Source organism: Lynx rufus, unplaced genomic scaffold, assembly GCF_022079265.1.
Source record: "Lynx rufus isolate CCGP_SWC_20201006 ecotype Redwood Valley unplaced genomic scaffold, mLynRuf1.p SCAF_2, whole genome shotgun sequence".
Lineage (NCBI taxonomy): Eukaryota > Metazoa > Chordata > Mammalia > Carnivora > Felidae > Lynx > Lynx rufus.
In genome coordinates this window covers 13,874,571-14,018,749 of record NW_025814834.1, presented here as the reverse complement: position 1 = coordinate 14,018,749, position 144,179 = coordinate 13,874,571, and the positions used below count along the sequence as shown (strand labels likewise).

At 40.2% G+C, this 144,179-nt stretch overlaps 1 protein-coding gene across 2 annotated transcripts; it reads right to left on the bottom strand.

Annotated features, from left to right (window-relative positions):
- Positions 1–45,729: 45,729 nt before the first annotated feature.
- CUL3 (cullin 3) lies at positions 45,730–140,655 on the bottom strand. Of its 2 annotated transcripts, none has more exons than XM_047085986.1 (16): positions 140,474–140,655; positions 119,596–119,793; positions 98,871–98,984; positions 77,626–77,786; positions 76,499–76,613; positions 74,324–74,552; positions 69,580–69,725; positions 68,422–68,598; positions 67,063–67,233; positions 66,322–66,429; positions 62,643–62,767; positions 62,092–62,188; positions 60,251–60,385; positions 53,634–53,820; positions 48,818–48,963; positions 45,730–46,193 (listed from the first exon to the last, which is right to left on the bottom strand). In XM_047085986.1, exons 1-16 carry the CDS (start codon positions 140,537–140,539, stop codon positions 46,062–46,064), a joined length of 2,307 nt encoding a protein of 768 aa, XP_046941942.1. In that variant the 5' UTR covers positions 140,540–140,655; the 3' UTR covers positions 45,730–46,061. The 2 variants fall into 2 exon arrangements, with proteins under 2 accessions (XP_046941942.1, XP_046941943.1); XM_047085987.1 differs by lacking the exons at positions 119,596–119,793; positions 140,474–140,655 and adding exons at positions 106,625–106,729; positions 108,733–109,331.
- Positions 140,656–144,179: the final 3,524 nt, after the last annotated feature.

The following is a 144,179-nucleotide window of genomic DNA, read 5'->3' as shown; positions in this document are numbered from 1 at the left end:
TCACGACCTGAGCCGACAGAGTCACCCAGGCGTCCCGCTGACTCCCATTCTTGTTATGAGTGCCTCACCCCCCAGCCAGACTCCCAGACCAACAACCTGGGGGGCGGGGGTGGGCGGGGGTCACCCGTGGCTCATCGCTGTCCCCTGCACGTCCTACCAGTGGCCGAGTTCTGAAGAACGTCTCCTGCAGCATCATGTGAATCAGTCCCCTGACTGGTTTCGCTGCTGGCCCGGGGGTCTCTCCTCTGGTAAACTTCAAACCCCTTCCCATCGGCTCTTCTCTGGACCGTGCCGCCAAAGCAAGCTGTCTGCGTTCACATTTGATCGCGTCAAATTATTATTATTAATAACAGCTCCCGTTCATTATGATGGGCTGGTCACTGTTCTAAATGCCCTTCATCTATTGCATCATTTAAACGTCCCAGTAATTTGATAAGGTAGGCTCTATAGTTATCCTCATTTTAGGATGAGCGAATGAAGTTGCAGGTGCACACGGCAAGTACGAAGGAGCGTTAACCAGCTTCTGACCCCTTGGCGATTTGCTTCTGCTTCTGCTTCTCCCACCTTTACCCGCCCCCCTTCACGTTTCCTTACAGAGACTTAAACCCCTTCAGGGTTCTCACTGTCCACCCTGCGGGTTGGAGCCCCAATTCCTGGTCTTGGCACCAAAGGGGCCCCACAGGCCGGTTCCTGACAACCTCTGCCCAGCGGCTGTTACTTTTCCCAAAGGGAAGGGCCCCCAGCTCCGCCTGGCTGTTCACAGCTTCCTCAACAAGCCGCCTTTCTTTCTGCCTCTTCACCCCTAACGCCATCTTCAATAACCTTCTCCAACCTTCGCCCCCACGTTGTACCTGGTGAATTCTCGCTCTCTTAGAGATTCAGCGTAAGCGTCTCTTCCTCCAAGAAGCCTTCCCTGGCCTCCCCAGGTTTGCCCACGCCCAGGCCCCTATGACAGCACTTGGCACACGGCTCCCACACCCCTTACGTGTCTGTCCCCAGAGGGGAGGGGCCACAGCTCCACTCATCTTTAGATCCCCCTGTGCCTGACACCTTCTGGGTTGTTCAAAGCTTGGTGAATACCTAAATAAGGGAAAAACAGATAAAGGAATTTGTGGAAGGCAAGTACCGAGAAAGCAACAGAGATAGCCGTGGGCAACAATGCGAGGTAGCACCCGGTGAACATATTTTTATTTATTTATTTATTTATTATTATTTTTTTTTAATTTATTTTTGGGACAGAGAGAGACAGAGCATGAACGGGGGAGGGGCAGAGAGAGAGGGAGACACAGAATCGGAAACAGGCTCCAGGCTCTGAGCCATCAGCCCAGAGCCTGACACGGGGCTCGAACCCACGGACCGTGAGATCGTGACCTGGCTGAAGTCGGACGCTTAACCGACTGCGCCACCCAGGCACCCCTATTTATTTATTTTTGAGACAGAGAGAGAGCATGAGCAGGGGAGGGGCAGAGAGAGAAGGAGACACAGAATCCAAAGCAGGCTCCAGGCTCTGAGCCGTCAGCACAGAGCCCAACGCGGGGCTTGAACTCACAGACTGTGAGATCATGACCTGAGCTGAAGTCGGATGCTTAACCCACTGAGCCACCCAGGCACCCCCGCTATACATATTTTTAAGTAAAGAAAGAATTCTAACTTCTTTTTTTTAACATTTATTTATTTTTGAGAGAAAGGGAGAGAAACAGAGCACGAGGAGGGGAGGGGCAGAGAGAGAGGGAGACACAGAACCGGAAGCAGGCTCCAGGCTCTGAGCCGTCAGCACAGAGCCTGACACGGGGCTCGAACTCACAAACCGTGAGATCATGGCCTGAGCCGAAGTCGGACGCTTAACCGACTGAGCCACCCAGGCGCCCCAAGAATTATAATTTGTGCAACTACAGAGCATCTCTGCTCATCACACTTCCTGATTACATATCGGAGCTGGAGTATGCATATGGGCTTTTTATTCTCCAAACCATACTTGAGCGGACAAATGATGTCATTATCTTGGGAGGGGTCCCTTTTTTTTTTTAGAGAGCGAGAGAGAGCTGGGGAAGGGCAGAGGGAGAGAGAGAACTTTTTTTTAATTATTTATTTTGAAAGAGAGACGGAGACAGAGAGAGCGAGCGGGGGAGGAGCAGAGAGAGAAGGAGAGAGAGAATGTCCTAACAGCACTATCAGCACAGAGCCTGATGGAAGGCTCCATCTCAAGAACCCTGAGATTATGGACTGAGCTGAAACCAAGGGTCCGATGCTTATCCAACTGAGCCACCCAGGCGCCCCAGGGGGTTCCTTTTTAAAATCAAAATCAGGGGCGCCTGGGTGGCTCAGTCGGTTAAGCGTCCGACTTCAGCCAGGTCACGATCTCGCGGTCCGGGAGTTCGAGCCCCGCGTCGGGCTCTGGGCTGATGGCTCAGAGCCTGGAGTCTGTTTCCGATTCTGTGTCTCCCTCTCTCTCTGACCCTCCCCCATTCATGCTCTGTCTCTCTCTGTCTCAAAAATAAATAAACGTTAAAAAAAATTTTTTTTAAAAATCAAAATCAATAACTCAGGGCGCCTGGGTGGCTCCGTCGGTTAAGCGTTTGACTTTGGCTCAGGCCAGGATCTCGCAGTATGTGAATTCGAGCCTTGCATCGGGCTCTGGGCTGTCAGCACAGAATCTGCTTCAGGTCCTCTGTCTCTCTGCCTCTCTCTCTCTCAAAAATAAATAAACATGAAGAAAAAAATTATAAAAAAAAGTCAAATAACTCTTCTTCAAAGTCAAGCTTTATTCACTCAAATAAAAATATCACCCAGCCCTAGAACCACTTTTATAGTTTAAATGGAAAATCTTATCATGCAGAGGCTATCAGGTGTGTGACTGGAAAATGTGTGAGAGATAAAAGGCCTGACAGATATGAAAGTTCGAGAAAGAATGTGCCTGGACAGACACGCCTGATTTCTATAATAATAGTCCAATAAAACGTCACATCCCCTATCATTCAGGCCTTCCTCTTAGAACTGGGTCCCACGCTGACGTGCACCGATCCCATTCTGATTACTGATTTCCGGGGCGCCTGGGTGGCGCAGTCGGTTGAGCGTCCGACTTCAGCCAGGTCACGATCTCGCGATCCGTGAGTTCGAGCCCCGCGTCAGGCTCTGGGCTGATGGCTCAGAGCCTGGAGCCTGTTTCCGATTCTGTGTCTCCCTCTCTCTCTGCCCCTCCCCCGTTCATGCTCTGTCTCTCGCTGTCCCAAAAATAAATAAACGTTGATTACTGATTTCCTCTTGACGAGGCAGAGGAATCGAGAGTAACACTCCCCGTGACGAAATGCCAATATGGTTCCCCTTCATTTGGTTGAAGAAGTGTTTAAATTTACGGTGAAATCTCCACAGAGGTAACAGCTGTTGAAGAGAGGGGTTGCCTTGAATGTTTTCAGAAAGAAGAAAGTTATACTAAAACTATCAAACCTGGTCAAGAGTCACTTCTTGGGAACTTTGTCCTGCTACAGCTGACTCAGAAAATCAGGTTCAGGAAGCGGACACGGAGCCTAGAGGTTTTCACTTGTGAGCGCAAAATTCAAATGTGTCACACACACACACACACACACACACACGTTACAAAGGCAGTAAATTAAATTAATACATTTTCGAAGATCTTCCACAGGAGCCGAAATGACGAAAGCAAAATATTCAGCTAATCAGAAAATGGCAAGCCCCTGGAATGCACTGCTGAGCATCCCAACGGCCCAAGGCTTTCCAGAGGCTTCTCGGTACACAGCCTGTATTCTATAAAAATGAGAAAGGCATTCACTCTGTCAAATTTCTTTCTTGGGTGACAGGTCATCAACTGAATCCAGGTAGAAAAAAAGGGAAATAGTTGGAATGGGGCTTGTTAGAAAGGGTGAGAGATAAGAAGAAACATAATTGGTGCTGTGAGCATCACCATTTTATGTGAGACAAAGCCATGGAGAGAGGGTATTCTAAGGGCTTTCACTGAGAATCTTTGTGACATTCTCCTCTGTCCTGTGACCGCCCCAGGCTGAACCACTTTACAGCAGAAAAATGTAGAAGTCCTTTGCCGCTGAGCTCTTCTGTCTGAACCATCATCAGCTAATCCTTGAAAAGGAAAAATAGTCCATTTCATAACATTCAGACGGTTTAAAAAGCCTAACCTCAGACCAGCACCCTGGAATAGGGAGGAGATTTCAGTTAAATAGAAGACATTTCTAGTAAATACAATAGTCCAATGCTGACTGGGCTGTTGCTAGAAATTTGAGCTCATCTCAAGCATGGACTTGAGGGTCAGTGTCAATTTAAAAAGTGGCTCTGCCATTTTCAGGGAGTGCATATCCTGGGGTAAATGGTCCACAAAGATGGCCGACAACATTCCTCCCATCCCTGCGGCCTTGATGAGGGTGGCCTCATCTCCCTCTCCTTGCATCTGGGCGGTCTCTGTGCCTTGTTTTGCCTAATGGATGCTGCACAAGTGATGCTATGTGACTTTCTCTTTTTTTTTAATTTTTTTAAATGTTTATTTATTATTGAGAGACAGAGAGAGGGACAGAACACAAGCATGGGAGGGGCAGAGACAGGACAAGACACAGAATCCAAAGCAGGCTCCAGGCTCAGAGCTGTCAGCACAGAGCCTGACGCAGGGCTCGAACTCACAAAGTGTGAGATCATGACCTGAGCTGAAGTCGGACGCTTAACTGACTGAGCCACCCAGGCGCCCCGCTATGTGACTCTCAAGCCTCTCCCTTTTGGAATCTCGGCAGCCTCCATATTTGCCCTTTTGGAAACTAGCCGCCATGTAAAGAAGGTCAGGGTAGGCTACTGGATAATGAGGAGAGAGAAAGGGGGGAGGGGAATCACCCAAAGGGGAACCCAAGCCCCCTGGCCAACAGCCTACACCAAGACCCTAGACTAGTGAGTGACGACATCTTGGATTTTCCAGCAATAGGTGAATGGCCCCAACGTCATAAGAAGAGACATCCCTACCAGCCACTCAGCTGAGGCCCCTAACATCGCAGAGCAGAGAGGTGCTGGCCTGCTGAACCATACCTGAATCTCTGACCCACCAGATCTGAACAAATAACAATGATGATTAAGTCCACGAAGTTTTGGAGTAGTTTGTTACGTAAAAATATGTGATTCATCCATAAAATGCGGTCAGTTATATCAATGGCACGTACTTGCTCACTCTGGTGAGTTCTAGTGAGTGTGTGTGATTCTGTGAGCAGGGAAAGTGCTTAGCACAGGCCCTGTACACCTGCCAGGTAACGAACACTCCATGCAAGTGGGTGTTGTTGCTATTGTCATTTCCAAAGCAAGACTGAATGACTCACCCGAAATGTTGTAAAGGGTGATTGTTCTTGAAGAAGATTGTTTCACATGGCCCTTTGCCCATCCACGTATTCAGTGAGTACCGAGACAAAGGTAGCCGGGGCACATTCTCTAGACCTCCCTAGGCCTCATGCTCCTGATCTGAGCTACCGGAGAGCAGAAAGCAGCATATTTCCTGGAAAGTCACAGCCCCCTCTGTGGAGGTGCCTCCTAGAGACACCGGCTTAGAGAAGCAGCCCCAGACAGTTCCTTCAAAATGACTCCCCACCCTACAAAGCTCCCCTCCTGGCTTTATGGAGACTAAATTGGACCAGTTGCGAATTCTTTCTAGGAAGGTGTAAGTGGGCAACATAGGGATAGAAAGTTGATGCAGAGAGATTCCAGAAAGAAGATGGATGGCCTTCGTAAGCAGCAACCATGGGAAGAGAGAAAAAAGACGCCATGTTATTACCGTGGAAGATAATACAAGTCTCCTGCAGGAATCTGGTTCCTGGGTCTTTTCGTTTTCTGCCAGTGACCTTGATTCTTTTATGATCTCTGTGAAGGCTGCTGGGTTTCTGTGGGAGATAACCAGGGCCCTAAGTTCCCTAATATCTTTATAATAAAAGTGGCTTTTTTTGGCAATCAAAACAGTCCAAACAGTCCAAGCGGAGGTTGAGATGGATGGCACATTAGTTCCTCCCGTCTCTTGAATCTAGACCAACCAACTCCAAATAAATGTGCAGTCTAAGTAAAATCAGCATTTGCCCTGCAGAGATCTTCCAGAGAAAACACTCTTAGGTTTCAAAGGAGGTGCCTGCCCCAAATTGCCCCCCCACCCCCCAATTCTGGAAATTCTGGAGCCGCCCTCAAAGCCTCCCTTCTCCAGCTTTTCCCTCTTTGTGTTACCCTATGATCCTGCCCAGGACTTGAAGTTTCATTCACAGCAGCCCGTTCCTTTCCCCCTGCCCTCTTTTGATTTGTGAGCTAATTTTTTCTCAATTTTTTTAATGTTTATTTATTTATTTTCAGAGAGAGAGAGAGAGGGGGAGAGGAGCTCAAGCAGGGGAGGGGCAGAGAAATAGGGAGAGAGAGAATCCCAAGCAGGCTGTGCTGTCAGTACAGAGCCCGACGCGGGGCTCGATCCCACGACCCTGGGATCATGATCTGAGCCAAAAATCAAGAGTCAGACACTTAACAGACTGAGCCATCCAGGCACCCCTGGGAGCTAATTTTTATCCCCAGGGCAGAATCTCCCATCGGCCACCCCTCCAGGAGCAGTCGCATAGATCCAGAGGTCACTACTCTTACCTACAGCAAACCCCTGACCACACGGCTTCCTACCACCTACCAAATCCCTGGAAATTCACTCCAAAACAGCATCCATCATATCACCGTTCACTTCATTTTATGTAGAACTGGGATGCTTTATAAAGAGCATTCAGTCAAGGCAAGTCTCTACAAGTCTTTGCCTAAGAGGATTTAGTTATAAAATACCTAAAGAGCTTCTTTATAATGTAAATTCAACCTTTGTAATGTAAATCCCACTGTAGGGCCCCCGCCAAGCAGAAGGAGAGCAATTTTAATTTACTTACTACTTAATTATTCTCTCTACTCCCCAACACCCCCTGGGAGGTAGGGTTTCCTGGGGCAGGAGGAATGTTTTCCACTTCTTTCTAATGTTCCAAAGCACTTCTGCACTTTGGGAAGGCTCAACACTGACCTTGAGAATGACAAGAATTGGGAAGCACCCGGAATCAAAACAGACTTTGAAGGAGAAGCTGAGGCTCCGTGCAGTCCTGACTCTGCCCCCTTCTCAGTCTTTTGTTTTGTTTAACTGATTATATGCTTGATTAGAGTTGTACCAGCTTGTTTATGCCTCGGTCTGTCAACTTTTCTATTATCCTTCAATAGGCCAAATCAAAACTGAGAAAAGGCCAGTATTTTAATTTGTTGTAATATTGTCCTGAGTATAAAACAGGAAGCCTGTGAATTAGGGTCATTCATTTAGTTTTTATTATTATTTTAGAGTGCCTATTAAAGCTATAGCTTGATTGCTGCAAAGACAGCTTATCATTACGCATCATTAATTTTGGTACAGACAATTGTGTGTGTTCATGGCAACACCAGGTGTATATAGGCACCGTGTATCATTTCATTCTTGCACAATCCTATTTAGCAGAGGCTCTGAGAGGAGGTCAGTAGTTCTCCCTGCCCCCATGCAGCATGGAAAGGCATGATCAGGAACTAAATTGATTTTTCTTTTTACCCCAACTGCTATGTTCTCTTACGAGGCTGTATCCCAAAGAAGAGAGAAATGGGAAGAAAATATCCTCGGTCAGTCTAGAAAATATTTTTTGTACGATTGGGTATTGAAGCCACAAACATTTCCCGTCTGTCTCGCACGCAACTACTCAATCCACTCAAGTGGTAATTCTTGAATCATCTTTACCCCACATCGCCTTTCTCCACTTCCCAATTCAACTCTTCATGCTCTGGGGTTCCCCCCCCACCTTCTCTGTTTCTTTTGCCCAATCGTCTTCAGCTTCAGGCTGTGACCTAACAACTTACGTGCACTATGTTCGCTTGCCAAGGGCCTGCTGTATTTGACATTCCCCAGCTACTTAACCCACTCATTTGAAGTCCGGTTGTTGATTAAGTGTCAGGATTCCAAGGCTCAGCTGTTCTTTGCTCCTACAGTTTATTTCCTACCCCCCCCAAAAGTCACTGTGGGCCTCTGGGGGCAGTTCGTCTCTAATTCAGCCTTTCTTCTGGAAGGTATTACTCTGACACGCTGATGACGAAGTCACCATTGGAATTTTTCTTCTCATTGCCTCCGTATTACATAAGTAACCTGTAACAGGGTGGCCTTTATACAACACAACCTGATCAACCCGAGGCAGAAAGGCGAGAGGAGAAACACCGCCCTGGATTCTGCAGTTATCCGGGGGCGCAGATTCTATTCCAGCCCAGGTGATGCACCTGCCGCCACACGTCTTCAGCCAGCCAGCCACCCTCGGTTGCCTCTTTCACTTTTACTCTGCAATAGCGCGGGATCCCCACTCCTCTTTTGGTACAAAGGGAGGAAAGAAGGAGAAGGGTTTTTTGTATCCGTGAGAGAAGTTGTAACTGCATGGGAAAAAATAGGGGTAGTGGAACCCCACAAATTCTCATCCAAAGAAGACGGATGGGGCTCACCACGGGGCGCAGTTTGAGAACCACTCTGAGAACCTGGTGTCTGACTCTCCTACGGAGTCTTTGCGTGATGGACGCGGAGAAGGGGTCGGGGCGGGGACTGGGCAGGGCTCTGCGTTCGTGTTAAGGCGCAAAGTGACCGCTTTATGCTGTGAAAGATGGGGGCTGGGGTTAAGGGGGGGGTGGATCTCAAAGGAATTCAAAGTGGGATGCCAAAGAGAGGGCGTCAGGATTCAGAAACCGGGATCACATGGGCCGTGAGACAAGGCCAGAGACCCAGGACGCAGCGACAGCGACAGCGAGGAAGGGAAAAAAGAGCCGGCGCCCCCGCATCCCGCGGGCCGGGGTCCGAGGCGAAGCCAGGCCGGTGTCCCCAGCTCGCCTGCAGCCCGCCCGCCGGGACCAGACAGAGCGGCGGGGTCCCGCCCGGGTCAGTTCGGGCCGCGCCCTCCCGGTCCCCCCTCCCCGGGCCCCGCGGGACACCGTCGCCGACCCCCGGCACGACGGGACGGGCGGGGTGCGCCCCCCGGCCCGCTCCGTTGGGATGGTCCCCGCGGTCGCTCTGCGCTCTCCCCGGTCCCCCGAGCTGCGCCGTCCGGTCCCCAACGCGCTGACACCGCCGCCGCGCCCAGGTCCCCGCGCCCTTTCGCGGTCACCTCCTGGGTCTGCCGCCCCTCCCCCCCGCCCCGAGCAAAAGCGACAGCCTGGGCCCCGCCGAGCCGAGGCCGCCTGGGGACCCGATCGACCCAGACGGCGATGGGGCCCGCGGCGAAGGGGATCTATCCGGGAAGGCTTCCTGGAGGCGCGGAGCCCGGAGGACAAAACCAGCACTCCCTCTAGGCGGAGCTTAGTCTTTTCAAAAGGCCCGCTCTTCTCCTTTTTACGATGATTGTTTTCTTTCCAATCGCACGTATCACCCCTTCCCCTAATCAGGCCACTCCGTGCCCCGCCCCTCCTGTAGAGCAACCTGTAGCTCCCGAATCACTCCCAGAGCTTCTGGTCTAGCTCCGGCGGCTGCCCTGCGGGCGTCTAGTTCCTCGCCTCCGCCTGCAGCGAGGGCGGGAACCCCAGGGTTCAGCGCTACCCCCGGACCCCGCCAGTAGCCCCGGGGGCACCCGGCGTCCCCTACTCCTCTAGCGGCAAGCCCCCACCCTGAACGCCGCAGCAGGTCACCGAGTCTCCCTCCCCTCTGAAAAACAATAAGCCAATGCAACTTTAAAGCGCTCCAGATTTCGGGTTTTTCCCCTTTGCCCCCTTCCTCCCGGAGCCCCCAGGGCCTGTGAGGGCAAGGCAGCGAGCTAGCTGAAATGCACCCGGCACCGCCTCTCACCGCGCGCCAGGGACCCGCCCAAGCCGCAAACTGGGTCTGGTTAGGCCGGTCTCCTTCCTCGGTCCCTCCCTCTCCCCCTTGGAGTCTGTCCCGCAGGTACCGTCCCGTCGGGCTCCCGCTGCCCTTCCTTCCCACCCAGGTACTGGGCAGACCCCAGTGAGGCAGGCTACGGTTTTCCAGGAGAAAAATTCTTCCAAAAAAAGTGTTCGTTTTTTAATCATGACGCGACTTTTTTTTTTTTTTTTAATGCATTTTGGAAGTTCGGGTTTCAGCCCTTCCTTGTGTTTACTGTCTTGCGGGTTTGACCCAGAGATATCCCCTAATCCTCACCCCGGGCCGTTCTTGCCCTCCTCCCGGAAGTCTTCCTGGGAGCGGTTGGGACTCACCGGAGCCTGGTAGGCGTGGTCCCGAAGATGACCTCACCATGTCCTCTGTGCACCACCTTGGGGACAGCTAATTTTAGGGGTTACTTGTTTCCTGGGTATCTTACACATATGAAAAGCACGGCCAGCCTCACTGGGGTTATTAATTTTCTTAGAGTGACATCATGTGGTAAAGGGAGGACCACCCAGCTGGTCCTTCAAAGTGCTGCTATATTTTAAAGCAGATGCAAGAGGGGAATGGGAAGGGGAGCCCAGGGGCATTGCATTGGAATCACAGGATCTTAGGAGCTTCTGACTCTACTTCCCACCCAGTTCCAGAAGCCCCCTGGGAACGCTTCCCCCAGCGCTCCCTCCAGCCTTGGAGGCCAGGGAATCATACCCAACCTCGACTTTAAAAGAGAGGAACCGCCTCAAACCCACCCAGAAAGGGAAGCCAGATGTCTTACCATTGGGTGTTCACTAGGGAGCCTCAAGAAACAAATCAGATGTTCAATTAGTATGGAACAGTCAAAAGGTTCACAAGTGTTCACAAAGCGTCGTCTGATCGTACTCCCTTTAAGTAAACAGCTGAAAGCAGCATTTTCCAAAGTGCACTCACTACGGAGGAATTAGGAGGTGTTAGGTGAATACAAGGGTTCCATGTCAAACAGATGTGGATTAAACAAATAACGGACTTTAAAAAAAAGTAAACACTTCACAGTGGCACTTCTTAGAGAAGCTAATACACTATGCAGTCCTTTAATGTCTAACAGGGGGGACTTGGTAGCCAGCCCCCAAGCCGGTCCCCAGTGGTCCTTGATTCCTGCTGTAACCGAGGAGGTACGTCCTGGTGTAAGGGCACTGAACAGGGCTGCCGTGCAAGGCCAACAGCAAACAGCCCCGTGTGACTTCTGAGGTCAACAAAAGCACTCAAGTTTCTACTTTGGCCTCTTAGATATATACTATTCTGAATTTGGTTTGCTAGTATTTCAATTGGGATTTTCACATCTAAATCATACATGTAATTTGCCTGTGACTTTCTTTTCTTGTACTATCCTTATCCTGTCTTGGCACTAAGGTTATATGGGCCTCAGAAAATTAGCTGGCTCACTTCTATCTCTCTCTCTCTCTTTTCTGAAATGGTTTAAGATAGAATAAATGCTCCTTGAAAGCTTGATTTTCCCACCTATGGAAAATCATCTGGCCTGGTGGTTTTTTGAAGGGGTAAAGGAGAAGAAGGCCAGAACCGATTACTGATTTGTTGTTTCTTTCTTTTTACACTTTATTACTTTCTGCTGCTGTTCTTTTTTTTTTTTTTTTTCAACGTTTATTTATTTTTGGGACAGAGAGAGACAGAGCATGAACGGGGGAGGGGCAGAGAGAGAGGGAGACACAGAATCGGAAACAGGCTCCAGGCTCTGAGCCATCAGCCCAGAGCCTGACGCGGGGCTCGAACACACGGACCGCGAGATCGTGACCTGGCTGAAGTCGGACGTTTAACCGACTGCGCCACCCAGGCGCCCCATTTCTGCTCCTGTTCTTTAAAATTCCTGCTTTCTATTCTCTTTATATTTTCTGTTCTTTTGGCCAGCTTCTTGAGTTGAGTGCTTTCCTCATTTGTTTTCAAAATTTCTTCTCCAAAACCTACATTTAATATACATCTATCTACAGAATATGTTTCTAATACCTGTTGTGTTTTTTTTCTTGGATCCCACCAATTTTGATATGTAATGAATTTATTATCATTCTGGTATTAAATATGCTGCAGTTTTCGTTATGACCTCTTTTTTAATTATTTCAGAATTATTCAGGAAAGAACCATAGAGCTTCCAAATGTGTGTACATATTATTTATTTTATTAGTACATCTATCTGTTATTCATTTATTTTTGCTATCTTTTATTCGTGAGTTCTCATCTAATTTCAGTGTAACCAGAGATTGAATGTGGTCTGTGTTATGTATCATTTTTCTAAAGTTTGTTTCGACTTTATTACCTATTCTATTGTCAGTTGTTGAAGATATTTTTTAAAATAATCCGTTACATCAAAACAGATTTTATTTTTTATTGCTACATCCTGACACTTTAAATAAATATTTTTTTAATATGTATTTATTTTTGAGAGAAAGAGAGACAGAGTGTGAGCAGGGGAGGGGCAGAGAAAGAGGGCGACACAGAATCCAAAGCCGGCTCCAGGCTCTGAGCTGTCTGCACAGAGCCCGACATGGGGATTGAGCTCATGAACCGGGAGATCGTGACGTGCGCCAAAGTCAGTCACTTAACCGACTGAGCCACCCAGCTGCCCCATCCTGACACTTAGAAAAAAAAAAAAAAAATGTAAGGAGTCAGTATCTTGCAGACATGTGCTAAAAATACTACATGATGATAGGTTTGTCCACTTTTCTCATGTCAGTTACTTCTTGCCTCCTGGATTTCAAGGCTATATTTTTAGGTACACACAAGCTCATAAGTACTATTTATTCCTCTTATTACTGTGTCTTTATCCATATGCTTTGCCATAACTTCTATTTTGCATGAAATTGATCACTGCCATTCTTAAGGTTATTTTCTTTTTAAGATTTTAAGTAATCTCTACACCCCACGTGGGGCTCAAATCCACAACCCTGAGATCAAGAGCCCACACACCCCACAGACTGAGCCAGCCAGACACTCTAAGGTTATTATTTTTATGATTTGTATGGGTCAAGTTTTTCTACCCCCTTGGTGTTATTTCGTGCGCATATTCTATGAGACCATGACTAGATTTGTACATTTTAATTTCATCATGCAATCTCTTTTTTTTTACAGTGAGTTTATTCCAGCTTCAAATTTGTGGATTATTGATTGACTTAAAATTATTTCTACTCCCATAGTTTTGATTTTCTATTCACTGTCATTTGTCTTTGTTTCTTTTCTTCCCCCTTTCCTGCACTCTCTTGATCCCAGAAAGCTGTCTATACTCTCCCCCTTTGTGGTTAGAAATCTATTGACAGTGTTTTCATTTTTTGACTGTTTATCTTTAGTTTTTTTAACATCCGTATTAGACCATACCTTTTTCTAATAATCCAAAATGCTCAGGAATTTTTTTTTCTGAAAAACTGTGGCAATAAAAAAAAAAAAAACCTGTAGCAAATTTTAACTGCCACGGTCATTTTCTCTTCCATTATTGTTAGCCAGAGTTTTAGTTTTGCGTTTTTTGAAACAAAACAAAAATTAAGAATTTTTTTTACGTTTAATAAACATCTGCTTACTTTATCGATTTCCCTATTTCCCTTGTGCTTCATATTCCACTCCTTTTTCCTACTACTGAAGTATATTCTTTAATAATTATTTCAATGAGGGTCTTTGTGTGGGTTTGTCTCTGTTCATAGCATTGCATTTCCGATCCATTTCTGGTCCATGAAATAATGTATTTTGGTTTTGATCCATCTTAATGGTTTTTCCTTTTTATGGTCAATCTGTCTTTGCTATGGGTTTGGAAGCAAGGCGGATGAGTTAAAAGGTTAATTTCTGGAGTCATCTCGACTAGACATCAGAGTTAATGGCTACTGAGTTCCTGGACCTCAGGGAGAAGGATCAAAGCAGGTCAAAGCAAACAATTATGACAACTTGCCTCAAAAGAAATGTTTTTCTTTTCTTTCTTTCCTTTTTTTTTTTTTTTTTAACTTATGGGCATATGCAAATTTGAAAAGATATTTGGCTTTTCTAAGCTAATTTTTTTTTTTTTTTTTGGTTTAACTCACACTCATATTAGAGTGCTAATGCTGTGTGCTGACCCCTGGTGGATTCAGCAAGTGCCTATTTACTACAATTTTTGGAGTTGCAATAGATCTCATCCCAGGAGTCAGAGATTCAAATACCTTCAGACATCAGACATGTTATGTAACTATGTCAAGTAATCCTGTGTATGATAACACTGGAAAATGTAGCTCCCATCAAAGACATATAAACTCAATTAAAATACAAATGTTGGTTGGGGCGCCTGGGTGGCTCAGTTGGTTAAGCGTCCAGCTTTGGCTCAGGTCATGATCTCATGGCTCGTGAGTGAGTTCAAGCCCTGCATCGGGATCTTTGCTGACAGCTTGGAGCCTGGAGCCTGCTTCGGAATCTGTGACTCTCTCTCTCTCTGTCCCCTGCTTCCCGCTCATGCTCTGCCTCTGTCTCTCAAAAAATAAATAAACATTAAAAAAAGTAAAAAACAAAATAAATAAATGTTGGCAATACACACACGTGCACACACACACGAAAGAAACCCACAGTGAGATCTTGATTGGCCCAATCAGTTTGGCCCAACCTTCCATATTTAAGTTAACACAGGTTGAGCGTCTCTCTGGGGGGAGGTCACATTGGTTTGTGGGGTGCCTGGGTGGCTCAGTCGGTTGAGTGTCCGAAGTTGGCTCAGGTCATGGTCTCGCATTTCGTGAGTTCGAGCCCCCCGGGTCAGGCTCTGTGCTGACAGCTCAGAGCCTGGAGCCTGCTTCCGATTCTGCGTCTCCCTCTCTCTGCCCCTCTGCTGCTTGCACTCTGTCTCTCGCGTTGTGACAAAAATAAACAAACGTTAAAAAAACAAAACAACTTGGTTTGTAAATTAATAACAAATGCTTTTTCCCGTGATCTGCTCTCACTTCCCAAAAATTTAGCAAATACTCAACAATGCTATAATGGGCTATTTTCGTTAAATCGAGTTGGACATTTGTTGACAAGACCCAATGAGAAAAAAATACTCACGTTTAAGTGAATTTCATGTTTCATTTCTGTGTTTTAAGTAAAAAAAATTGTGCTATATATTATTTGAGACACAGTACGGAGAAGCTCATTATTTTAAAGCATTAAATGTTACACAAATTAAATTTTTTTTCTCTGCTTTTTTATGCAGTCAACTTGAAGTTTAAGAATTTAAAATCAGAAACTAGTCTCGAGATGCTATATTTTTAACTGGAGAGCATAATTGGAAGAAGAGTGAATCATGTAAGAGTGGCAAGAGTTCTGATGTTCTAGAACCAGATACTTTGTCCAAGTACTTTGGAAAAATACAAATTACATGTCTATAAAGGATATTTTGATTATTTTTAACTCTGATTGTTAAAGGGCATTTAATCTTTTTTTCTTTTCTAATTGATTTAAACTTACTTATCCAATTCTTTTCCAGGATCTTTCATGTTCCATTTCAGAACTTCAGGGGCTTCTCATTATGTACCACGTTAAATCAGAAATTTTCAATCTGCCAGTCCTAACCAATATTCTCTCCATTTTAACCACCATATATATATATATATATATATATATATATATATATATATTTTTTTTTTTTTTTTAAGTAGGCTTCAGGCCCAGCATGGAGCCCAATGCAGCAATGGATCCTGAGATAGATCCTGAGATCAAGACCTGAGCTGAGATCAAGAGTCAGATGCTTAACCAACTAAGCCACCCAAGTGCCCCTAGCCACCATATTTCTTTTTCTTTTTTTCTTTTTTAATTTTTTTTTTAATGCTTATTTATTTTTGAGAGAGAGAGAGAGCGTGGGTAGGGGAGGGGCAGAGAGAGAGAGGGAGACACAGAATCGGAAGCAGGCTCCAGGCTCTGAGCTGTCAGCACAGAGCCCGACGAGGGGCTTGAACCCATGAACCGTGAGACCATGACCTGAGCCGAAGCCGGACGCTCAACCGGCTGAGCCACCCGGGCGCCCCATCCATATTTCTGAGATTCACCGTGCCATTCAAGAAAATCTGCCTGCTGCTGTCATGAAGGGTTTCATATCCTCAACCCTAGCCTTCCCCATGCTTTGTATGAGTGGGAAGAAATGGGGCACCGCCTCCCCAGGGCAGATCCCCAGTTCAGTGCCAGCCAAGATGGGGTTCTTGGTTCTGATCCTTCCCTCACACGCTCTTCCCTTGATATGCCATTGCTCTCTGTTGATAGTCTCACTCACAGCCAGTCAAGCTCCTGCCAAACCTTTGTGGCAGAATAAGAAATGTCACGAATTGGGGCGCCTGGGTGGCGCAGTCGGTTAAGCGTCCGACTTCAGCCAGGTCACGATCTCGCGGTCCGTGAGTTCGAGCCCCGCGTCGGGCTCTGGGCTGATGGCTCGGAGCCTGGAGCCTGTTTCCGATTCTGTGTCTCCCTCTCTCTCTGCCCCTCCCCCGTTCATGCTCTGTCTCTCTCTGTCCCAAAAATAAATAAACGTTGAAAAAAAATTAAAAAAAAAAAAAAAAAAAAAAAGAAATGTCACGAATAGTTTCTGTGCGTGTGTGTGTGCTTGTACACCCGTATAAGCACAAACATAAATACATACGCACATACATTATATACATATATATAAATATATGCATAAATCTCAAAATATTTATTTATTTAGGAGAGACAGAGAGTGCGTGAGCAGGGGAGAGGGGAAAAGAGAGAGAAAGAACTCCAAGCCATCTCCACACTCAACTTGGAGCCCAAGACGGGGCTTGAACACATGACCGTGGGAGCCAAAATCAAGAGTTCTATGCCCCACCCACTGAGCCACCGAGGCACCCCTATTTTGGCTTAAAATAATTGCCTAAGAAAAATTACTAAATGTAAAATAAAATATGCAAATGTATTACAAGGATTCAAAAGTATCTCCAATTAAAAAAAAGGACATGTACATAGAAACTCTAATATGTACAAATAGCAGACACCCATGACATTTACAAACTTTGACAGTGTTTTAAGAAGCTGTCTTCAAATGTCCGTGTACCATAGAAAACTTTGTGGCTTTGTCAAGTGTGAAAGTTCCCTTGCCCACCCTGCAGAGAGTAGAATTCAGTGGTATGGGGGGAAGTCGAGACAGCAGGGCATCACAGGTAATTCTGAGAAAGGTAGCTCATAGATGACACTTCCAAAATCATTGCTGAAAAGAATAAATTTTCCTCAAATAAAGCAACACCTTTGCTGTCTATATATCTATATCTATATCTATATCTATATCTATATCTATCTATATATGTATTTTAAAAGTTTATTTATTTTGAGAGAGAGAGAGAGAGGAGACAGAGAGAGAGTGGGGGGGAGGGGCAAAGAGAGAGAGAGAGACAGAGGATCCTAAGCAGGCTCCACACTGTTCAGCGCAGAGCCCGACGTGGGGTTTGATCTCACAAACTATGAGACGTGACCTGAGCGGAAATCAAGAGTCAGACACTTAACAGACTGAGCCACCCAGGCGCCCCAGTGTTCGCATTTTTTTAAAATGCCACTGAAAATTCTCTTAAACAGCTTTTTCTTTACGGCCTTCTCATTTATTAAAAGACTTAGCAGACTTTTTTATTTGCTTAGTGATCAGAAATATTTTCGTCGGTATGCTAGAATCTCTTTTTAAAAATATGCCAACAAGGAACACTGCCGAACTTAGGAAAAAAGATTAACATCCACTTTCCTTGGTAGATCTCTATTGGATTTAGAACAGGTAATCAAATACAGGAATGACCTGATTCTATATTTCTAATCGGATATACCCCATTTTACTTTGGAGGCCAATATCGTATGGACTTTAGAGAAGTCTACTTTTTTCTCTCCAAGAACAGATGCCAGAATTCAGACACAAACTTTCTTTCCTTAGAATACCTCCCAATCACAGACGGCTCAGCGAGGCCCCCCTTCTGTGGGAAGAGTAGAGAGAGATAGGGTATCATGAATCGCTTGCACTCCGCCATACCACCTGGAGCCTATTGGCTACGAGTAAGATTCCTATAAACATGGTTTCCTCATGCTACAGCCACGCAAAGTTTGTTTGGTGTTTTCTAGCTTCCACATCTAATACCAGATCCAGACTAAGACATCTTGACACCAGAATGACCTTTGGTACTTCCAACAGGTAAGTGTGGATCCTCGTGTATTTTAGTTGTTTGAAACAGCAGCACACTATGTCTGTTTTCCTGTATTTTTAGTAACACTGAACATTATCAGTATTTTTTACTTTTTCCACTATAGGCATTGCCTTTTTAATTTTTCTTTTTTCATTGCTGACGCTGAGCAACTTTTCTCATATTTATTGAGAAACTGCCTTTCTTCTGTGAACTTGGAATGCACTCCTTTATTCTGTTCTAGCTTTCCGTGTTGCCGTTAAGAAATAGAATTCATTCTGATGCTTGATCGCCATGTGGAACCTTTCTATCTTGGTCTGGAAACTATACACTCTTTTCTTCATTCCCAGCATTCTGAAATTTCATTCCAGGATTATATCTTTGGGATCAGATCTATTTCGAGCCATTGGTCAGCCCATCTCCTCTGAAAACTTGTGTCATTCAGTCATAGGAACATTTTTGCTGAATTCTTTTTTTGATAGTGTTCCCTCGTCTTTGTTCGTTTCTGCCTCCCTTCCTGTTTAGGATCCCCTCCTCTTGTTTAGATCCCCCTCCCGGGCTAGTCTACTAACCATCTTTCTCTCCTGTTTTCTCCCTCCTTTCCAGTAATTTTTTTCAGCCGTGGCTTCCAACCCTTTCATTGGGTCTTTCACCTCTGTGATGGTTTTTTAATTTCAAGAAACCCTCTTTACTCTTTAAATGCTCCTTTTCTTAGAGCATCCTGTTCTCCCTCTGTTCATACTGTATCTTCTCTGAGTCCTCTGAGGATGCTGATGGCTCTTTTGACGTTCTTTACTCTTTGGCTATTCGAATATGCAACCAAAAGGCATTCTGGCGGCTCTGAATGCCCACAGGAGGCTTGTCAACCATGGTCTTCACTTTGAGAAGCTCCAACTGTGCTGCTTCTTTAGGAAAATCCCTGACATCGATAGCTTTGTGTCTCTTCTCTTGGTCGGTACACTTCCTGCTTGGAGGAGTCCAGTCTGTCCCGCCCAGAGGATGTCTGTCTGGTTGCCAGCCTTCTGGGGGCTCGGGCAGGGAAGAAAGCCGAAGGCCTCGCAGCCATTGTGTCAACTTGCATTTACCTTCCCTGTTTTCAGCCAAATATCCGCACAGGCAGCTTGTTCTGGTACCTTCTGTTTTGTTGTCTCCATGAAAACAAATTTGGGGGGCGGGCATGAGAGAGCCAATAAAAAGGCTCTGTGGAGACTGCAGAGGGCATATCGGAGTCCTTATTTCTTTGTTTTAATATTTATTTTATTTTATATTTTGAGAGAGAAAGAGAGAGAGCACATGTGCAAGCAGGGGAGGAGCAGGGGGAGAGAGAGAGAGAATCTCGAACAGCCTCCACACTCAGTGTGTCAGTGCAGAGCTCCACGCTGGGCTCATCTCACAACCCCGAGCCCATGACCTGAGCCAAAATCAAGAGTCAGACACTTAACCAACTGAGCCACCCAGGCGTCCTTGGAGTTCTAATGTCTTAAACAGCCTAGTACCCAATCCTCTCTGGCCTTTAGCTTCCCTTTTTCATCCACTTTTGTAGATTCCTGATATGTCCCAATCCTGAGACTTTGAAAGGTCTGTAGTGTAAATCAGATCACTTGTTGATTTTCTCCTCTGCCAGGTTAGGAGTTCTAGAAGCTTGTGACGTCAGCGGCCATTGTCCATCCGCTCTGCAGATCCTAACTTTGGCTATTGCTTTTTCTGCCCTCTGGTCTTGAGGAATTCTGCATAACTCAAACAAGGAAAAACAGGTTCTCTCTCATTTTTGTAGGAATTTAGGAGGGAGTGGAGGTTGAAAATGTGTGTCCAATCTGCTATCTTTAATGAATGGTCTTCATTTATTCTTTCAGACGAACTTGAGAACGAATTTGTTTTGCTAAAAATTGATCTACGCACCCCCACCAAAGGTCAGACCCTTTGTTTTGTTCATTACTTCTACTTTTATCAATTAATTTCTAGTTTCATATTTATTATTTTCTTTTCCTTCTTTTTGATTTGTTTTGTGGTATTTTTTAAATTTATTTTTTAAATGTTTGTTTATTTTTGAGAGAGAGGAAGAGAGAGAGAGAGACAGAATGAAAGCGGGGGAGGGGCAGAGAGAGAGGGAGAAGCAGGCTCTAGGCTCTGAGCTGTCAGCACAGAGCCAGATGCAGGGCTCGAACTCACAAACCGTGAGGTCATGACCTGAGCTGAAGTCGGACACTTCATGATGGAGCCACACAGACGTGCCCTGTGCTATTTTTATTATGTACTCGAATTGAATGCTTTGTCTCTTCCCCAATAACAGAAGCACTGAATCCTACATTTTCTTCGGTGCGCAACCGTGGCCCAATCCCACAGCAGTTAATATCTAATATTCCCGTCGTCCTCTGATTTTAAGGAGCTTGTAATTTCAATGTTGGTTCTCTTTCCGACAGGTGTTACTTGGAAGAGCCTTAACTTTCCCAATGGGATTAAATTTTGTTATCGTTTTATTTATTAGGGTTTCACTTTGCTTCACTGAACATGAGAGAAAACAGAGCTATAAAAGTTCGCCGAAAGCATTTTCATAGTGGGCCTCTCCTCCTTGAAAAAAATAATTTTTGCCTTAAACTTCACAACTGCCTTATGAAAACCCTTCAGGCTTAACTCTAAGGTCTGTGCAGGCAGGATGGAGATAATGTTTTTAAAAACATTCACAGGGGCGCCTGGGTGACGCAGTCGGTTAAGCGTCCGACTTCAGCCAGGTCACGATCTCGCGGTCCGTGAGTTCGAGCCCCGCGTCAGGCTCTGGGCTGATGGCTCGGAGCCTGGAGCCTGTTTCCGATTCTGTGTCTCCCTCTCTCTCTGCCCCTCCCCCGTTCATGCTCTGTCTCTCTCTGTCCCAAAAATAAATAAAAAACGTTGAAAAAAAATTTAAAAAAAAACACAAAAAAAACATTCGCAGGCTTTCTCTTTTTTTGCCTTTTCCCACACGCACGTGAGCCCAAGGTGTCCCTCTGCCACCAAGAGATGTCGGAGAGTGAGACTTAGGAAGATTCACTTGTTAGAGAAGAAATGCAACCGCGAACAAAGACTTTTCAGTTGCTGACATTTAAATGGCATTTCGCAAGAAGACAATAGGCAAAAATGCTTGAAAGTCTGTCGAAAACAAAGGCGAGTCTAAACTCCTTTGCTTCCCCTGAATATATCAAATGCTAGGCCCGGACCACAAAGGAGTCATTCTCCCACAGTTCATTGAAAATAGTTTTGTCCGCCAGAAGGGATTGCTGGTGGGTGTTAAACAGAGGGAGTGAAAGGGGAGTTTGTCTGTCCTGGTCCTGGAGGACAGTTGGAAGAGCAAGACGAAGAGGCTGAAGAGGCCAAAGACGGGGGGAGGTAGGGGGGTGGGGGAGGTGACGGGGGGTGGGGAGAGGTGGGGGGTGGGGGGAAGTGGTGGGGGAGGTGGGGGGTGGGAGGGGAGTGGGGGTGGTGGGGGGCTTGAGGTGGGAGGTAGGGTGGGAGGGCAGGGAAGAGACCTGCCAACATGGTGATATGGTGATGGGGCCTCTCTTGCCCCAGGCTGGGCACCTCTTGCCCCAGGCTGGGCACCTCTCTTGCCCCAGGGGGGTGGGGAGAGGTGGGGCGTGGGGGGAAGTGGTGGGGGAGGTGGGGAGGTGGGGTGGTGGGGGGATGGGAGGGGGGTGGGGGGAGGGGGGAAGTGGGGGGGAAGGTGGGGGAGGTGTGGGCGTGGGAGGGGAGTGGGGGTGGTGGGGGGCTTGAGGTGGGAGGTAGGGTGGGAGGGCAGGGAAGAGACCTGCCAACATGGTGATATGGTGATGGGGCCTCTCTGGCCCCGGGCTGGGGTAGGGGGGAGGCAGGGGAGGAGTCGGAGGTGCAGGGAGGGCCACGTGCTCGCAGGACAGGAGGATCTACATCTGCGGCCTTCCCCTTGGTTCCCACACGCAGGGGTGCGGGGTGCGGAGCCAGCCCCAGAAGGCTGCGGGGTGGATTGCTGAGCTCGAGCTGGAGCGGACGAGGGCCTGCCCGCCGCCCGCTCTGGAACCCGCGCGAAACGCTTCCCCAGAGATTTGCCGACGTGGCTCTTCACTGCTCTTGGCAGCTGGCGCTGCGGGCGAGCGTTCGCCTGGGAGTCTGATTCTCTTTCCTTCGCAGGCAAACTATATTTTGCGTCTCTTTCGGAAAATGCTTATTTTTAGCCTTAGAAGTCGAATCCGTGTTTTTCAATTTGTTTCCGCTTTCTCAATGGTCCCGCCAACATTGGCGAGGCATTTTGAGTAAAAAATTCACATGATTCTTTTTTGTTGTTGTTTAAATTTATTTTTTAATGTTTCTTTTTGAGAGACAGAGAGACCGAGCACGAGCGGGGGAGGGGCAGAGAGCGAGGGAGACACAGAATCCGAGGCAGGCTCCAGGCCCCGAGCTGTCAGCACAGAGCCCGACGTGGGGCTTGAACCATGAGATCGTGACCTGAGCCGAAGTTGGACACTTAACTGCCGGAGCCAGCCAGGCGCCCCCAAAATCCACATAATTGTTAAAAGTGGGGAAATGTTCTCTAGGTACCTGTTTTTTTTTTTCTTATTCTCCATCTGCTGGCTGGTTTCCTGACCCTCCTGTGCACGAATATGAGGTCCCTTTGGTCTACTCTGTATGTCTCTTCTTTTAGAAATTCTCTTCCGTGGTCTTTTTGCTTTGCACCCTGGAATACTTATTTACCCTTCTAAATCATTATTTCCATTTTGGGGAATGTTTTCCCCACCAGTGCTTCAAATAAGTTAAAATTTTTTTGACAGTTATGGTTTATTTCTAAGAAGTCTTTCTTATTTTTTATAAATAGTCCTTTCTAATGACAAGATTGATTTATTGCTGCCATATCCCTGAAATGTTTAAATCTTGTTAAATTGTCTTCTACTGGGGCCACTGGGTGGCTCAGTTGGGTAAGCGTCTGACTTCAGCTCAGGTCATGATCTCACTGTGAGTGAGTTCAAGTCCTGCATTGGGTTCTCTGCCGTCAGCACGGAGCCTGCTTCAGATCCTCTGTCCCCCACTCTCTCTCTCTCTCTCTCTCTCTCTCTCTGTGCACCTCCCCTGCTTGCTCGCTCTCCTTCTCCAAAATAAAGAATTTAAAAATAAAAAAAGACTTAAAAAATTGCCTTCTGCTTTCTGCATTCATTCTGTCTTATTGGGGCCATTTATGGACTATTAATTTGGCATCCTATTTCCAAGTGGCCAACCTGCTCAAAATATCCTGCTGTCTGCCTGTCTCCAATTTCACCTGTGATACCACAGCCCCGTTGTTTCATTGGAGATGCGGGCTCTGTTGGTATCCATGTTGGTTTGACCGCAGGAGGCCATAGCTTAGGTAGAGAGGGTGTTGGGGTGATCTGATCTCTTGGGAGCTAAAAGTGACCCTCCTGAGCGGTGGAAGCCTGTGGGGGTTATTCTCTTCCCGCAGTGGCCACAGGGAATTTTCTGGGTACGGAAGCTTCCCCTGCAAGAGAATGGATGGTAAACAGGCCCGTCTCATCCGTACCCTTTCCGTTAATACCTACAGCACCGAGCGCTGTTGATGGCACCCATCTCTGGTTTGGATGGTGAGAGAGTATTTTCTTTCCACATTAGGATTCCTGGGTGAGGAGCCAGGAGAGGGAGGAAGATCAAAACAACCTGTGTCTAGACTGCACTTTTGCTCACAAGTGCCTGATCGTTAACGGCTGGGGGTGGGAGGGACTGAGGCGTACCAGCTTCCGTGCAGTGTGATATTATTATATAATCCATTCAAGGCAAACGGTAATAGTTTAGGAAGAGGAAATCCTTGTTTTCTCATGGTAGGTAATAATAATTTCCTACCTCAAGCCCATCAGTACCAGCAAATTGTTCTGCATGTGAAAGAGGTCGGAATGTAGAATCTCCTAGAACTTTCACAAACAGGGAAAAAATGTAAAATCGCAAGGAAAGAACTTCATCTAAATGGTCATATTTCATGGAAGCACGTGTGGGCTATATTAAAAACTGTATGTTTTATGGAATACAACTTGGCAATGAGAAAGAATGAAATCCTGCCATTTGCAACAACATGGATGCAACTGGAAGGTATTATGCTGAGTGAAATAAGTCAGTCAGAAGGACAGATATCATATGTTTTCACTCATATGGGGATCTTGTGGGGGAAGGGAAGGGAAGGGAAAAAATAGTTACAAACAGAGGGAGGGAGGCAAATGACAAGAGACTCTTAAATACAAAGAACAAAACTGAGGGTGGATGGGGGAGTGGGGGAGAGGGGAAAATGGGTGATGGGCATTGAGGAGGGCATCTGTTGGGATGAGCACTGGGTGTTGTATGGAAGCCAATTTGACAATAAATTATATTCATAAAAGAAGAAAATAAATTTAAAAAAACTGTATGTTCTAGTTAAAGACCTGACATTACCTGGCTTCAAGACTCACTATATATAAAGCTATAATAATCAAAATAGCATGCTATTGGTGAAAGGATGGACAAGTGGATCAATGGAACAGAATAGAGAGCCCACGAATAGACTCACACAAGCATAGTCAATTGCTTTTTGACAAAGGAGCAAAGGCAATTCAATGGAAAAAAGATACTCTTTTCCATAAATATTTAGTGGCAGAATTGGATGTCCTCATGCCAAAAAAAAAAAAAAAAAATGTGAATCTCAACACAGACCTTGCACTTCTCACAAAAATTAACTCAAATGGATCATATACCTAATGATGCAACTTGAAACTATAAAACATCTGGAGTGTAACACAGGGGGGAGATCTACGTGACCTCAGGTTTGGCAATGAACTTTTAGATTCAACACCAAAAGCCTGATCCATGAGAGAAAAAGCTGGTAAGATGGCCTTCACCAAAATTTAAACTTTTGCTCTGCAAACATGGTTAACACATGGTTCAAAGGATGAAAAGACAAGCCACACACTGGGGGAAAATATTTGCACAACACATATCTAATAAAGAACTTCTGAAAACATGCAAAAAACTCTAAAAACTCAGCAATACGAAAACAATCCACTTTTTGAAATGGGCAAGATATCTGTGCAGACACCTCTTCACAGGAGATATACAGGTGGCAGATAAGCACGTGAAAAGACGCCCCTCATCATGTGTCACTAGGGAATTGCAAATGAAAATTAACGGTGAGATACCACCACCCGCCTTTCGGAAGGACTAAAATCCAGAAACTTAACAGTAACAAATGTCTGCGAGGATGTGGAGGAACAAGGACTCTCACTGCTGGCAGGAACGCCAAATGGTACAGCTGCTTTGGAAGACAGTTTGATAGATTCTTACTGAAGCTTACCATAGTCTTAAGATACGGTCCAGAAATCGTCGGTATTCACCCAAAAGAGTTGAAAGCGTAGGTCCACGCAAAACCTGCATACGAGTGTTTATGGCAGCTTTCTCCATAGTTGTGAAAAGCTGGAGGCAACCAAGCTGTCCTTTGCTAGGTGAATGGATAAACCAACTGAGGTACACCCCTACGATGGAATATTATTCAGTGATGAAAATAAATTCGTTATCAAGTCATGAAAGGACTTAAATGGAGGAAACTTAAATACGTATCGCCAAACGAATAAAGCCAGTCACAAAGGGCTACGTGCTATATAGAATTCCAACTATGTGACCTTTTTTTGGAAAAGGTAAATCTGTAGAGAGTAAAATGCTCAGTGGCTATCAGAAGTTTGAGGGAAGCAGGAGACATGAATAAATGGAAGCTAGAGGATTTATTTTTATTTCTTTTTTATGTTTATCCATTTTTGAAAGACAGAGAGAGAGCACAAGCAGGAGTGGGGCAGAGAGAGAGGGGGACACAGGATCCGAAGCAGGCTCCAGGCTCTGAGCTGTCAGCACAGAGCCCGATGCGGGGCTCGAACTCACGAACCGTGAGATCGTGACCTGAGCCGAAGTTGAACGCTCAACCGACTGAGCCCCCCCAATCGCCCCTAAGGGAAGCCAGGGGATTTTTATGGTAGTGACACTATTCTGTATGATAACTGGAATACCGGCTACACGATATCAAGCATTTGTCAAAACCCAATTTAACTGAACCACACAGAGTGGACCCTAATGTAAAGTGCAAATCTTAGTTAACAATAGCACACCCATATTGGTTCATTAGTTATGACAAATGTAGCACACTAATGCAAGATGTTAATAATAGGGAAACTGTATGAAGAGAAGAAGGGATATGTGGAAACTCTTTGAACTTTCTGCTAAATTTTTTGCAAACATAAAACTGCTCTGAAAGAATAGTCTATTAAAGACAGTCTATTAACTAAAAACAAAACAAAACAAAACAAAACTATATTTTCCTATCCATTCTCCTTCAATTTTTCCCAAGTGAAAATTGAGCCAAGTGAAACACGGAAGGAGCAAGAAAGAACATAAAAGCCTTTCTGGCTGTATTGGCTCTCTCTCTTTTAATTTTTTTTAATGTTTATTCATTTCTGAGAGAGAGAGAGAGAGAGAGCACAAGCAGGGGAGGAGCAGAGACAGAGAGAGGGAGACATAGAATTCGAAGCATTCTCCAGGCTCTGAGCTGTCAGCACAGAGCCCGATGCGATAGTCGAACTCAGGAACCATGAGATCATGACCTGAGCCAAAGTCGGAAGTTTAACCAACTGAGCCATCCAACCAGGCGCCCCTGTATTGGCTCTCTCTCAAATAATGCCTGCACTCCCCACTCCCCACATGGCTAAGTAGTTGTGTGATCCGTCTTGCCTTTTCATTTGGACGGCATGTTCTTTAAGGTAGTTAGGTTCCTTGCATGTAGTAGATTCTGGATGGCAACTAGCTAGATCAGCCTAATTTTACACCAGTTTTTCAAATTACTTTTGATATTTCAGACCCAAAGAGGATACATTAGCAAACACACTGCCCTCAGCAGGGAGAGAATTAAGACACAAAATTACACCGTTGGCCTTATCTTCACATGAGTTTTCTGCTGGCAAAACGCTTTTACATGGTCTTCTTCAAATGCATTGTCCAGCCCAATTAAAGGATGGACTTTTAATAATTCAAAACTAATGTTTCATATTGTGAGTAACCAAAGAAAAGGAACTGGTCAAGGCGATAAAAAACTAGAGGGGATCTAGAAGCTCCTCTGAGTTTTCACTACCCAACACTCATCACACAACTGTAGAGGTCTTTAAACTCCCTGGGCTTCTATCCAAGAAGAAAAGAAATCTTGATCTATGGTTCATTTAACTAATTATAATGTAGATTTTGAAGAAAAAGGTAAAATAGTTTACTTGGTGTGACGGGCTGAATAGTGCCTCCCCGCCCCTCCCCCAAATGTCCACACCCATCCTAATCCCTGGAACCTGTGAATGTCATTATTTTTTTAATTTCCAAGTTTTTTTTTTTTTTATTTACTTTGTTTGAGAAAGAGAGAGTGAGAGCAGGGGAGGGGGAGAGAGAGAGGGAGACAGAGAATCGCAGTCGGGTTCTGCGCTGTAAGCACAGAGCCTGATGTGGGGCTGGAACCCACAAACCATGAGATCATGCCTTGAGCCAAAACCAAGAGTCAATTGCTTAGCCAGCTGAGCCCCCCAGGTGCCCCAAATATGTTACTTTATATGGCAAAAGGGACTTTGCAGATATGATTAAGTTAAAAATCTTGAGGTGGCTCAGTTTGCTAAGCATCTGACTTTGGCTCAGGTCACAATCTCGCAGTCTGTGGGTTCAAGCCCTGCCTCAGGCTCTGTGCTGACAGCTCAGAGCCTGGAGCCTGCTTCAGATTCCATGTCTCCCTCTCTCTCTGCCCCTCCGTCACTCACACTCTGTCTCTCTCAAAGATAATAAATCAACATTAAAAAATTTTTAAAAAATTTTGAGAGGGAAGGTTATCTGGGGTCATTAGTATAGGCCTGATAGGATTACAGGGTCCCTGCAAGAGGGAAGCAGAGGCATAAGAGTCTGAGAGAAAGGGGTGACATGATAGGGAAGTGGGGTAGGGGGAGGAGGAGAGAGTTTTGAGGAACTTCCATGCTGGCCTTGAGGGTGGGGGACCGTGAGCCCCCGAAAGAATGTAAGAATTTCAAAGAACACCACGGGAACATAGGCATCCTTCAGAAGCTAGTGAAGACAAAGAAATGGATTCTCTTTCCTAGTGCCGGCAAGGACACAACTCTGCTGGTGCAATGGCCTTACACCAGTGACACTGATTTTGGATTCTTGACCTCCAGACTATAAGGTAATAAATTTGAGCCACTATATTGTGGTAATTTATCATAGCAGCCATAGGAAACTCATACCTCCAGGCAAACACAATCCACCTAGTAGTAGTTTTCACTCTGGAACAAATGGATTTGAAATGAAGAAAACAACAATAAACAACAACAAAGATGTGTTATGTGTGCACACGAGCATGCATAGGAAAATACATGCAGTCGATCCAGGGACTCCAAGAAATTGAAGGTCTATCTACTAGGGAAGGACTAGAAGATATCTAGGAATCTTGGATTCTACATCAGGAAAGAACTCAGATCAGGAAAGAACTCAGATCCAACCAAAAAGAGTTGATTTATAATGACTGGACTTAGTTTAAAATCAAGAAAAATGCAAATATTTGTGATTCTTTGTAGATCAGACTTTTTTTTTTTTTATAAGATTTTTTTTTTTTTTAACGTTTATTTATTTTTGAGACAGAGAGAGGCAGAGCATGAACGGGGGAGGGTCAGAGAGAGAGGGAGACACAGAATCGGAAGCAGGCTCCAGGCTCTGAGCCATCAGCCCAGAGCCTGACGCGGGGCTCGAACTCACGGACCGCGAGATCGTGACCTGGCTGAAGTCGGACGCTTAACCGACTGCGCCACCCAGGCGCCCCGTAGATCAGACTTTTTAAATGTATTATTATTATTTTTATTTGAGAGAGAGAGAGAGTGGGAATGGGGGAGAGGGGCAGAGGGAGAGAGAGAAGCTTAAGCAGGCTCCACACTCAGTGCAGAGCCCAATGCCGGGCTCAAACTCAGGACCCTGGGATCATGACCTGAGCTGAAATCAAGAGTCGGACACTCAACAGAGTGACCCAGGTGCCTGTAGAGACAGGAAACCATCAAAACCCTAGAGGAGAAAGCAGGAAAAGACCTCTCTGACCTCAGCCGTAGCAATCTCTTACTCGACACATCCCCAAAGGCAAGGGAATTAAAAGCAAAAATGAATTACTGGGACCTTATGAAGATAAAAAGCTTCTGCACAGCAAAGGAAACAACCAACAAAACTAAAAGGCAACCAACAGAATGGGAAAAGATATTTGCAAATGACATATCGGACAAAGGGCTAGTATCCAAAATCTATAAAGAGCTCACCAAACTCCACACCCAAAAAACAAATAACCCAGTGAAGAAATGGGCAGAAAACATGAACAGACACTTCTCTAAAGAAGATATCCGGATGGCCAACAGGCACATCAAAAGATGTTCAACGTCGCTCCTCATCAGGGAACTACAAATCAAAACCACACTCAGATATCACCTCACGCCAGTCAGAGTGGCCAAAATGAACAAATCAGGAGACTAGAGATGCTGGAGAGGATGTGGAGAAACGGGAACCCTCCTGCACTGTTGGTGGGAATGCAAATTGGTGCAGCCGCTCTGGAAAGCAGTGTGGAGGTTCCTCAGAAAATTAAAAATAGACCTACCCTATGACCCAGCAATAGCGCTGCTAGGAATTTACCCAAGGGATACAGGAGTACTGATGCATAGGGGCACTTGTACCCCAATGTTTATAGCAGCACTCTCAACAATAGCCAAATTATGGAAAGAGCCTAAATGTCCATCAACTGATGAATGGATAAAGAAGTTGTGGTTTATATACACAATGGAATACTATGTGGCAATGAGAAAGAATGAAATATGGCCTTTTGTAGCAACGTGGATGGAACTGGAGAGTGTTATGCTAAGTGAAATAAGCCATACAGAGAAAGACAGATACCATATGGTTTCACTCTTATGTGGATCTTGAGAAACTTAACAGAAACCCATGGGGGAGGGGAAGGAAAAAAAAAAAAGAGGTTAGAGTGGGAGAGAGCCAAAGCATAAGAGACTCTTAAAAACTGAGAACAAACTGAGGGTTGATGGGGGGTGGGAGGGAGGGGAGGGTGGGTGATGGGTACTGAGGAGGGCACCTTTTGGGATGAGCACTGGGTGTTGTATGGAAACCAATTTGACAATAAATTTCATATATTGAAAAAAAAAAGAATTTTTAAAGGACAGTGCCAATTATTGGAAGAATTAAATGTGACTGAGACATCAGATCCTACAGCTGGAGGCCAGGAGACTACATTTGACAGCTGTCCCCTTCACACTGTAGTCAAGTCTCAATTTCATTTTTGAATGGTGAAAATGGGCATATCCAGCCTGCAGAAGACGTTTTGTCAGGGAGCTCACTCCCTCAAAAGGCACCAATTTCTTCTTCTGGTTGGAGACAAAAGAAATATACCTGACCTCAAGTTCAGTAGGTAGGAGAAAGGAGAGAAGCAGCAAGAGAAAGTTTCCGTGTGGAAACTGTACCGGGAGGGTTACAGTAGGTGTGTGATAGAAGCAAGCAGAACCTTGTAAGATGAAAGGGTGCGTCGGACTCGGACAAGGAATTGAAGGATCCAAGCTGGAGTCAGGCTGGGGTGAACCCCAGACACTCCTTCACTGAGGGCTCTGCCTCCAGGTGACAAATTGCTTCCAGACATCAGCAGACTCGGAACTAATTTTCTTGGTTCTGCTTTGCTTCCGTGTACGGTGTGGCCACACCCCAAGAAGACGAGGTAATTGGTGAAGGCTTTTGCTGCCGAGGAGGGAGGTTGGAGAAGGTTGGAGAGAAAAGCGGGACTCCTTTTCAAAGAATGAACATAAAAAGGAGAGAGCCCTCTAACTTTTAAGAACTTGATTTGCTGGTATCGATTTTCGTAAAATACAGTTAAGTGTGTGAATCATTAGTAAGATGCATACTGTACGTGTAGCTCATAAGCAAATTCTTTTTACGATAAAAATTAAAAGGACACACGTGGGTTAACCATTTTTCCAAATACAATTAGTATACCATGAAAGACAACGAGCTCGCGGTAGAGTTTGAATGTCAGAATCTTGGGGGTACTAAGGTGTTTGGGGAGATAAGAGAACTCAAGGTGTGAAAGGAGGGTCAATTGCTGAACATTGACACAGTGAAATTATCTTATTTAATCTCCTTACTGATTATAGTGAGTGCAACTGCCATTCAAAATGCCTCCTCACTGATGTTTTAATTTTGCTCCAACATAATTTTAAATATCTTCTGGGAAGAGGAATGATGTAAGACTTCACAATGATCTAGACTACACTAGATCTAAAAGAGGAATCTTCCATTTACACAGCTGTCAATTGTCGAAATGCTGGTTTCTCTCTCAAAGCATTAGTAGACCACAGCGAGAGTGAACTTCTCTAATTGCCAAGTTAGGAATGTCTGTATTCAACTACAATAACAAAAGGAGCGTGTATATAAAACATTATCATTTATCTGGCATACACAGAGCGAATCAGACAAAATTTGGCTTTCACCTTTTGGACTTGGCCTTCCCCTGGTCTTTCCCATCACAGTAAAGAGCATCATCACCCTCCTCCTGGTCCAAGCCCTTAAAATACTGTCCGGTGCCATCCTTGGCTTCCATATCCAATCAGCAAGAGTGCTCAATCTACCTCAAAAATATATGGCCAATCCACCTTATCATCTGAGTTCAAAGCCACCATTATCTCTTAAGGAGAATACTGTAAAACCCTTTAAATTAGGCTCTTGTCCCTCATTCACCACACTACTATTTAAATTGCCACTTAAAATTTCAAGTTATCCCTCCCCTGATTAAAACTCTTCATTGGCTTCCCGCTGATTACATATATATATATTTTTTAACATTTATTTATTTTTGAGAGAGCATAAGCGGGAGAGGGGCAGAGAGAGAGGGAGGCACAGAATCCAAAGCAGGCTCCAGACTCTGAGCTTTCATCACAGAGCCCAATGTGGGGCTCGAACTTACAAACCGTGAGATCATGACCTGAGCCAAAGTCGGATGTTTAACCCACTGAGCCACCCAGGCACACCTCGCCCCCCCATCCCCTGCTGATTACGTTTAAAATGCAAGCAAGCCAAACTCTTTATCAAAGGCTGAAAGATGTTGAACTAGCCCTTTACCTAATGTATTTGGAAAAATTAGCTTCATTGAAGCCCAATTTACATACAATAAAACTTACCAATTTTAACAGTACACTTCAATGAGCTTTGACAAATATACATAATTATGTAATGTCTACCACACTCATGATATAGAACAATACCATCAACCCAAAAAGTTCTCTCCTGGTCCTTTTACAGTTAATCTTCTCTTCCAATCCCCTGGCAATTGTTCTCTGGAAAGGGCTAGACAGTTAAAGAATTTAGGCTTTGCACCCCATATAGCTTCTACTACCACTACTCAAAAGCAACCATGATATGCAAATAGTGCATAAATGAGCATAGCTGTGTTCCAATAAAATTTTATTTATAAAAGTAGTCATCAGGACAGATTTGGCCCACAAGGTGATAGTTTTCCAACCACCGATTTATAGTCACGAGATTTTGAAAAACGTAGTTGATTATTTCTTCGGTATATTTTCAGTTCCTCTCCCTGGCTTTCCTACTGGGACATCAATTACACATATTTTAGATCATTTAATATTGTGCTGAAAGTCATTGATGCTTTGTTCTTGTTTTGTTTTGTTTTGTTTTGTTTTTAATGTCTCCATGCTTCCTGGATAGCTCCTACCCCTGTGTATTCAAAGTTGAGCTTTTCTGCTTTAATCTCACCCAATGTGTTTTTCATTTCAGATGCTGTATTTTTCATCTCTAAAAGTTCCATTAGGGTCTTTTTCCCATCATCTGTTTCTCTCTCCTTTAGGATCTTCTTTTTCTCTCCTTTCTGAATACGTGGACTGGATTTATAAGAGCTGTTCAAAAGTACTTGCCTGCTACTTGCATCATCCCCACATTACGGGTCTGTTTCTTTTATTTTTCTACTGATTATGGGTCAATATTCTATTTCTTGGCCTGTCTGGTAATTTTTTTAAGATTTTATTTTTGAGGCACCTGGGTGGCTCAATCAGTTAAGTGTCTGACTTCAGCTCAGGTCATGATCTCATGGTTTGGGAGTTCGAGCCCCGCGTCAGGCTCTGTGCTGACAGCTCGGAGCCTGGAACCTGCTTCGGATTCTGTGTCTCCCTCTCTCTCTCCCCCTCTCCTCCTCACACTCTATCTCTCTCAAAAATAAACATTGAAAAAAAATAGAAAAAGATTTTATTTTTAAGTGGGCACCTGGGTTAAATGTTCAACTTCTGGTTTAGGCTGAGGTCATGATCTCACAGTTCATGAGTTCAAGACTCGCATCAGGCTCTGTGCTGACAGTGTGGAGGCTGCTTAGAATTCTCTCTCTTTCTCTCTCTCTCTGCCCTTCCCATTCTCTCTCTCTCTCTCTCTCTCTCTCTCTCTCAAAATAAATAAATAAACTTTAAAGATTTTATTTTTAAGTAATCTCTACACCCAATGTGGGGCTTGAATTTACAACTCTGAGATCAAGAGTTGCATGCTCCGCTGATTGAGCTAACCAGGCGCTGCTCTAGTTATGTTTTTTATTGGATGCCAGATATTGTGAATTCCATGTATTGACTGCAGAATTTTGTTGTATTCCTTTACACACTGGTTCATAGTTAAGGTACTTGGACTTAGTTGGTAAACTTTGAGGTTTACTTTTGATCCTTGTTGGTGTTGGTCCAGAGCTGTTAGTCTATAGCTAATTTTGCTTTTCTTCTAAGTTGACGTCCTTCTGAGGATTCTATCCAATGCCTTTGTTTTGTGAGACTCTTCCATTTGGCTGATAGGGGCACAGATGATTCCCAATCTGTATGGGCTCTGAGAATCTTCTACATTCTCCTTTCTGGTGGATCTTTCCTTGGCTTTGGGTAATCTCCTCTCATGAATGCTCAGGTAAATACTCAGCCAAAGACTTGAGAGGACACCTCTGCAGGTGTCCAGGGCTTTCTCCTCTGGACCAGGACCCACAAATTCCATCCAATCTTTGACCACCCTAAACTTTGATCTTGGACTCTTCAACTTAGCAAAACTCCCAGGGTCTGTTGGGGTTCCCCCGTCCCTGTACTTAAGCCTGGAAACTGCCACCCCATCGTGACCTAGCGCAATCGTAGGGATCACCTTCTTTTTCCCCTTTTCTCAAGGATCACAGTTATAAATACATGTTTTCCAAAATCTGAAAACCAATGTCTTACATATAATTTGCCTAGTTCTCTAATTGCTTAGGGCTGGAGTGTAAATCTCACCCCTGTTGCTCCATCGTGATGGAAACTAGAATTCCCCCTGCCTGTCTTTTGACCTTATCTTCTACTTATTTCCCAGATTCCACACTGCTTGAGGTCTTGCTCTCCTTTGGCCCCTTGAATCCACATCCTTCTCTCTTTCTATTTGTCACACACTCTATCCAGCATGCTCTTGGTGTAGATTTTTGTTCACCACTCTCTTCGTATTTAGATCTTAGCTCAAATGCTACTTCAGTGGAGAGGATTTGTCTAACCACTGATACAATTCCTACTCCTCTGGCACTCTGCTCTATTTCCTTCATTGCACGTATCGCTCTGAAAACACCCTAGTTTATGTACTTGTTCACTAGCTTACTACCCGTGTCGCCCATCAAAATGGAAACTTCATGATGGCAGGCTCTTTGCTTTGCTATTTCACTATCCTATCCCAGTTCCTAGACCAACACCTGAAATGCAGTAGACACTCAATAAATATTAGTTAAAATAATACACGTAAGGAAGCATTGGAGTACATCTCAATATCCTACGCTTTCTACATAATAGCTGATGCCTCCGATTATTTGAAAACAACAGAAAGCCCTAAAGTTCACAAGTAGAATAATGTAAGTAAATAGTGATACTGTAAGCAAATTAGGATGTTTATCAGGTGGAAGATCTGTCAAGGGCACCTCAAAAGCAGTCTTGCCTTGGGTAGCAGGTTGATAGACTCTCTAGATTCTGTCCAATGTTTCTGCTTTTGCGAAGGCAGCTGGTGATGTTCATGTGGCTACATCCTGATTGTCACGCTCATTGCTCATCATACATGACTTACAGTTTTTTTACATAGTCAGTAATTTCCTTCTTTGTAAATACGTTCTTTGCGTGACTCCAGTGATACAATGCCACATTCTTTTGATGGTCCTCCCTTGGAAGCAGGCCACTTGCTTACCCTGACTCATCTGAGTCCCTTTCCCAACCTCTGAATGGCGAGGTGCCCCCAGAGCTCAAACCTCTTGACCTTTTCTCCTCTCTCTTTACTATCAGCTCTTCTCTCTCAGTCTGGGTCCACTCAGGTGATGGATACCATACAGTAATATAAGTGAAAGAAGTTTAATAAGGAATGAGAAAGCCATCTTGGAAGACTATGGAGATTTCAAGGGAACTCTAATGGGCACCTTAGCCCAAGGGAGAGTGCTTGAAGAAGGACAGGCTTGGCAGGGGTTCGGCCCTCACTGAGGAAGGCGAGGCTGAGGCCCACTGGAAGGAGGAGAAATTTGCTGGCCCACTGTCACCGGACAAGCAGGAACAGCCCTCTGGGATGCAGGTGAGCTGAGGCTGACGGGTAGGTGTGCTTTGGGGGGCTGGGTGTCTATGCTGGGAAGGTCTAGGGAAACAAGACCCCCAGGTGCAGGAGAGCTGTGGTTGATGATGGGATAACAGGGAATCAGTAGGACAAAGGGGGTGACAGGTGCAGAGAGGGTTGGGCCACCAGGCATTGCGGGGGCCGGGAGCTGGAGAGGCCTGGCTCTGCTGGGACCCGGTGAACTTCTGTGCCAGGCGCAACCCCGACGGCTGGACTATGGCACAGGAAGGCTGTCATGTCTCCCAGCACGTGTGCATGGGGCCGGGTAGGCTGAGGAGGGTGTGAGGTAGCAGTGATCCGTGCTGCAGTATCGGCCCAGTGTCTGGGGGGTCTCAGCCAAGCTGCCACACCTAGGTCAAGGGCTTAAGAAAGCACTGGAGTGGGGGTGGGGCAAATGCTGGGGAGAAAGAAGTAGGCCCTGGGGCACCAAGCACCGGAAAAACCACGCAAGCAGCATGAAATGGTGGAATGAAAAACACAAAAAGTGCCCTCCCCAAACCCGGTGGTGACCTCCAGACCCGGGACAGGAAACCACTCCGCCCGCGCTGTCTCATCAGTACCTCTAGGGACAAAGCGCCACACCGTGTCAGCCGGCAAAGGAAGACCATCCAAGGACCCAGATCCGATGGCAGAGATGGAACGGGGTGTTGGTAACTGGCCGCGACCTTGGTGAGTTCTTCCAGTCTCACCGCTAAAAATACCATCTACAGACTCACAACTCCGAAATTCAATTCGTCTTTCCAGCCACACCCCTGCCCTAAACCCCTGCCAGGCGGATCCAGGTCCTGCTTGATGTCCACACTTGCTTGTCTACTAGACACTGATACTTAAGTCTCTAAACAGAACTCAACTTACCCCTTCCTCAAGATGAAATGACCAATTCTGCTGTGAACCTAAACTTGCTCTAAAAATGACTATTAATAACTAATAAACTAAGTCAAAAACCTAAAAAAAAAAAAAAAAAAGAAAGAAACAAAACCGCCTTACTCACCCCGACTAGGTAATGGTACATCTGTCTTGTCAGTTCCTCAGACTAAGAGCCTCGGTGACGTCTCTTTCTCTCAGATCCCACACACTATTCATCAGATGCTACGGGTGAAATACAGAAATACATGCAGAATCTGGTCACTCAACAGCCCGGCCACGTCCACCATCCTGGTCCACGCGCTCATCGTCCTCACCTTGGGACTGTTGCAATAGCCATAAAACACACTGGCTAGAGCAATCTTGGGAGGGAGGGAGGTCTGTGTCATTGCCATGCTGACGTCCCTGCGACGGTTCTCCAATCCCCTCAAGGAGAAGTCAAGCTGACAAGTCCTGCAGAGCCCTCCAGGTTCCCATCCCCTTGGGCTCCCACATCTCCTACTTCTCCCCCCTTCCTCCTCTACCCGCCACCCCCCATACCAGTGATGTCAGCCTCCTCTCTGTTGAACATTCTGGGCAGGTCTTTGAACTGTCCTACTTCTTGGCCTGGAACTTCCTTTCCTGACCATGGCATGGCTTGCTTGTTCCTTTGCTTCCTTCAGGCCCTATCTAGCTCAGCTGTAACCTTTGGAAGAAGGCCTGGCTGATCATCCTAGTTACGACTGCAACGTTACCTCTCCTCCACCATAGCATTCCTCATGCCCTTGAGCTGCTTTATTTTTTCTCAAAGTACGCACAGTCTGCACATTATGTAATTTATCGTATTTGGCAATTCTCCCCAACGTATTCTTCTTTAGGGCAAATCTGTGTGTCTATTTTTGTTCACTGCTGAGTCTCCAGTGCCTAAAACTCTGTCTGGCATATAGAAGGTATATAGATAAATACGTATGAAGATACATATTAAATATGGTTAAATATTTAAAGATATATAATAAATGGTTACCCAAACGAATTCCATGAAAAAATATTATTCAATATAGTTTAAACATTTCATTACCTTCACATTCTTTGAACATAGTAGGTTATACGTAATATACAGACTATGGAACAGATGGGGAATGTTCATTTAGCAACGACATTCCAACTCCACCTGCGGATGAACGGGAATTCCCACCACAAATATCATTCACTGCTGAAAAGATGTGTATCTTATAAATTGCACACACTGTGTCTTGAGTAAATCAAGGAATAAACTAGAATTCTTTGTGGGATTCAGTATTGTCACCCTATCCTCCATGGTCCCTTTTCAATGCCTTCACTTCTTTGTAAAGAAGTCTGTTTGTTTTCTTAGTAAAGCTGGAATGACTGAAATTTGAGGATTCGGAGCGCAGGGTACAGAGGCAATTTCACACTACACGCTTACGCGTTGTTACTCTGGAGGTTAGATTTCCCCTACACTTCAGAACCCAAACCCACATTGCCTCCCAACATCTAGGCAAACTGTCACAAAGTCAGGTCCTTTACTCCTCCCCAACTTGTGTCTTAGCCTCATTCACTCCTCGACAGCAAATGGGCTCTGCAATTGTTTTGTTTCCTCTCCAGTACAGGGGAAGCAAGGGGGCTATTAGAGGTGGGCACCCTGAATAAGGAGGCAACTCACAGCCAGACCGGGAGAGAGGCCAGACGATCCAAAAGGCACAGAACTTGAACTACTGTAGTTGATGCCCATGGATCCAGTCATTAGATAGATCAGTTGGGCATGCACCCAACTCTTTTCAAAAAGTTGTAGACATGTGTAACACTTGCAGAAAGCTGACATCTGAAATTATAAAAAGCATATAAATCACGTATTTGGTTGCGCTAGATAAATACAGCATTTTTGTATATACTGTAGACATCTCTATACGTGTATCTGCTTCTAGTACATTTTTTACCAAAGAAGGAAGTTATTCACATCATTATATCTGACAATGACACACTTAACCATGGGGAATTAACTTATAAATACAACTTTATTTCTTAGTCAACAAACTTTCTAAAGAGTTCCATCTATGTAGGCTTGCATGTACGTGTACATTTTTTTTGGCCTAACATAGTTTTAGTGATATTTAATAATACACTGTTTCTCAGCAAAGGTAATGAAATAAAACAAGCTTAACTCATTTTATTACTATGTCGTTTCCCATTTGATAAACTATGTATCCAGTAATTTCTAACAGAAGTTATCAATCTACACATCCACCATCTCCTACTTCTAAGATCTAATGTCACTCACCATGCATACACAAATGTGCACACACACGTGCACATGTACACCCGTATCCATATGCACACATACATGTGCAGATCATTTGCACAAAACTGGATTTCGACAATGTGATCGGATTGTAACTGTTTTAGTAACTCGCTTTTTGGTCATATTGATTGCAAAAAATAAATAGGAAAAATGGGCCTTTTAAAGGGCTGCAGGAAGTTCATAATAAGTAAGCATTATATTTTTAGTTATACGGGATCAAAGGAGAGGGAGAATAGTATGAACTAATTTAGTTTATAAACGAAAGTTTCTAGGCAATAAACTCAGTTGATCAGAGTATGATGCATTTAATAAGGTTAATGTAACAGCTTGGGTTAATATGCAGGGCTATTAACTACAGAAGGGGGAATGCTGTTACTGCCGGGTTGGAATGAAGTTAGCATTTATTGAGAACGAAGTTAACAGGCATGCTACCAGCTGCTCCTTCGCTCGATTCAAGCTCCAAATCTTCCAAGAGACTCTACTGAGGCAAATCCCCCTCAGGAACAGCAATGCTGTTTGTCACCCAGATCTACCCCCGGATTCATAGTTGAGGCCTACGGAGAAGTAAGAGTAACAAAGACAAGTGAACACTGATAGAGTGCATCTGCACTCGGGTCGAAGCAGCAGTAATCGTGGCCAGGGTCATGAGCACAACAGCGATAGTGAGTAATCTCCAGAGGGCACCTTCAGAGACCCAAGCACCGGCTGGAAGGGGGCCCTCCCTGTTTTACTAACCTTGAAAATTGGATTTGCCTGTGGAGGAGCTTGTGGGTTTCCTTACGTACTTAAATCTTGCTGAGTCTACACACCAATCTGACGGAGCTATTTTTACGGGTCTTAATTTGGTTTTCAATAATGAGCAAAACAAGCAAACGCACGTATCTTGCTTAATTACTAATACGGGAAGAAGAGAAGGCGGATGATTCTATGAAAGCTCATTACTGAGAAATAACCCCAAAGTCAGATTTGGGCAACAGGGAATCGGGAGCATTGTGTTTTTACGGGAGTCACCTCAGGTCAGATCGAGCGGATGATCATCAGACCAAAGACTGAACTTCGCCAGGAGCACCTCACACCATCGGGATCACACCGATGACAACCAAGACTGCGGCTTATACTTTGTGACCTCACGAAGTTGCCAGCACAGACACACCGATTTTTGTTACCCGGATCTCACTACCTGCTTCACAATCAACGGTTCTTAGGCTAGAGGCATAAAGGCCCCTGAACTTTGAATACTTGGTTTCTGGATTCAATTTCTCCCGGGGGGGGGGGGGGGCTGATTATAAAACCTTTAAGACCGCAGGCTGCTCTTCAACTACGAGGACACTATTACTGACTCATCCTCCCCCCACCCCCAACCCCCACTCCTAGGAGGATCCACTGATGACCATTGGCAGGCTGTGATTAGTACTGTGATCTGTGACCATGACTGCCTTGAAATTAACCAGCTCGACTTTGTGATCAAACCTCTTGGCTCGACCAACATGTTACCTTAACCGGCTGAGGTGTTAATTATGTGTAAGACGTTAAAGAAAACCTCACGACTTGCGTATCAAGTGAACTCAAACTGGGAATTTATAAGCTTTAATACCTATCTATAATCAAAAGTAACGGTTCCCAAATTTAGCTGAAGAAATCACCTCGGACCTACTAAGTAAAAATCTACAAGAGGCATTAGTTTTGTTGTGAAGCTTCCCTAGAAAGTCCTGGTGTGCGATTAGGTTTTAAAACACCAGGGAACTGGCGGCTCCTCTTTTGGTGACAGTTTTTGAAATTCTGTGGCACTCTTGTGTAACCTTAATGATTACAACCCTTCACTTCTTTGAGAATGGACTGCATTATTTTTTAATTGGCTCAAGTCAGTTGTGGTGAATATGGATGCCTTATTACGAATTCGGGTAACACCAATTCTGGTTAAAAAAAATCATTAAGAATGCTTTTCTGAGGAGTATCGGAAAATGGGTTTGCAGGCAAACTTAAGAAAATGTTTAAATGGGATGAAGACAGTGTGCCTAGATTTCTTACTTTGAAGGCCATTCATTCCCCTTCCTTCCACTTCTTGGTTTAGATGTGTAAGTGACAGGTTTTCAACAGACTTACTTGACAGTTACACACGCTACACTGGGTGCCTATGGCGAGAGCCACATGGGAACAGGATGCAGATTCCGTCCTGCTCCCCATTGGATCCCATGCCCTTCAGATAAACCTTCTGTCTCTTTTGGCCCACAATCCCGTTCCATTTAAAAATTAGGCCAGTGGTTATTTTTTTAATACAGAGGATAGCATCATCTAGGAAATAAGATTAATTCTACAGATATTGGTATCTGACATCAGTTATATCAACTTAGTATAAACACAGTAATTTGCATATACCATATATACCAATACACACAGCTAGTAATACCGATTTTTCTCTTACGCACAGTCTGTTTCACGAGATCAAATTCTCCAAGGAACACTTTCTCATAAGTCAACACAAACTTTCACCAAAATACGCACACAAAAAATCTACTTTCAGATTCCAATTCAGTTTATAAAGTTCTGTCCATAGTTTACCAAATCAACCAGTTACTGGGAACACATGAACACTCATGAAAGCGTAGGTTTTGGAATCAGACAGATTTGGGGCCAAATCCCCACACCCTATTAACTATTAGTAGGATCTTAAATGGGTTTTTATATCACTAAGTGTGAGTTTTTTCATAGCGTGCTGTGGGAGTTGAGAGGGCTTTAAAATCAGTGTTAAATACCATCTGAACCGACAATTAGTCTACATTTTCCACTTTTTCCCTAGTTGAAAACCAAGGATGAAATCCTTTCCATTTATAGAAGTAAAAAATACAATGCTTATACCACGGATATTGTCATGCCTCCAATAATGCAGTACAAATTTCAATTTATTAAGTTCTTTTAAAACTTTCTTCTAAGACACTTAGTGATCATTAAGCACATTCATCTGCGACTCACCGAGTGCCTACACCGACCGCATGCCAGACGTGCTGAGGCGAAGAATTGTTAACTGCAGGAAGTTTTGAGACTTAGATTTTTAATTTTCTCACACTGCAAGAATTCTTGGTTTCATGTGTTATTTGAACTATACTTTGTTACCCAACTATTCAAATTTGAGAATTTAAGTTACTAAAAAAGATACAAGCCTATCTGGAGCTCCTCAGATCATTACAAGGCCACTTTTGCATGGTTCACTGGAGGTTCAACTTAAGACCCTAATATTGGACGATCAAACATTTAAATGACACAATCACAAATTTGCTACCTGTCAACTTTTTCAATGACTTTCCAGGACTTTCTAGCTATTCATGTTCTCCTGAGAGCTAGCTTCGTGATGGACCTCTGCACTCCCACTTGCTAAATTCACGGTCTCTCTTAGGTCTCGCCTTACTTCTGGCTGATTTGGTTCAGGGAAGGCACACAGTAAAGAAAATGTTCTTTAGAACGCAGGATTTGATTTTGAGTTAAGCATCCATCGTCAACCACTGAAGTATGTAAAAGTTTCACTAAGATTCCAGAATAGGAGGCATTACCTCCTGTTTCCCTTCCTACCCAAACTGATTATCAGTAAAATATGAAGATGAACTACCTCAAGTTCCACTTTGAGACGTTTCATGTATTATCTTTTAAGTTTAGTTTGTCACACAACATTCTCTAACCTTCCTTCATGTGAATAAGATACGAAGTAAAATAGTGAGTTTATAAACAGAAAGCCATGTCAATCTACAACACGGAATTCAGGCTCAGCAGTCAGAACACAGGATCAAACCCAGGTCCAACTTCATGGCTCTGCCATCTCCCGGCAGTAACCTTGGGCAATGCTGATACAACGAACAGTTCTCATCTCACAGAGCTGATGTGACAACGAAGTTAAATAATGCACAGAAAGCGCTCAGAACAGTGTCTGGCACATGGTAATAAGGACTTAAATGTTTTTAACTGTTTGCTTAACACTAATTATCCCTGCTTCAGAGAATGGAAATAATTCATAATAATTTTGCTAACCTGGCACGTTTTAACGTTCCTATCCATGGAGTACAAAATACCAGACTATATGCACCGTATAAATAAAGTGTGTGCTCTTCAATTTTGACACCTAACAGTTTTCTTCCCAGTAAGTACCAGACAGCTTATATAAAATTAGGCTTTAAAAATTCTTAAGTGACAGTAGGCAGGCAAAAATAATACCCTGTATATTCGAAGTGAGTCTCTAAAACTGTGAACAAAAGTAGCATTATCTGGATCTAACTTATCAGAATTATTTTCCAGACTGAGGAACTAAGTAACATTTCGAAGGCTGAGACGATGCCAACCCAACAGCTTCCTAGGGATGTAGGTGTAATCTTAAGATCACTGGTTGTCTCCTAAGCCTTTCCTGCTACTTACACACACACTGTGGGGAGTGGACCATCAACAGGGCTTTACTATGACAAGGATTCTTACCAAGAAGGTATATCAGCATCTTGGGGGTTTGGGAGTGGTACATGTCTGTGTGTACAAGTCTACACAGGTGATTCTCATATCCTTTACAGACAGACAGACATCTCTTCTGCCATCCCCTTTTAAAATTCACTGACATAAAAGAAATCCTTGCATTCACAACCACATTTTATTTTGTGAGGCTGTGTTCCCTAGTTGCAACGAATTTTCAATCTTATTAAATAATATAGCTATATAATAACAGTTCAAAAGAAACACCGTCCTGGGTTTCAAAATGATAGCAGAGAATTACAACTCAGCAAGTGAACACAGATTACATCATTTTTGTAGTTAGAAAACTATGTATCCACCCTCAAAATTCTTCAAGTCAGTCATCAAAATTTATTCACATCAACAGGATTAAATGGTTAGGATGTATTCCTCTTTAAAATTAAGACATTAAAAACCAGAAATTAACAGCATGAATAACCTCTTGCTGAAAAGAAGGTAATGTCAGTATGTACCGTTATGAGCTAAAATAATACGAGTTAAAACATAAAACTGTTAGGGGACCCAATTTTGTTTTTCAATGCAGTACCATTCTGCAGCCATTCAATTCAACTGTAGCTCAGAAATGTGTTTCAATGTATTTGTAAGCATTCAGAGTATCAAGCCGGTGCTCCCAAACTGACAAGTGTCTCTAAGCTCTAGATTTGATCTGTACATCCATTCTTGAGAAAAAAACATAAATTTAACTCCACTGATTTTTAGTACTTTAAGATGGCACTTAAACTTTTGCTTACTGAGATTTCAAATGAAGTTTTTACCCTTTTCGTATTTATTAACTTGACCATCTGAGCTGTTCTATTTCCCGAGGTGTTATAATTATTTAATTAGGAATTGAGAGCAATGAGAAAAGCGGTGACATCTCAAGTACCAGTATCTTTCCGTAGACAAACACCTTCCCATTACAGAAATCCACTTATGTAAACATCAGAAGGCTGAGCCCGCCAGCTTTCCATTTTACACCTGCCCTACTGTCACTCAAGTGTGCTAACAGTACCCTGAGAATAATGCTCATGGTAGTTTTCATCTGCATCTTAACTGCAACATGTAAAAGTGGAAAATGTAGAGATTAAGAGCATGAGGCTTGCGATTCTACAGTCCAAAAGGAGACAGAATTCAATGCATTGCCAACTCTAAAAGGAAAATTATAACCCAAGACGCATGGGGAAAAATATTTACGTGGAGTTTTTAATCCATATTAGAATTCAGTTGTTGTAACTTGACCATAAATTTAAACAGAAACCATCTTCCGAGACATACATTCTAATAAATGTATCAACAGTACTGATAGTCAACCAAGAGTCTGTTATTTGAACTCATTAGTAACATTTCGCTTTTCTATCAGACAGAAACCTATAGTGGTTTGCCCCGATTACACAGCTGAAACATTGTCTTATGAAAACAAAATGAGACAAAATTAAATAAAATTGAAGATAAAAATACTCTGAAGTTAAAGCAAACTATAATCCTTGGCGGATCAATCAGGTAAAAAACATTGGTGAAAGTTGGAAGCACAGGATAACTGACATGAATCTTCAGCACAAAGTACATCTTTGAGAACATGAAACGATGACTCTTTGGAGGACAATAGCTGAATACCCAAGAATCATCAGGTTTGAAAAATATTGCTTATCACTTCCCAAAACACAGCTGCAAGAACTGAAGATCTCATTAAAAAATATTAAGGTAATCATATTTATTGCATCTTGAGAATGCGTTTCAAAACAGAAAATTAACAGTGCACCCCAGCTTCACCAAAATATATATTTAAGAGAGGGGCAACCTAAGATATTTATAAACAAAGTATAGGCTGCATGTGCTTTTCAAAGGGTCTGAATTAAATACAACCAGCTGCCAACTTTGTGCTCTGACATACTTGAGTTAGTGGGTGTGTGTATACGAAATCATTTATTTTTGTCTACAATAAATGAAATAAAAACACTGCCCTATACAATCCACTATTAGCAGTGAGTACAACAGCAAAAAATTATTGTACAATTTATACATACTAAAATATTTTCTCTCTCTAGAGATAACGCAGAACAAAACCTAATCATTATGACTTAATGTGGGAAATCTCAAATTACAATAGGGAAAAACGAAATCAGGGAGTGTATGGAGCCCAAAATAAAGGTTCCTGGTCATAAGGCTATAAGATTAGTAAGTGCAAGTGGTAGAATAAAGCATGCTCAAATGTATGCTTGGGTCTTTGTATATCTATCAAACCTTTAAATTAAACAAGACTAGCTGAAGAAATGTCTTAAGCAGAGCAAGATAACTGGGGACTGTGTCATTTCTTTTACCATTTTTGTTACCCAACTTATACAATGCGCAAAGTGCTAAGCAACACTACAAAACACATTTACGTCAACACTGAAGACCTGGGGAAATGAAATCCAACAATTTTATTTTAATGAGCTGTATTTTCTAAATTTTTGTTTTATTTTTTCCTGTTTTCATACAGTATTGAAAACAAAACGCAGCACATTCACATTTTCCCGAGGAACTGTAAAGATGATCTCTACAGGGATAAACGTAAAGCCTGAAGCTCAATCAATTGATGTTGAAAACTCTCAAAGGGAGTAAAGGCTTGATCTGAATGGTCTAGAACATGTACTGTAATTTAATAGCAGAGATGGCCGTCTTAATATTTAATGATTTAAAAGAACTTCTCAGTCCATGCGAAAAGTACAGTCCAATAAATCAAATTTCTGAACGCATTTTATGCTACATATGTGTATACTTTGCGATCCTCAGGTGTTCGTGCCAAATATTCTCTCTCAATAAGTCCTTCAATACGTTTCTTAATAACAACTGGACTTGGTAAGAATCGAGCCTTCAACTGCTGAGTTACCTAGAAGAGAAAGTAGAACAACGAATTCCTACCAGAAAATTTAAAAAATATTTAACATTTCCATGTAAACACACAAAAATTCTTACCTTTGAACAGAACTGATGTGTCATTTTAAGATTCAAATCAAACTCTAGTAATGTGATTACTAAAGTCAAAAATTGACTTTGAAAATCAAAATAGGTTTTATTTGAAAATGTGATGTATGGGTTAGAATATACCTCATCAGAACGTGAATGCTAAGGTGGGTCAGTAGTTGAATTAGGTGGAATATATTAGCATGAATGTATACCACACCGTGGCTTAACCATTTTGATGCTATCATCTAAACTTCTGGGTTATTCTCCCATTCACAGAATTTCGGAATCATGACGTCTTTAAGAGCACAGACTCTGAACCCAGAGTATCTAGATTCAAATCCCAGCTCTTCCATTTACTAGCACTGGGACCCTGGAAAAGTTAACTTAACCTCATGAAACTGATGGCAATGTCTGGTCCGTTGTAAGGGCTACTGCTGTTGTTCTTTTCTCCAACTGCTGTCAGGATTCTAGGTATTGTGACATCGCTAATAATAAAACAGTAACGACAGCAGCAGCTGAGGTCTGACTGTGCACTATGTATCAGTCACTCTGTATATGTTAACTTATTTAATGCTCTTAACCCTGCAAAGTGAGGAAAATAGCCAGGCAGCAAGACTGACATAAACTGAAAGTAAACCGAACCAACAGTTAGAGATGAGAATCTAAACCTTTCCGACCCAAAGTTCATGCTTTCCCCACTGATCTACCCTGCCTCCCTGCCTCTCTTGCAGAACACCTATCCACCCACAAGCCAGTTTCCTTTTTTTACTCCTGTTGGGTCATTTCCTCAAGACCACAATGGATTGACAATTCTTTGAAATCTGAAACTTCAGTACTTTCCCCCTCCAACTAAAATCTATCTCCTTTCTAGTATGATCACTCCACTATCAACACACTTGTTCCCAACCCACCTGAGATCTCTCACCCTCTGACCCTTCCTTATGAGCTACTAGTAACTTCTTCTGACCTTACCTCCTTCTTGACAGGGTCTGGATCACTTCAGCTATACTGTCAACAGTACCCTCAACTCCCAGATTCCTTTGGTTCTCTTCCACAAACACCTGTTCCACGTTTACGACATCATTCAAAATCTACTACTCAGTTCCCTGCAGGGTAAAGTTGTTTTTACACCTTTTGGGCAGACCAGGAATCAACAAGATGTAGCCCCCAGGCCAAATACAGCCCCACTGCCTGTTTTTCTAAATTCTTCCTGGAACACAGCCACACTTAACTGTTACTGGTGGCTGCTTTCGCACTACAACTGGCCACTGAAAAAAAAGTCTGCCAATCTCTGGTATAGACTGATAACACACATTTAATGTGTTCTAGTTCAGCAAGTTCCTGAGCACCATCCCCTCACATCCTGTTTCACGCAGGGAAGAGAGACCACTTCAGCATACAATTCCTTCGACTCCCACCTCCTTACACATACACATTTATTCACACTCGTATCCACCCTTGATTAGCACACACCTTGCATCCTGCCCTGGGTCCCAAGAGGGGCACATTCAGTAGCATCTTTGTTAACACATCTACCATCCACCTGTACTCTTTACACAGCTCGCTCTCCTTTCCTCTCCTAGACTCTGTACGTCAACTGTCCCTCAATCCCGTCTTCTTTCCCTTCCTTCCTTAACCTTAGCGTTTAGACACGGGGAGTATCTTCCCGCCAGAAAAACAAAATCCAGGACGCCTCAACTTAACACCCAGTCCTCCAGGTTTGCTCTGCGCCCTTTCCCATGAGCCAACATCTTGAAGGACAAGGCACTCTCCTGGTTTCCCCTTCACTTCCTTCCTCTGGCCCGGCCAGCAGATGTCCACTCTCCAGAGCAATGCAAATGCCCGGGAAAACCCATGAGTTACCTAATTGCCAACAGGTCTTAAGTGTTTGACTTTTTTCACTTTTTGAAAATTCCTGACCGATCACGCTTGTAATTTTCTTCCTTTGCCATGTGATATAAACTCAGCTTGTGCAAAATTCTGCTCACGGACATGAAGAACACAGCGGCACACGGTCCCTCCTCCTCCTTAGCCAGAAACCAACGTGTACTCGACTCCTCTCATTTCCCACGGACGGCCAGTCGGTAAATGGTGACTTCCCATTTGTCTTCACACAGCTCTCCCCCCTCTACCAATATTTATTCAGCCCTAATCATTTCAATGGCCTTTCAAGGAGGCTTCCCCTTCTTTGTTTCCAAATTTACAATATGTAAGCACTCAATAAATGGTAAGTTTATTTATTTTTGGAAATAAAAGTAGACCGTTTAACATCAAAGCATTAAGTAGCAGCAAAATTTTTTTATTCTTCAAGTGACAATATTCTATTACTTGTATTACAAGGACATTAGTTCTCAAAGTGCACACATATCTGGATGCACCCCTGTGCTCAGTTATCAAGTAAGTGCCATACTTTATAAGTGTTACCTGACTATGGTTTCCTTATTCTAAAATTAGATTTTAATAACTTGAATATAGTTCTTCCCTAAATTTGAACCGTTAGTATTATTTTGCCTTTTCGACCCTGATCTAGCCCCACAGCGCCCTTACCTCTGCTACTAATACATTGTGCTGCATCTTCTTTCTGGACTTCATTATCCGCACTATAGCAGCTTCTATCTCATGTTTTCTGTCGTCGTCTACTTTCTGCCTCGTTTCTTTCCTTTCTGGGTCAGATTCACCTTGTTTGGCAGCAACTAAAAGACAAAGACATTTACCATGTAATTACCACGTAATACAAAAAATGTAGTTTAGAGACAAAGATAATTTAGTATTATCCACACAGACCCATTTCAACCTGAGTATACACATACACTTATTAATTCTAGAGAACATTGAAGAGAACATTCAAGAAGAACATTCAAAGGGGCCTACTTCAACGTTTATTTTCACAAATATTTAAATAACGATCACTGATATAAAAATTCTGCTTATTCTTTTTAAGTATTAGGAATTTAATTTTACAGAGATAATAAAACCAATTTTGTTTTTATTAAATACAATGATTCCTCTCCTGGAAGAAAAATGGTAGCTGGATATATTTAACAGAAAAATTATCAGTAAATAATTTTCATTGCTGTGACTTCCAGAGGTCAACTCATACTTTGCCAACATAATGCCAAGATATCTTAAGAGGAGGAAAGAGTTCTATATTGCCAAGATGTAGTTAGCTCAATTTAAATAATGAGAAAGCACCACTGGGATGTCAGCTGAAAGAACTCCAGAACAAGTACTTTATTTGTTCCTCTCACAGATTATCTAAACAATTTATCGTATGTCTTAATTTTTCTTTCTGTCACAATCTTGCTATCACTAATGCATAGTACATTCCAACCTTTCGGAGAAGAGAAGTCTTACCCTGTTATTGCCTACTGTCTTCAAGGCAACTACTCAGGAATAAATACAGAAGTCCCTTTCTCTTAAAACTTTGCTCTCACTGAAGTAGCAGAAAAAGAAAAGTAACAGATTTTTTGTTTATCTGGTCATCAATACGAGATAGATAATGAAGTTTTGGGAGGCAGAAACTGGAAAACTACAAAGAACCGTCTAAGACACTGCTGGCTTAGGCACGGGCACATCCACAAGAGAGCGGACTGTACAGTTCAGAAGATCATTCTGGTGTGTATGTCCACTCAGCAGTTTCTAATTAGAATTCCTTGGTTAAGAATTCTTTCAGTACCTTTTTCCAAGTTAAAGATAATCAGTATCTTAAGAAGAGAAGAATTAGATTAAAATGACCTCCTAAGAAAGAATAATGCTTTTACTCAAAAAAAGCCAACGTCATTAAAAAAGAGAGAGAGGGGGAAGGAGAGAGGGAGGGGGAGAGGGAGAGGGGGAGGGGGGGAGAGAGAGAGAGAGAGAGAGAGAGAGAGAGAGAGAGAGAGAGACACTTAGAGTAAATAAAAATCAATGTAATGGGGAAACCTTAACTGAATCCTGGACCTAAAGAGTAAGATATGAAAGGCATTTTATTTTATTTTTTAATGTTTATTTTGGAGAGAGAGAGTGTGAGCAGGGGAGGAGGAGGAGGTGGGGGGGGGGAGAGAGAGAGAGAGAAGGGGGAGAGAGAGAGAGAGAGAGAGAGAGATGGATGCAGAATCTGAAGCAGGCTGCAGGCTCTGAGCTGGCAGTACAGAGCTTGGCACAGGGCTCGAACTCATGGACATGAGCTGCAAGATCATGACATGAGCCGAAGTCAGACGCTTAACCGACGAAGCCACCCAGGTGCCCCTAGAAAGGCATTTTTGAGGCAACTGTGGACAAGTGGAGGTGGTATAAGATATTTATTTATACAAATAAGTATTATGGAATTATTAATTTTCTTGGGTGTGATACAGTATTACAATTATTTTGGAAAATACCTTATTCTAAGGAGATAAAATGTATGCTTAAGTATTAGGGTGGGGGAGTGTAATGTTTGCTGATTAATTTAAAATGCTGTAGCAAATATATACACATATGAAGGGGGAGGGTGGGGTCAAGGGCACCGGAGCAAATGGGACAAAAAATTTAATGACTCATAAATACAGGTGATGGCCATACATACCTTTGTCCATTATCGTGTTTCTCACTTTTTTTATGGATTTGAAAATATTTAAAATAAAAAGGTGGAGAAAAGAATTTTTTAATTTTTTTTTTTAACATTTATTTATTTTTGAGACAGAGAGAGATAAGAGCATGAACGGGGGAGGGTCAGAGAGACAGGGAGACACAGAATCTGAAACAGGCTCTAGGCTCTGAGCGGTCAGCACAGAGCACGACACGGGGCTCGAACCCACAGACCGCGAGACCATGACCTGAGCTGAAGTCGGATGCTTAACCAACTGAGCCACCCAGGCGCCCCAAGAATTTTTTAAAAAACAATCTATTGTGTTCGGCTAGATGTGACCACCTAAATAGGTATATTCCAAGATAAATGGGAAGGCTGTGGTGATACACACTGGATTAGGAGGTTTTTTAAAACGTGAGGGCAGAAGCTCACTCTCAGTCTCACACAATACCCTTCCCTTAAGAAGAACATAACAGAGGCACATGCTTGTGTAAGGGGGTACAGATGTATCTAGCTATATCTGGGAAAGGGTTGGGGAAAAGTGGGATGGATGCAGTGGTGGGGAAAACTGTTAACTATGGAAATTGCTGTAGATTACAGTGAAATCTAATTTTTTTTTTTTTTAACGGTTATTTATTTTTGAGAGAGAGACAGAACACCAGCGGGGGAGAGGCAGAGAGAGCAGGAGACACAGAATTCAAAGCACGTTCCAGGCCCTGAGCTGTCAGCACAGAGCCTGACATGGGGCTTGAACTCACAAACCATGAGATCACGACCTGAGCTGAAGTCGGACGCTTAACTGACTGAGCCAACCAGGGGCCCAGTGAAATCTAATTCTTCTCAAAGGTTGTGTTATTTGAGTAATATTTTTAACTTCTTTGTCTAAACTTCGATTCCTGACTATAGTAAGAGCAGAATAATTAGGTTAGGACAGAGTCTTTGCATCTTCGATTATGAGCCAAAAGGCAAGGATGTATTTTGACAACTTAGGAAAAACCCATGTGGTCACATACTTATCACCAGGAAGAAAATTTTAACTTCTACAAAATATATTTAAGAGCCATGATAATTTAAGTGCCATTCCTAAATGAAAACATTATTTCTTCCTAGAATTTTATAGCTGAAAAGAACTTTGAGAGATCTAGCTGAATTCCTTACCATACAGAACTGTATTCCTATTTTAATTAAAGTGTTATATACGCACATTTAACATCAAAAATAAAAAATTCTATTTTCATCAGATCTAAAATTCTACACACACACACACACACCACTGCCACCCCAAATTAAAAATCCAGAGAGAAGACTATTTTTTTTTGAGAACAAAAATAGTATCTGGAATTATTATTGCTGGACATAATGGAATCTAGGATTATAAAGAATTACTTATTTAGGGTAAAGCAGGGTGAGGTTTGGTAATTCACATTATGTATCACCATACATCTTCCTCTAAATCTAGAATACAAACAAGTCCTGAAATCCAAAACCTGTATCTACCTAAACCTGTAAAGTCTTATGCCCTGCACTGGGGAAAAAAAGATATTTTATTCCATGACTTTTTAAGCATAGTTCTGTTTTTATTTTCAATTTACATCTGTGTCCAAACATGAGGCTATTTTTGGTGATGAAGGTACAATGATACGGTCTGCAAATATGGGACAAATTAGGCAATGTTTTAAAAGAGACACCACCCTGCTTCAGAAGGCACACAAATCCAATCAGGGTCAAAAAGGTCAGTAGAAGTGTGTATACAATGTTTTTTTAATGTATTCTGGTAATCAGTTACAGATTTAACATTAAAATAATTTTTAAAAGACTCTTATAATATAAACACAATTTTTTAAAGTTAAAGAAACTACAGTCATTTTAAACTTATTTTAAAATACTGTTTTTCTACAAAGACTACAGAGCTGTAATGGATGAGTCAGTCCTGTGAAGCTTATCTAATAGTAATTTTGAAATCAGGGCACAAACTATGTTAGAGGTTTACACATGAGCAAAGGTAAAGTGCTTTTTTCCCCTTAAATACATAGAAAACACGTTGTACACTATGTTAAGTATATAATAAACAGGATGCTCATTATTAATTAAAAATAAACACATTAAAAATTGTTCACAATAGGGTCATTTCTAAGCTTTTAAATGAGAGATAATATGGGTTTTTAAGGTTTTGCAACTTAAAAAATACCCATCAAAACATAAATAGCTGCATCTAAAAATCAAACTTTAGATAAATAACCCCCAACTCTGACAAATTTGTAAATCAGTTTAAAAAAGATGTCCATCATTAGTTAACTCAACCAATTAAAAACAATTATTTTATAAATACTAATCTATAACAAAATTGTATTTACCTGTTGAAAACCAAATGGAAATAAATACCTTGTTCACACTACAAATTACTTTTTAAAATTTTTTTTTTTTTCAACGTTTATTTATTTTTGGGACAGAGAGAGAGACAGAGCATGAACGGGGGAGGGGCAGAGAGAGAGGGAGACACAGAATCAGAAACAGGCTCCAGGCTCTGAGCCATCAGCCCAGAGCCCGACGCGGGGCTCGAACTCACGGACCGCGAGATCGTGACCTGGCTGAAGTCGGACGCTTAACCGACTGCGCCACCCAGGCACCCCTACAAATTACTTTTTAAAACGCTCACCGTACTTGGATTCAACTGTATTTTGACAGGAACACATATGAATAGAGCTGCTTTAGTCCTTAACCTACGTGTCACACAGCATCAGAAACGCAGTACTGCTTTTGAAGAAAGAAATCCAACAGATAATAATTTTTTCAGAGGAAAAATATAATTCCAGATACCTGTTTGAATCTTGACTCTGTGTAGTTTGGATGTGAACTGATCATTAACTGTAAATATGTGACCATTTTCTATTTCCTTTGACTTGGGTTCTTTCGTGAGAACCCGCTGGGTTGGTTTACCACAGGCAAGGGACTGCAGGGCTCGAACAAGCTCTCTTTCAGGGATATCGGTCTCTTGTTGAATTTCCTGAAATTTCACCAGATTGACAGAATTAGACTTTGAAAGATTAAAGCAGATCAGTTAATTACTAAGTAAAATCAACCAAACAGGAGAGAGATAATTACATGAAAGAAATAATTTACAACAAAGAATTCCCTGATTATTAGGACACTTCACTAAAATCTCACTTATTTGAACAAACTAGAGGAAAAGGTGATTCAAATCACAAAATATTGAAAAGACATGTACTTTTTAATTTCAGGAGATATAAGGCCTAGTCTAAAAATGTCATCCAGCAGAGATTATTTGGGACCTGCTCTACTATTTAAGTAAAAAAAAAAAAAACGAAACAAAGTCTTAACAAACACGATTGCTTTTGGAAAAGCTCTACGATCCTACAAGTGGACCCACACTACTTCTGCTCAGCAACTTCTTTTATAGAAAGAAGCAAAGTCAGCCCAAAGCTAAGGCATTCTACCATACAATCAAAATTCACAATCTGTGCTGACCATTTACTGCCTGTATGACCAAATGAAAAAAACATAAATTCCTGGTAATTAACATTAAACATGAAAAAAAGTAAGAAATATTTTCAAGTCCACGTGATAATTTTTGCTTCTTACCATGGTATGAATAAAATGCAATAGTAAAAACAAAAGCAGTTTAGAGAAGAATGAATGTGTAATGTCTTGATTCATCATGCTCCTCTTTGGTCCACGGGACAGTAAGGGAATTGCACATGTATACGATGTAGTTCCTACATGTCTACAGATGTATGATGCCACCCAGTCTTCACAGCAGGGCAGATCGCTTTGATTTGCTGTGTAAAAGCTATTCTTTCTCAAGAGCAGCTCAGGAAGAATAGGCATATTGATCGTGTAACTGATCTGGAGAGAGTCATTCTCTCTTTCACAGGAGTCTGAGCACCAGCATGGGTTTCTCTAAAGGACTATCAGTGAGGAGTGAAAGAAATGCGAATTTTAGTGATGATGAAGCACATTCCTTTGTCTCAAATGATCTCTGTATGTCTCCATACTTTAGTCATTTCAAATACTATAAATGTTAAATCCTGGCAAATTAAATAGGTGCTATTATTACAATGTTGATTATAATTATTATTATGTGTGACAAGTGACTTAATCACATATTCTATTGTTTAGTCATACTGAGAGAAAACTAGAAACTCCTTCTTAGGTGATATTTTACAATTACAGATCATTCCCAGAGGTGACTATTGCAATTCAGTGTGCATCTTTTAGGACTCTTCCTATACATCTACATATCCACACAGGAATACAAATCCATACACACATGCGTTATGTATGGGAACATGCCCATTAATACACCAGTATTAATGTTAAATATAAATGGGATACCTCCTCTGTAACATGTACTTTTCCCATTCCGGCACATGTACCCTTTCATTTTCTTTTGCTTTATTACCTTTTTGGTAGAAGTCTTCTACCTTTCTCGCTAGAATGAGTCCTAGGAAATGATTATGATTCTTATTAAAATATTGCTTTCCTCAAGTTATTTTCTGATTAACTGATTTTTATATAAAAGTTGATTTTTCATCTGAACTCTTCTATAAGAATGTTCTCAGGTGATTATCATAGTTGACAATCACCCTGCCTACAAATTTTGTCAACTCCTGATTTCACTTTTTTTTAGTGTTAGGACCTGCAGAACAATGCTGAATAATAGTAATAATTAGGCAGATATCCTAAAATCTGTTCCTACCTTTCATGGGCAGAGGTCTAATATTTTACTACCAACTACTGCTTGCTTATTAGGTCTCTCGTTAGATATAACCTTATGACATTAAGGGGATTTCATTCTATTCTTAGGTGGCTAAGAGTCCCCCATATCCTGGAAATATGAAATGGAGACTGACTACTACAAATGCTTTTTGTGTATCTATAGAAATCATTAATTGATTTTCTCCTTGAAAAGTCTGGCAATACAGCAAATGCTTAGTTAACTTTATGATGATGATGATGATGATGATGATGATGATGATGATGATGAAGGAGGAGAAGAAACCTTAATTATGTTAACAAATTCCTTCTTTGTATTCCAGGGATAAATCCTATTTGGACACACAGAATCATTCTTTCAATATGCTGCTGAGTATGACCTGCCAATATTTTATTTAAGATTTGTGCATTTCTTTTTTTTTTTAAGTTTACTTATTTATTTTCAGAGAGAGCACAAGCGAATTGGGGAGGGGCAGACAGAGAGAATGCCAAGGAGGCTATTCGCACAGAGCCTGATGTGGGGCTTGATCCCACGAACCATGAGATCATGACCTGAGCCAAAATCAAGAGTCAGACACTTAACTGACTGAGCGTCCCAAGCGTCTACTTCAAGCGTCCCAAGATTTGTGCATTTAAAGTTGAATAACCTATAGCTTTTTCTTTTTTGTATTCTCCTTGTTCACTTTTAGTAATAAGGTTATGTCAACCTCACATATTTCCAAGAGCAACAGGTGTATTTTGCTTTCTGAGTTGAAAGTTCTCTGTATAGCTTTCAATTTTAATTTGCTAATTATATTATTCATATCTTCTAGACGATCTTTTTTATTGTCTTGTCAGGACATTTGTGAAGGATTTCTGTGATTGCAAATTGTCTATTTCACCTTGTATTCCCAAACACTTTCCTTTATATGATGTGAAATTATGTTATTAATGATGTTAGCACTTCTTCATGAGATACCAATTATCACTGGTTTTTAACCGATTTCTATTTAAGTGCTACTGCCTAACATTAATTTTGCTATTATCCATAACTAGTTTTTATATTTCAGACTCACTCTCAAGAAAATTTAAGAAGTATAATATCAGAAAAATATGAATTAATATCTACATGCCTTTCAAAAACCAAATGCTAGTTACTATAATCTAGGGTAGAAACTACCACTTTATGTATTTCCTGATTTTAGCTGTTTTAAACCGTAACAAACTTCTATTCATTAAAAAAATACATAAAAAGAGAAAAAGCTTCAGCAGCTTGACCACCATGGATGAAATGTGACACAACATATAAATGCCACCTTTTGCAGGCAGCTTCTGAGATGGCCCATAATGATCCTGGTATGTTTTAGCCTTGTGTGATCCTCTCACAGTATTGGGGCTAACTTGGGTGATCAAGAAAATAAGTGACCGTATGCGACTTCAAAGGCTAGCGTCATAAAGGCATGCCAGGTTCTGCCCAGGGCTCTTGGATGGCTCGGGTTAGGGAGAGTTTCCCACTGGCATGCAAAGACAACTGAACAGCTATGTGGTAAGGGCCACTGAAGAGACACGGAGACCTCTTTTATCAAGAGCTGAAATGAACTTGCCAGCTACGTGGAAGGAAGAATATTCCAACTGCTTAGAAGTGTATTTTCCAGGCACAAACATTAGGTGACTGAAGCCCCAGGTGACATCTTCACAACCTCATGAGAACCTGTGAGCCAAAACTCACCAAATGAGCCCCTCCTAAACCTCTAACCCACAGAAACCAGGAAAGATGATAAATTGTTAGAGGTTGTTTTAAACTTAAGTTTTGAGATGTGTTATGTAGCATTAAATAACACATACACCATTTTACTGAACTTATAAAGAGTACTCAGAGTTAAAAAATCAGCCTCCTTTTAAAGTATTACTTTCAACTATCCTAATTTGTGGAGGTGAGTTGTGTAAAAGAGCCGGCTAATAATGCTTACACAGCAGCCTAGAATGCAACATACGGTATGAGTACAAACTTCAAGTGCCTTCTCACAATGCCCCCTGTTCAAGTTGCAAGCAGCCAGAAGGCTTTGGAGCCACAGGAATGGCATTCTACATATGCCATTTATGCTCAGGCATCTGGTTTGTTACTTAGCTAACATTTGAAATATTAGAGGAATTTTCTGCCTAATTGTACCCTCTACTTAATGATGCTCATTAGTATCAGTGATCCCAAGTCGGTTGGGAAAGAGAAGAGTAAGCCTGAACCACTAAAATTACTCGCAATTCTAATAATGGCTTTAGAAAATGAGTTTATGGTTTTGTCTCATTATTTTCATCAGCTCTTTATAAAGTAGGACTGAAAACCAACATTAATTAGCATTTATCAGCAGTTTATTTTGCTTAAAATATATTACCCATGGTAGCTGCAGATTAAAACAGTCAAGCTGTTAGAGATCATTTAATTCCACCTCTGTTTGAAAAGGCTTACAACTTGAGCAAGGTACTCAATACTTGCTTAATTAATATCCTTGGGACTAAATCATATGTAACTTGCGCTGGACAGTTGAGGTTACTCCCCTAGGTAAGACACACCTGGAAATAGATAAGACCGAGACCTCTTGACTTAGCCACCAGACCTACAACACTTGGGTTTCAAAGCATTTCCTTTAGGTGTATCCCATAAAAACAATAATCTCTTAAATGCAAACATGAAGGTAGGTATAAAATAGGCCTACAGGGGTGCCTGGGTGGCTCACCTGACTCTTGATTTTGGCTCGGGTCATGGTCCCACGCTCACGCGACTGACCCCTGTGTCAGGCACAGTGCTGGGACACTGGGCGTGGAGCCTTCTTAAGCTTTCTCTCTCTCAAAAATGTCTACAATTCAATTCTGCCCTAAATTTCAAGTGAACTTATTTCTATGTTCACAGTGTCTGAAAATTAGCTTTCAATTAAGAATAAATACGGCAATAATTTTACAGCTTTTATCTTAAATTTACACTTAAGAATCACATGATCTTGGGGCCCCTGGTTGGCTCAATCGGTTAAGTGTCCGACTTCAGCTCAGGTCATGATCTCACGGCTACTGAATTCAAGCCCCGCATCAGGCTCTGTGCTGACAGTTCAGAGCCTGGAGGCTGCTTCAGATTCTGTGTCTTCCTCTCACTGTCTACCCCGCCCCTCTCATACTCTCTCTCTCTCTCAAAAATAAACAAACATTTAAAAAAAAATTTAGGAAGAATCACATGATCTTTATTTCCACTCAGCATACCTATTAAAGGCATGGGAAAAGACTAATTGCATTTAATGTAATCAAAGGTCTTGGTGGAGGAAAGAAAAAAAAGATGGGTATAAAAAAGAAATTTGACACTACCAAGATAGTGTAAAACTAGCACTAGACATAGCGATCAGATTTGATTGCTCAGAGTGCAGAAACAGACCCACACATCAAAATCAATTGATTTTTTTCATAAAGGTGCCAGGTAATTCAAAGGGAAAAGAACAATGCTTTGGACAAAGAACAATGGAATGAACAACAGAGTATCTGTGTGTGGGGGGAAATAATTCTTAATTTTTACTTTATTTTTTGTAAGTAAATTCTAACATTTCTTAGACAGGATATCAAAAGCCATGAACTATAAAAGGAAAGTGGCAACTGGACTTTTTCAATATTAAAAGCTACTGCTCTTCAAAAAATATCATTTAAGGAAAATGAAAAGGCAAGTGACAGTGTGAGAAAATATTCATACCACGCAGATCTGAGAAAGGATTTGTATCCAAAATTTGTAAAAAGCTTTCCAAACAACCCAATAAAGACAGGAAGAGGCGCTTCACCAAACAAGACATGTAAGTGGCCCAGGAACACACCCAGGATTCTCTGCGTCTTGATCGCCATCAAGGAAAGGCAAGTTAAATCCACAGTCACATACAATTACACGCCAAATAAAACAGCTACAATTTAAAAGTATTAAATTCTGTAGACAATATGGAGCAACTGGAACTCTCCTACACTGCTGGCAGGAATGTGAAAGAGCACAACACTCTGGGACATTGCTTGGCCGTCTCTTAAAAAGTTCAACCCATCTTTCTCTTCCTAACAGCCTAAATCTGAGAATGACTCAAATGCCCATCGCTAGGTAAGTGGGTAAAGAAAACGTAGTAAATCCGTATAATAGAATATCATTCAGCAATAAAAAGGAACGAACTACTGAAACCATACACACACCAACATGGATGACTCAAAAATACGTGATGGACAAGCACAACACATATTCTATGATCCCATTTACAGGAAATTTTAGCAAGGCGAAACTCATCTATAGTGATACAGAGCAGATCACTGGCAACGTTGGGACAGTGAGCTGGAACACACTGCAAAGGAGTATACACATTTAGGGGGTAATATTCTAGATCGTGATTGTGATGGCACTTATACAAGTTCACAGATCTGTTAAAACTCCTAAAATTATGCATTTAGATGGGGTATGTTTTATCATGTAACACTCATGCTACAATAAAGCTGGTTTTTAAAAAAACGAAATGAAATGTGAGCCAATAAGTATGTGATGGTCAGATAGTTCCATCGCCCAATTTTACGTTGTTTTCTCTACTGGTACTCAAAGGTTACTTAATAAAAATAATACTCAAATGATAATAACTTTAAAGGTTATTCAAATAAAGACCCCTGGTAACCGGGGAGAATCAGAAACAATACAATGGCTTAAAATTTATATAAGTGACACATACCTCAAACGTGTATTTTTCTCTATTGTTAAAGAGCATTAAAATGGTCATCTGGAAAGTGGAGACCTGCAGTATGTGCTTCCGTGTATTAGAGCCAGTTACTTGGGCCCCTCCAACACCAACTTCGGATCCATCTTCCTGTTTCGTTTTTTAAAAAATACAAACAAGATAGAATTATCTCGTGGTAACTTTAACAGTATGTTTGAAAGATAAGCACTGTAATATCCAACTGTTCCCATAATAAAACTACCTAACTTATTCCTACATAAAAAGGAAACAGAACTTAAAAAAAAACAGGTACATGTATATGTACGTATGCGCACACACGCACACACACACGCACACTCATTCATTATTTAGGACTGTCCTTTTTTTTTCCCCATTATGAACATTTTAATATATCTGAGCAAGTAATGAATCAACAATTCCTTATAGTGATAGCTAAAATTATTTTAACCGTTCAGGATGGAATAAAAGACTTAAAAGACAACACTGTCATCATACTCCTACCAAAAGTAATAGGGGTTTCTTTCTGTGTGGTCTAAGATCAAATAACAGCACAGGATGAGGGAAAAAATCTCTGCCATCCTTAAGCCTGTTTCTGCTCTATGATTTAAGTACAAAGTAGAAAGTTAAGCCTTCAGCAATTAACATGCGAATTGTTTTTTAAAACCCACTATCTATTTAACCCAACTTCAAAAGAAAACATGATTATTTAGGAAAAAACCCTCTCCTTTAAAACAAAAGCAAGCAATAATTAAAAGCTGAGTTCGTTAGTATCCATAACCTTACTACTTACGCTCAAACATTTAACAGTGTCAAACATGAACTGTAAAGAATATTTTCCATTTCATTTAAGCATAAAAATTAGAACAGGTGTAGACATTAACAATATTTAAAAAAAGTGGGGGGGAGTTAGAGTAACTTATATAAAACCATTAGGACTATTCTTAAAATACGGAATAAAACTGTTATTTGCTGCCTAGATGACAGTTCAGGTATTTTTCTTTTAATGTTTTTCTAAAAGATTTATTATTTATTACTTTCTTATTTGAAGGCAAATGACTTTGATTTGAATGATATCCAAGCAATGCAAGCAAGTTATTAGTCTAAACTTCACAACGTTGGATGTAAAAAAGCTATTACGTTTTTTAAACAAAAGCAATTCACTAGTGCCTTGCTAATTTTTTTTTTTAATTTTTTTTTTCAACGTTTATTTATTTTTGGGACAGAGAGAGACAGAGCATGAACAGGGGAGGGGCAGAGAGAGAGGGCGACACAGAATCGGAAACAGGCTCCAGGCTCTGAGCCATGAGCCCAGAGCCTGACGCGGGGCTCGAACTCACGGACCGCGAGATCGTGACCTGGCTGAAGTCGGACGCTTAACCGACTGCGCCACCCAGGCGCCCCTTGCTAATTTTTAAAGTAAATACTTTGGTAGTATTTTGTACATCTCACAAATGCCATGTTAATTTTCCTGGTTTTGATTTACTGGAAACAAAGATTATAGGAGATGTGAGAATTCTGAAAAGGGACTAACAGCTTTGTATGCTCTTAAATAAGCTTTTATTAGCTTATGCAATACTGTCTCAAATCTAATCTTATACATAAAATGCATCATTATATTATTATACATTCCTGAAGGAAGGCTACTGAGTCTTCATAGTGTCCAATAAAGAACAGAAGGAAGGAAGTTAAAGCCAGTTTCCCCTTGTGAATATTTCAAACAGGTAGGAAAATAAGAGGAATACATAAATTACCCAGGTCAACAAAAATCAGAAATCAATTCCATAAACTAATTTCCAGTTACTTAATGTAAGTATGTTCCAACTGTCAATAGTTACCTTTTTAACTGGTCCGTAAAAGGTGGCATTGAGATCTGCAGAACCCATATGATGCTGGAGCGTGAGCTGTCGACCACTGTGTTTGGCTAAGTAAAACCTTTAGCAAATCAAACCAGGTTTTAGAGAGTCATGTAACTTACATATTTGAAATTATAAACTACAGGATAATAACCCTTAACAAGTGTCTATGTGTAAGGGCAGTATTAATTGGTATTAGTACACTTTGCCCCTGGCCTGCAGATCAGCTGTTACTGTCCCTAAGACCACTTTTCTCCACAGTAACCCAACAATCGTTTGTTCTAAGCCATGGGCAGACGTCCACAATACAAAATACACTAAGGATGAAGACATTAGTAAACTGGCCCTTTGAAAAGAGTTTACACAACTCATTTTCACACATTAAAAAGCATGAAGAATACATTCGCCTTTTGAACATTAGGTAAAACATGAAGTACAGTCATCCTCAATCAGGAACACCACTAATGCTCAAGTTTATTTCAACTTTGGACAATTACGTGTACTTACAAATACAAAGTTTGACCTATGTTTACCTTCTGAATATCTCAAAAGCATGTCTTGGTGCTGGTGGGATGTTGCACTTTGGTGTGGCTGACTGAGTGGGCCAATATCCTGTTGTGAGCACCCGGACTGTGAGATCAACACCACCTAAAGATACCTGTGTAAAAGATAAAAAGATGTCCCCCACAAATTAACTAGGATTTGTTTTCTGTTCCATATAGACACTGTGTTAGAGTTATCCAAGTAGTTCGCTCCTTGTCCAATATCTAGCAAATAAAACTTAACTTCTTAAAGGCTAGATCCATCAGTGTTTTCCAAATTTTAATTATCCTGGCAAATATTTGCAATGATTGCTTAAGATGTTGGCTTTAAAATAATGACCAAGAGAGAATTCTTACTATATAAACAAAAGTCTTAACGGTATCACTGAGAAGCATAAAGTTTTGGCCGTTATGTCTTTTTAGATACAACGTCAAGGTGTCATGAAGTATCATTTTAGAGAAAATTCTAAATCTTTCATCTTAAGGGTATCCACTTTTCATCTCAGCTTTTAAATATTTTTACCATCTTAACACACAACCTAATATCTCACTCTAATATCTCATTCACATTTCCACTACATTAATCAAAACTTTCATGTTTTCACATGTAGTTCTTATTTTAACAGCCTCTGCAGAAGATGCTGCAGATCCAGTTCTACAAAGTGTGCTCCACAAATACTGCAAAATGGGTAACTATCTCTACAAAATAGATGCTAGCATTACTGTCACAGTGAGGTATTTTCTTCTTTACCAACAAATTTCTAAGAAAACAAGAAAGCACATTAACAGTAACTTTTTAAAGTTTTTATTTTGAGAGAGAGAGAGAGAGAGCACGTGCGAGAGCGAGAGTGAGTATGGGGGAGGGGCAGAGACAGAGGGAGAGAGGGAATCCCCAGCAGGCTCTATACTGTCAACACAGAGCCTGATGCAGGGCCCGAACTCACAAACTGCGAGATCATGACCTGAGCAGAAACCAAGAGTCGGACGCTTGACTGACTGAGCCACTCAGGGGCCCCAACAGGAACTCTTAAGCGCAAATGAAATATTGTTATTGATATTCACAACTTGTTTTAAACCATTATTCCACATTTAACCTGGATGATTAGTGATTCAGATTTTTTTTTTTGTCTTTATTTTTTTGAGAGAGAGACAGAGCGTGAGCAGGGGAGGGGCAGAGAGAGAGGGAGAAACAGAATCTGAAGGAGGCTCCAGGCTCTGAGCTGTCAGCACAGAGCCCGACGCGGGGCTCGAACCCACGGACTGTGAGATCGTGACCTGAGCAGAAGTCAGACGCCTAACCGACTGAGCCACCCAGGCGCCCCAATGATACAGATTTTTTTTTTAAGGAGATAAATTTCATAAATATCAAGAAGTATGCCCCACTCAGATCTCCTGAAGAACTACTCAAGCAGCTGAAGCTAATAATCTTAGACAATGCACAGGAGAGATGACCACAGGAGACTCTTAGATGACGAACAGAGGTGGGCAGTGGCAGCGGTACATTTCCAAGTGGCAGTAATGGCACCACAACTTGGTTCAATCCCTTCTCCCACATACCCATACATCTTGCTAATTTTCAAATCTTTCCTCAGAATGTAATTTTTTAAAGGAGGCCTTCCCTGACCACTCTGCCACTACAGATTTCCTCTCTATTACCTGTCACCTGCTAAGGTGCTATGTGCTTGTTTATCTCGTTCTCATCTGTGACCCAGATTAGAATGTAAGTTCCATTGTGGGAGGGAATTTTGTCTGTTCATTCTCTGCTGTATACCCAGTGCCCAGAACAGTGCTTGGCATAGAAGGCACTTAATGAATTATTCATTAAGTGAGGGGAAAAAAAGGAAGAACCTCAAAGAAATATTCCTTTAGTGGTCTGCATGTCCTCTTCCTAGCTGTCTTAGTAAGTAATATTTTGAAGACATTCACCGTATATTCAAAGGCAGTACATGACAAGGGCAAGTGTACTGAGACTGAAGTAACAGAAACGGCTATCGAGTTAGGATACAACCTGCTGATACAAACAAATAGAAATATAATAGCAAGTCTGTTTTTCCTGCCCCTCTCTCAGTTTTTAAAATAAAAACACAAGAGAAGTGCCTGAGTGGCTCAGGCTGTTGAGCATCTGACTCCCGATTTTGGATCAGGTATTGATCCCAGAATTGTGGGATCGAGCCCTACGCTGGGCTCTGCGCTAGGCATGAAGCCTGCTTAAGATTCTCTCTCTTCCCCTCTGCCCGCCCCCTACTCAAAAATAAACAAACTCTCTCTCAAAAATAAGCAAACGTTTAAAAAAATATATGTGTAAGATTAGTGGAAGAAAAAAAATAAACAGGAAAAATAATTATATCTCATGAAAATATATTAGTGTATCAGAATTAAGTACAAATCTCTAAATAATCTAAAAAAGAAAAAACTACCTAGGATAATCATATTATTCAGTTCCTGCCCAACCAAATTTCTATTTGTCACAGACTTGTATCTTTCCTACTCTCAACCCTTCTCCACAATCAACTTTGAGGCAAATCATACAACTATATATAATGGGGAGAGACCAGAAGTCCAAGTCAGAATGCCTTAATATATATAAATGTCCATTTCTATAGAATTAGGTATTTTCACATAATTTGGCTTGTGATGACCAATAAAAGTGAGAGTCTCATATCTAAATGTCAGAGGAAATGACCTCCAAATTTTTTAAATGGCTGTTATGTCTTTTTTTTTTTTTAATGTTTATTTAATTTTGAGAGAGTGAGACACAGAATCTGAAACAGGCTCCAGGCTCTGAGCTGTCAGCACAGAGCCCAATGCGGGGCTGGAACTCACGAACCATGAGAACATGACCTGATCTGAAGCCGGACAATTAACCTACTGAGCCACCCAGGTGCCCCGGCTGTCATAGGTCTGAATTACGAAGTTGTATAAGGTCACTCGAGAAAAAAGGGAAAACCTGTGGAGTTCTCTAAACGGAAAGTTTAAGGTGAAGCTGAAAAACAGAGGGGAGGGGAGGGGAGGGGAGGGGAGGGGAGGGGAGGGGAGAGGAGAGAATAAAAAGAAAATTCTGAACTTCATTAAACCCTCACAAAAACCCCATCAGACTCCAAAGCTGTTTAAAGCTGCAGCTTTACTGTCTTCCAGGAGGCACAATACAAAACCACATTTACAACACATTAATGTCAGCATTTTTATACTCTTGATCGTTCCCTAGGAGCTCTGAGAATGTCAGACTCCCTTTATGCTGATCTTATGGATGAGAATACTGAGGTATAGGAAGGTCAGGCAACGATTCTAAGATAGCACAATCCTGGGGGTAAGGTGAGAGGAAGAGTGTAAAACTCAGCAAGTGTGCCCAGGCCCCATATTCTTTCCACAATCTGTAATGGTTACGACAGTGAAATCATTCTATCAAAGTTTCAGAACACTCCTTCAAGGAGAGAGGATAAACTAAATTTTAGAAGAGAAAGAAAAACCTACTTTAACAGTAATAGTTAAAAAAAAATGCTTATATGGCAGAAAATGATCTTTAAAGTATGCACAGACAATACAAATGTTGCCACTAACAACATTTGAAGAAATGACACCAGCAGTTATCTGATACATGGATGAAAATGCCCATTACAAAAGACTTCACACAGATACACACATACAAGTAGAAATTAATGGAGAATCTTACCCCAGTTGCCTGTAGATGCTGCCTGAATTCATCCATAGTTGTGTTTGAGATGCTCATATCCCGAAACATTCCTTCCAGTTTTGATGTGAACTGACATCCGCATTCAGTCTGTGGAAGAAAAACACAAATATGCACAAATAAACCATGGATTTTTCTATCAGCAAATGTGCAAAGAAATACATTAACCATGGAGTTTTCTATGAGCGAACGTACAAAAATTCTTCCATGTTACTGACATCCTTTCTAAACCTTTCCAATAGTTGCTCTATGCCTGTGGGCACCCAACTTTAGCGGATTTAAGAACAGTGTATTTAAGAATAACCCACGAATAAAATGCAGGTTCCCAGACTCTTTCGGAGATTCCAATACACCTCATCAAAGGTAGGGACCAGTACTCTACATTTTAACAGGCACCCCAGGCGATACGAGTACAGGTGGTCTATGAACCGCACTTTGTGAAAATGAAACTACACAGTGATACTCTTTTTAGTATTTCCCTTGCACTAATCCTCCCCCAAATCTCCATGAATGTATCCTGCCACACCAAGAGAGATTTCAGCAAACTCTGAATGTCTCAGAACCTAAGCAAATCTAAGTGCAATCTGCTGTAAAACATCTAGCTTTATTAATTTATAGAAATATTTTACATCAACTAAACATTTTCTAACTGCATGTTGGCGTTCAATCACATAACAAACATTAGTTAGGTGCACATCATTCCAGTTTATATATACACCTTACCTTTAACTTAGATATCATATTTTTTTCAGAGTCATCAGAAACACTTTTATTTGTGAGAAGTCTCCTTGCCAAGTGTTGTTTATAATAACGTTCAAATACATCTTTTTCTTGCATAAACCTAAAAAGGACCATTGCCTTATCCAATATTGTTTCTACTTCCTGTTCTGTTAGCTGCAAAATCAATTAAAAGACAATTTAGTAATTATAAATTTTAGTTCTACAAAAATCGCACCACAGTTCATCTGCAGTTATAAGACTGATAACAAATGTAGGCTGGTTGAGAGATGTCAGAAGGAGGGACCCAGCTGGAGAATGTGCCTCCTCCTTCAGAGCAGCCCCATTCTTAAGTCCTCATCTAGTGTAGCACAGTTCAGGGGCCAGGGCAGAGTTCTTTCCCCTCCCTAAAGGGCTACCACTGAATGCAGCAATGAGGTGATAATGGCTGCAGTAAAGGATGACTGAGAACAAATGAAATGAAATTCTAATCACAAAAAAGAATATTACAATGCTTTTCCATAGTATTTAGGCAGAGATTTATATGGGCAAAAGACAGGTATTTTGATGCAAGCTCATTCAAAATCTCAATTGTGCAAGCAGAGGGTAATAATAATTGGCTGTAGCTCAAAAACTAAAACGGCCCCTGCCCTCATCTTTTAAGTGAGGGTAAGATGCTATTATAGCCAATTAAGCAAATATTTAAAAAATATGGAAGACAAAATGCTCTTTCCTATGGTGATCTTCCTCTTGTCTGTTCTTCTGTTATAGCTGCTTGGAAAACCTGCATTTATTGCTTTTCCCTTTTGCTTCACAAATTCTAAGAAGAAGTTAAAAAGACCAATGTATGGGTGACAACAATATGCTTAATATAATAAGCATATATAATTATATATAATAAGCCTGATATATAATAAAGGCTCTCAAACTACTTTCTGATAGCTATTCTAGTCTACTCCTCAAATTCTAGGCATCCAAGAGTTGTTGGATACACAATACCCAGGACAAGGTAACAACAGCAACATCCCAAGCTATGAATAGTGCGGTCTTCTAGTCGCCTCTCATCTCTACAGCATATCTAACCCTCATAGTCTATAAAGACTGTTTAACAACTGTGACTGTGTAGTTGCTTGGTTTTGGTATAAATTATACATTAAGTGAAATGTCAAAGGACTTTGGACCATTTCAAATACCTTAAGCAATCCTTTTCAAAGATCACAGCACACATTTAAGCACAGCAAAGGGCTAGGCTTAATTTTATGTCTACAGAATTCCCTAATTTTCTATTTTGTAGTTCCTAATTTTGTATACAATTTTAAATCTAGAAATAAAATTTCATGTGTTTTCAAATGCATTAATACTTACCCCTTTGACTCCCTTTTTCAGCTTATCATCAATAAATAATGAGAGGTATTCAGGGGACCTGGAGTTGAGGTTGAGAAAATACTCAAAGTCACCCGCAATAGTTTGTTTAAAGAGCCGGTCATTATTGAACGATTCCTGGAGGAAGCGATCAAACCTACTCTTCAGATCCAATAAGCCCTTCCAAATAAAAACAAAGAAATCAGGATACATCATAATAATTGTTTTCTATAAACAAGACACATACGATCAGGTATGTGTGCCTTAAGTTTGCGGGCTACAAATGTGTGAGCTCAGTGTTAAACTTACAGGTTCCATATTATTATTTTCAAGCCTAGATCTAAGCCTGTATTCAAAATGTCAGCCATGAGGGAGCAGCCTGTTTGCTATTCACGTATCACTCTACCAAAGACGTCTAAGAGCTTCTGCACCGCTTCTCCTCATCCTTCCCTGTCCTGACTGAATGGATACAGCCCAAGAAAATCAGCTTTAAAAACGCACAAAAAAAAGCTGGTTACTTATACTGAAACATGAAAAACCTGAGGCATAATTTATTCACAGTATTGCTTAAAAGAAAACATTTTAGAACAAAAAGGATTTAATTGAGAAGTTATTTTTTCTAACACCCGGAGTGTGAACACTGAAGCATAGGAAAAAGTAGTAACTTTCATTCTTGAGACCATGTAAATAAGATCTTCAACAAGCAGGTTAATTAATAAATGAAAAGCAGCCGCTGAGTTCGGTTCCCAGATATAAATATACACACTTTGCAAAATTCTAAACTATTTAGGAGAAGCAGACATACTTTTCCACTGGGACAATGAAGGTAAAAAAACACGTAATACATACAGCTTAGTAAAAGTGACCTTTCTTTTTTAATTTTTTTTAATGTTTATTTATTTTTTTGACAGAAACAGAGAGCATGAGCAGGGGACGGGCAGAGAGAGAGGGAGACACAGAATCCGAAGCAGGCTCCAGGCTCTGAGCTGTCAGCACAGAGCCCGACACGGGGCTTGAACTCCTGGATTGTGAGATCATGACCTGAGCCGAAGTCAGAAGCTCAACCGACTGAGCCACCCAGGCGCACCAGTAAAAGTGACCTTTCTATTAGCAGGTGTCAAGTTACTACAAACATACAGAGATTCTGCTGTATTCACTCACCTGGATATAGTCAACAGGATTCTTTCCTTCTCCTTCCTCAGAAACAAGGGCTTTACCCTGCTCCCTCAAATAGGAACTCATACACTCACACATTGTTTTCAAGCCATTTGGCACGCGACTAAATAACTTGTACATGCAAGCGAGGTCTGCAATCAGAAAGAACATAAAAATCGGCTACATTAAAGATTAAGGGAAAAAATGTGAATCTCTGTTCATTCTGATTTGTGAAACTTAAAGAAGCTTATCACTACTACTCGCTGACCATGCGAAAAATTACTAGAAAGCATCCACCAAAATAGACAAAAGGAAAAAAAAATAGGCTGGCTAATGGTTATTATTGCAATTTATGAAATACAGCTTTCAGATAAGATGCTTTGAGAGCATTAATAAGATGTCTCAGCAAATTTCAGTTTACGTGGAATATGCCTATACAGTGTAATAAGAAAGCCACAAAAAAAAGAAAACTGTAATTTTGAGTTCCTATACAATTCTAATCTAGAACCCAATCATATACTATGAAATGTCTATTAAAAGGATAATTTTAAGGATAACTTTATGGATTAATTAGTAGTCAACATAATAAGAACCAATGAAAAGTCTTACAGATATTTTTAGGTATGTCTATCTCAAAGTTCAAACAGTAACATGATAAAATAAAACAAAATAAAATAAAATAAACTATACTAGGATTTATTTCATTACACACCATGGTGAAGTGTATATGATATTTATGATATTTATAGTTTTATATGTTCCTATTCCTTAGTATTTTCCTCAAAACAATGCCTAACATTTTCCAGGGGATGTCCTAGGCCAATACTTGTATTTTAAAACTTGGTATCCCACTATATTGTTTTTATTTAGAATGAAAGTTCTGGACTCTGTCCATTTTGTATATCATTTTTCACAAGATCAAAATGTGGAGGTAGGGGCGCCTGGGTGGCTCAGTCTTGGTTAAGTGCCCAACTTTGGCTCAGGTCATGATCTCATGGCTATTGAGTTCAAGCCCCACATCAGGCTCAGTGCTGACAGCTCAGAACCTGGAGCCTGCTTCGGATTCTGTGTCTCCCTCTCTCTCTGCCCCTCCCCTGCTCGTGCTCTCTCAAAAATAAATAAACATTAAAAAAAATTTTTTTTAATGTGGAGGTAAAATGCTTTGTTTCCCGTATGTCTGGGGTTTCTCTGAAACTTACTGGGAGACTCTAAGTGTAAGGACTGTACAATAATATAAAAAAAGTTTTATCATCAAGAACTTTTGAAATGGAAGTTAGAATAGCAGCTTCTAGATCGGGGGCTGGGAAATTTTTTTCTGGAAAGTGCCAGACAGTAAATATTTTATAGACTTGTGGGCCATATGGTCTCTCTTGCAACTACTTCAGTTCTGCCACTGTAACAAGAAAGAAGCCACATAGAACACATAACTAAATGGGCATGACTGTGTTGCCATAAAACTTTATTTATGGACACTGATATCTAAAAAATTATGTAGTTTTCATAAGCAATAAAACGTTATTTTTCTTTTGATGGGGGGGGGGGCTCTAATCAAACTGCTGGTGGGCCAAGCTTGACAGACAGGCTATAATTCAGATCCTAATACTGAAGTTTTTCGTATTTGGGAAATACTTAGAAGCAAATGTTAGAAAAAAAGGGCTTCTAAAATTTGTTTCAGAGACTTTCAAAATCAAGTTTTATTAAACACTAAGTTTTCAGCAATAATACACGTCCAAAGTCATCTCCACACAGCAAATCTTACAGTTTCTCACATTTGGCATAAATTACATCCAAATTTCCCATGTTAAAAACAGGTATTAAAAATGCAACAGTTGGGGCGCCTGGGTGGCTCAGTCAGTTGAGCGTCTGACTTTGGCTCAGGTCATGATCTCACGGTTTGTGAGTTCAAGCCCCACGTTGGGCTCTGTGCTGACAACTCAGAGCCTGGAGCCTGCTTTGGATTCTGTCTCTCTCTCTCTCTCTGCCCCTCCCCCAACTAGTGCTCTGTCTCTCAAAAATAAATAAATGTAAAAAAATTTTTTTTAATTAAAAAATAAAAATGCACAGTAATTTATGGAGATTTACTATAGTCAATTTGGCATATCAAACCCATCTCTAACAAAATGGTTCCCAACTTGTCTATTTTGTTCCTCTGTTGTTACAGTTTTGCTCAATTATATGTTGCATATTTAACTATATGGAAATTAATACAATTTCATTGTATTGAATTCACCATATATAAATGTATGGTGTAGTGGGTAACGTGAAAGAGAAAATTAAAAATACTTGGGCATTCAAAAATCAAACGTTTTTGTACAAACTTAGTAAAATGAAGTGCTATTTGAATTTAAATTTCATAGAGCTATCTGCATCTAATAGCCAATCCAATTCAGCCTCCATTCATGGTCAGAAAGCTGTTTCACTTTCTGATTTATGAGACGCTTGGCTTCATAACGGTTAAGTTGTGCCTCTGGCATATTCTTGACTTACTGCTCCAGAGCAGGGCCTAACACAATGAAGACATTTTGCGATTAGGTTCCTAGTGGGAAGCTGAAAAAATTGAAGCCAGCGTTTTAAAATTTAATTTACAATCACAGATAGCTGTTTACTTGCTAAAAACATTAAGTACTAGAGAACTATGGTTAGTATTCTGCTATTTCTTCATTTATGTACTTATTAAGCACTTGCCATGTTGTCAGGCATACTTAATGCCTTTAACGCAAGTCTCCATGCAGATTTCAGAGATACTGTAATTTAGGTATGCCCAACAACCTCTCCATCAAACACTTCCTAAGCTCTGCTCTCCAGCCAATTTAATTCACCCTCTCCCACCTTCCCCCAGGGTAGACAAGAAAACACTAACTCTGGATGAGCATTTAGATCAGGGTTTGTCGAACTATAGCCCTGAACCAAATACAGCCCACTGTCCATTTTTGTGCATCTCATGAACTAAAAATGGTTTCTACATTTTTAAGTGGTTGGAAAAAAAAAAAAATCAGTGTTTCATAGGAACACAGTCAAGTTAATCCATTTGTGTTACTGTCTATGCCTACTTTCTCACTATTACAACAGAGAGGAGGAGTTTACTGTATGGGCCTTTTACAAAAAAGTTTGCCAGCCCTTGACTTAGACTTTAGACATCCAGGGATAGCTTAGTTTAGAAAACATGACAAACATAATTTAAAAATGATTTTTTTTTTTGGCTTTTACAAAAGAAAAGGTTTACCAGAAGCATCTTTTCTCTGGTTTAATAAAAACAACAAATTTACATACAACTTTCAGAAAGAAATATATAGAAATATAAGCATCTCAAAACAGAAAGCAAGAATTACACTTGAGGGCAGCACAGAAAACAACTACCTTTCCTACCATCTTACTTTTCTCTCCTCTTATATCTACCTCTTTTTTAAGTGATTCACTTAAATATTGTTTTCATTCCCTGCAAGCTTACAACCTTGAGGCAGTATGTGTTTCTTTTGTAATAAGTAAGCTGGCTAAAATACTGCTAAGAGATCATCTAAGAAACAAGAAAATACCAAGAGTACCATGTTTATTTTTTTTAATGTTTATTTTTGAGAGAGAGGGCGAGTGCAAGTGGGGGAGGGGCAGAGAATTGGAGACACAGATTCTGAAGCAGGCTCCAGGCTCTGAGCTGTCAGTACAGTACAAAGCCCAACTCGGGGCTTGAACTCACGGACCACAAGATCAAGACCTGAGCTGAAGTCGGATGTTTAACCGACTGAGCCACCCAGGCACCCCTATTTTTTAACAGCATATTAGTGATTCCTAAAGTCATAGTTTTAAGTAAAATTTCAGAAATTAAAAATAAGGACAACATGACTGGTATTCTTTTATTTATGATTTCTCCTAAGGTACTTATCACAAAATATTGTTTTCAGGAAAAAAAGGGTAGAGGCACCTGGGTGGCTCAGTTGGTTGAACGTCTGACTTCAGCTCAGGTCATGATCTCGTGGTCCATGAGTTCGAGCCCCGCGATGGGCTCTGTGCTGACAGCTCAGAGCCTGCTTCAGAGTCTTTACTTCCGTCTCTCTCTGCCCGCCCCCCCCCCCACTCCTGCTCTGTCTCTGTCTCTCAAAAATGAATAAACATTTTAAAAATTTGAAGAAAAAAAGGGGGTAAATAGCCAACAAGAATAAATGCTACAGTTATCTCAAAACTGTGCTTTCACTTCTTTGCAATTTCCCTTTCTCTGAAGTCTGTAACTCTGGAGTTCTCAAAACCGGTCTACTAATTTATCTAAAATGTCACATGAAAGACACATAATTTTTGCATTTTCAACACCCTTATCACAACTAACTCCCAAAGGAAAGCCTATACAAATTTTATGATTGGAATGTCAGATTTTAAAAGAATCACAAAAACGAGAGAGTACATGGCAATGAAGACAGTCCAACTCCCTTGTATATAAAAAGGACAGTAACAGAGGACCTCACTGGTCTCACTAATAACACACACTTCTGGGTTAAGAAAAACACAAAAAATGAGGGAGACTAAGATGAAAGAGAGGGAAAAAAAGCCATTTAATTAAAAGAGACACCGAAAATCCACATTAGTAAGTGTGGAGCTTTCCTGTTAAATCCTATCAAAGTAACAGCAGTTGATACATTAATGACACACACAACTTGAAAACTGACATTCATAATCTATTTTCATTATAGTAAAATAAAAAAAAATTACTAAGATCCTGGTAGAACTATAAACATTTAATTATTTTTCAATTGCTGATACTTACCTTCTGTCTTTCCATTTTTCAGCATATGTACTAGCCCAGAATTCTCCATTTCTACTATAGTTTTCATGTGCTTGGAAATGAGTTCCCTCTCAACCACCTTTACTATTGGCTCTTCGGTTGATTTGTCAAGGCAGTGCATCACCCGTTCTATTTCTTCATTAATTCTAGCTTCTACTTTCTTTATATATACTGAAGCACTGTTTTCTGCTAAAAATTTCTGGCTTTCCATCTGCAAATAAGAAATATGACTTTTTTGTTTTTAAATGTAGAAGCAAAATGCGTTTCTGCTTTTAAGTGGGTTTCTGCAATCTAAATATCATTAGCACTATTAACATTTTATGTAGTTTCTTATCACACATACCCACATGGCTGAATTACATCCTTTAAAGCACTGATTACAGAAGAAAAATCAATACATTATCCTTAATCAGTGGTTTTCAAACTTCGCCAATATACCTCCAATAACAGAAAAAGTGAGCAAATGCTAGTAAGGGTCAAAAGTACAGAACGGAGCATCTGACCCCAAGTCAGAGTAGGAAATTCTTCTTTGATTTGTTTTAATGTGTATAAATTATGCCTATAAGGATTTTTCATGTTTATCATACAGTTTTGCTCACACACTGCTAGTTACTAAAGTCCAACTGCCACCCACTCCCAGTCTCAAAGGAGTGTGTGTGTTATGTACGTGTGTGCGCGCACGTCTATAAACTTATGATTGAGAAACAGAGCTTTTATGTAACTCTTAATCTTGTCTGCTAACACCAGCCTTACCGAAGTTCCACTAAATTATAAATGTTAACCCAGGTGATTTTAACCTATTTGATAGGAGGATTAACAAACACATCTAAGAATCACAAATCAGAAGACATCCTGATATAAACCATGTATAAAATTCAGTAACACGTTCCACTTTTTGACAACAAGTAGTTTTAATCCTTGAAAACAATCAAGTTTCTAAGAATAGACATTAACACACCAAATGAAACTCCAGGTAAGACCATCTTTCCACTCCCTGTTAACAACAGTATGTACTATGTATATACATACATGCATACACATTACTGCAGCACATCTGGGAATCTTGATGATTAATCTTCTCTTGGTATGTCGACAACGTAACGAAGGGAATTAAAACGAATGCACAGGTCAAAAATATCTAGAATGAGTTGCTGCATTCTTAGAAAATAGAAACTGTTTCCTACATTATGAAATTAATAGTTCATAAAGCACGGTCCAGGCTCACCAGTGCAGGCCACAAAGGTCTTCTTGATGGGCTACACACTAACTTAAACAAACAAACAAACAAACAAGGCAGCAAGTCTATTCTTTATGTGTAAAGGACGCCAAAATTCACCATGTTCCATCTTTGTATACATCTCATGGTTCTTATGAATGACCTACTGAATTATTGTAACTTTGTATTCATTTATTTTTTAAAAAGCCTCCTACTGAAGTAAAAACTTTTAGTTAGTATTCAGCTAAGTCTGTTTTAACAACAGACTTAAAGCTCCTACTAGCAATGAGGTTTTCAGGAGGATGCATGGTTATCACGATCTTATAAATACGCCTTCAATTTTGTAACTTCATTACAAATTAGTACTAGTTTAACTTCACTTTTAGCAATTCAGTTGGTTTTGGGTGGTATATACTGCTGCAAGTTTCTATCAATTATACTTATGACCTCTAATTTCCTCATCAATAGTTTTTAAGATATAGATATACACAGATATATATGTGTGTGTGTGTGTGTGCGCGCGCGCGTGCCATGAGATCATGCGTATTTCTATACTTATTTTACCAGTAACTTATATTCACAAAAGACTGAATAATGGGACTTCACTAGTGATGCACTGCCTGTGAATTTATGGTAAACAATTTGTAACATATAAACATAATAAAATATTAAGGTTATGTCTAAGTTTGTATGTTTCATTACACATAATTTAAAAAATCATGTGTCTGAGTCCATACTCTTCAATTTTTCTTTAATAGGTTCCTTCCCTGGAACGTGAGAATGGGGAGTAGGTGGGGGGTAAGTGCGCTAAAGGGTATTTTTTGTACCCTCTTTCCCAAAAGGGCCTCAGTAGAAAAAGGTCAAATATTCAAATCAGTAACTGTACTCAGTAACTTTGAGAACATCTTCAAAGAGCATTTATTTAGATCTTCACTGATTACCTGAAAAAATTCTGCAGACATTTCCAAAAAAGGAGCTTCAAAATCTTCTTCATAGACGGATCGTCCTTCGAGACCTAAAATCATTAACATCTGGCAAGCATTTCTTATTGCGCCCCTGTCAAAAGAAGTTAAACCACTTGATCACCAAATTCCATTAAATATTCATGTAAAAAAACTTAACAGAACTTGTTAGAAAGACTTTGAGAACATGTTTTAAATCAAAGTGACCCGTCTCCCATAAGCAACTTATTATACGTAAGGATGTGGAGTCATTTTAATTGGAAAGCATATCTTGACTGTACAGCTACTGATCTCAGGTTGTTCTCACATTGTTATAACCTTAAAATCTGCAAGAAAACATGTCTAAAATGTCTAAATATTCCTGTTTATGTAAAAATACAGAATATAAAAGGACTATGAGAAAGCAGGCAGGAGAAGTTACTTGACTCGGGCACAACACACAGCTACTCACAGGCATTGTAATTTTTTTGTACCAAATGGCTTCCAGGCAATTCTGATCAAGCACCCGAGCCGAAATAAAAAAGAACTTTACAAGTCTTCCTCTAATAGCTTCTCTGAATACAGAGAAATAGAGAACACAATCTTGTATGTTTCAAGCCACTCTTAACTGCAGTGTCACAAAAACTGGGCTGCAATCATGTAAGAAAGGGGGAGGGAATGTGACTTAACAGAAGGAGTACAGTATTTCTTAGTCATTGTAGACTATGTTCAACATTTTTCTTCAAATATGTTAAGAATGAAAGCTAGAGAGCCTTTTAAAGATAAAGACAAAGAGAAGAAACAAAGTTATCACACAGCAAAAAAGAACCAAATGCCAGCATGAAAAAAAATAAATGAAAAATAAAAAGAGAAGACTAATGGCTGATTTGCTTTTTTAAAAGTAAATTAAATAGAAGCTTAGGGTGGACTCTTCTAAAAATAGATATGTGCTTTAAGTTAAAATCTAGGTAACTTCGTTAATTGTGAAAAGGTTTTTGAGGATTTTCACAATGTGCTGGACAATAAAACTTTTATTTCAATAGGATTACAAGAGCACATTGGTTCCCAAGACACAACCACTAAAAAACTAAACACTGAAGTACTGAAGTAGAAAGAGATGATTATACCGATCTACAACTTCTCCTTTCCGCTCTCTTGCGATCATGTCCAATAGTGTTTGTCGTAGATGATCCCTAATACACCCATAACGTACAACTTGATCTCGAAAAATAATTAATCCCAAATTGTAGACATTCTCCACATTATTTTGTTGTACATATACACGGTCCTGCAGTTGAAACAAAATAACAGAAACACTGAGCACAACTCTTGCAAACATAAAAATAATCACTGTGAGCTACAATAATACAGGACCTAAAATTATAAATGAGGTCCATTTTTTAGGTGAGAAACATTTCACACTATCTTAAGCAACACAGAATTTTCTAGCACCTCCCAACTTACATAAAAGTTGGTCTTTACAATTTACAAACAATTGGTTATATATAGTTGGTCACCCATTTCACCTTAAGCAAAAAGGGGGTGGGGGAAGAAGGCACCAGCCGCAGGGAGAATCAGGTAAGCAGAAAGCAGGGGAGAAAGGGAGGCAGCAAGGTAGGCACATGCACATCTCCCTTTCTCTCCAAAGCCATACCATGCCCAAACATGGTTCTTGCTTTCTTAAATACCATACTTGAAGATCATATTCTCTGAAGAGCCAAAAGAAATACCGATCCATGTAACTGAAGTTGACTGCTTACTGGTAAATATTAAAAGGCTCTAATGCTTATAATACAGCAGCATTAAGTATTACATAATTAAAAAGCTTCTAGTTACCGTCCTTTCAAACAGATTACTTGCAGTCCTCTTATTTTCAAGTTCTTGCCAACTTGATTACAGGTGTCTCACTCTATAGAGCACATACAATCCAGAATTATTGGCTATAGAAGTCCTATTTTGTGCATTATTTGAAAATCCACATTTACACCAAAACACACCGGAATACTGTTTTAATTCACAAAGGATTAACAGGAGAATTCCTTTCTGTTCTTAACCAGGATCTCTCTGGGCTTTGGTGAGTCTCTGAAGAACTAAAAATTGTAAAATTACTGTGTGTTTGCTGGTACATAAGTATTTTAGAAACGGAGCCCATAGCTTTCACCAGGTTCTCAAAGGCATTTGCAATCCAAAACCAGTTAAGAACCACTGCAAACTGTGATCCTGGAACTTTTAAAAGGCACACTATCATTGCAAGCAACACCAAACAAAGCTACCAGGTGAACATTAACAGAAGCTGGACCACTATCAGCGATGCAACTAAAATGGCACTGACCACATCCTATCCTCCCGACAGTTTTAACTCAATTCTCCAGGAGTAGCACTCTCTTCATGTGACCGCACTCCTCCGACCTTATTTCATTCAGCTCCCCCAAGGGTACACACCTAATGGCTACAAGGAAAGCCACTCTTTGATTAGTATCTTCGCCGCTCACATTTCTACATTCCATACCATCTCGGCACAAGCTCACGTTTTCAAAACTGTGCATCCAAGTTAGTACGTCCAAAATTTTCACTGATGACTCTCCAGTAAATTCTTTCTTTCCTTTTTTTTTTTTTTTAACAGGCTTGGACCTTTTTTCCCTTGTATAAAACTATGTGGTGCCCACAGCTGGAGCCTGGGTCCTCTGCATGGAGACTCTGGTGTGAGTCTTTCCAAGATGTCAGTGAATTCCTGACAGGGAATTGGTGAACACAGTCTTTCCAGACATCAGGGGTGAGGCAGCTGTAGGTCTTGGAAATGGATCAAATGTGGCCTTGGCAAAGCTGCCCAGGGGCAGCAGTCGTCAATACGAGCCACCATCAGTAGCTTCTTGGGCACAGGGGCTGAGACAATGGCAGCGCCTCTGGAGGCAGGGATGAAGAGCCACGGTGGCCGGTCATCTTGCACGCAACAGTGTGGGGCTTGTTGATCGTGTTCCCCCCAGGAACCCTGCCACACAGGGACACTAGAAAAGCTTGGCCAGGATGGTGACCCCAAGGATGGCAGTGGCTACCTCCCTGGAGGACTTAACACCCGGACCAACATGTCCGATGATAATCTCGGATGGCAACGAACGCCTTGAACCTGGCCTGCGGGCCAGCGCAGGTCTGCTGCTGCACAGGTATTATCTTCAAAACCTTTCTTAAGGGATGCTCCCAGGAAAAAGTCAATGACCTCGGATTCTTTGATGGGCAGGGAAGAGCGCGAGATCTCCTCCAGGGACTTCACCTTCACGTCCTTGATCAGGTGGCTCAGCTTGGTGATGGGGATCCGTTCCCTGTTTTCCGCCTTGCCTCTGCAAGCTCCGTGGCCCCGGCCTCACCCCAACCACCAACCACCGTCGTGACCCCAAGCCCCGATGGCACTGCCAAAGCCAACGAGGGAGACTCTGTGGCCTCCTAATCCAGGGCCACGGGCCCTCTGGCAGCACCAGTGTCTTCTCTCATTTGGTGTTTTCTTTCTCTGGTAGATACTTTTTAATGTTACTTAAAAACATCTTTTTAACGTTTTATTCTGGGAGAGAGAGAGAGAGAGCGCACGCACACACACACACACTCGTTGAGCGGGGGAGGGGAAGAGAGGGAGGGAGACATAGAATCCGAATCAGACTCCAGGCTCTGAGATGTCAGCACAGAGCCTGACGCGGGGCCTGAACCCGGGAACCTTGAAATCAATGTCCTGAGCCGAAGTCGGACTCTCAACTGACTGAGCCCTGCAGGTGTCCCATCTCTCTGGGAGATTCTTAAACTTCACACTTCCATCTCAAGATCTTAAATTCTGAGTGTCTCCTGACTGCACCCTTCCTCCTTTCTGACGGCCTTGTTTTGTAGGTACTGAAGCCACTCTCTACTCCCCTGCAGGCTTAGTCCTCTCCTACTATCATCCTGACTTTGGCTTACTTTTCTGCATAAAATGAGACACATTCGGGGTGCCTGGTGGCTCAGTTGGCTGAGCATCCGAACGTGGCTCAGGTCATGATCTCACAATTCATGAGTTCGAGTCCCTGTGTCGTGCTCTCTGCTGTCAGCACGACTGCTGCTTCGGATCCTCTGTCCCCTTCCCTTGCCTCCCCCCCCACTCTCTCTCTCAAAAATAAACATTAATAAAATAAAACAAGATACATTCAATAAAAAGTCATAAATCTAAAAATTTTTAAAACAAGAATCCTTTTTATTATCAAAATATTCTATCACATAAGTTATTTATAAATTTGATGTTTATATAGTTTTGAATAATACCATATACAGAATCACTCTCACCCTATGGGATCAAAACCAATAACTGGCTGCTTAATTGCAGACAGGTGGTAAAAGAAAAACAAGCGTACACACACGTCTGCATCTTAAAATTTTTAATTTAAAACATAATACATGTTCATAGAGATATCAAGACTTTTGTCTTTGAACATGAATCCTGTGATTAGAGTTCAGTGTTACCTTTCTTACACACACCCTCACCTAATAAACTTTTCTACTTTGTTTCATTAAGACGGAGCATGAACTAGAGACATTTGTGAAGCAATATGAATGTAAAAACAGCTCTTCTAGATTTTTACAATCCCCACTCCAGTCTTTTAAATTACCCACACTTAATTCGAACCAATATTTAGTGATTAGCCTTTGTCAAGTCTTTCTAAAACATCCAATCTGTTTACCAAGAAATTCTACTGCTTCTAACACCATTTTATTGGTTTACACCATATTAAATTATGTAATAACAGGTACAAGTGGCATAAACAGGTTTGAAAATGAATGCAAAAAACTCTCAGTGAACACAAAGCTCGACTGGTGAGAGCAAAATAGAGAAGATATACTAAAAGTAGTGAAATAGCAGTGAGAGAGTTTTTACTCAGGCTGTTTTACAGTGAGAATAGAAAACACTGGTAATTGTGGCAAGCACAGGAAGTTCCAACTCTACTTCAAGCCCAAGGGACTTGTAGGGTGTGTGGGGGTCATATATGTATATACCATATATGATGTATATATGACATTAACAAGTTTAACCTCTTTTAAGAAATCAAATGTTCTTAATTAAGAGAAATGTCTAGAGAATCAGGTCAGATTTTATCGTTTTTGGCAAAAGGCGCAATACCAGTAAGAATTATAAAACAAAAGGCACATACAGCATAATCTTCAGAATAAATTATGAGTTTTAGAGTGGAGTTTTTTCAGAGTGAAATTTTTTAATGTTCCCCTTTTTTGGCTTTACTGCAGTATAATTTGCATGCCATAAAATTTACCTATTTTAAGAGTACCCTTCAATAATTTACAGTAAATTTCTATAGTTGTCTAACCATTGCCACAATCTAGTTCTAGACTATTTCCATCACCCAAAAAAGTCCCTTAAGCCCGTTTGTAGTCAATCCCACTTTCAGCACACCTGCTTTCTCTTTCTACAGATTTCCTTTTCAGGTCATTTAAATGTAACTGAATTATATATAATCTTTCGTATCTGATTTTTCACTAAGCATAAAGTTGCTAAGGTTCATTAATGATATAACATTTATCAGTATTTCATTCCTTTGTAGTGCTGAATAGTACTTCATTGTATGGATATGCCACATTTAGTTTATTTTACCAGCTGATGGATATTTTGGGCTCTTTCCAGTTTTTGTCTACTATGAGTAATGATGCTAGGCATGTTTGGGTACAATCCTTTGGTGGATACATGCTTTCATTCTGCTTGGACCAGATTTCTAGAAGTGGAAGTGTTGGATCATATGGAAATTGCTAAACTGCTGTCTAAAGTGGACTTATCAGTTACAGCAGATTTTTAAATGGAAAAATACTAGATGTGGAGTTAGGAATTTTTCATATGAGCTCTGGCTGTATCACTATTAACCGGCTGGGTGACCCTGAGTAAGTCATTTATCCACTCTGGTTCTGGGTAACACAAAAGGTTGGTAAAGATAATCTCAAACTCTAATATGATTTCTTATGAAGCTTTACTCTCTGATCAAAAGTTAACATATATGAAGGACCAAAACAGACTTCAATATTACTTATTCCCTTTCTATTTGTTACCAGTATCCCTGGCCTGGGTTTCCTTCTTCTCATTCCCACGCACAGTGATGTGGGTGAATCAATAACCTTATGGCCTATAATGCCATCTAGCTCAAGTCCTCTGAGAAAAGCCAAAAGCCAAAAGCCAAAAAAAAAAAAAAAAGTCAGGTGCAGCTGATGGAATTCTCCAGGTATACTCTGTATGGGGAGAAACAATGCTTCGGTAAAGGAAGCCAGGTATGATGGGAACACATGGTTAGAGTGTTTGAGGGTACGCAACATTTAAGTCCATGGAAGATGACTGGAGACAAAAGAAATACAGATGTTAGTGTTAAGACCTCAAAGTTTGTCTTTTAATGTGAGACTGTCAAGGTGTATATGATGATTATAATTAAATGACATATAATATTAAAACCTGTCAACCCCAAAATTTGATTATCGATAACAGAGCTAACAAATGGAGAAGAGAAAACCCACAAAATTGAGTGTGGCTGTTTAAATCAGTAATACTAAAGAGTCATTTATATTAAATGTTTGGTATGTATGATTAATTACCATCAATCAAAATTAAGAGTGATGCATACATACACTCAAGTGTTTATAGTAAGTGTACATGTTAAATGGAAACGCATGCACACGTTCACAAACCTATGATCTGTGCATAATATATATTAAAGTACTTGCTAAACAAACATGCTGAATCTTGTTTACTGCTTACTAGTACTATCTGAAGGAATTCAGGCTGTGGGTACACAATAGCATTTTCCTAACAGATTCTAACAGGAATGTCTCTGTTAAAAAAATTAGTGCCTGGGGGGCCCCTGGCAGGATCAGTTAATGGAACATGCAACTCTTGACCTCAGGGCCATATACATTGGGTATACAGATTACTTTAAAAAAAAAAAAAAAAAAAGTTTTTTTAATTAATTAAGTGGCTAGATTTATGCAATATAATATTAATGCAGCTCTAATTGTTTAAATCACTGTAGGACTTTCATTTTGTATATGTTTCTATGTGAATATTTAATTTAAAAGATCTATTTAAAAATCCCACCACTAGTTAACCTCTAACTAAGAGAATACAACCTCAAAGTAAGGACAGATATAAACTCATACCAAAAATGAAAAAAAAATGTTTAAAAAACCTTTAACTATTATTTTCATAATCTCAGGCTTTTTGACCAAAATATAGTTTGTATGAGTTCACAATTAGGCATTGATCTATTGAGGAAAGCTAAGTAGAGATAGAAAGTTGGTGGCTGCTTCCATTCGCCTTTTTAAGCCAAAACAGTGTTTTAAATATAAAATGTTCTAAAAAACATGTTTGAAAGCTTAATGTCTGAGTCAAACATTACATTTACTAAAGGGATATGAGCTTCAACACCACAGAGATAAATTACATTTTAAATCTTTATTTATGGTTCTGTCTCAGAGGTTGCTATTTTTGGCCAAGCAAATCTACAACCAGCAAGACTCTTCACAAGCTAGATGAACCCAAGGGTGAGGAGGAGGAAATAATGATGGGACCATCTCTTTGTCTTTCGTTTTACAGACCTGGGAAAAAGCCAGACTGCTTTGCCATCTGACTTCAACTGCAACACAACACCTACCTCACAATGCTATCGCACTTATTTCCATGTCTAGTCTTGAAAGAATAGCTTTTGGAAGGCCAAGTTCCCTGCCAAGAACAACTATAAAACCTAGATCAGAAATTAAAAAGTACTGGGGCACCCGGGTGGCTCTGTCGGTTAAGCATCGGACTCTTGAATTCAGCTCAGGTCATGATTTCGTGCTCTGTGAGATCGAGCCCCATGTGGGGCTCTTCACTGACAGTGCAGAGCCTGCTTGCGAGGCTCTCTGCCCCTCCCCCACTCGCGCGTGCTCTCTCAAAATAAATAAACTTAAAAAAACAAACAACTGATAATGAAGTTTAAAAAATAACATTAACTCTTACTAGTTAATTTACTTGCAAGAAGTAGTTCAAGTATCTTTAACCGCTGAACATTTTTTGTTTATTTTTTAAAAACAGGAGGATGAGGAATATAAACAGGTTTAAAAATCTTTACAAATAGTAAATATTTGTCCTGCTCATAAACTAGAGATAAACCCTAAAAAGTTTAACTTATTAAAAAAAAAAAAAAAGTAAATGCCTCTGTAACAAGTAGCTATTGTCTGTTAGAACATGCTTGAACCTGCTTCCCCAAGCTTAATCAGTAGGCAATCTTCTATCAACAAGCAATAAATATAAGTGTTTTCAAATAGGGTTCACTTTCAAGCCATGAAATAAATACAAGAAGACTTAACACTATGAAAACAGAAACAGAAAATTAAGAAGCAAAACAAAACCCAGAAAAATAACAAAAAGTTGCTAGTGCAGAGTTATAGTAAAAAAAAAAAAAAAAAAAAAAGTCTAATTACAGCAAATTTTACAGAACTGTCCCAATATTTTCCGCAATGCTGGTGTCTGACTATACTGCTGAAAAGGCACTAGTAAGAGATGATATAGTAAATTCAGACAAATTAACATTTCTGGACTTAACAATGTTACTGGGTAAAGTACATGGAAAAAAGCACAGAATACGGTTGGCTTGAAAATTTAGCCAATTTATGACTAAATCAAAGTCATAGTTTCCACCACTGTAAAATTAGTTCAAAATCTCTCATGGCTGTCACAGTTTTAAAAAATATATATAGTTTTAAGGAATTTTATTTAAAAATAACATTTGGGGCTCAGTTAAGTGTCCTGAGTCTTGACTTCGACTCAGACCATGATCTTGCAGTTCATGGGATCAAGCCCCACATCAGGCTCTGTGCTGGGCATGAAGCCTACCTGAGATTCTCAATCTCTCTCTCTCTCTCTGCCCCTCCTCCACTTGTGTACACACTTGCTCTCTCTCTCTCAAAAAAATAATACATATGATATATATATTATATATATAACTTCCATTTATTTTAAGAATTGTATCCTAGTCAATCCAACAAATCAAAACCCTAGTCATGTTTCTCTAAAGCTGTGTTAATTGTACCAAATCATAAAATAAACACAATGTTCCCGATTCTAAATTTTGACAATCTTAACAGTGTGGGAGAAAAAACCATCAACACTAGAAAACAGTCCCTATTAGAACCATACGAGTAATCACCCTCAAGATCTTGGAACAATGAGATTATAAGACTTTAGGAAAGAAGACCTGTATCAGAGTAGCAACATAATACAGTGGTTAAGAACTCAGATTTAAGGGGTGCCCGGGGCTCAGTCAGTTAAGTGGCCGACTCTTGATTTCAGCTCAGGTCAGGATCTTGCGGTTCGTGGGACCAAGCCCTGCAATGGGCTGTCAGCAAAAAGCCTGCTTGGGATTCGTGCTCTCCCTCTCTCTCTCTCTCTGCCCCTCCCTCAACATGTTCTCTCTCCCTCTCTCTCTCAAATAAATAAACTTAAAAAGAAAAAAAGAGCTCAGATTTAAGAACCAGATGGGTTATTTCATTCCTATCACAGCCATTTACTAGGTGTGACTTTAACATCTTCGTAATAACATCTACCTTAAAATGCTATTTCACTTCCACTTCTAATATTGAAAGAAAGGCTTTTACAAGACCAATTCCTCTGGCAAGAACAACTATAAAAACTGTATGAAAATAAAAAGCTACACCCCCTCACACCCATCAAAACAGCTACTATTAGAACACAAAACAAAAAACAGAAAATAACAAGTGCTGACAAATATGTGAAGAAATTGGAACACTTGAGCATTGCTGGTGGGAATGTAAAATGGTGCCATCGCTATGGTAAACAATATGGAGGTTACTCAAAAATTAAAAATGGACGCCACATGATCTAGCAATTCCACCATCCAGGTATATTCTTAAAATAACTGAGAATAGGGTCTTAGTGAAATATTTGTATACCCGTGTTCATAGAAGCAGTATTCAAAATAGCCAAAAGACGAAAACAACCCAAGAGTTCACTGACAAATGAATGGATAAGCAAAATGGGGTACACACATGCAACAGAATATTATTCAGCCTTAAGAAGGAAGGGAATTTGCGGGGAGCCTGGCTGGCTCACTCGGTTGGGCATCCGACTTCTCAGGTCATGATCTCACGGTTCGTGAGTTTGAGCCCCGCATCGGGCTCTGTGCTGGCAGCTCGGAGCCTGGAGCCTGCTTCGGATTCTGTGTCTCCCTCTCTCTCTGCCCCTCCCTCGCTCACACTCGGTCTCTCAAAAATGAGTATGTGTAAACAAAAAAAAGTTAAAAAAAAAAAAGGGAAGGGAATTCTGAGACACGCTACAACCGAGATGAACCCTGAGTCACAAAAAGACAGACACTCTGATTCCATTTATATGAGGTACCCAGAGTGGTCAAGTTCATATAAACAGAAAGTACAATGATGGTGCAAAGGTTCAAAGGAGAGTGGAAAGGAGAGTTACTGTTTAACAGGTACAGAATTTTAGTTTTGCAAGATGAAAAGTTCTGGAGGTGATGGAGGTGATGGGGGCACAGCAGTATGAACATACTTAGTATCACCCAACTGTACACTTAAAGTTGATGAAGATAATAAATTGTACGTTATGTGCATTTTATAACAATTTAAACAAAGAAACACCAACTGTTTAAAAGCATCAAAGAACAACAAAGGCAACCTGGATTTGTGGGGCCAAGATTCGGGACAAAAGGCAAGTACACTGACAGGAGGCCGACATTCGCCTTCAATCATTTGTTTTATTTGGAGGACTGGAAATGGCAGGCTAAGAAGAATGTCACAGGTAGGCTGGCTATCAAGCAGCTAGGACTTATGAAGCCAAAGTCTGCAAAGGAAAGAAATGCAAAGAAGAACCAGAAATTCCGCAAGTAATTTTCATCAAGACGTTTCCTGACCTACCACCTAAGCGCGGGCAAGACACCAATACGCTAGAGACAAAGCAGCCCTGGGAGGCTACAGAGTGCAACAGACACCACGGGTAGACCTGCAGGGGTGAGGAGACAGAAGATGGAATTGAAGGCACAGTAACATGAAGAGCAAACTGGTAAACACCTCAGGCTTCTAGACCCCAGCCAGCTATTCCCTACGAGCAAGAGATGCCCTGGAATAAAGACAAACTCAAACAGAGGAACCTTAACAAAGCCTAAAGTCAGCTCCAACTAGACCATGGTAATCTGCCCAGGCTGTACCTGCCTGCCAGAACTACATGTCCTTCGAAGAAAGGTACTACCATCCAGGGCCTCCCCAATTTTTTATATACAACGTTAGAAAAATTACCAGGCCTGTCCCACACACCAAAACAAACACCCCAGGATTAAATATCTAAAAGCCAAGGGGGAAAAAAACTCCAGGAAGTCAAAGTATTCTGAAATTCTTATCCAGGAAGTGGTTTAAAATATACACATACGTAAGGTAACTGTAAGTCGGGAATCTATGTTATAATCTCTAAAGTAGCCACTACAATAAAGGAATAAATAAATAACAGCTAATGGGGAAGGGGTATGGATAATAAAACATACTTGATTCACACAAAAAAGGCAAGCAAGCTGGGAAAATCAATAAAGAACAGGTGAGACAAATAGAAAAAAACCCAACATAATGGCAAATTTAACCCCAAATATATTAATAATTATATAAACATAAATAAACCATATGCTTGCATGTAAAAACAAAGATTATCAGATGGGGTTAAAAAGCGTGTTACTGTATGGTGTTCACAAGTGACACACCTTAAATACAAGGACACAAAAGCGTGAGAAGGAAAGAAAGCTGCCATACAAACATAAACTGAAAGAAAGCTCATAGAACAATACTAGACAAAGTAGACTTTAAGGCAAGAAGTATTACAGGGAATAAAGAAGGGTATTTCATAAAAAGAGTCTTTTCAACAGGAAGATAAAATAGCCCTAAATTTTTATTTTATAGCAAAACCTCAAAATACATAAACTAAAAGAAGAAAAAGACAAATCCATAATCAAATCTAAAATTTTAACATTTCTCAGGAGCTAATAGGACAGACAACAATATTTAGTAAAGACATGGAAAATCTGAACATGGTTAATAAATTTGACCAAACAGATATTTATGCACTTTACTGAACAACTACAGTTTAAAAACCGTAATTAATGTAAATTTAAAACTTCTCTTCGGGGAGCACCTGAGTGGCTCAGTCAGCTGAGCGTCTGACTTCGGCCCAGGTGATGATGTCGGGCTCTGTGCTGACAGCTCAGAGCCTGGAGCCTGCTTTAGATTCTGTGTCTCCCTCTTTCTCTCTGCCCCTCTCCAAAATAAAAAAAAATAAATAATAATAAAAAAAAAAAACCACACATTTTAAAACTTCTCTTCAGGGTGCCTGGGTGGCTGAGTTGGTTGAACATCTGAATTCCGCTCAGGCCATGATCTCACAGTTTGTGGGTTCAAGCCCCGCGTCGGGCTCTGTGCTGACAGCTCAGAGCCTGGAACCTGCTTTGGATTCTGTGTCTCCCTCTCTCTCTCTCTGTCCCTCTTCCACTCACACACACTCTCTCTCTCTCTCTCTCTCTCTCTCTCTCTCTCTCTCAAAAATAAACATTAAAAAACAAAACTTTAAAAACTTCTCTTCAAAGACATCATAAAGAGAGAAAAGGCAAGCCCAGAGTGGAAGACAATATCTTATAAAACATATATCTACAAAGAACTTTTATCCAGGATCCATAAAAGGCTCCTACAAGTGACTAAAAAGCAAACAAAAATCCTAGAAAACTCACATTAAAGAAAAATGGATAAAAAAAGGCTTGTGCACTTTTATTTACATTATATATCAACAAAAATGTCAAAAAAAATTAGAAGAGAAAAATCAGATAGTACACTGTAGGGCTAGTGTACTACCAAGTGGATGAAATAACCACTAGGGTATCTGATATTTTGGGTGAGTTTCTAAGTATTCCAGTATTTCTGGTTTTAAGTAACTTCTGATGACAATTAGGAATCTTAAGATCATACACCAAGTTACTTCTTCAAGGAGAATTTTAGTATCAGGTGCAAACAAAAAAATGAGAAAAGAAACACAGAATACTATTCTAATATGCTTCAATAGCTTACACTGGGGGCGCCTGGGTGGCTCAGTCAGTTAAGCATCCGACTTCAGCTCAGGTCATGATCTCAGGGTTCCTGAGTTTGAGCCCCGTGTCAGGCTCTGTGCTGACAGCTCAAAGCCTGGAGCCTGCTTCAGATTCTGTGTCTCCCTCTCTCTCTGCCCCTCTCCCACTCACATTCTCTCTCTCTCTCTCCCCAAAATAAACAAACTTTAAGACAAAAAATTAAAAAAAAAAAAAAAGCTTACGCTTAGATCATGGAAAAAGTCACTATTCTTCGATTAGGTTTAGGGAACCAGGATTATCTGCCCAAATGGAGGTCCACAGCATACAACTGCCCAATGACAGAACTTGGAAAAAGGAACCACAATTGTTTAGAGCAATGCTTAATACATAATACACACTTGCTGCATACTTGGTGAACGAATGAATTTATCCTCATAAGCACAAAGGTGAATGAATGAATGTTAGCTCAACCCTGGATAAATAATCATAAATTCTGTTAAGCAGAGTTAATATACATAATTTTGCACTGAGGTAGTACACACAAGTGGTAAAGACCATGGGCTTTTGACTCAAAAAAGACCTGGATTCACAATTCCAGTAACATAGTTAACTGTGTGATCTTGGCAGGTTAGTTCATCTCTCTAACTTTGGTTTATTCATTCGTGAATTGGACAGTATAATAACACCTGGAAGGTCAGGTATTTAAAACATTTAGCACAGGGAGACAGCCATGTAGTAAATAGTATGTGTTACATATTCAGAAAAATATTTTTACTTTTTTATAATTTTTTTAAATCTTTATTTATTTTTGAGAGAGAGAGAGAGAGACAGAGAGACAGAGTGCGAGTGGGGAGGGGCAGAGAGACAGGGAGACACAGAATCTGAAGCAGGATCCAGGCTCCGAGCTGTCAGCACAGAGCCCGATGCGGGGCTGGCACTCATGAACTGTGAGATCATAACCTGAGCTGAAGTTGGACGCTTAACCAACTGAGCCAGCCAGGTGCCCCAAAATATTTTTACTTTTTAAAAGAAATTAAAAATGCAAATTTTCTTAATAAAAAAATAAAAATTTTATTGCTTTCCCAAACTACTGCTTAAAAACAACAATCAAAAGGTATTTTAAGGATTAAATGAAATATATTTAAATATGCTTAAAACAGTGCCTGGCACACGCTAAGGGCTTTGAAAGTGTAATGTGCTAGTATAAGGAATAGTACTGGGGAGACTCCTAGCCAACCAAGGCTTCATGAACCCACTTTAAGAGTTCCTAAAGAAACTGTCATCAACTTAATACTTCTCTACTCACACCTCCTGTTTTTTCCTTCATTACAGACAACACAGGTAGCTGTTCACTTTCGGTTTTAAAATAGTATAGGGGCACCTGGGTGGCTCTGTTGGTTCAGCGTCTGATTGTGGCTCCGGTCATGATCTCACAGTTAGTGGGTTTGAGCCCCGCAATGGACTCTGTGCTGACAGCTCAGAGCCTGGAGCCTGCTTCAGATTATGTCTCCCTCCCTCTCCCTGTCCCTCCCCTACTTACGTGCTCTCTCTCTCTCTCTCTCTCAGAAAGTGAATAAACATCAGTAAAAATTTTAATGGTATTAAAAACACCTTCAGAGTCCAAAGAACTTGAAAACTTAAAAATGATCTAACCAACACATCCTCCACCCATAGACAGGCCCATAGACAGACAGGCCACAAGGAACCCATAAACCACTTGAAACCGTATATAAAAGTGTATGTTGTGTGGTGTGCAGATGCACAGATGTCTACTTTTAGTAGACGGTCCATGACTCTTGACCATTCTTCCAAGGGGTCTAAAATCCCAAAAAGATAAAAACCAGAGTTCTTACGCAACAAATCTATTTTACTTACAAATAAGGAAACAAGAGTTTTACCCAGAGAAGTTAAATAACTTAGGCAAACAATGACAACACAGGAACTGACAACATAGGAACAACATAGGAAGTGGAGGACCTCTTAATTCATCATTAAATATTTTTTCTCCAGTTCTCCAAATTTCCTGGACCCACACACACAAAATATGGAAGCAGTCCCCTTTATGAACAAAAGTTTCATTTCCAGGGAGCCTCGGTGGCTCAGTTAAGCATCCAACTCTTGATATCAGCTCAGGTCATGATCGCGTGGTCGTTTGGTGTGATCAAGCCCTGCGTTGGGCTCATGCTGAGCATGGAGCCTACTTAGGATTCTCCCTCAGTCTCAGTCTCTCTTCCCACGCCTAGCCCTCTCCCAGCTCGCGCTCTCCCTCTCTCTTAAAAAAAAAAAAAAGGTTTAATTTCCTTTACTACCTCAAGAAATATGTGCTGTATTTCTGACTGCACCACTTTATGCTGAATAAATACTCGCCTCCCTAAAGTCAACGTCATGCACTGCTACATCACCACTGCATAAACACAGAAAACAGTTCACAGGGCATGGTAATCAAGGCGTTTATGAGTCTATTAATTTGTTAGAAACAGGAACTGAGATGGAAGGCAAGGAAGAAATCCTAATTACCAAGCACAACACTCTTGACCTTTACAGTATTTATGATGATGCCCTGGTTTTTTGTTTTGTTTTTTTTTTTATAACACAAAGGCCTGGTACTTGGATTGTAATCTAACCAGAAAGGGATGCCTCAGTATTTATATTGTCAGTCGCAAATGTGAAAACTACAGTACATATGGGTAAAATGTGTCTTTCCCGGGTCAGAAAAAATACTGAACAGGTGTGAAACTCAATAATGTCAAAGCCACTGGATCCTATTTTCTATTATTTTGAACTTAAGATGTCATTTTAAAGGCAGAGAAGGTGCCAAAAGACTCCTAAGCAACCTGCACTCTTCCAGAAATAGCTATTTTCAAACTTCTCTAAATGTGCAATCTAGAATATCGTAAAGAAGAAATGTTTTTTGGACCTAAAGCATTAGAACCTAGCAGAAAATACATGAACACAAATTCCATCATCTCCATATTCTCATTCTATCATCTGACCTCCCAAAACACATAAATCCTTGGTAGCTTCAGCAAACAGCTTACTTATTTCTCTCAAGTCAGTTCCCTGCCACCTATTGTCATTGGTAACTCCAACACTGACAATAATGACCAATCTGACACACTCTACGGGTGCCTAAATTTTCACCCCCCACCTTATTTTATTCCCTTCACCCATATGTTGATATGGGTAAACCTTGAGCCTCATCATTAACAAGACACCAAATACCTCTGGTGCTAAAGATCTTCTTTTTCCTCCTACCTTTCCTACTCTGTTACACTGAAAGGAACCTGCTCCTCACTCTCACTAGGTCTCCAGGTTTACTGATCCCTAATAGCTAATACTTCTATTTTCTAGGATCTTATGATTCAGTTGCCTACTTATTAAACACCACAGACCCACAACCAACCATTTCAATAATGCTACTACCCTTAGAATTCTCCCCCAAACCCAATAAGGCTAATTCCATCAGTAGGTATTCCTGATTTTGAACATTCTTGTCTGAAACTGCCAAGTATACCTGGAAAAAGTACAAACTCTGCTGACCGCCTCCACTATGCAAACGTTGTGCCAACTCAACTAAATTATCCCCTCACAACTACAGATGACCCATTTATTTACAGATGGCAGACCCCAGCACAGGGGATATTCCAAACTTTGTCCTTGTGTGAGAGTCCTATTACTGCTGAATAAATGACCATAAATTTAGTAGCTTGCTTACTTTCTCATGGTTCCAGAGTTCAGAAGACTAAAATTAGTTTCCCTGGACTAAAGTCAAGATGTCAGCAGGGCTGGTTCCTTTGAGAGGATCTGAGGGGGAGCCCAGTTCCTTGCCTTTTTCAGCTTCTAGTGGTTACCTGTATTCCTTAGCTGTAGCCCCTCCTCCATCTTCAGAGCACATCGCTCTAATCCCTGCCTCAGTCATCACATCACCTCTGTCACCTACTGACCCTCCTTTTGTAATGACCCTGTGATTCCACCGGGCCCACTGGGGTAACTTAGGACAATCTCCTCACCTCAAGATCCTTAATCTAGTCACATTTACAAAGTTCCTTCTGCCCTATAACGTAACAATCCCTAAGTTCCAGATACCAGTCATGAGCATATCGGGGTGGGGGGGGGGCAGGTTACTCGGCCTACCACTTGACCTTTAACACCTCACATACTTCAGTTACCCTAAGCCAATGGTCCCACCTTCTACTTTACTAAGGAGACTAAGAGCATCAGAAGTTCCTCAGCTTCTCTCTTCACAAAGTTGCGGCTACATTTTGCTTGATCTCTTTACTCATCCTTAGCGACTTTCCAAATAAACAGCTTAAAGAAGCAGTGAGACCCTCCTTTCCAGGGTGAACTCTCTCCCTATGCCTATGAATTTACAGCCTCGATCTAACCTTTCAGGAAAACCTGCACGACTACCATAGCTCTATTTGTGAAAATGACTGGAAATATGGACAAATTCAAGTAAAAATATGCAAATAATTTCACCATAGAGTTTTATGCAGAAAATTTCTCTATTAACCTTCCAGTAACCCTATGTATCACAATAGGAAATGCTTTTCTATTTCCTTTGGCATTAACTCTAACTGCTCAAAAGTAGCCTACAGAATACCATCCGTGTATTTACTTTCCCTTCTTATGACATTCATTTTTATAGTTTAAAAAGAAAAATCAACTGAGTAGTAATATATACTTACGGTTTATATTCACAAAGTGATTACAGAACTAGGACAGATTTTCTCCATAACATGCTCAATTCTTTCCCCCATCACTAATCTTTTAAACAATGAAAACTGACAATGAAACTTTTACTAAGCAGCCTCAAACCAATCTTACAAGTTCAACATGGCAAGTTTCAGACACTAGGAAGGGGTGGAGTGGCAGAAACCAGAAGTCATGTACATTTAGAGACATGTACATTTTTCTTTTTGAAACACTGCACCTGCCAAACAGCAAAGTTACATGAAACAAACTGTGACCAGTGGCTGCCTCCATGTAACCAGTGATTCCATTTTCCAGAGTCAGTGTGTCCCATAGTATCTACACATCCAGTCTGCAGCATGACATTTGATATCCAGACACCTCCTTGTTAAGAGTAAAAGTCAGCCAGCTGTAAGTAGGTGGTAGGGTGGGTAGACAGTGAAGCATCTTCTCTCCTCCCTCTCTGAGCCTGAGATCTCAAATTCCACCAGTTAGAGCCAGTATTCATAGGAAGAAAATATGTGTCTAAGATCCATGACGGTACAGTCAGTATACTTCAGGTATATGCACTATCTAGCAGGTAGTCGCCCGAGAAGTCTGGAATGAGGGTAAAAATCTTCAAAGAAAATAATGTAAACATCAACAGAAAAAAAAAAAATCTTTGTATTTTTGGAAAATTAAAAGCATTTCTACTTCTTAACCAAAGTACTGGGTTACATAAATGCACGTTTGTCAAAAATAATTTATACACGCCAGTTCTGCACATTTCAATGTATAAACATTACCTTAATCTTAAAAATCACTTATTTAATAAGCTCAGACACTAAACATAAAAAGACAAAACAAAGAAAATGAAGTCTATGAAAATGAAAGAATTCTATTTTGTAGGATGTGAAGATATCTTATCAATACTTTACTTTCTTTCCAAATCGACAGCAGCATATTTTTAAAAAGCATTTTGCAAAAGTGTATCTATAATCTGTTAAAAACCAATCTGTGTGAATTTATTTAAACTACATGTGAATGCCTGGTTTGTTCCAAGAGATGTGCTGCGTATCGGGGACACTGGCCCCTCCTCCTAAAATTCAGTCTGGCATGGGCACCTGGATGGCTCAGTCGGCTGAGCATCCGACTCTTGATTTGGGTTCAGGTTATGATCTCACGGTTCATGGGATCAAGCCCCAAGTCGGGCTCCGAGCTGACAGCATGGGATTCTCTCTCCCCACTATGTTCTGCCCCTCCCCCTGCTTGCCCGTGCTCTCTCTCAAAAGTAAATAAACATTAAAAAAAAAAAAAAAAGTTTGTTCTGGCAGAGAAATGAGGCCCTAAACAGTTAATGATGATTATGGCGAATGCCGCAAAGGAACAGCACCGGGTACGGTGAGACAACTGCAGTCGGTGGGCAGTACACAGCACAGCTCAGGGAAAGCTGCCCAGAAATTGAAGCTAGGACTTAAAAGGATAAGTAGGAGCAAATCATGTAAAGAGAGGAAACATTCTGGAAACATTTCCAGACAGAAGACATATGTGAAAATTTCAAGATGAGCCACACAAATTTCAGCAGGGCAGTAACTTGATCATGTGGCTTTCAGATAATAACTCCAAGAGCAATACGGAAAAGAAAATAGCAAAGGACACAGTGAATGTTCTAAGACTAGTTACTGAATACTCCGAGAGAGAAACGAAGGTGCTTTCATCCTGGGTAGTGAGGAAAGTGGAAAAAATGCAGATTGTAGACATCCGTGAAGTAGAGAGAACGGGGAAGATACTGACAAGAATAATTCCCAGGTTTCTGGCATAGAAAATGGAATGATCAACAGGTTCATTTGAAAATGGCTATTTTGAAGTAGCTCTCAGACAACAAATACAAAGGTAGCCATCAACTTGACAAACGAATGTACCAAATCTCAATCTCACAGAACGAGGCTAGAGATAAAATGTGGGAATCATCTGCACAGAGGCACTAACTGAAGCTATGGTAGCAAACGAGGTATGCCAGGAGGAGGAAAAGTCTGGGTTACTACACCCCAAGAAGGCCTCCATTTAAAGGGCTGAAGAGAAAGAAGAGTAAGTGCTTGAAAAGAAACAGAAAGGTAGGAGGCACACCAAAGGAGTGCTAGGTCACCGGAATTAAGGACCCAGCACACGAGAGGAAGAAAAGAGTAGCCATCTGTGCCAAAGGCCGCTGCAAACAGTCAAAGAGCAAGAGTAGTATTCACAGTGATCTCTGCCTTCAGAGATGTGCAGACCTGGTGATTCTAGTAAGAGCAAGACGGAACAGCACAGTTGAGGAAGCAGGTGGAACTGGAACATACCCAAAGTGATGAAAGATGAGAGAAGGGAGACAGCAAGTGGCGACATTTCTTACGAGACACTTGGCTGTGGATGGCAATGGAGACCCTGAGAGGCAGTGCAGGAGTCCAACAGAAAATTTAGTAGAATTTTATTTTGAGGATGTGAGTGGCCTGAACATGTCTCATGCTGATGAGTAAGACTCAGTAAAAAGGCAGAGCCCTGAAAATACTTTAGGTTTTTGACAAGGTAGAAAGAAATGTGATCCTTAGCACAGGAGGAACACTGGCCTTTAACAGGAGAGGAGACACTGCCCTCCATTAAAATGGGAGGGAAAGAAAAAAACACAAAAGGGGAGAAAATACAGACAAAATTGTAGGTAGAACGGTAAGAACCGAACACGGGTTCTACCCGATGCTTCTTGCTCTTTCCCCTGGGAAGTGGAAGGCAAGATTATTTATTTATCAAGAGTGAGGAGGCCAGCAGGAGAGCTGAACGTCTGAGGAGAAGTGGAAGGAAAAGACGACCGCTGGACAGTGTGAAGGGTCAACTGGAGGTCCGTGACAAAGGACAGACAGTGGCACTGATCCACCCTGTGTGGGGTTTCCTCCAGCAGAGGCCCAGGAAAGGGAGCTTGCTGGGTTTAACCAGGGTTGAGGCACTATCAGACGGGTCTGATGAAAGAAGAAGGGACAAGATATACTAATCCTAGTAAGTTGTGACGGAGCGCATGACGCTACGGTCCAGGTGCTGTAAGTGCTATGCATGAATGGCACCTTCTAGCCTCGTGGCTACTCTACCCGGTGAGTACAACAGTATGCTCGTTTCATAAATGAGGAAGCTGAGGAATAAACTAATTAGTTTCTGGACTATGGTCACATAACAGGATTCAGGCTTGAGATTTCACTTGGGAACCCTCTCCCCGCTCCCCCCTACCCCAAAAGGGAACTGAAAGAAAACAGAAGTTTTCAAAATAATATTATGTTAGAGTGGAAGGTGTGTATAATATTAAAATATTCTTTTATCAATAGAGTAATGGACCATGAAATTACAAGTGGTTTTCTAGCTTAGTGTTTGTGTTAAAATTTAAAGACTCCTCAAATCCAGAACTTAATGAGACTGTGCAGTACAAGCTAACTTGTTTCACATTTATATCCCAGGCAGTAGGATGGATGTTTTCACAGGTGATGTCATTTACCTCAAACTGTCAGCACAAGATGAATCTATATCCTGAAGAGGAAAATGAGGCTCAGAAAGGCTAAATGATACGTTATACCTTTTAGCAAAGCCCTGAAAAGTGAAGTGGCCTTTCCCTGCCCGTCTTGCCAGTGAGCCCCAGGAAACCAGGGCTCACAGGCCTGACTGGACTCTGCGCAGAACGAAACACTTCACGGCTGTTTGCTCTCGTGGGAACTTCTTTCCAACCATCGCTTTACTCTATCAAGTGAAAGAAACTAGGCCATGCTCTCACCACTATAGCTAAAATCAAACTAAAGAAGCTGAAAATAAAAATGTGAAAAGCAGAGTAAAACCTGAGAAGAAAATCTTATGTCCAATTCCCAAATATAAACACTAAAGCAACAAGAAAAGTCATCAGACTTGATCATGCTGCAGTGACAATAATTAAGCTTGATGAATGCAGCTCCCTACCATGAACACACCAAGGTAAGAAAAAAACTTGGTTGTTTAATCTCTTTGAAAGTTATTAAACAGCTCAAGTCGATGTTTTCCAAATTGTCTTGCTGAACTAGATATTTTTCTTGACTCATAAAAACATAAAACAGTCGCAACAGATAAAAAATGGAATATATATCTGAATAACATATATACAGCAAAGATTTACTATGAAGTCAGCAGCTATTAGAGTGCACTTATTACAAAAATATTTGTATAAAACGACATCCTCATCACTGAAGATGTAAGGACATTAAGTTTTAAAAACTTGTAAGAGAATACTCAGCTTTCATCTGTCTGCTCGCATTCAACCAGTTACTCAAAAAGAGATGTCAGTAAGGTTTTCAGTATTTTCCATTTTGAAACACAAAGTGCTAGATACTGAGAAAACAAAATTAAATCTTTCTCTTTCAGTTTTCCATTCTAATCATTAAATATAAACAAGTAAGATTTTAGTTCACACAAGCTAAGGTAGGTCCTTGCAAAGGAAATATGGTTTATTTAAAACAACAACACATTCCACACTGACCTGTAGCATCCAACTAAATGTGAAAGACACCGTGTTTTGAAATGGCTAACTTCTAAAGGAAAAACAAAAAAGCTCTACTTACCATATACATTAGTATGTCTCTAATCATCACCATAGCTGTTTGATGATCATTCCAAGCTTGATTTAGCGTTTGAAGAAAGTTGTTATTCAATGAATTTAGTACATCTTCTCGCACCTATTGACAGAAGAGTTCATTACAGTTTGTTGACACGCCTACACGCTCTTGTACGTATACATGTACATATCTGTTCAATAAAACAAAGTGGAAATCTCCAATTTTCAATCAAAGAAACACATATTAGACCAGTGGAATTATTTTAAGCTCTAATATTACCTCTATACAGACAATTAACAAATGTGTCGTGTAGTCCAGACCCATCTCCTGACCTCCAGAATCAGAAAGCCACCTCCTGGGCATTTCTCAACCCTCCAACAACTTAACATCACAGTAAGAATAAAATGCTAAATACTGGTAAGGAACTACAGGGCCCCACATAACTGTCCCCAGGCTACTGCTCCAACTAAATTTCCTACGACGCCTCCCTTTCCCCATCTTTATAGAATGGTTGAGAATGCTGACTTTGGAGTCAAACTACCCGGGCTCAAATCCCAGCTCCCTGACTAGCTGTGTCACCTTGTGTTAAGTTATTTCAACTCTGTGCTTCAGTTTCCTTATATGTGAAATAGTAGCAACACACTTAGAACAGTGCTTGGCACTCTGAACACTGAATGAGCATCAACTATTAACGCAGTGTGCTCCAGCTACAACGGAGCCGCACACAGCAACCGTGCTCTGCCCTTTCTTCTGCAGGCTTCACAGAGCTCACGCCCTCACTTCTTTCTGCTCAAGTTTAACCTCCACACAGAGGTCTTCCCCGACCACCCTATTTCAAACAACAGCCTCTATCTCCACTCTTAACCCTAAATTTTTCCTCACAGTACTTGTCACTACCTACTCTGTCACATATTTATCCGTTTACCGTCGCTCTCACTAAAACTTAAGAACGACGGCAGCACGGATTCTGACTTCTCTGTGTGCCTCCCACACCTCACAGTGCCTGGCATCTGTAAGACCCTTTACTTCATTCACCCTGCCCTTGAACACCATGATCCACCTCCAACACCGTAAGCTTTTTCAGGATATCAGCCTTTGCACATCAAGTTGCCCGGAGTCTGAAATGCCGTCCTAATGCAATCCTGCTAAGACAACTCAGCCGTCAAGAATTCCTTCCCACCGTCTACAAGCATACTGCCACCTTCTCTAGTAAGAGGTTCCGGACCACTATTTCCTGCCGTGTGATCAGTCCAATGGGAAGACTGCGGACTAGAAAACGGAATGCAGACTCTGGTTCTAGCTTTATCATGAAGAACCAGTGTGCCTGTTCTCTATGTTCCTACAACACTTTGGGACCACACTGCCAACCTCTCAATCATTCACACCCAACCAGTCCTCTGTGGTCTAGCTCAACTCCCAACTCCAGTGTCAGCAGACATGTTCTGTCCCCAAACATCTGCAGTAGTGGTTAAACATTTTTAGGTTGGGGAGAATCTGAAGTCATGGTGGTCTGTGAGAAATGATTTCATATGTGTGTTGACATATACAAAGATCTATCAACTTGAATTATAAACAGTAAATAAAATGCCATTGTGTGTTAGCACTAGTATAAACAAGTATAAGCAAGTGGTTGGAAGTACCAAAGACTGAAAAAAAATACACGAAACACACTATTCCCAACAGACGAGAAAATAAGTTCAAACTGAGAAAAATGCATCTATCTTTTCTTCTATGTTAGAGGAAAAATGGTCATTAAGAGGTTTTAGTGAGGAGACAGTATGTCTGTTCTACTCTACATGTCTTATGAAAACCACTAGCCTATACGACGTTAATTTAGAATTTTATTTTATATATAATCTTTTCTTCATAAGACTAAGTTCCTTGACTTCAACACATATCACCCATCAATATTTGGACTATATCAAAAGTGATAAACACTCATGTAGGTTCGTAGACAGTACTGTGTTAAATAAATACATTTTTGTAAAGTGGGTAATGTATAATTTATTTCAACTCATTAAGCCTACCACTTGTCAGATGCAAATTCCCAAGGTAGCTAACGGTAGAGAAACTACAAAATGAAAATACACCTATTTATAAAATTTTTCACCAAGCTTCATATTCGTTCACTGAAACACTAAATTTTGAGTAGCAATTAAATTAAAATCATGACAATGCCAGAGAAATCGTACTATATGACAAAAATAAAATGTCTGTATTCCAAACATCAGAATATCTAGCAATTAATTATTCTTAAGGACTTAAATGAACTTTGGTATGACCCTTTGTTATAAAATCAAGTTACACTTAAACTGTATTAACGTCACCCTAATTTTGGAATGCAAAAATGTGCTTGGTATATCTGTTAGATGAAAGAAAAACTTGCCAATTAAAAATTTTAAGGTTATTTAAAAAAAGATGTTTCCTAAAATCACTAACTTATATACACTTTAAAATAAAACATACCAAGTACTTAAGTAATATTCGTATTTCTTGCTGCCTTTCAACAAAATGAAAAATGTGATCAATGAGCACAATGTGTCATAAATTATAAAACTGCTTTATTTGCATACTTCAAAAACTTATCCTGACATATCAGTGACAATGAATTTTACTTAGCAGAAAATATCTGCTATTAAGTTAATTTTGTTGTATTTCATTTGTCTGTCTACTGTTGAAGTGAGATGTGGCCATGGATCTGCTTTGGCCAATGACATAAGCAGAAATGATTCATCACTTCCACATGATGTAAACTTTACCAGCTTAATTTTTAAGTGTAAAGTTCGGCGGTATTAAATACATTCACAATTAGCTTTTATAACAGGGCATGGGAGTTCTAAGAGGTGTCCCAGAAGATCTGTTTTTCAGACATACTCTTACATTTATTTTTGAATGACTACGCACACACAAATACAGGTATGTGACTGGAAGACATAAAATAAATGCCTTAGATGCACTTGCTGCATTCTCCTCTTATTCAGATCACTCTGTGAGCAAAAAAATTCTTCTTCTAATGCTGCCTCAGAAAAATGTTTTTCTACTCTGAGACATGAAGAGTGAGCAAGTATTTGTTCAAATACATACCATAAAAAGGAGGAAGGAGATGAAAATTCAACCTTTATGAAGATTAAAATGGGGTTCTTAAAAGAAGGTATGTTTGTACATAAGTCAAAAAACACATTAAGTGGGGAAAAAAAAGACTTAACCCTTATTTACAAATCATTAACAGAATACAGAAAATTTGAAATAAAAAGTGGGGTCAGTTTGTGTGTGAATTAACACTGTTCGTCTCGCTCCCTAACACACCCCTGCACTGGTTTTTGCACCAGCGAAGGCAAGCAGGAAGGAAGCCTGCCGTAGAGATGGTCCAGTCCAAAGTGGACCTGCAGCTCAGGTATGTGCAACGTAAGCACGTAAGAAAAGCTACATGAAGGTTGTCCAGATGAAGACCTGGAATTTGAAGTGTGAGACAAGGAAAAACAAGTAACAAAGTCATGAAAACAGAGAGTAGGATGGGACCAGCTGACAAGGCTAAAATGAGCAGTTGAAACCTGATGGCTATTCATGGCCCTTGGCCTTGCAAAAAAGCAAGATACAGACAGCAGTCGAGAGCAGCAGATCACAAACCTGACAGAGAATTAGAATCACTTGAAGAGCAACAGATTTTGCTGAAGAGAATGAGATGACAAGACACATACTGGCAGAAAATATCTGCAAAAGGCCTATCTGGCAAAGGACTATTATACAAAATATACAAAGAATTCATAAGACTCAACAAGAGAACCCAATCTAAAATACTGGCAAAAGACCTGGCCACCTCACCAAAAAGATAACCAGATGGCATACTGAGAGATACTCAATCTCTGATTAAGAAATTGCAAGTTGAGGGCCCATCTGGCTGGCTCAGTTGGTGGACAGTGAGACTCTTGATCTTGGGGTTGTGTGTTCAAGCCCCAGAGATTACTTAAAAATAAAATCTTAAAAAAAAAAGAAAGAAATTGCAAATTAAAACAACAATGGGACATCCTTTACGCATCTATTAGAATGGCCAAAATCCAAAACACTGACTACACTAAATGCTGAGGTGGATGTAGTGAACAAGCTCTTCTACTCATTACTGGTGGGAATGCAAAATGATACACAGTCTGGCAATTTCTTACAAAATTACATGTACTCCAACCATACGATCCAGCCATGATGCTCCTTGGTAGAAGTACCAAAGGAGTTAACAATTTATGTCCACACAAAATCCCACGTTCAGATGTTTACAGTAGCTTTATTCATAAAGTCCAAAACTTGGAAGCCATCAAAATGTCCTTCAGTAGGTGAAACAATAAACTGTGGTGCATCCAAACAATAGAATATTCTTCAGTACTAAAAAGAAATGGGGTGTTAAAGCCATGAAAAGAGATGGAGGCACCTTAAATGCATATTATCAAGTGCAAGAACACAATCTGAAAAGGCTATCTAACGATATCATTCCAACTACATGACATTCTGGAAAAGGCAAAACTAAGGAGACAATAGAAAGATCAGTGGGCATTAGGGTGGAGGGAGAGATGAACAGGCAGAGCACAGAGGATTTTTAGGAGAGTGAAACTATTCCGTATGGCACTACAATAGTGGATACATTTCATTATACATTCACTAAAATCCACAGAATGTACAACACCAAGAGTGACCTCTAATATAAAATATGGAACCCGGGTGATAATGATAAGTCACTGTGGGTTAATCATTATAACGAATGTACCACTCTGGTATGGGATGCTGATAGTGGGGGAGACAGTGGGAAATATACAAAATGTCTGCACCTTCTCCTTAATTCTGCTATGAACCTAAAACTGATTTAAAAAAATAATAATAAACTGAACTTCATCAAAATTAAAAACTTCTGTTCTGAAGACTGTTTAAACAGGAAACAAGCTACAGAATGGGAGAAAATACCAAATAATTTGTATCCAGAATAAATCTCTCACATCTCTCTCTATATAGAGATACACAGGGAGAGAAGAACTCTCACAACTCTGTAAAGAAGGCAAACAATTAAGAAATGGGCGAAAGACCTGAATAGACACTTCACCAAAGACGTTATATAAAGCAATTTTGCACGTGAAAAGAGATGTCCGACAACACTGGCCATTAAGGAAATGAAACTTTTAAACATGAGACACCACTACACACCCATTACGATAATGGCTAAAGCAAAATATATTAACAATACCAAGTATTTGCAAAGATGCCAAGCAACTAGAACTCTTCTTATATACATTGCTAGCGGGAATACAAAATGGTACAGCCTGACAGGAAAACAGTTTGGCAGTATCTTATGAAGTTAAATATTCACTTGCCATATGACTCAGCAATCCCACTCCTAGATATTTATTCTTGAGAAATGAAAACTTCTCTTCACCCAAAATCTATATGTGCATGTTTACAACAGCTCTCTTCATAATCATAAAACACTACATACAACACGTAAATGGATATGTAAACTGTGGTACATTCATACAATAGGATATACCATTCAGCAATGAAAAGGAACAAACTACTGATACATACAACACCTTGGTTCAATCTCAAAATAATTATGTTGAATGAAAGACATTGGTCTCAAAAGGTTATAGACTGTGTTGTTCCATTTACGTGATATTCTTGAGAAAACAAAACTATAGTGACGAAACAGATCAGTGGTTGCCAGGTACTGGGGTGGGAGGACGATGTGATTATAAATGAATAGGAGTGTTTGGGGTGAAGAAATGTTCTGTACTGATCATGACAGCATTTACATGAATCTATACATGGGCTAAAATTCATAAAACTGTACATAAAAATAAAAGGCTACTTTTATTGATATTGGCTTTTTAAGAACTTGCAACAATTATGATTCTCAAGTTAGACCATTTTATTATTATATATCATAAACATAAGCTATGATGCCACAATGCTTATTTTTAAAACTAACTTGAGAGATGCCTGGGTGGCTCAGTCAGTTGAGTATCTGACTCTTGATTTCAGCCCAGGGTCATGGTATCGAGCCCAATGTTGGGCTCTGTGCTGAGCATGGGGCCTGCTTAGGATTCTCTCTCTCCCTCTGCCCCTCTCCCCCACTAGCATGCTCTCTCTAAAATAAAAATAAAAAATCATCTCTTAAAAAAAAAAAAAAAACAACCAACTTGAATGCCAAACAATGGAAGAATTATTATTTTGAGAGTGTAAACCTATGAATGACTCTGGAATAATTCATGTTGGCATACTACATTCTTCATTTCTGTGAACATAGCTTTTCCTGTCCTTTTAATTATATCCTTAGCAAAGATTAAAGTGGAATTACTAAGTCAAAAGAAAATGTTTATTTTTCAACATTGTGATAAAATCTGTTCACTGATAAATTAATGTCCAAGTTGCAGGAAACACATTCTCAAATCAATCAAATTACTGGCAAAAGGAAGAGAAGGATGGAAAGGAGGATGACAGGAGAGGCCAGCAGGCATGAGCAAGACCTCTAAACTCCCAGTCTTTGCCTTGAGTCTTCTTAGCCAAATACCTTCATGGATTGACAAGGAGGCCAACCCTGGGCCAGCAACTCTTGGCTAGTTGGGAGAATCAAAGGACATTAATGATCTCACAGTTCCCCCCACCCTCTAACAGCACTAGTACCCGGTGGGGGAGGGGGGCGGGCACACACACGCACACACACACACACACAAATTAAATCATTAATTAAGATTTTTTCGCCCTCTGTAAGTTTCAATGTCTGGGCAAAATCCAAGCCAGCCAATCCTAATTAAATATTTAGGTGACACAAAGAAATTCATCAGCTAACACTAATTATAAAGATTTTGGCTGTGAAGTCCGCTGAAACTAGAACTGAGCCATATCATTAACGATGATATGAACTACTGAAAATGAATGACTTCCTTCTTAAAAGTCTCAAAATGCAGGACAATTTCAAATACAGACAAATCTCTGAAGTACGGAAAATTGTATTTAGCACTATCTTGCACTGAAATACACACTGTGTATTAGAAACACAAAATGGGTCATGGAGCACATGCTAATTACACAAAGAACATTCTAAAAATATCACAGAGAAACTCTAACTTTAAAAGCTGTAACCTCCTAGAAATCTGTCAGATTTTAACAGTCACCCAAGAGTTAAAACAATCAAATTAGTATTTGAAAACAACTTTCCAGGGAAGTTAGTAACTAGGACTTTGAAAAAGTTACTTAACCTATCTGGTCTAGAGCTCCTCTCACCTGTTATATCACTGGGGTTGACAAGAACAATGGCATTCACATCCTGCTCCACTAAGATGTCTTAGTACCACTGCAGGGCAGGCTCCATTTCACTGAGCAAATAGGATTTATATTGGTTTTGTATGATTTTAAAAGTGGGGCTTCCCACTGTTTGGAAAAGAAAAAAAAACCTGAGAGCCACAGGACCTGCTAAAAAGTACCTCTCTGGCTCTAAATTCTAAAACAAATATTGCTTATCTCATCTGACTGAACTATTTACATAAGTGTGCAACATTTACATGATCACAAAATAGCGTTTAAGTTCCCACTTAACAACATTTGAACTTTTTCAGAGTCCCGCACACATGATTTGAGGGCTTGTCACTTTACAAATTTTACCAGTTAGGGAAACCCTATTTTTCCAAGGAATGTCATTAAAGAGTTATTCTTGAAGATCTCAAAAACCTTTCAACCACACCAGAGTGATGTGATATAAACCTGCAATAAAAGTGGCTACCTACAGGAGTGATCTCCAGAGAAGCCAAACCATGGAGTATAGAAGACATGTCTCTTAATCGGACAGTTTTTAAAAAGCTCCACAGCTCTTCCCTTTCTCCTGAGAATTCCTGAATTAAAAGATTAAAAACAGTGTTACGTTTTGCTATTTTTATGCAACAGTTCCACAGAGCGAATAGTGGCAACACCGGAGTGCAGAGGCTGGAAAGCATGCCTGCCTGATGCAAATTACAGATCCAACACTTAATAGATACGTGACCGTGAGTAACTTAATTTCTTTGTGCATCAAGTTTTTACAAAAGAGGAACAGTAACAGCACCTGCTGCAAGGAGCTGTTGTGTGGATAAAATCAGTTAATATACAAATAATGCTTATAACAAGGCCCAGCCCACAGTAAATGCCATATAAGCATTTGCGAATATCAAAATGTTACTTGCATTACATATTCATATTATTAGCACAGATATTTGATCTTGCTACTCTATAAATGTCCACAGAGCACTGTCATCGTCAAGATTCATCATCATCATCACCTGGGCACTTATTAGAAATGCACAATCTCAGGGGTGCCTGGGCGGCTCAGTCGGTTAAGTATCCGACTCTTGGTTTCGGCTCAGGTCATGATCTCACGGTTCGTGAGATCAAGCCCCGCATCAGGCTCCGCACTGACAGCACAGAGCCTGCCTGGGATTCTCTCTCTCCCCCTCTCTCTGCCCCTCCTCTGCTCTCTCAAAATAAATAAACATTAAAAAAGAGACAGAAATGCACAATCTCAGATCCTATGTTAGCCCTATTGAATCAGAATCTGCATTTTCAAGTGCTTGAGATTTTGAAAGCATGGAACATAAAACATACATACATACATATGTTTAAATACTTTATACAATTATTTCCTAAGCCTAAATTCCCACTTGATTCTTGCTTTCCTTTCTTCTAAAACAGTTATTTCTCCCTGTAACTGGAAGGTTTCCTTTTATTTTACAGGTTGAGGAACTTGTAATGCAGCTAATATCCTATTATTTGTGTATTCAATATATGGCTGGTGAACAGATGTTGCTCTCTCTCATAATACGTATAACCACCTCAGAATTTTGTATTTCAAAGCAAACTTCTACCAAGGTTGGGAGAATTCATCTTAACTTTTGTAGAGATCTTAAACTTTCCAAGCACTGACTAATGACAAGAGATTCCTGAATGATCTAAAGATCACTGACCTTTCAGTATTTCCTAGACAGTGTTGTTTCTCATTTTTTCCACTAACTTTTAGAATAAAGGTGGCCGTCTTGATCAGAGGAATCATACCAGTATCACTGACCAAACAGTAAGATAGTGACTACAGGGAAAACTTGTTTCTTGACGGCTATCAGAAGACTTTTCTATAAGTAATTTTACTAATGTATACGTAGTTAGTAATAAAAGTTTAACCATTTTACAAAGAGCACATTACTTGTAATTTTAACATAAAACTCATTCCTAGTGGCAATATTCCCTCACTTGCTCTTTAAGTGTCAAAACGAAGCTCTTAACTCAAAAGGGTAACATAAAAATCTTTCTTCGAACTATCAGTTCAAGTATTTAATGATTACTTCCGACAAACAAACCAGGGTGCTAGCCACTATGGGGGATACAAAATGCATTCAGCCACTTTACAGTCTCTATCAGGGAAGGGAGAAAAGAGGAGCCTAACATTAGCATTCATATGACCTTAATACAAAGTACAGTATGATGGGAAGTACTAGAGAATCACGAGAGGCTCAAAGTAGGGGCACAGAGTGGGAATTAGGACAACATACTTTTTGATTTCATGCATGAAGAATATCTGCTACATATTTAAGTAACAAACTGTCTAAATTTGGCTTTATTTTTAAAAAGTAAATTCACATTATTAACTTAAAAAAATAATACACCTTAGAAAAAGCCCGATTTCTCTTTGAGTACAAAGTAGTACCATGAAAACTGGTACCTTTTTACTTAATGGAGCCTAAGTGTACCACAGAAGGACATGAATTATCTAACATTTGTAGAGTATTCCATTCACAATGGTTAAAACAAAAGATATGCATAAAAAAACATTATAGCACTATCATAAACTTTGAACAACAGGGCCACTCACAGAATAAGTAGTAAGACATATACAAAGCATGGCAATATGGCAATCAGTCTTTTCGTTTCTTGAGTTAACGTGGAGGAAAAAAGTCCACGGTTCCACAGGATCACACGATCTGGCTGCCAGCAGAATCATCTCAAAAAATGAGAGATATACAACCCAGAAATTACACTGTGCTTTTAAATGGTGAAATACACTCTGCTTAAACAGGGTTTGGATTCAGCAATTAACTTGGGTAGGTGTAAGTATCACTGCACATGTGGAAGACAAAACAGAATTTGGCAGTTCGTGGATATAAAGCATGGTTTCCATTTGACTGCTAGTATTCTTAGGGATTCATTTCAATCGACAATTACTGAGTGCCAACTATATGAAGGAGAAGGAGACACGAAGATGAATAAAACAGGTCTTACCCTTGACTCATCTGCTTATTTTATAATTAAAAAAAAAATCACTAGACATTACAACAAGACAAGAAAGCAGAAAAGGTAGGTACCTGCCCTCACAGTGCTTACAGGCTACTTAACAATTTAAGCGGGAATAGCTGATATGTAACACATGGGTGAATTTACCAAATAACTTAGGCCAAGCTTTAAGCCTGGCGCTCCCCCAACATCATTTCTCTGCCAGTCCTTTCTTTTTTTTTTTTTTTTTTAATTTTTTTTTTCAACGTTTATTTATTTTTGGGACAGAGAGAGACAGAGCATGAACGGGGGAGGGGCAGAGAGAGAGGGAGACACAGAATCGGAAACAGGCTCCAGGCTCTGAGCCATCAGCCCAGAGCCCGACGCGGGGCTCGAACTCGCGGACCGCGAGATCGTGACCTGGCTGAAGTCGGACGCTTAACCGACTGCGCCACCCAGGCGCCCCTCTGCCAGTCCTTTCAAAGTAGTAGCTACTCAAGTTCCTATTCCCCTCATATCCCATGGTTGCTATCTTCCTGACTCTCTAATGGTCTCTGTTCCCTACGCTATCCCCAGTAATCTCTTCCTCTTTGGGGATTACTCTATTCCTATTCAAGCCACCCTTCCAAAACATATTCATTAAGGGTTTGTACCTCTAGCTCAGAGCCTTCTTCCTCATCATCACCCCAAGCAATATTCAATGAAATGGATTGTTTCTTTCAACAACTTTTCAGTTAGAAAAAAAGGACAAGACAAGATGGCAGGTGAATGAAAGATGCCCAGCAATGAAGCACTGAAGAAGGAATGCCTACTAAATCTTTCACTCCATCTCCACTCTGGTCAGTCTCTTTTAGAAGGTTAAAACCAATGGTTCCCACCACCCACAGGATAAAACCCAAGTCCCCTACCATGTTTTTCAAAAACGAGTCCAACTAACTTTAACACTCTCATTCCCAAAAAATGCCATCAGACACCTTTTATATTCCATCTACACTGACCATACCTGACTGTGCTCATCGTACCTACCTGCCTTTTTTAACTCACAGCATTTTCTGGACTATCGCCTTTGTTCACACGACGAATCTTTAATAATTATTTAAGGCTTGTCGAAAATGACCTCCTCTTTCTACTCTGCCCTGAATTCTTCAGGCAAAATAATTCTCCTTCAAATCTGATTACCTCCACTAAAATTGGGAGAGTCTTGCTGACAGGCCTAGTGTCTTAATTATTTTTTTGGCAGTTGAAACACAAGAGACTCAGTATCTGTGGGCCTCTGAAATGAAATGTCTTTGCTAAGGAAAATCTTATTCCCAAGTGTTTCTATCAATGTCCTCTTGTAATTCACTGCAATCATTGTATTTATATTTTGAACATAAATGCCATTTAAAAAAAAACAACCTACATTCATCCACATTTGCCTAGAAAGAAAAGCACTAAAAAGCTTTCTTATAAAAAGTCAAGTCTGTTTAAATAACTGACTTATAAAATAGTCCAGAGCTTACCGGGAAATACCAACTTCATTTTCACATGCAATTAGTACCCTCACAGAAACAATTTAATTTACTGGTGAATACACAGTATTTAAAATTCTGGCTCTTCTCATTTTCTCTTTAAAAATGGGAAGAAAAATCAATATATTGAAAGAATAGTTTACCCAGAGATACCATTTTCAGCAAAGGAAACCCTACATACAAAAAATAAACAGTACTGTGTTACTTTACAGAAAGACTTTTCAATTTACCAAACATACAAACAAAACAAAAAAACCTCAAACAAGAAAGCCATTTAAAAATTCAAACTATTCTTCAAAGCTTCAGTTTTTCAAGTGCTTAAGTCCAAAACTTAAGTTCCCCAAAGGCAAGGGCAAGGACCTTTGATATAACGTAAATGCTTATTAGAGGAGTGCCTGGCACATGATAGGTCCTTAGTAGTTTTCTAAATGAATGAAAAGTGAGCGGGAGGAACCTCTAATCTGACTAATCTGCCTTCCTTCCGAAGTAAGATATTATTTGAAAAACACAGGTTATATGGATGGATTTTTTTTTCATTGTGTGGATATAATTCCATTTATTGAACAGTCTATTAGTTAACATTTAGAGAGTTTTCAGCCTTTTTGGCATTTAAATACAATACTACAATAAACAGTAGCATACTCTTTATATACATATTTAAATATATCTACAGGATGAATTCTTTTTTCTCTTTTTTCTTTTTCTTTTCTTTTTTAAATTTAAATTCCAGTTAGTTAACATAGAGTGTAATATTCGTTTCAGGAGTATTTAGTGACTCCTAACTTACATATAACACCCAGTGCTCACAGAAAGACTTTAAATAAATGTTCTTTTTAGCAGTAAGAAGTTGTTTCTAGTAGAGCTAAAAAGTCAATATCTTTTTTGTTCAAACTTTCAAAGCACAAGAATTAGCTCATTTATGAGGCTCCCACATTACTCAATTCTTACTACAGAGTTAATAATTTGAGAGAAAGAGGGGAAATTAAGCATAAGGCTAAATTAAGAAACTATTAAGCATCACGAAATTAGAATAAAATTTTTGCCACATTAAAATAAGAGTTTCTCCCGATTTTAAGAAACAATTAAAAATGTTTTTCTCGGGGTGCCTGGGTGGCGCAGTCGGTTAAGCGTCCGACTTCAGCCAGGTCACGATCTCGCGGTCCGTGAGTTCGAGCCCCGCGTCGGGCTCTGGGCTGATGGCTCAGAGCCTGGAGCCTGTTTCCGATTCTGTGTCTCCCTCTCTCTCTGCCCCTCCCCCGTTCATGCTCTGTCTCTCTCTGTCCCAAAAATAAATAAACGTTGAAAAAAAAAATTAAAAAAAAAAAAATGTTTTTCTCTCTCAAAAATAAATAAACATTTTAAAAAGGAGGGAGGGGCACCCGGGTGGCTCAGCTGGTTAAGTGTCCAACTCTTGATTTTGGCTCAGGTCACGATCTCACGGTTTATGAGTTCGAGCCCCATGTTGGGCTCTGCGCTGACAGTGCGGATCCTGCTTGGGACTTTTCTCTCTCCTTCCCAAATATAAATAAATATTTTTGAAAAAGAAAATGTTTTTATTCTAAATACTTATTATGGCACAGGAAAGAACAATGGTAAACTTTAAAACTATAATCTTCCTAAGTCTTAATAAACCAAAATTATCAAGACACACAAGCCATTATACAATTTTAAAGCTCATGGAGATTAACAAAAACAATCCCAATCTCATTTTATAAATTAATAACCTGAAATCCAGGAGAACGTCTAGTAATTTGTTCAAGACTGTTAGTGGTAGAATTAGGCCTAAAGCCCAGTTCTCCCTTCTTTCTACCCAGTACTTTTTCCACTGCAGCTACTTCTAGGTTATTTATTATTAAATATGGAGTGTTCAGTAGTGGATAAAGAAGAAAAAGAAGTCCTCAGTTACTTTACTATGAGCTTAAATTAAAGGCTTTCTGTCAAGTTTAAATCCCAAACAGCAATCTTCTAAAAGATGACTCCAAAAAAACCCAAACACATTAATATCTTAACAATTTTGTCAACTACACCGCAATAAAGCTGAAGGAGGGGAAAAAAAATTAAAAACAGGATGGTTCTAACCTTACCTAACCCTGCCCACAAGTAACAGAACTGACTGGCACTACACTGAAATTTAAAGTAGTCTTTAGGGGCGCCTGGGTGGCTCAGTCAGTTGGGCATCTGACTTCAGCTCAGGTCATGATCTCACGGTTTGTGAGTTCGAGCCCCGCATCGGGCTCTGTGCTGACGGCTCAGAGCCTGGAGCCTGCTTCGGATTCTGTGTCTCCCCCTCTCTCTGCCCCTCCCCTGCTCATGCTCAGTTTCTATCTCTCAATAATGAATAAATGTTAAAAAAAAGTAAATTAATTAAAAAAAATAGTCTTTAGCCATTACACACACACACACACACACACACACACACGCACACATATATACACACAGACAAAATGATTATGAAAACCAAAACTGCTAAATAAATGTTGACATTAAATGATTTTATAACTTAAGGTGAGAGCTGAGTCTTAAAGTACCTGGCTATTTTTCAGTTTCCATTGCAATCCTTAAATCTACATGAAACATTTAAATTCCTCAGGGTTGGGGCGCCTGGGTGGCGCAGTCGGTTAAGCGTCCGACTTCAGCCAGGTCACGATCTCGCGGTCCGTGAGTTCGAGCCCCGCGTCAGGCTCTGGGCTGATGGCTCAGAGCCTGGAGCCTGTTTCCGATTCTGTGTCTCCCTCTCTCTCTGCCCCTCCCCCGTTCATGCTCTGTCTCTCGCTGTCCCAAAAATAAATAAACGTTGAAAATAAATAAATAAATAAATAAATTCCTCAGGGTTAAATCTGAAGTCCCCATTCGTTTTCTTCTGTGTGAATTTATCTACTTCCAAAGCTTTATGTAGCATCTACATGCTCACAATTCCCAAATTTACATTTCCAGTCAAAATTTCTCAGAGAACTAGACTTGCGTATCCAATTTCACTGGCATCTTAAGATTAATATATTCAAATGGAAACTCCTTTTTCTACCCCAAACCTATGTTGAAAAAAATAGAAACACCTTGCTGTTCAAGAACCAAAAACCTAGAAGTCATCTTGGATTCCTCCTCCTCATTCCCTACACAATCTTTTCGGAGGTAACAATCTTTCTATATTCAAAGTATCCTGAATCTGAAATGTCTCTATCCCCAATGTCACTACACTCGTGTAAATCACCACTATCGCTCACCTGAATTACTAGATTACTCCTTCCTGCTCTGCTCACTTCAACTCTTGGGCCCTCTGATTTAGTCACCACATAGCAACCAGAGTAGTATTTTAAAAATCTGCATCAGATCACGTCTCTGTCTTGCTTAAAATTCTTGAAGGACTTCCTAATGCACATATAATTAAGTATGAAACCTTTACACCATGGTTTCAATGCCTCTCTCCAAACCTCATCTTGTCCCATTCTTCCCCACTGCCAACACTTAATTCCCCATTCACAACAGGCTTTGTTTTCAATTTCTCTATTCCAGGGATTGGCAAAGGATGGCCTGCTGTCTTTCTAAAATAAAGTTGTACTGGAAAACTGCCACATCCATTCATTACATATGGTCTACTGCTCCTCCGGTGTTACAACAGGAGAGGGCTGAGGGACTGCCGACAGAGAACATACGGCTCAGGAAGTTGAAAATATTGACTATCTGGTCCTATAAAGAAAAAATATTCTACAGCCATCCCCTTTGCCTGGAATGCTCTTCAACCCACTTTTGTCATGAGCACCTTCTCACTCTTCAAGTCCCAGTCTAAACATCGTTACAAGTATTACTTACTCAGAGACCCCCTTCTTGGCCTACATAGTTTACCCTCTTCTTTATCGCCACAGCCCATTTTCTTCACTATGTTTTATAACTAAACATTTGTTTACTTGTTAATCTGTTCCATGTGTGCAGGGATCAAATGCATCCCAACTAATTTTTTACACCTAAGTCAGAGGTAGCAAATAACATACAGTTTTGAATGCTGAATTCTGTACTGATAAACCTTATGTGGATATTTTTGAGGCTTTAACAAAATGATCTACAATTTAAAAATCCTTAAAATTAGAAAGTAGAACTTTTTTTCTCTAGTATAACCATGAATTTAAAGTTATTTTATTTAGAAATAAATGTTAAAGAAAAGCCAATCCCTGTGAATTCTGAAATGTTTTCATATTTTCTAAAATAAGACCAGAGTTTTTTCTTATGGCAAGGCACAAGAGCCATATCACACCCTAAGTTTTGCTTTGTGGTCTAGAGAAATCTACTGAATTCCTTTGGATCTCAGTTTCCTCAAAGGGACCATTCTTCTAGACCTAGGAAGAATATACTAACCAAGTAAGAGAAAAGCATTTAGCTTTTCTATGTCGGCTTCAATTTTGAGAAATTACTTCTAAAGCCAATAATCAGTTACTTTCATCTCAAAGAAGTTCCTCCATTCATGTGCTCTGATAGTTTACTTATGCCACTCTGCTTTACCAAAGATATTGCCCAGATGTTTACTATTCTCATCTTAACTCCAGGGTACTAGCAACTATGATAAACCAGCCCCAATTCTCCATAAAAATGTATTTCATCTGAAACCTTCAACATTAAAAAAAAAAATAGGTTCTGGCTGCCTATACCATAGCACTGAAATGTTCACTTGAGTAGGAAATAACTTTGCTTTAAAAAAAAAAAATGTTACTGCTTACGCAGTTCGGCAAACTGCTAAAAGCACAGTGAACAAAAAAACCCCTGATGACTAGACCACACAGTAAGGCTTTCAGAACCACAAAAAGGAACACATTCTGTGAGACTGAAGATGGTTACTTTGATCCCACAGAACCCTAAACCATTCTCTCACCTTCCTGTCAGAGAATTCAACGTACAAACAGGTAATAGCAATTTTCGTGCAAACTACACTTTTGCACATTATGTTAGTAACATTCCTAAGTCCCATTTGGTAGAAAAAACTGAGATTTCCTGCACCAGGGCACATTAAGACTACTGTATAATGGCCCTTTTCGTGTCCCCTTCATATAGTAGTACTATATTTGTGTGGTTAAGAGTAAAAATGAAGTAAGTTAAGTAGAAAACCCAAAAATGAGCACAGATACTAGCAGAGGTTAAAAGGTTTAATTCAGCTGAAATAAATGAATTCTGAGATAAACTAATATTGGTACATCTCCTAGTCAGAAATTGCCTAGTTTAAACTTGTCAAATGAGTGTTTGTCAAAGAAAAAAAAAAAAAAATCGACGAACATGTTGAGATGCTGGTGATGTATCATTAATGCCTATGTAAGAGAAATAAAAAGAACGTGGCATATATAACTTCTTCAGCACAATTAACTTGACTACATGTTCTCTGAAACATATTATAGGGAACTAACTGCCTATATTTCGAAGTAACAATTAACCTTAGGTATGGGACCACCTTAAGCAACTCACAAATATGCTGTAACTCTTACAGTTAGCACAGAGTAATGTTCACATGACTTCAATTTCTACCTAACCATGTTTCAGAGTTGAAAAATCACTTAAACACGGATTTTCCACTCCGGTCTCCCCTCCTCTCCTTGCTTTTTGGAGGAGCCAATTCTCAACACAGCACATAACTACAGATGTTTTTTCCGCATCTGTGCCCAAGCTGCAAAGCAGCACTTCAAGACAAACAAAAACGGCAAATCGCACATTGAGGCCAACTCCTACTGAGCTATCTTTTTCCTCACTTGCCAATTTCTTAGTATATACCCAAAAAGGGCTACTCCAAGTCTCTTCTTCACGTTTCCAGAAGATGCCCAGTTTAATTATTAGATTTGTAATAGTTTTAGAACTAAAGAATCTCAGGAGATATTACTGCCAGCTCCTTCATTTTAATTATAAATAAAGCAAGAGCTAGAATTTAAAGGACTATGGCTTTACAAACACTGAGGGAATTTACTTGAATCCCCTCATTTTCAGTGTGTTTACTGCCTCTTGATCCATTCATTATGCCTCAGGAGCAGATCTACAGAGAAGTCAAGGGCTCAGCCTGAAGCCACACTGCCTGACTACTGTTCCAGCTAGGCCACTTACTAGCTATGTTCATCTGGACAAATCACTAAGTCTCTGTGCCTTGGTTTCCCCACTTGTAAAACAGAGGAGAATCGTAGTATCTGGCTCATTAGTTTGTGACCAAGAACTAAAACATGTAAATTGCGCTAGAACTGAACCAAGCACACAGTCACTACCATCATTCACCACGGAATCTCCGGCAAATGAGAACGTGCCTCTGTTCTACCGTTAATTCTCAGTCGTTCTCAATTCCGCACTCTCTCCATATCCAAGAACTCCGATGCTCCAGTCTTCTCCCCTTCAACAGCTTGAAGCAAAATTCTCCCACTCCACATTTCTTCTTTCTTTTGATGCCAAGTTTCTTAAATTAGACTTCTTCATTTCCCACACCTACGTACCAGTTTGTTTTTGAAGACTTGTCCTTTGGCTCTGGGATTTTTGTTCTCTGGACTCCAACACTTAATCCTCAGTACGTGCTACCACACGTCCAATCTCGATCTCCAGTTCGGAGTTCCTGCTCAAGCTCTAAACCTGTATATCTCTAAACACAATTCTGTGATGATCTCACACTCAATTTCCCTCACATGTGAAATGATCTCTAAGGCTGCTTCCAACTATAAAAATCTCTAATATTACCGAAAACAAAATTTGTCACCTCCTCAATCTATTCATTTCTAGCCTATTGCTTTACTCAAAAATTTCCAGGTTCTCCCCTGCTTCTAGCAAACAACCTCCCAATTCTACATTTATATATCATTTTCATCCTAATCTTCTTAAAATATTCTGTCACATTATCATCCACTTAAAAATTTCCAAAAAAACTCCACTGTTAAGTCCAAATTCCTTAGCTTGACATGCAAGTCTTTCTCCAATCTGTTCCCAAACCACCTTTGCAACATTACAATCTATTAATCCCCACAAATTATTATATACCTCAAATTCTTATTTACCACCTTTAGTACACATTAGGTATACCAAATTTATTATTTCTGTATAATCACATGACATCTGCCATCCTGGAATGCCTTCCACATTGTCCACTTCTATCCCAAATTTTTCACGGCTCAGTTCAATTTGATATCTTCCCATGAAATCTTACAGCCCAGGATAATCTCTCCCTCATATGAATTCCTAAGCCATTTACTGCTCATTCAATTCATTTGCCACTTAATTATATAACGCCTCACACTGGTATCCAAATGTCTGCATCATCTCTTACATCACAGTAAAGACAAGGGTATCATAACCCTTCGCACCCACTGCATTTTCCTAGAAAGCTGTGGAGAGCAGGCACTAAAAAAACCTGTTGATTGCATGAACACCACAATCACTTTGCTTCTTGAAACACTAGCTACCTGCTTACATAATCCCATTTAAGAGAAAGAAATTATGGAAGGAATAGTAGAAACAGAAAGTGACTATTTTGTAACCACCATAGTTATAATGATTCATGCAAGAATCATCAATGGATGCTAAAACCATCACATGAAAGTTTCTTGGGGAACAGGATATTTATACAGTCTCAAAATATATCTGAACAAATTACTTATGAATTACAAAGGGAAAAAAGGTACCTTCACAGTGGAGAAATCTGGCGGACACCAAGTGATCAAAGTTAACATCACCAATAATGGGATAAACTGACATCATGTGCCTCCTGATGTGATGCACTGAGGACACAACATCACTTATGTATTATTCCTGCCAAAAATGCATAACCTGAAACTAGTCATGAGGAAACAATCAGACAAACCAAAAACCGAGGGACAATCTACAAAACAACTGGCCTATACTCGTCAAAAATGTCAATGTGCTGAAAAACAAAACGCTGAGGAACGGAGTGTATGATCCTGGATTGGATCCTGGATCAGAAAATGAACTGCTCTAAGGACATCACTGCTACAGAGGACAACTGATGAATATGAATGTGGACTGTATTTGGTAACAGTATTACAGTAATGTTAAACTGCCTAATTTTGAACATTGTTCTTTGGTTAAGTGAGAGAATTTCCTTGTTCTCAGGACAAACATCCCAGAGTATTTGAGGATAAATGATTTTAAAACTTACTAATTGTTCAGTAATAGTAATATCAATAATAGTAATAATAACAAGTATCAACAGCAAGATTGGCAAAATGTTAGCAACTGTTGAATCTACAAGAGATCACTGTACTATTTGGTGCAACTTTTCCATTTCTTTTCAAAATAAAATTTAAAAAACGAACACCCTACTACCACACAAAAACTTTGAGAAGTTTTTATTTATCTGTGGTATTTTACATTTCATCAGACAATCTTAAAAGCAAGACATACTTGCAATAGAAAAGTTTGCTTTATATAAAGATTTATTCTAAAAAAACAAAAACATCATTTTAGAACCAAAGAAACATTTTCTAATTTTAATAGCCCAACACTAATTTATGTTTTTTTTAAAAAAAATTCATGTTCACTATGGAACTTGGTTAAAACAGAGTCAATTTCAACTGGTGAAAAGTCTTAGACGATATTTTTTAAACATTGTAGCTTTATTCCTTTCAAGTATACAGAGGAAGTAGAGAAAGCTAAAATGGGCTGACTGATTAAGCATTTCAAGGAAAAAATAATGATCTGTAAATCACACATTAATAAACAAGCATTTATAAGTTAATCAAAGTCTGTTTCCTTAATAATGATTACAAAGAATGTATTTATCATAAATCACAAATTTCATCTTCCCTCAATTATCAAAAATTGTGACTTAGCTGGTTAGAAATTCTGAGTGAGGTTTTAGAATACAGCCACTAATTATTATTTCTCTAGGCTTCCTACAGCCTTTAAAGCTAACACTGCTAGTCACAGTACTATATAGTATATAAAGGATTTTCTATATTCCATAGAATTAGCAATAGTCCTTTAAGGTTGGATACCTTATTTATGAGATGTTCGGTAACAACTTCTCTTAGTCCAGTGTAGAGCTTTTCTCCGTGTTTATGCAAAACCATTGTATAAGCATTTCTATAGAGCTCCTCAAAACTAAGACCACTGTTATTCTTACGCTGGATTTCTTGAATTGCATTTTTCAGAAGGTCCCAAATGCTGTTTACATATTTTTCATCCATGGTCATCTGTAATATCCAAGAGAGACAAAAAGACAAAAAAAAACACCAATGGTTGAAAATCTTTCTGTATTTGTCCAAAGAGTAATTATTTTATTATATGGCTATGACTATAAATCTGCATTACTTAATAAGGATGTTAACAGTCTGTTCTAACAAAAATTAAAAAATACACATAAGAATAGTTTTTAGAGCTGACAAAAGCCAATTTTTTAAAAAATCCTTAAGACTTTCCTTTCTTACATGCATCAAAACCCTCCAATTTAAATGAAATCATAATCCCCGATGTTAATACCTGGCTTTAGCCAAAAGTGTTAAGACATCCTTCCCTTAGTTTATTTAGTGGAATACAAGCTCAGAGAGATGCTGAGACAGAAAGAGTTCCCTAATTAAAAACAAAAAAAACGAAACTGAGGACATGAACACTATTTTCCTCTCCTGAAGATTTACAGAGCTCCTTAGCAAATTAAAGACTGGAAGAAGACGTGCAATTAAAAACAAAACAAAAACCCCACATTTTCTGTTTAACCTAGGATTCTCTTATTTTCTTCCTTTCCCAGTTCAGATTCCACAGTCCCATCATTTGTAGCTACCTTGTATACACCCATGAATCACTTGCCCCTCTCCCCTCCAAAATACTTACCATTCTAAACCACATCTACCCAACTCCTCACACTCACCCATGTGTGTAGCTGAAAGTAAATGAGTAACACACACACACCCATATTCAATAGGTCTTGGTTTAAATTCATAACCACTAACCACAAGTGGGCCCAGAGTACAACCCCACCATCCTACATTCTAGACTGTTAACTCTACCAAACAGCTGATTTTACACCATCTCCTTCATCCTCACTCTAGGATAATGACTTGCTTCCTGTTCTGAGAAAACAGAAACAATCTGAAGACACAATGCACAAACCCCAACCATATCCACCAATCTATAGGATTATGAATCAATATACCCTGCTAGTCCTGGTTCTCAAAGTACCAAGTTCTTCTGCTCAAATTATAGCACAGGGACTAGAAACATAGACATCATCAAGGACTTACTACAGAAATGCAGAATTTCAGGCTCCACCCCAGACCTACAGAACCCTAGTCAGCATTTTGAACCCAGGTGATACCTATACAGAACGAAGTTTAGTTCCATGCCAACTCACCTATAAAGAACCTCCCTTTATCAATCTCCCTTCTCCTCATCATCACCACATTCTTTCCTCTCTGCTAGATAATTTCCACCCACATTCAAAATCATCAGTTTCCCATGTTAAAAAGAAATCCTCACAAACCCTCATACTTCTCCAGTACCATCAAATTTCTTTTCCATTTACAGAGAAATCACAAGACTTAAGAGATTTCTACATTCACTGACTCCAAGCCCCACTTCCCCCACTGTATCTTGACTCTACTCCAGTAAGGCTTTCATTTCTACTGTTTCACTGAAACTACTTGAGAAAGTCATCAGCGACTTCCATCCTGCTAAATGTAAACGGTCAGAGTTTCAGTTCTCATCATACCTGACCCATCTGGCAGTTAATGAAAAAGCTGATCATGCCTACTCCTTGAAACAGATTCCTTGCTTTGCCTTCCAAGCATTACAATCTCTTGTTTTTCTTCCTATTTCTCTAGCTTCTATTTGTCAGTCTGCTTACTGGTTCCTTCTCACAGCAACCTCCCACCCTAAACCCCTCTGGCCACAACTCAGTTTTCAGGTGAAGCTGGTCTCATCTATGTTCACGGCTTTAAGTTAACCTCAAATTTATAGACCTCGTTTGGCCTTCTGCCCTTGATGCCAGAGTCCTACATTCAGCACCTTTTCAATGTTTCCACTTGAGTACCTACGAAGCATCTCAAATTTACCGTGTCCAAAACAGAAATCCTAATCTTTGCCCCCAAAGTCTGCTTCCCCTGCAGCCTTCTCCAAATGAGCAAATGTCCACACCATCCTTTCGGTTGCTATGGCCAAAAGCTTGTAATCCCTTGTATTCCCTCATCTTGATTCTAATCCAACAGGAAATTCTGTTGTTTCTACCTCCAAAATGTACCCAGAATCTAACTCCTGCTCACCTCTTCCACTACTACTAGCCTTATCCAAACCACCATCAACTCTCAGACCATCCCAACAGCCCCCTAACTGGTCTGTTTCTGCTCTTGCCCCACTATCATGCCACTCTTCTGCTCACAACCCTCCAGTGACTTTTCATTGCTCTTGGAGTTATAAGTCAAAGTCCTTATACAAACTACAAAATGTGACTCAATCTGATCATCTGACTTCATCTATTCCTCCTTGCTCACTCTGCTCCAGCACACCAGCCTCTTTGCTATTTTTCGGAAGGTGTCAAACAAGTTCACTTTGAGGTGTTTGTATTTGCCACTCTCTATTGTCTCTCAACTGTTCTTCCCTAAGGCATCTCCATAGCTCAATCACTTTATCAACCTCACAAACACTGCTCATCACCATAAAATAAAGCTTTAACTGCTCACTCCCTTTAAAATAGCAATCTACTCTTACTAGTGATCCCCAAATTCCAATACTACATTCCATACTTCTTTTCCTGGCCTCCCTCTTCCAGCCAAATGTCCACTCCATGAAGGCAGGGATTTTTTTCACTGTGGAATCCCTCACCAACTAAAGTAATACATGGCATATAACAGACATTCATACTTGTTGACAGAATGATTTCCTACTAATCTCTAAGGAGCTGTTATTATGCCACATATAACCCACATGTTCTGCATTCACAACCTGGGAAACATGGCAACAATTACTCATCAGCTCCGCAAATATTTCTGACCTGAACTGAATAGAAATTACTGAGCTAATGGAATCCTCTCCAAAGAGGGTAGGAAGAAACTTTTGGAGGTGATGATGAGTGTGTATTGCATAGGTTATGTTGAAGGCTTCACAGGTGAATACTTACCTACAAATCCATCAAGTTGCACACCTCAATGAAGTGGTTTATGGAAAGAAAAAAAAAAAAAAAAACACAATCCTTTCCAAGCTATGTCCAATGGGTATGAATGTGGAAGAGTAAGGAACATAGGCAAAATAGTTCTTTCCGTCACCCTAGCAATAAAATATCAGTTCAACCCTCAATCATAGAGGATTCTTAAGCAGAGTACTCAAACTGAGTCTTATTATTCTAATCTTTTCTGGGGTGCTTAAAAAGGAACTCTTTAACAGAACAACTTTTTTATTACTCAAATCTTATTCAAATCCCAGGTCCACCAGAAACTTTTCCAAAATGGCCTTTAAAGAATTTACCCCAACATCAAAACTACTATCTATTTTTATCACATATCCTGACACATAGGATGCCATCCATATAATATATTTTAAGATGTAGCTGGTCATAAGTTCCCATAAATAAAAATATACAAGTCCATGTGATAATGACGGCCTCAAGTACTCCATGTATGTGTGCAATGTGGTTTTAGTTTGCTGGCAGCATATACAGAGATTATTAAAAAGCACACTAAAAACATCTCTTGACATTAAATAACTAATGAATAAAGCAAAACAATTCCAGAGAAAAACCAAGTTAATGTGGACTATAAACTCCAGTGATAACTATATTGCTAATAGTTGAGCAAAACTGCAAATGATCTTTCCAGGCTCTAAATAAGTTCCCATGAAAGCTAGAAAATGTACAAAAATATCTCTACCCATCATGAATTACTAAATTTGCTATTAGAAACTAAAGAATTTTAAAAAACATAAATCAGAGACTTTGACTATTGTAGGAATTTCCTTTACATTATAATAAATCATTTCTTACATATATAAAACCAAGAGTCATTTTATAATCCAAGACTGTATGTAGTATTTTCTTCAGTATTCATGTTTTATGGACAGAGTAGAGATGGAGCGAAAGGATAACAATGTTTAGGTGCAGAAATTTTCAAGTAAATATAAAGAAAATAGACCCAGAGAGACTGAATGACTTACACCAAATCACAGAAATTAGGATTTATATATCCCCAAATCTAGTCCAAACTACTGGAATCACATTACATTCCACTGTGCTAATATGGTATAGTAATATCACAGTGTCAGTCACTGATTTTCCTGGGAAACATAGTGTGGAATATTAGTAGAGTACCTAACTTTTGCTGTCCAAAAGGCTTGGATTTGTGTCATGGTTTTGCTAAATTAACAACCCAAGTAACCTTGGAAAAATTACTTAAATCTTCATTTCCTCACTTGTTAAGGAGGTTTAGTGACAGTATCCAGATCAAAGGACTAACATGAAGATTAAAGAAGGTCAGAAGAATTTAGCCCAGTCCAGGACACAGCACAATCCCTCACATGTCGACTAACAAAAGTTTCCAGTGATAGAATCTCTTGAACTCTCTCTCATCAATGGGAATAACTGTCACAAAGAAAAAACAAAACAAAACAAAACAAAACAAAACTTTTCAAGCTTAATAAAAAAAAAAAAACAAAAAAACATGAGCTAAAACAACAATACTTAAGGGTACAACTATGCTAAATGCAAGTCAATATAATGAAGCCTTCTTTCAGAAACAGTATTCCCTACTTCATATCTCCTATTCTTCCAGTGCCATTTTAAATGGCATTTTAATCCCCAGGGCTCTGTCTTTGGCTGTTTTCATTCTCTACTGGGTCACTATGCATTTCCATCCATTATCATGATTACAATTATTACCCACACATCTAAAGTTCAAAAAATTGTAAGACACCAGATTAGCAAGGGATTCTGAAGCTTCCTAAAACTGCACACAAAATTTTGCCAAATAATGTTGTGTGCATTTTCTTTTTCTGGATGATGAGTCTTGAGCTCTTTCAGATTTCCCACGAAGTTTGGCCCACATCTCAAAGAATAAGTTACTGGCTTGTGTGTTAATTGGTCCCAAATCTGTACTGCCAGCCCAGATGTTCCTCCAAAACATGAAACTACCGTATTCAATTGCCTGCTGGACATCTCAAACTAAATGCTCCAGAAACAGATCAAACTTACCATGTCCAAAAGCCCTGTTAAACTAACCCTCCTCCTATATTCTTTAATTCACAAACCAGCTAGTTTAGAAGCATGTATAACTAGCTGGTTTGTGAATTATTTATGTATAACTTTTCTTCTTCCTCTCTCATCCCCATCTCATCCAATCATCAGGTGCTGCTAACAGTAGGACCAAAATATTTCTCAAATATGCTCCCATTCTTTCATCCTGCATACTACTGTCCTAAAACTTTCCTCTAGATCACTATGACAGCATTCCAACTATCATGAACTCGAATACCTCTCAGAATCTATCTTCCTCAGAATCACCATTTAAAAAATATGAGCATCATGCCCCTGTTCAAAACCTAGTTCTCATTAATAACAGGGTGGAAGGATGTACTTTAAAAGTGTACTTTAATCATATTCAAAATCTAGTCTATTCCTACTTCTCTAACTTCATCTTTCACTCACTACTACATTTATTCCTAACAACATTAAATCAGTGGTTATTCCCATCCAGTGAGACACCTCCCCCTCATTCACCACCCTCCCATGTCGCCTTTTTTTTATTAAATTTTTTTTTTTTTTTTTTTTACTTTTTCTTATTTTGAGAGAGACAGAGACAGCTTGAGCGGGGGAGGGAGAGAGAAAGAGAGAAAGAATGAATCCCAAGCAGGCTCCACGCTACCAGCTGCAGAGCCCAATGTGGGGCTTGAACCCACAAACTGTGAGATCATGACCTGAGCCAAAACCAAGGGTCAGGCGCTCAACCGACTGAGCCACCCAGGCGCCCCATCTTCCCATGTTTTCTTAAAATCCTCTCCTCTGCCTCTTCTATATCTGATTCTTTACAAAGATTCTGAACACAGCTCTGATGTCCTCCATCCCCCAGGAATCCTTCCCTGACCTTCTATCGCAGAGTGGACTCCTTCTCAGCTCTTTCATAATACTCAGGTCATATCTATCACTACACTCCATACTGCTTCATAATTATCTGTGCATCTTTTTCCTCCAGTAGACTACAAGATACTTAAGGAGTTATATATTTTTCTTCAATGTCACTTAGAAGGCCATAAACAAATGCCTGGTGAAAGTATCTTGATTTATCTGTATTACACTAATGCAATTTTGAAAACACGAACATCTGAATTAGTAAGCATAAAGATATGGAAATATATTTTAAGGTGCTTATCTACTGCAATTAACGTAATTTTAAAATAATCAAATGTCCTTTTCAAATAAAGTATAATCATGTGCAAGCAAGCAATAAACCCTTAAATTTCATTTATCAAGTAGTATTTTCAGATTTTCCTATTCACTTAACTACTTAATCATTAATTTTATTAATAAATATTAACTAGGAAGAAAATCACAGGCAGAAAAGCCCCTTCAGGAGAGGATCCATAAGCTACAATCTTTCCCCTAAATCAAAAAACTGAAAACAAAGGAAATGGGCTTCAAAAGCAGATTCTTCTATATGCATGCTTTTGGTCTTAGAATCTACTGAACATGTCAGTAACAGTGCTAAAATAATTATGTTATTGATGAACTTCAATTTCTCACCCATCCTTGGTACAGAATACAACATTAAATGCCAATGAAAGTTAAAAGAACTAAATGTTAACCTCTAATCTCATCAATATTTTTTTTAATTTTTTTTAACGTTTACTTATTTTTGAGAGCCAGAGTGTGAGCAGGGAAGAGGTAGAGAGAGTGGGAGACAAAGAATCCAAAACAAGCTCCAAGCTCCGAGTTGTCAGCACAGAGCCCCACATGGAGTTCAAACTTGCAAACTACGAGATCATGACCTGAGGTGAAGTCTGATGCTTAACCCACTGAGCCACCCAGGCGCCCCAAATTTCATCAATATGTTAACCATAAAAACATCAGTCTATATACTTCACTCAGTCATAAAACTTAAAGGCCTTAACATTGTGTACTTTTTTAAAAAGAGTAGTAACATTTTTTTTAAAGTGATATTCTAAATTATTTGAGCAGGATTTTGATCTCATTGATGAAATTGCTTTACTTAGGATCCATTAATTGCAAATACACTCAGGAAGGAATGTAATGCCTCAAAAAAACAATAAAATAATGGAATGCATACACACACGTAATGTTTGCTCATTATTAGGCATATACAGTATTCTGCTCCAACAAGTTCAAGTTATAAAGTGATCAGCAAGGAAGGTAAATTCATTTAGCAAGAAAACAAAAGTTCTCTTTAAAAGGAAAGCTATAATTAAGTATTCTTAAATGCTTATGGTTTAATGAGACTTTTAAAAAACAAATCAAGAGTTTAATTTTTAAAAATGACCTCCACCCTCTTGCATCTTCCTAATCCAGGATTACAATTCCCTCATTAGTAAGTATCAATAGCAAAAATAACCTTAAGTGTTTATTTTCTTTCACAAATATCTTTGGTTATTCATCTACACTATTTCAAATGATGTAAAAACATAACCTTTAAAATGTCTGAATCTGAAAGGATGTCGGTCTGTTATATACTTACACATCTTGAAGGTTCTGTAATTACCAAGAGTTGGAGAGAACTACAGCATGAGCCAATTAAACTAAAATGAAGAGAACTGTATTCTTCACATCCACTGTATACAAAGCACAAGAAGTCTTTAGTCCCCTGTGAATAATTTTCAACAAGAAATTTAGAACAGGGTGGGTGGGGGAAAAGGGTGAGAATTTGAAATTCCAAGCAATTCAGAATGACACAGCTAGAAAAAAATAAACAAGGAAAAATGCTTAATCTTAATTTTGAGCTTCAGCCTCAAAAAAAAAATTGCTCTGGTACAAATATCTGAGGAATGACAGTATTCTAGTGAGACACAACTAAGCCATAAATTATGTAAGGAAGCTGCCTTCCAGATTATAAGCAACTTAGAGTAATATAAAGTCTCTCTCCCTTTATTTTATTGTATCCTTTATAATACATGGGACAATGCCTAGGTGACTCTCAAAAACTATGATTTGAATGTAGTCCAGTTACAGTTGATGATGATGATGAGTCTTATCTGATGACCAATGACTATACAACGGCTTATGACATCTGCAATAATTCCATTTATCCATCAGTTAATCTTTAACCAACCTCAACCATCAAAAATACAACCAAAGACTCAAGTATTAAGGAAAACAGTACAATGCTACACATTCCTATTTTGGACAAGTTATTTAACTTTCCAGAGTTTACTTTCCTCACACACTTGTGGCAGGAGAAATGGGAGATGATGTACTGTGTGGCAATTAAGAAAGTTTGTGAAAGCATCTGGCACACAGCACTTACTCAATACATTCGCTTTACTACACAAAACTGACGTACAGCCTCACTTAATGACTTAAACCTGCATGTAAAGTTGAGACTGATGTTTCTTTAACCAGTTTCTCTGTGGTTACAGTGGAGATCAGATGAGTGCAGAACCATGCTGCCCAAAGTAGGAACTGATGTCAAGGGAGCAGAGAAAAAGACGATCAATTAGAAAGGCACAGGATCCTGGGACAATTCTGTGAAATCACAACCTAAACCCGATCCACATTGAGCTGGCCTCTAATACCATTATAGAACAGTATGTTTATAATGAGAAAGCTAAATCATCAATAGAAGGTTCAATTATAATCTGCATTTCAGCACTCAGCAGTAGGAGGCTGTTCAAAAAATCAATATGGAAATTTGGAACAATTTTTTTTCTTTCAAATACCAAAGGTCAAACTTCCAGATTAGCCTATTAAAGTCCATGTAAGTCACAAATGACTTGACTACGACTAATATATTTCAAATATATCTCTCCATGAATGACTTTTGCATATATGAGAAAGGATATGTGTGACATTTCATGGTCTGATAATAATCACAGTAAGATGCAATTTTAAGTATTCTCACTGAGCCAAGAAGTTTGTCACTGTCCTACTGTGCTGTCCTCACTGAAAAAAAGAAAAAAAGGGGGGGGGAAGGGGGAGGGGGAGGCAGGCTACATGCCTGGTACACTGAAACACATTTTATCCAAAGAATACAACATTCATTGTAACTGGAACTCCTCAAACATCATAATTAGAGACCTTCCCCCATTAAGAAAATTACTTATACTTTTTTTTTAATGTTTATTCATTTTTGAGAGAAAGAGAGAGAGAGAGAGACAGACAGACAGGGCGTGAGCAGGCGAGAGGCAGAGCAAGAGAGGGAGACACACAATCTGAAGCAGGCTCCAAGCTGTCAGCATAGAGTCCAACGCAAGACTCGAACTAGGAGCCATGAGATCATGACCTGAGGCAAAGTCCGACACTTACCTGACAAAGCCACCCAAGGGCCCCAAGAAAATTACTTATACTTTATATCTGAGCGTATGTTTGAGTTCCATATTTCCATCCTAACAATCTAAAAGTATTCATTTTAATCAAAAGTGACAATATTTTCTTCTCTTTAGCCTAGGTCACTAAGTGGTTCTGAAACGGGTAAACCTTGTTTTTTAAAACTATGATAATGTGTCAAAAGCCCTATAAATTGTAAGTTAGTTTACCCTGAAATCAGCGATACACAGTCCAACGGATGAGGAAAAAAATGTGAAAAAGTATAAATTACCTGTTAGCTTTGTCTTTGAATGAATCTAAACTGTAATCAAATGAGACAGGATACCAAAAGTCCATCAAAAAAATTACTACAAAAACCTGGTATCAAATCTGCTCAAAAATTCCTTGAAGCTACCAATTCACACAAAGTATGCCAAAAAAAAAGCAAAAAAACAGAGCTAATTTCCCACTGCTTCGTATTACTATTTAAGCATCATCACTGAAATAATACCTTTTTTTTTTTAATTTTTTTTAATGTTTATTTATTTTTGAGAGAGCAAGAGACAGAGTGAGAGCCAGGGAGGGCAGAGAGGGAGGGAGATACAGAATCCGAAGCAAGCTCCAGGCTCTGAGCTATCACACACAGCCTGACCCAGGCTCAAACTCATGAACCACGAGATCATGACCTGAGCCAAAGTCAGAAGCTTAACCGACAGAGCCACCCAGGCGCCCCTTCACACCACTCTGATTTTAAAGAACATTCTAAATCCAAAAGATAGGTAGGTGACTACTGCACCAACACAGAAAATGTTTTAAACCGTGGGAGAATACACCAGCATTCAGCAACTAGACTGGTGTATAAATGCACCGCCTTTTACTGAAAGTTTTAGAGCTAGAATGAGCATAAGATAACCACAAATTAAAATCTCACTTTACAAATAAGGAAACTGAGGCCATGTGGCTTATTCAAGATCACACAGCTAATTAGAGCAATGAAGAAATCCCAGGGTCCTAAACTAAGTGTCCTTCTGTTGTTACCTCCATGTCAACTCAAATCACCTGGGTGCACAATTTTAAGACAACATTTAGTAACCGAATAGGCTAATGTTAACACTGAATTATTATGGCTATATGATTGTTTCAATCTGGTCTAGAGAAAAGACCTTTAACTGGAAATCAGGCTTCTAGTCATGGTTCTTCCATAAATTCAAGTCATGAGAGTATCCCCTTGGGTAAATCATCCTCTCTAGTCCTCCCTTTCCCCATCTATTAAGGAAGACTGGCACAGATTCTCTCTAAAATCCCTTTTAGCTTTTAAAAATTAAAATATGAATATAAACAAGAGCAAATAAATGACTTGTTTAGTTGGCTAGGGATAGCTTCATCAAAAAAAAAAAAAAAAACATTTTCATGTCCCATTTGCATGTACCATGAGGAAAAGTGAATTATTTTAAAGTATCTGCTCTTTGTGCTTCAAAATTGATTTTACTGTTTAACCTACTTCTTAGTATATTCTCAAAGACAAAAATTAAGGATTATATTAAAGTATCATAACATGTTAATTTCAAAGAATCACTTTTTTCTAAACCTATACTTAAGATGAATGTCTGCTAATTGGAAAAAGTTTATAAAAAATTGTGCTATCAGTCTTCTAGTTTAAAAAGGAAAGTGTTAACTCACAAATGTATCAACTAATGTCTTTCTTCTAAGTTATGACTTTGCTTAATTCAAGTCAGTACATATAAGGATACCCTTAATTTATCAACACAAATTTTACTGAATATACACTTCCATTGATTTCAAGTTTTTAGTAACTTTTATTCTCCTATGAGAGATGCATTTTATCTTCAATCTAGCAAGGTTTATACTTTCAAAGGCTCCTTCCAATGACCAAAAACTAATTTCGATTTCTTTTCATCAGGAGTACTGCACTGTATAAATTTTAGGGCCCCTGGACCTGCCCCTGGTTAATAATTTGAACAGCAATCTTAGAATTAATTTTCCAATATTCCTATTGAGAAAGTAAATATTTCAGAACCTAGCAAATGCTTAAAAGAATACACCCAAGCAGTGTGGTACAGCGGGAAGAACATGAATTTTTGAATCAGATCTGGGATCTAAATCCCGGCTCTGCCCTTTCTTAGATGTACATGTGATATTACGCATACCTTACCAGGTATCTCTCAGACCTAAACAGATTTAAAACAATAACATCTAAAGGATTTGAGATAATTATAGTTCCAAGTACCTAAAACACAGCCTAACATAAAATAGACATTCAACAAGTTGTAGTAATAATCTTATAAAGCAATTTCTCATACTATCTATATATTGAAAATAAAAAAAGAAAAAGAATTTATCATGATTACTGTCAAGAGGATAGAGCAAATAGGAGAGGTTAAGGGTTGCTCAGTTCAGAGTTGCTTCAGAAAAGAATGACGTGCAATCATCATGTTAAAGAATTCCTCTTACGATTGAGGGGTTGCTTTTATAGAAAAATATCTCCAAAAAAGCTTGTATTTTCTTAAAGTAGTTAAAGACATTCCTTTGAAGTCTTCTTCGTTTGCTTAGCAGTAACCTTTGTCACTTAAAGAGTAAATCTGGGTCCATTCCTTTCTCGATTGCAAGTACTAAACGAATGAAAATCAAATTTAAGAAGTTTTACTTAACTACATTTTCAACTTGAAACTGACTTAAAAAAATAAAGGAATGCTTTCTAGTAGCAAAACCTCCAGATAAGGGGTTAAGGCCAACGAAAGGAATCCGTTCTCAATTTGTTAGTAATTGTCCCAACTTGGGCAAGTAGGGCTGTCCTTGACTTTAAAAAGGCTGGATTAACGACTAGTGATTTTAAAGCAGTGGTTAATAGAACTTTTTAAAATGAAATCTTTTGTACAAATGACAACTACAGATGGCTTTAAATAACAAGAGAAGGAGATTTTTGAAGATACACCTACTCCACTCCTCCTATGCCTCCTAGGTCTTGGAGACCCTGTAAGTATTTGAAAATGACTGTCCTCCATCAAATGTATTACTTTTGTTTGGAAACTCTGCCTTATGATTAAAAAATTCTTTTATATGTCTCACTGATGCCACTGTTTCTCAGAAAGCACTTTCTCACAACTAACCTGTGAGAAAGACTGCTGTAGTTTCCCATCTTAAAGACAATAAAACAAGAGTGTATTTATTCACTGATTCATGCAACATTGCTGGATACTATGGTGCTACACTGACAAAGATCAATACAAAAAGACTTAACGCCTCCTCTAAAGAAAATCATGTTCTAATAAAGGAGATACAGACTATATACTTTGAAGACTTTTGAAAATAAAGAATAATAGTATGATGGCCAGTTACCATGATAAAACAAGAAAAGAACATCTTCCTTCTCTGAGCCCTGAGGAAAGGGGCAAAGAATGAGTAAAGACAGAGGTTAAAGGCTATAACTGAAAGGAAAGAAAGCTGAAGGAACTTATACAAGATAACATTCGTTTTCACAGTGAAGCAGTGGTTAAATTTCTGGAAGACAGATAAAAGAATTCTCAATAAAGAGCTTAAAGACAGTGATTAAAGTTCGGAATAGCTTGCACAGGAAAAGGAAGCAGGAGCTTACCAGGGACACACAAAAAAAACCTGCCCAGAGGCCCTGGGAGTCCGGCTTAGATATCACCATCGTCCAATTTTCCCCAGGAGTGCACAACAGCCTAAAAAATACAAGCAGTGAAGGCAGATGGGTGGAATGATCCAAGACACTGTGTGCTATTTCTGGCCTTGCTCTGGGGAGGTAGTATGAAAGAAGAGGCAACTAGTAACTAGCAACTAGTTAACTAATAAGGAGGCACCACGGCTTAAAAGAATGAAAGGGATCTTCTTGAGATCCAAGAGCACATTAATGTCAGAAGGAAAACAAGCAACAAGTACAATAGAATAATGAAATAATAACAACCTGCATTTATTTAGAATGCTTACGTTGTGCCACACCCTATCCTAAGAGCTTTACATGTATTAACTATTCTGAAGAAGTAGGTACTGTTTTCTCTTCTTACAAAAGAGGAAACAAGTGATTTGCTCACTACATCTAACAAATGGAGAAGCTAAGATAGAACGTAATTATCAAAGTTTAAGATTTCTAAAGCAACAAAATGACAAGCTCTAAGACAGAGTGAAGACCACTGTGATAAGAAGAGGCCAGGTCTGTCTGATCATCTTGTTTGATCCTGACCCCCAGGAGGAACAATAATAACTGATTTTAAATTGAATAAATGAATGACTGTGCCACATGTATTGGATGAAATTAAGATCTGAACTGGAAAGAATGTGAGGAAGGTATGAAAGTCTTCAGTGACTAAAGGAACACGTTTAAGAAGTTAGGACACAGTCACAGGGAGTGCAAAAAAGAACAGTTCACAATGGCCCAGGCCACAAAAGGTGACAGATGTGGTTAATAAATGGTTTCTGGGCCTAATGATTTAAGAATTACAAGGAAAACAGACACACCAACTTAAGAAGATAAGCCTGAATTCCCAGGGTAAAGCCAGGTTTCAGATGCAAAGAAGGCAAAGAACTCTGAGAACAGGCTGAAGATACAGAAGAGTCAAGCTGCAATGAAAATGGGGGATCACAGTGGACAGCTCAACAGGCTGAGAAGAAAAAATCACGGAGAAAGGAGTCAATTGCAGAGTACAGCTAGTGAACAAAAAAGACCGGACTACAGGTTTGGTCTTCAAAAGCTCAAGCCAAGGCTACTACCAATGCATCATACTAGCTCTACTTTCAAATCATTATTGTTTCAGGAGACTAGGCTGACTACCCTTCAAAGGAAGTGCCACAACATCATTAATGACCTACTACATCTTAAGACTTCACTTATAGTCGCAAAGAGAGTTCAAACATTTCAGAGCGGTACTTGCATCAACGTATCCAATTAATCAATTACTATGGTTTAGCTTAAAGGCCTAGTTTCTCATTTAATCAATCATTCACTAACCATCCACACACTGTGTCTAACACTAAGCTAAGTGCTTCGTGGTTCAAAAGGGTGTCTGGTATAAGCTTTGGGCAGGGTCCACAACCTAGTTCATGAGAGAAACAAAAAAAGAAGGGAACGGAAAAGAAAGGGAAGAAATGAAGAGAAGCAAAACGTATTTTTAGATAAATATTTGGCGTGTACTTTCTATTACGTACATCACACTCCCTCAACAAAGTTATCTAAGATGTGACATACTTATTCCAATGATTATGCAAGAATCATTATCACAACTTTTCTGAATCTACCCCCAAGAGCCAGTAGCATTCTTTGCAAGTGTCCCAACAGTACCAAACCTATATCCTTTGGGACTGATTTTTAGTGTGGTTCAAACTGGCCATGCAGGCTTTTCAAAATGTAAGCTCTAAAAATTGTACCAAAAAAAATGGCAGCATCACTAAAATGAGCATTTAGTATTACAATATAACAACCTGTAAAAATAACATTCAATCTTAACATTTAACTTGTGGCATAACCATGGCTAAATAGTGGTACAAACCGCACCTTTGAGCTAGGTAGTGTTCTAATGCTTTATTCTATTTCACAACAACCCTGTAAGGTAGGTCCTATTAGTATTTTCATTTCAGAGGGGGAAACTGAAGCTAGAAGAAGTTAAGTAACTTGTTAAAGATGATGCAGCTAGAATAAGGTAGAAATGACACTCAAAACGTGGCAGTCCAAAGCCTACACTCTATTATATTCTCAGTCTATTTTTTAGTCAGACTCCCAACACACATGTTGAATAAAGTAAAACTAAAGGAAAATTCCCTACAGACTATCCATAGTTTTATTCTTAGGAGTCGTCAAAGACATGCAAATTAAAGTATTAAAGTACTATTTTTTCACCTATGAAATTAAAGATATAAAATGCTGGCTAAGGCACTGCTACACAATAGAAATACACTAATATAACCTTGACTTGTATAATTAATTCTGAAGAGCATTCCCTTTAGAGCCAGAGGGTCTGCATTAGGATCCTAGTTCTGCCACTTACGGGCACAGTGACCTTAAGAAAATTTCTTAAGTTTTCAAGGCTTCTTTTGTAAAACAAATGATGATAGTACTCCATACAGTTGTGCAAATGAAATGAGTTTACACACGCAAAGCACAGTAAAAGACAAAGAACAGTGTGTGTGGCACATGATAAGCATTCATTAAGTGTTAGCTATTATTAATTCCTACCTTTCTGGAGGTCAATTTGGCAACATATACCAATTCTGTCTGGCTCAGTAATTCCATAATCATGGATAGGTTCAGTATTTACGTGCGTAAATAATCACAGTTGCATTATCTGTAGCAGAGGAAATATGAACTAACTGGAATTAATCAAAATACCTGGCAGTAGGGAAATGGTTAAGCAAACTGAGGTACCGTAGAGTGTTACTCTGTACAAGTCATATTGATATATTTAACATGAAAATACTGTATTTTAAAACAAGTTTATAACATGACATAGTACCTCAATTTTACTAAGGGTTCAGAAGTATATGAAAAATTAAAAGAAAACACATCAAAATGTAAATATTGCTTATGTCCAAGCAGAACTAGAGGTGATTTTTAAAATTTTTTTAGCATTTATTTTTGAAAGATAGAGACAGAGCACAAGCGGGGGAGGGGCAGAGAGAGAGGGAGACAGAATTGGAAGCAGGCTCCAGGCTCAGGGCTGTCAGCACAGAGCCCGATGTGGGGCTCGAACTCACGACTGTGAGATCATGACCTGGATGCTTAACCAACTGAGCCACCCAGGTGCCCCTAGAGGTGATTTTTATTTCCTTATTTATAAATTTAGATACTTAACGTTTTCTATCATGAATATGCATCACTTTTATAATTAGAAAATCTACTAAAATGAATTCACTGCTTTGACAGATTATGACTGGTTTTCACAATACACTGACAGACACTAATTGCAATTCCTATTATAGCTCAAGGATTTGTGCTTACTAGTAACACCTTTACTTTTTTGTTGCATTTACAATGAACAAACGAGACCTACTTTCAAAATTGGATTATTCAAAACTACAAATTGTCGAGTAACTTTTACAAAAATTTAACAAAACTGCTAACGAACATCAGATGATCTTGAAAGTAACAGCAAAAAGTTATCTCAAAGGGACAGCTGGGAGCAACTTAGAATACAAAGGGAAGGCATACTACTTTCTCTAGTCTTAAACATATAATCTTCATAAACTGGAAAAGTGCTGTTATTACTTAGCTACATTTAATGAATGAATAACGTACAAACAAATGAAGCTTTCTCTATTTTGTCTCAATGAACTGACCTTGTGACTGAAGTATTATTTAGAAGGTCAATTTCTACAGTATTTTCTACACTCTAAAATACTTGCAAATTTAATATTGATACTAATAATTTTCCAGGCTCCTGTGAAGAGTTATCTAGGAAGATAATGCAAATATACACATCTTATAGATACCTACTTTATGCTTTTGTTTTTTAACTTCTAAAGCCAGAGAGGTACTAACAGGTACAACACAACTGGCTGTCCTGGAACTATTAGAAAGAATCAGTCTAAGTTTAAGTGACACTTCAGTGAATCTGTTACACCTTACTCCTTAATTTCTCTACACTAGAGAACAAAAAATAGTTAATTCCCCACCCTGTGTGATTTGTCAGACTGTCATTCAGCTTTCCCGTCTATACACTCCAGTAGTCCTAGACAACAACTATGTTCTCTAAGGAAGGGAAATCTATTATGAACATCAAGCTATTCCCCCAAATTTAGCAAATTTTACTATAGCCAGGAAAAACAAAAACCTTAACTGTCTCCATTTGTTATTAAACTCTTGTGCTCGCAGGTATATCACAGATGATCTTAAAACTCATCTCTCTCTAATGTTACTCTGTGCTTTCCACCTAACAATAACCTCCACGTCACTTACTGCTCATGCCACACAGACAGGAGCTCTGTGAAGCTCATCTGGAATTATGGTGTGGACATCACAACCTGAGACTCTTCATCATGATTTAGCATGCGTCTATAAACTAACAATTGAAACCATTTCCAGACCACACTCTAAAGACCATCACTTTCATAACATGGTTCCTACTCTGACGGCTAAGCCAAAAAAGACATACCAGAAGAGAGGCCAGTATTTTCATTCAAACGTATCTCCTCCAATCCAATCCAATCCAATCTTTCAAGCCCATGTGGACAGAACCCATGTGGAAAGTACAGATGGTGAGGAATGGCTTTTCAAACGTAAGAACAAAAGGTTCACCTGACAGCAACTAATCCTACATAGCGGAACAAAAGCTCAGGGGGGAGACAGACGGCAACAGAAAGGAAAGAAGTGCAGAACTTCTTGGGGCAGCACTCTGATCCAAATCCATAGAGCTTCCAGGAGTTTCACAACTCCAGGCTCCTTTCTTAAAAATGTTTTGTGGCCCTTGCTGTTATTTAGGGTACCAAAAAAAAAGAAAAAAAAAAGAATGTGAAATGCCATATATTTTAGTGCACTGCAGGAAAGCTAACAAACTGGGATAAACTTTAACTCCATCAACAATTTATAAATCCAAAAAGTCCTTTATTGTTTTCCATCTTAAAAAGAACTCATTTCTCTTAAAATCTTATGAAAAGCTGTACTTAAAATGCAAATTGTGTATAAAACTGTGGTATGGCATAACTTTTGTGAACAATGATGAAGGCACACTTACAGTATGCCCTCAAAACGCTAAAAGGAACTTGACTTTACTGATGGGACTGTATCTGCAGTAGGGTTAGACATCTATCAAATACCTGGAAGTCCACCTACCACTCTATTCTGCAACGAAAACAAAACAATCTCAATACATATTTTACACTTTCTGCATCAATTTATAAAACAGAATCTGAAATGAGCACTTGAGACCTCTGGTAAACTACAATTTCCTTAGACTACAGTACCTACAGTATATATCCAAACAGTAATGCAAAATACAATACCTATAAGTACTATACATATGTATACACATAAATACTATTTTTTCTTTATGGAATACTATGTATTTGCTACTAGAAGATTGCTAACCTGAAAGAAAAAATTTGAAGGTCTAGGAAGTACTCAAACATTTACCAAAGGATAAGTCAGTGAAATACCATACCACCAACGCATGTATCGTGGTGAAGGCTCAAAGAACTATGACTTAAAAATGTATGTATTAAAAAACCGGATTCTTTTCAATGCAAACTACTTAGGAGTATGAAGACTTATGAAATAATGAAAAATTATGTTTTTAAAAATTAGCAGATATTAAACCACTGAATATCAAACACCTGTCGTTTACAAACTTCAATAAAGGATTTTAGAAAATCTTAGATGGCAACAAGTTATGGACAGAAAAGGTCCAAATGAGATCACAACCATAACACTACGTTAAAAAAAAAAAAAAAAATCGGTTTCGGTACTCAGTGCTAACGTATCATATATTATAGTCCTCTGCTAAAGGAATAATGAAATTCTCTCCTGCCTCTTCCAATAACACAACATCCAGAAAGAAGGGGTCTTGATTCTTCAAGCTATACTGACATATTCCAAGCCCCTAGAACAGTGTCTGGCACACAGCAGTATTTATTGAATGAATGAGGGAATGAAGACCAGGTAGGAACGGGTAAACCTAAAGAGACGAAAAAACTGGTCACACTTAAAATAAAAGTACAAGTGGTTACTCACAGTATTAACAAAAACGAGTTAACGTCAAACGTGAGCTACTACAGATTTTACTAACAAATCTGATTTAGAAGAACTCAAGACTTCAAGAATAGCAAATTTTCCTAGAAAACTTACTGTATAAAATTATTTAAGATTCTTTTTAATTCTAAGTTCTGCTAAAAATGTTCACAACTGATTTAGTAGCAAAACACTACCTAACCCATTACAAACCCAGCTCACTTCATTATAAGGGAAAACATGCTGATCGACTTCATGAGTTCTCTTCTGTCAACATTTCTCACTTTCTTTTTCTTTCTCGTATTTACTGGGGGGAAAAAAAACTTCAAAAACTCAAAATCCCTTTAATTGGTGTATCAAAACACTCAATTTTCCTGAGCATATCCTATCTTTACATAAAGCCTGGAGTCTCTATGCAGTGACATCACCACTCAGGTTAGTACAATTTCAGAACTCTGCATCAGGTCCATTTTTTTTTTCTTAAACGTTTTAAGAATTGAGAGCAGTCCTCAAGTTCTCTGGGTGGGCTTCTTACTCAATTGGGACAACTGTATTAGTAAGTCTCCCCTCACTGCAAATTGCCCTTGTGCAAAAGCATGCTCTAAGAAGCACATGCAAACCACACCTTTCCCCCTTCGCAAGTTACGGGTCTAGGATGCTAAGACACTGGAGATCTTTCTCCAGTTTTGGTGCTTTACAATCTTCCGGCCAATTGCTAGTTTGTCTATCTTGACGTAGACCTGTTACTGTAGCGACATGAGCAAGTATGTCCAGTTTCTCTGTTACAACAGTACATTTTAATTGCTTGCCATTGGCTACCTGGATCAGATCTGACATCCAAAGTTATACCCCGTATACTGAACGCTGCAAGCGCCTGTAACGCAACGTAAGGCTCAGAAAGAAAAGTTTCTAGGCAGAACCCGTTGGCGGTCACTAAAACCTACAGAGACGAGCAACTCGGGGCTTCCAAGGCTAAAGAAGGGGCGAAACAACTGTCCAGTGCGTTTTCTCTGGCTTCCCCTTGACCCTCCTACGAGTGGCGAGGCAATTCCTGCGCAAGAGAGTTTGTAAAGTGCTTCGGCAGCCTGTGGACGAAAGACGCTATCAATACACCTGATGTTGTTAGTCCACAACTAGCGAGCGTTACGTGGAACCACTGTCACTGCGTCGGGGGGCAGGTCGGTGGCAAAAGCCTCCCCGAGGAGAGGAAGGGAGAAGGAGAGGACAGTCCCCTTCATCATCCGACAGGTCTTGGTTGGCCATCTTTGAGGCCAAGGGATTTGTGAAACGGCAGCGAGCCCACACGTGAAAAGTTACACGCACGCCCCACACACGGAGGACTTCCACGGTCCCCGTCCCTGCGGGTCCGGTGGTCCCGGGAAGCGGGCCGGGAGGGGAGCGCCAGGGGCCGGGCCTACACCCCCAGGGACGTGGGAAGGTGTCAAGGGGCCCCGGCCAAGGGGCCCCGGCCGCGGCCGCCGCCCGCGGCTCGGCTGGAGGAGCAGCCCCCGGCTGGGTGCGCGGCGCCGGGCGCGGGGAACGGCCCGGGAGGGCGGCCGCGCAGGGGCCCCGCGCCGCCCCGTTGCCGGGAAGGCTCGCGCCCCGCGGCCGGCGGCGTGGGGGAGGGGAGGCCGGGCCTGCGGCCTGTTGGGGGGAGTTCAGCCCGGGCCTCGCGTGCGGCTCTCCGCCGGGCCCCCGGCCCCGGGGTCCCAGGCGCCGACGAGAGACTCACCGGAAAGGCCCGGATCCGCATCTTGGTGTCCTTCCGGCTGCCCGTGCCTTTGCTCAGATTCGACATGGTGCTCGTCCCCTCCCCGGCGGCGGCTTCGGGTCGCACTCCGAGGCGCCGGTGTCACATTTAAGGCGGGCGGGCAGGCGAGGGGCTACGCTGGGGGCGGCGGCGCGGCCCCCGGGCTGGGCTGAGGAGCTGGCCGGCCCCTGGGCGGCCGCGGCGGGGGCGGCGGCGGCTCGGGCTCCGGCGGCTCGGGCTCGGCTGAGGGGGGGCTGCGCTGGCGCGGCGGCTCCGCGGGGTCCCCCTCACGCCCGGCTCGGCTCCCTTTATCGCGCTCCTCCGCGATGGCGGCGGCGGCGGCGACGGACAAACATCTCACTGCGCAGGCCGAACGTCCTCCTCCTCCTTCTCCTCCTCCGCCTCAGCGAGACGAGATCCGGCCCAGAGGGTGGAGGGGGGAGGAGGGAGGGAGGAGAGCCGGAGAGTGGAGAGATTGGGGGGAGGGGGGTGGGAGGACGGGAGGGGGAGGCGGGCGGCCGCGGCGGGGACGCTCAGATCTCGCGAGAAGAGGGCGAGCGCGCGGCCCCGAGTGAGGCGGGGCGAAGCTTGGGAGCGGGAGGGGTCAACGGGAGGGGAGGAAGGGGCCGGGGACTTAGAGAAGTGGGAGGGACCAGCGGGACGGGGAGGTGGGGAAAGGGGCGGGGCTGAAGGCGGGAGGAGAAAGCTGCCTTTTTGAAAGGGGAACGTCGCGGACTGGGCTATGGACAGGGGTGGTTGATAATTGGTGGAGCGCGGAGCGGGGGGGTGGGGGGGGTCGTGGTCACGTGAACGAAGTGGGCGGGGAGGTTCAGAGAGCCGGAGCGGGACTGTAGTGGGCTGGGTCTTACTGGGCTGGGCAGGGCTGCGACGGGCCGGGCCGGGGCCGGACCTGGGTTGGGCGGGGCCGGGGCCGCCGGACGGTAGTCTCGGGGAGGAGCGTAGGGGTGCCAGGTGGATAACCAAGTCCTGGAACTGGTTCCTGTGCTTTTCTAGGGCATGTGGACTAGGGAGGTGTACTTGAGCAGAAGCCAGAAAGTTGAAAGAAGAGTTTGTGCAGGAGTCACCTGTAGTGTTAGAAATTAGAGGCCTGTACGCCTTAGGAGGTATTGTGTTTGGATGCGCCGACCCCACTTCTCAGCCCTGAGGGATGCGAGATGGTTAATCCATAAAATTTCCCTGAACTCCAAAAGTTCCAGGGCCTCTTGATTCATTGATACTTCCTAGGGGAACCCAGGACTTAATAGCGTTAAAACCTCTTTTTTCATTATCATTGAAATAAAGTGACAACTCCCTTGATGTAGTGCAATATTTTGGTAAGTGGTGAAAAATAGGCGATAGGATGATAGAAACCGGCTTTAACCTGCCAAATCATTTTTACCATTACCAAAGAGGATTGTCGGCTTTGAAAGACAAAATTATTGTCCTTTATTCCAGTTTTCTGTAATTTGGGGAGTTATTGTAGTCAAAAGGTCTAGTTGGATTCATCAGTTTTGCTTTTTATCGTTTATTTATTATGAATTTTACTTCCTAACTTCTGTCTTTACCCAAATTAATATATTTAGACTTCTGACAGCAGAGTAATGTATGAGTTTTCACTAAACTTTGCAATCTCCTTTTAAATAAGAACCTATTATTGGGATGGGTGTCTACATTTGGAGGCTGAGGGTTTAATACTTCATTCACTTAATACTTTTTGATACCTTTTATAAGTTAGGCTTTTAATACTTTTTATAGCATTTGGAAACTGGTTTTTATACTCTTTTAAGATAAGGAAACAGAAATATACTTTTTAATTTGTGTGCTATAAGGTTGAATTTGCCCTAAGTTAACTTAATTGTGATGACTAAATCTAGGAATGTTGTGCTTTCATCCACTGTTCAGATGAAGGCCCCTTTGAAATTATATTTTCTTGCTTTGTTTTCTGGTATTTACTAATTAAAACTTGAGTTCAAAAATTAAGGATATTGCTTGATGCAACACCTCTGTAAATACTGAAGCTAAAAATAGGTCATCAAGAACTGGGTTGATAAGGTAAGATTGGGAAGGGCTCTGATTTAAATATAAGATAATAGGAGTCTTGGATAGGAGTTTATAATCTGTATGTTGATTGGACCTCTATTTCCATAGTCATTAGAATATAATAACAACTGATGTTTTCTCTTGGTTGCACTGTCATTTGGCCCAGTTTCTTTGTAATTTAAGACTGTAAGTTCTAGAGCCAGCACTACCACTTTACTAGCTATATTTTGTGTCTTTTGGGGAAAGAGTCCTCATCTGTAAATCGGGATAAAAATAATACTTCCTTCTTGGGCTACTGTGAAATTTAGATGATTAACACATTTTTAAAAGCCCTGAGAGCAGTGCTCAGCACAGAGTAGCCACTCAACACCTGTTGGCTATTATTATCATGGGTAATTAAGGCCAAGGGTGTGCTATCTTCCCTTATTCAATATGTAGGTTTCAAAAAAAAAAATACTTGCATGCTTTTTAAATGAGTCTTGTTTTATTTAATTTTTTTTAAGTTTATTTATTTCCGAGAAAGAGACAGAGCACGTAGGGTAGAGGCAGAGAGAGGGAGAAAGAATCCCCAGCAGGCTCTGTGCTGACACAACCCAACACGGGTCTCGAACTCACGAACTGTGAGATCATGACCTGGGCCGAAATCCAGAGTTGGTCGCTCAACTGACTGAGCCACCCAGGCGCCTCTGGATGAACCAGTCTTCAACACTTGGATTTCACAAACCAATAAGATATTTTTCAAAAAGCTGAGGAGCTAATATAGGATTTGGCAACTTTATTTTGGCAAGTAGGGCATTAGAAAGGAGTAACTAGCATAGACTAGCCCCATTATCTAATTTTTAAAAGTATTTTTTAAAGTATTTTAACCACAGAAACAGGAGAAGGTAATTTTTGAATGAAGGACAGTTCTTTGAATTGATTAACTTAGCCTAATGAAGAATGATACATTGACCCGGTTTTTCTTATTTCATCATGAGCCTGAGAAAATATCATGGGCCAGCATTTAGGAACCTTCTGAATTAAGGCATCTTTCCATGTAATTGTGAAGCATATCATCACCCTTTAATTTACAGTATTTGTTTTGTGAACCCACATTTTCATATGTTGGTTTTGCTTAAGCAAAATTTGGCTGCATTTTAAAAGAACCACTATCAACGGCATCTTTTTGTTAGGCCACAAAAAACCCTTCAAAATGAATATGCCACTGACATTACTGCTAACTTATTTGTTCATTTATTCATTCACTCATTCAAGAAATATTTATTTAAGGCTGCTATATGTCAGGCACTAAAGGTGAATAAGACAGACGAGACCTGCCATCACAGAACGTACACTCTTTTCCACATCTCAAAATTTGGAAACCACAGACCCAAGTAGGATTTGGCAATAACTTCCTATACACTGCAGTCCAGAAATCAGAGATTTTCTTTGTTAGAAAACCAGCAATCTCTCCTGTCAGGGTACCTGGAATCTCGCCTTCTTGCTTACGGACAAATGTCCCAAATTACTTGGAAGACTTGTATGGGAACATAGGAAATAGGTGCTTTATGATCTGAAATAGTGACGGACAGAAAACAGGATGCATCTAGAAGTTTCCTCAGAAGCAACCCGTTGAAGATACAGAGGAAAAGACTGGAGAAAAATGCAT

Bases quoted from the DNA above. Each gene is read 5' to 3' on its own strand.
- CUL3 (XM_047085986.1), bottom strand. From the start codon at position 140,539: ATGTCGAATCTGAGCAAAGGCACGGGCAGCCGGAAGGACACCAAGATG. The intron at 68,599-69,579 runs GTGAGTGAATAC...TTTATTTGGAAG, and splicing joins ATCCTGTTGACTATATCCAG to GGCTTATTGGATCTGAAGAG. The intron at 60,386-62,091 runs GTAACTATTGAC...AAAACGAAACAG, and splicing joins TTTACGGACCAGTTAAAAAG to GAAGATGGATCCGAAGTTGG.